Source organism: Hippopotamus amphibius, chromosome 1 (assembly GCF_030028045.1).
Source record: "Hippopotamus amphibius kiboko isolate mHipAmp2 chromosome 1, mHipAmp2.hap2, whole genome shotgun sequence".
Taxonomy (NCBI): Eukaryota; Metazoa; Chordata; class Mammalia; order Artiodactyla; family Hippopotamidae; genus Hippopotamus; species Hippopotamus amphibius.
Window position 1 is genome coordinate 131,636,160 of NC_080186.1, and position 143,125 is coordinate 131,779,284.

The window sequence follows — 143,125 nt, forward strand, 5'->3', positions numbered from 1 at the left end:
AGGGACTTCTCAGAGAACAGTGCGTGCTATACTTGCAACATTAAACCCAGCCCCTGAGAAGTGGAAGTTCTGGTGCTCTTTGTTGAGTGGGGTTAGCCAGTTCTCACCACGCCAGAAAAAAGAGAACACGCATGGGAGGTCTGGGGCTGTGACGACTCTCACAGACCCTGGTGATTGTTCTAGGAGGTGGGTATCTCTGCCCCTGTTTCAGCGAGGTGCAAACTGAGGCTGGAAGAGGTGGGGTGACATGTCCAAGGTCACACAGGGTTGAGGTGCGCCTAAGACAGGCACTGTGAACCCCTGTGCTCTCCTGCCCCTAACTCAGGCCGTCCTGCGCTCTATTTGCCGCTCCCTTCCCTCCAGGCACTAAGCGATCTGCACAGTAAATTTCCCGGCCTAGGGCCTCACCTCCTCCCTCCATCCCTGCACAGGCAGGAGACACAGGCTCCCCCTCTCGGCTTCCCAGAAGCCCCCAGCCATGGCCTTTACATACAAATATTTATCTAGTGTATTAATAAACACAGAGAGAGGAGGCCTGCAGATAAAACCAGGCTGGAGCAGAGTCCTCCACACAGATTCTCCTGGAGGTCTCTACGTGCACAGCTGCACTGTGTGTGTGTGTGTGTGTGCGCGCGCGCGTGCGCGTGTGTGTTGGTGGTGGGGTGATAAGAGAGTCAGATACTGGAGAGCAGGGGTTTGACGTGCAGACGCTGGAGCCAGGCTGCCTGAGTCTGAATCCCAGCTTCTCAGCTGTGTGACCTTGAGCAAGTGACTGCCCCTCTCTGTGCCTGTTTCCTCCTCCAGGAAATGGTGCCGTGGTCAGTGGTCCATATCTCCTAATTCACACAACAGCGCTGGTGCTGGAGTCAGCACAGTGCCCAGCACACAGCAAAAGCTTTTATTTATTTTTAATTTATTTTTATTTTTTAAAAATATTTATTTTTATTTGGTTGCACTGGGTCTTAGTTGCCGCAGGCAGGCTCCTTAGTTGCAGCATGTGAACTCTTAGTTGTGGCATGCATGTGGGATCTAGTTCCCTGACCAGGGATTGAACCTGGGCCCCCTGCATTGGGAGCATGGAGTCTTAACCACCACACCACCAGGGAAGTCCCAGAAAAACCTTTTAGAGTGAAACAAAATATTGGGGAAACTGAGTCAAGATTCCACGGTGAAGTAACTTAATAAGAGAGAAGCCACTTGTACCAGGAAGATCGCCAGAGGAGACAACATCTGGAATGTTCTGGAATTCTGCCTAAAACCCACCAGTGGCTCCTCTGCTGTCCTCAGAACCAACTCAGAGTGGGTTTGTTTATAGTTTCCATGGCTCACAAGGCTCCACGCTGTCTGGAACCCAAACTAACCTCTTGATTTTGCCCCCAGGAACATGCTCTGCTTGCATCTTCCCCACCTTGGCCTCCCTATCCCCCTCCCCCCAACAGTGGCTCGACCCGCAGCCCTGGAGCTGGTTTCGACTTCCTCTTCTCTCTCTCATACCCTGCAGCCTCTATCCCAAGCTGTCCCTCCAACACGTAACCGGAAACCAACCACTTCTCCTGATGGCCACCAGCACTCACCCCTCAGGCCTGACCCATCTCCCACCTGGATGCAGCGGGAGCCTCCAACATGAGGTCCTACATCTGCTTCCACCCTTGGCCCACGGGCAGCCAGAGATCCTTTCAAAACCCAGCTCTGTTGGTGCCACCTCTCTGCATTCGGCTCCCAGGAGCTTCTCATCACACGTGGAAGAAAACCCCAGATCCTCCTGCAGCTCACCAAGCCCCAGCTCCCTACCACGCCCCTCCCGCCCCAGCATCCCTCCCCTGCTTGAACCGCACAGGCCTCCTTGCTGTTCCTGCTCAGAATCTGCGCACCTGCTGTTCCCTCCCCCGACGTGTGCCTTTCTCCACAAGCTCCTGTGTTTCCCTCCAGGTCTCCGCCCAGTACCACCTCCTCAGGGCCTCCCTTGACCCCCATCGGCAGTACCCCCAACTCTCCCACATGTACACCCTAATCTCCTCTTCACCTCTTTCCTGCCTTAGTTTTCCTTCAACACGTTCGTCTCCGTCTGAAATTATGTTACAGTGTAATTTTATTTATAAAATGTATAATAATTTTTAAGATTTGCAATATTGTCTGTCTCTCGGACACATAAGTCCTGGGAGAGCTTGGATGTTTCCTGAAGGAAAGAGGGCAAGGGATGCAGGCAGGAAGGGGGGGAGGAAGGAATTGAGGGTTTGTCTGATCTGATCCCACCCAGCTGGGAGGACACAGGAAGGAGGGGAGAGGTGAACCCCAGGTGCAAGAATATTTGGGGGTGCGGCTGGTCTGGCTCGCAGGGCATCGTGGAATATGAGGCTGGGGCAGACTTTTGAACAAAATGTATGGAGATTTTGGAATAAAATACACGGAACTTTAAATACCTAAAAAGGGAACTGGGGAACCAAGAAACAGAAATCAGTATTGACCCTAAGACATCTTCCTTTTCACTGGAAGGCATCTGGAGCTTAGCTTCTAGAAAGGACAGTGAGGATGGAGTTCTGTAAATCATATTCCAGCCTTGGTTGGAGCTGCTCTTCTGACCATCCATCCGCTCGGCAGCTGGGGAGGGTGTGGTCGGGGGATCTGGGGCCAAGGAGGAACTTGCGGCGTCACACCCTCTGGAATGCTGTGGCCGGGATGAACTCTCTCCAGATTTGCACAGTTCCCGTCAGAACAGGAAACCAGAGGAAAAAGAACCCCATGAGGCCAGATTGATCAGCACAGAACTTAGCAACAGCACAACAAGCAGTAGTCAGCCTCCTTCTACAGCCGAGGTGCTTTCCACCAGGCTCAGGGCTTGGGGACTTGCCGCCTCTGTGCGCCTGTGGGCCCAAGACCAACTCCATGGCCATCGGGGTGGGGAGGGGGTGGGGTGGGGCGGCGGTGGTGCTGGAGCTGAAGCTGGAACCACGAGGGCTCCAGGAACGGCTTAAAGTCCAGGCATTCGCCATGTGCTCCGCCTGTGGAGTCTGAGAGAGGAATGCTGATGGGTGTCCCCTTGGGCACCTTGCTATCTGAGGGGCTCACCCCGTATGCGCCCTTGCCAGGAGCTGGCAAGGGGATAGGGGACTTCAGAGGTTCAGAAACATCCAGGACATCCCGGCATTTCTCGGTGAGTCACACCCTCCCGTCTTCACCATCTCATCTGGACGACGAGGAGCTTGGCCAGCTCCTGACCCAATTCCTCAGGCCTCCTGCCTCCTTCCAGGCAAGCGTGATTGTATCAGAAAACATCTCAAGCATATGGCAAAGTTCAGAAAATCATGTTGCGGACAAGCACCCCTCACTCCTCTTTAACCCTAAACGATTTGCCTTATTTGCTTCCGACGTTTCACTTTCTCTCTTTAAAAAAATAAATAAATACAAAGGTGCATAAGGCCTGTGTAAGGAGCGTGGTCCTGGTAGGTGGCAGTGGTGAGGTGTCCCCAGGCCTCCTTGGGGAGACAAGAAGATCATCTGTCATGCTAATGAGAAGGGTGCCTGGCAGATGCCCGACGGTGGGACTGGCACATAGTAGGTGCTCAGGAAAAAGTGGTTTCCTTGATCATGTTGCCTCTCACCCACCTGTGGCCTGTGAGGTAGGCAGTCTGCAAAGGCGGCTCGAGGTCATTCCACCAGGAAGGGGACCGGGGCCGTGAGCCTTGTTGAGAGCAGAGAGAAGACAGCCACTGGTCCCCCAGTGCTGGCCCTTCCTGGAGGTTACAGGGTGGAGGCCCTCTAACCTGCTGAAGAACAGGGAGGTCACCTTGATTTCCCTGAGGCAGCCATTTGGGGAGGTCAAGGCAGGGGCAGGGGTTTCTCCAGGGATGGTGGTCGTCCGCAGCAGCTGCAACTAGCCTGGTTGAACCTGCTCTTGGCCTTGCCGCCATGGTGAGGAGTTGAAGCAGACTCTTTGCAGCTGGAGGTCCACAGGTGGAGTGGGTGAGAGGGTCCGGAGCCCGGGGACGCCGCGACGTCCACGTCTGTTCACCTGCCTCACAGGCTTAGTGACTGTGCAGCTCACTGAGGGCAGAGCACCCATCCTGTCCTCCAAGGGCCCCATCTCAGGCCCCATCTCAGAGGTGGGGGAGTATGCAGAGTCGCTTTGAAGCCCTAAGCCCCCAGGATGGAGTCCCCCCAACACTGAATAGCTGTGTGGCCTGTGCAGGCAGTTTCTACCCTCTGAGTCTCAGTGCCTCATCATCTGTGAGCTGGGGGGATCAAGCGAGCAACGTGGCAGCCCTCATTCCAGCAAATACTCAGGTGCTCCTGCCACCCTCCACACCGCTGTGCTGTTCTGAAGCAGCAGTTCTCAGAGTGGCTTTCCCAACCGCCACCAGCAGCATCACCTGGGAACCGGCTAGAAATGAAAATTCCCAGGCCCCACCCCAGACCTAGTGAATCAGGAAATCTGGGGTGGGGCCCAGAGTTCTGTGTTAACAAGCCATCTGATGCCCGCTCATGCTTGGGCACCACTCTTTTAGGGCATCAACCCGATCGTGTCACTTTCATGCTCTAGATCCTTCCGTGGCTCCCCCTGGCCTCCTTGATAAAGTTTGAGGACTCTAACCAGTGTTCGAAGCCCTCCCCAATGCCCCTGACTGACATGAGGTGCTGGACCTGTTTCCCCAGTCAGATGAGAGGCTGCTGGAGGGCAGTGCCCATGACTCAGGACTCCACCCTGTGTGCCCTGCCCCCAGCCAGGGTGGCAGACTGCACAGAGGGCAGGAGAAAACAATGGCACATGTTGACTACGTGCGTGGCTCTCAGTGGCAGTCTGATGTTCAGATTCTGGCCCTCACTCATGAACCTGGCCAGATGCTGCACAGTTTGGAGCCTCAGTGTCCTCATCTATCAAATGGGCATAATAATAAAGTGGCCTGCTTAGGTTACTATCAGGATTAAATGCTTGCAAAGCACTCAGCATAGTGCCTGGAAAGTAGCAAGAGCCTTAGGGTATCAAGGGTCCACAATCCCTTATCCCAAATTCTTGGGGTTAAAAGTTTCAGAAATCTGAGCTTTTCAGATTTAGAAAGGGAAATATACCATGTATTTACATGACACATCCCATGTGGGGAGTTTTCTTCTAAAAACAAACACACTAATGTTTCTACATCCAGATGTATGAATATGCAAAGTAAGTGCAAATAATAAAGACTGGCCAAGAAATAGCCTCCTATAGGTTCAGGTCATGTCAAGGCTCTTGGGCTTTTCCAGAAAGCAATGGGGAGCCACGAAAGGATTTAGAGCAGAGAAGTGACATGGTCAGGTTTGTATATTTTGGAGATTAATCCCTTGTCAGTCACCTTGTTTGCAAATATTTTCTCCCATTCTGTGGGTTTTCTTTTCGTTTTGTTTATGGTTTCCTTTGTTGAGCAAAATCTTTTAATTTTAATTAGGTCCTATTTGTTTATTCTTGTTTTTATTTTCATTATACTAGGAGGTGGATCAAAAAAGATCTTTTTTTAAAAAAAATTATTTATTTATTTATTTTTGGCTGAGTTGAGTCTTCGTTGCTGCCTGTGGGCTTTCTCTAGTTGTGGTGAGCGGGGGCTACTCTTTGTTGCCATGTGTGGGCTTCTCATTGCAGTGGCTTCTCTTGTTGCAGAGCACAGGTTCTAGGTACACAGGCTTCAGTAATTGTGGCTGGCAGGCTCTAGAGCGCAGGCTCAATAGTTGTGGCACACAGACTTAGTTGCTACTAGGCATGTGGGGTCTTCCTGGACCAGGGATTGAACCAATGTCCCCTGCATTGGCAGGCAGATTCTTAACCACTGTGCCACCAGGGAAGTCCCCAAAAAAGAACTTGCTGCAATTTATGTCGGAGAGTGTTGTGCCTATGTTTTCTTCTAAAAGTTTTATAGTATCCAGTATTACATTTAGGTGTTTAATCCATTTTTAATTTATTTTTGTGTATGGTGTTAGAGAATGTTCTAATTTCATTCTTTTACATATAGCTGTGCAGTTTTCCCAGCACCACTTATTGAAAAGACTCTCTTTTCTCCATTGTATATTCTTGTCTCCTTTGTCATAGATTAGGTGACCATAGGTGCATGGGTTTATCTCTGGACTTTCTATCCTGTTCCATTGATCTACATGTATGTTTTTTGTGCCAGTATCATACTGTTTTGATGACTGTAGCTTTGTAGTATAGTCTGAAGTCAGGGAGCCTGATTCTTCCACTCTGCTTTTCTTTCTCAAGATTGCTTTGGCAATTTGGGGTCTTTTGTGTTTCCATACAAATTTGATGTCCTAGAACAGTGGTGCCCAAACATGAGTGAGCATCAGAATCCCCCAGGGGGCTTGGTAAATACAGAGCACTGGCTCCCCACATGTGGTCACTCTGGCCTCATGGCAGCCAGTGAGGAAGGCATGGCTACTCTCCCATTTTACAGAATGTATTACAGAACACTGAGGCCAAGGAGATGAAATTACTTGCCCAGGACTTCACATGCTGGGCTCGGTGAGAGGCCTGTGACAGGCAGAAAACATAGGCTTTGAGATTCAGACCAGCTCTGTCATTTCTTGGTTGTTTCACCTTGGGCAGGTGACCTTGCCTCACTGAGGCTCAGTTTCCCCATCTGCAAATCAGGATTGGCAGTTGTTCTTTTCAGGTCTGAGGGAAGAAACACTGAGATGAAGGGTGCTGGGCACCCTGTGGGCGCTTGGGATGTCAGCACTGGTACCAGATCTGCTCTCTGCTGGGGTGTCAGGCTGAACCCCAGAATTCCCCAGGCCCCACCCCCAGCCCACACCCCAACATGCCTGAGCCTGGGCTCCAGAACAAGGAGGAGCCCTTCCAGCCTGTGTTGCCCAAATATTGCAGAAGCCTGTTGGTGCCTCTCCACAGTGACGGCACCCTGAATGGGATGGGGGCAAGGAAGCTGCCTCTGTGCCAGGCACCTGTGGGTGCTGTCCCCGTGCCTGGGACACTGCAGGAAGCAGGCTGGCTCACACAGGCTGGCACGGCCAGTGCCACCTGAGTGAAACTACGGGGGCAGCTAGGTCTTGGTGCTGAGAGCCTTCAGGGGAATTCAGCAAATGGGTGTTTATTAAGTCCAAGTCCATGTGCTCTAATCCTAGAAGCAATCGCATTTCCAACCCAGGCACTGACTCTCTGTCTGTATCTCTTTCTCTCAAAGACTCTCTTATCAAAGTTCAACATTTTCTAAACATCACAGAGGATTGGGGAGCTCAAAGGCACCAAAGCCAGAGCCCTGGGTTCAAATCCCAGCTCAGCCAGTGACTGGCTGTGTGATCTCAGGCAGATTCCTTGACTCTCTGTGCCTTCATTTCCTTATCTGTAAAGGAGTTGGCGCCTCCATCCTTCTAGGGGCTTAGATCAATACCTCAGAGACACCCCTGACTCTTCTCTTTCCCTCACCCCCACATCTGGAAGTCCAGTTGGCATTTCCTTCAGATCTACCCAGATCTTCCTTCCTTTTTCTGCCCACCCCTCTGCTCAGAGCCACCACTGTGTCTCAGCTCCTTGTTCTTTCTGCTTCCACACTGGCTCCCAAGAGCTTATTCTCAGTGCTCTGCAGTGCCTCCCTGTCTCAATCAGAGGGAAAATTCAAGCCCTCCAGTGGCCCATTCCGCCCCCCCCCCCCCCCCCCCCGCCTTGGCCTTGCCTCATCTCCTGGCCTCACCTGCTGCCTCTCCTTCCTCACTCTGCTGACGCTGAAGAAAGTCCTGCCCTGATGCATAGCCCTGGATGCTCTCTCCGCTTGGAATGCTCTTCCCCAGATGCAAACCTGGCTCACTTTCTGACCTTTCTCCAGTCTCTGCTTAAATGTCATCTGACTCCAACATTTAAAGGACAGCGCCCATCCCCCCAGGCACTCTCTGTCCCCCTCCCATATGGCTCTAATCACTACTCAATAATCCTGTATTTTGCTTTAGTTGTCCAGAATGTAAGCTGCAGGGGGCAGGGGATTTTGTACGGTCTGTTCTCTGCTGTGTCCCCAGTACCTAGAACAGCATGACCCACAATAAATACGTAACTATTTGTTGGATGAGTAAATGAATGAATGAATGGCTACTGCCTACTGTAAGTTTGTTGTGAGGATTAAATGAGTTAACGCAAAGCACTTAGAACAAGCAGAGCTCGTGGGAAGCTCAAGATAGGTTTGCTATTGCTGTTGGGATGGCTTGTACAGAGATGGCTTGGAACGAGGCAATGGGAGAGACCAGTTCTGTCCCTGCCTGGAGGATGTCCTGGAAGAGGCTCAACTCATGCAGACTCCTGGGGCTGTGAAAGGGCCCGGATGCCCTGGAGATGCTGAGCAGCCAAGTGAGCAGGCGTGGGATGGAGGAGGGGCTGCCAGGGATACCAGCCACAGCTCCAGATCCTGAAGCACCTGCAATGCCAGGTATGGGGCTGCACTTGCTCTGAGGGCAGTGGGGACCTCAGGAAGGCTTTGGGTGGAGGTGAGGGTGGGGGCAAGATTGAGGAAAAGTGTTGATGACTGGGAGAACCAGGACCTGTGCCCTTTGAGGTCTTAACGGGGAAGGTTATGACCTTGAACTGGAAGCTTTGCTGCAGCAGCAGGGGACTGAGAGCCTGTGCTCTCCCTAAGGGGACAGTCTCCATTCCAGTCCTGTCATGGCTGGGAGGAGCCCTTCTGGCAAGCAAGAGGGTTCCCCCAGTGACAACCCCCCCGCCCAACCAAATCCTGTGCCTTGCCCAGAGAAGTGAGTTGCCCATCTCTGGCAGTTTTCCAGCAGAATTCCTGGGATAGTAGGGAGAAGGGGATGACGGTTGGATTCAGAATTTGGTAACTCCATCTTCAGGGCTCTGGGACTACCACAGGTGTTCCCGCAAGGCTGGATTCAAGCCAGCTCTACTCTCAGGCACAGACCAGATGAGATGCCAGTTCCATGCAGAGGCTGTGGTCCCACAGACACCACCATCCCCTCCCTCCTTTTCTTGTCCAGGTCTCTCCTTCTGGAATGTTCCATTAGTCCAGTTTGGGGTGGCAATGGGGGCTGCAGGAGTGGAGGGCTGCAGCCAGGGAATCTTGCTCTCTTTGGAGGGCTACAGCTGGAGGCCGATGGTCCTCCCCTCTCAGGCATGGCTCTTCTGTCCCAAATCAATATATTGGTTGCATCAACTTCATTTCTCTGCTGTCTGCCCCAGATCCCCCCTCTGCCTGGCTGCACCAAACATCTCCACACTCAGGACTTCCCTGGTGGCACAGTGGTTAAGAATCTGCCTGCCAGGACATGGGTTCCATCTCTGGTCCAGGAAGATCCCACATGCTGCGGAGCAACTAAGGATATGCACCACAACTACTGAGCCTGTGCTCTAAAGCCCACGAGCCACAACTACTGAGCCCACGTGCCACAGTCACTGAAGCCCGCTCGCCTAGAGCCCGTGCTCCACAACAAGAGCAGCCCCTGCTCTCCGCAACTAGAGAAAGCCCACGTGCAGGAACGAAGACCCAAAGCAGCCAATTAAATAAATAAATAAATATTAAAAAAAAAACAACTCCCCACACTCCACACTGGGCCCCCTGGGAGCTCCAGGCCACAGGCTGGTCCCTGCCCAGCCTTGGCTCTCAGATACCTTCTTGCATCTCTGCCAGCACCCAGCCTGCTGCCTATCTTTTGTGCTTCAGCTCTGGGCTTTCATGTTCTACCTCATCTCAGCTGGTTCTTGGCTCTGGCCCCATCAGCTGGTGACTCGCCAATCTGAAGACCTATCAATGGATCCCCAGATGTAGACGATGGCGGTGTGAATTTGCCCAGTGTTGATATATATCACTGGGGCCAGGCCCTCTGTGGGGCGACAAAGATGAAAAAGACATCTGCCATCAAGGAGCTCACAGGCAACAGGGACCACAGAGCTGTAACAGCTCGGCCAGAGGAGTAAATGCCCCTCCATCTACACCACCCCCAACCCCCACAGCCATCTTCCTTTTGCCAACTAAAGAATGTTGTGTCTGGCTCTACAAGAATTAAGTTGTTTGTCACTGGGGTCACTGACCTTCAACATACCCTGAAAGGAGTTCAGGGCAGAGATCAAGAACAAGGCACTCTGTGCTCTGGCCGCACAGGCTTCACATAGTTAGATATTTTCAGGAAAAAATTTTATGAACCCATTTTCTTGCGTCTCCCCATACCTAGGAAAGCACTGAAATCATGAACTGAGATATCTGTTCCTCACGACTAGCAGCAACCCTACTGAGATGTTTCCTTGATACACGTACCCCTTCTCCAAAATCACATACATGCTCAAGCCCTTCCCCACCTCTCTGGAGCAGTTCCTTAGAGCTATAGGAGAGGCTGTCTCCCGGGCTGTAGTCCTCAGTAAGTCCCCCAATAAAACTGGAACTCACAGCTCTCATATTGTTCATTTTCTTTCAGCCAACACCTTGATGTGTGGTCTGTTGCTTTTACAAATTTCATTTGGAGAATTTTCAAATCCACAGAAAAGTTGCAAGAATGGCTCAAAAAACATCTCTCTGACCTTCACCTAGAGCAGTGGTTCTCAAGGATGATTTTTGCCTCCCAGAGGACAGGTCTATAGGGGTAATGTCTGGAGACATTCTTGGTTGTTACTGGTATCTAGTGGGTAGAGGCCAGGGATGCTGCGAAACATGCTGTAATACCTAGTATTTGGTGACTGTCCCTCACAACAAGGAATTTTACAGTTTTCATCACGAGAAAAAGAATTGTAACTGTGTGAGGTGATGGATGTTAAGTAAACTTATGGTGGCGATCATTTCACAATCAATGTGTATACCAGGTCATTGTGTTGTGTACCTAAAACGAATACAATGTTATATGTCAATAATATCTCAATAAAAAATTAGATACATGGAAATAAAAACACACTGAAAAGTTGAAAATGAAAACCTGGAAAAATGTATACTGTACAAATACTAACCAAAAAAAAGCTAGTGTAGCAATAAGAATATCAGACAACTAGATTTTAAGCAAATGTATTAATAGAGATTGTGAGGGAAAGTACATAGAATTAAAGGGAAATTGAAGGGAAAATCTTTTAAGAAGGTGCAACAATCATGAATGTGTATGCACCTAAAAACACAGCCTCTACGTATATAAAAGGACACACATAAATCCACAATTTTAACTTTGGATAATTTTAGTACATCTCAAGCAGACAAATGAAAGAGAAAGGATTTTGGCAAATAAAATATTTTGACTTGATTATACGTATACTAAATATATCTATATATCTATCTATATCTACATCTACATTTATCTATATCTATACCTCTCTCTCTCTCTCTCTTTCTTTCTCTCTCTATATATATAGGTAGATTTTATATATATATATATATACATACACACACACTAGCAGAGACTGAGGAGGTTCCCTCTAGGACACAGTACTAAATCTCATGGTATTTGGGTGGTTATCCTCTAATCACCCTGGTGATTACATCACTAATGTCCAGCCCAGCTCTTACAACCAAGTGATGACCTCGAAATTGCCATGTGCAACTCTTAAAACAAAAAAATTTTTTTCCTGTGGATAATATTAATAAGGACAAGGTTGAGACATCCTGCTCTAAGTTGACCAACTTATGTGCTTTCATCTCTTGCTCTCTCTCTCTGTGTAACTATATTTCTTCTTCTTCTCCTCCCCCTCTTTCTCTCCCCAGTCCTTTTCCTCCTACTTCTCCTTCTTTTGCTTAACCCTTTCAGGGTATGCTGTAGACATCATGACTCCTTGCCCCTAAACACTTCCTTAACCGCTGCTGCAAAATCACAATATTCACTTGATGCAATATGATTCTCTTACATACAGCTTGTATTCACATGTTGCCAATTGTCCCAATCATACCCTCCAGAGCCTTTCTTTTTCCCGTCTGGAACCCAGCCCGGGATGAGGCCTGTATTCAGTTGTCCTGTCTCCTCTCTAGCCTTTAATCTGGAATATTTAGTTCCTCTGCCCTCTGTGTCTTTCGTGACCTTGACATTTCTGCAGAATACAGGCCCATTGTTTTGTAGCACGTCCTTGTCCTTTGGCGTGGGTCTGTCAGGTCGTTTGCTCAGGATCAGATCCAGGTGCTGCATTTTTGGCAGGGTGTCCCCAGCAGCGCTGCCCAGTTCTCAGTGTATCACATCAGGAGGCACGTGATGTCTGATGGTCCCAGAGGAGCTCTTGGCTAAGCCAGGGTTTGTCAGATTTCTCCACAACAAAGGTACACTTTTCCCTTGTGGGGTTAGTAAGTCATACGGAGGCTGACACTTTGAGACTGTGTGTATATCCTGCCCACCCCCAACAAGCTTCCCCCAGGATGACTCTTACTTAAATCAATTTACGGAACCAAATGATTTTCTAATTCCATCATTCCTTGGTGATTCTGACCTGATGCTTCTCCAGCATCCATTGATGACAAAGGAATTAGTTTTTACGATAATTGTTGTCAAATGATTTTATAAATCCATCATTTCCTCTTTATTCATTAGTTAGAATTCTATAAAGAAGAGCTTACCCCAACCCCAACCCCCAACTTCCTTCCTTCCTCCTTCCTTTCGCCTTTCCTTCCTTTCTTTTCTCTTTATTTTATATGTCAGGGTGAATTTGTGGATTCTTTCTTTAATTCAGTATATTATAATCCATTGTCATCATTTTTCAATGCTCAGTTGTCCCCTGCAAGTCAATACCTAAATTGTTCCATAGTTGGCAACAGTGATCTCTTTAAGCTGCCTCCTGTATCCTTTTGATGTATCATTCTTTGGTCACTTCCTTGTTTTCTGCCAAAACTCGGTGTTCCAGGCTCATCTTGTATTTTTCTGGTTCCAACATTGGGATCATCCATGTCCCCAAATGGTCCTGGTTTATTTTATTGGGGAATGAAACCAAGATCTAGGTGCCAGATGGGCTCCTTCTTATTGGGGTGTCATTGATCCTGGCCCTTTCACCAGACAGAGCTGCAAATCAGCATTCATTTGTGTTTAAATACATTTACAGCATGAGCTCACACTTTCCCCTCAAATTCCAGAGCAACACCACAGGAATCTTCTCCCTCCTGTATTTATATGTCCCTTGCTGAAAACCCCGACTCCCAAGAACATCAGCGTATTTGCTGATTTGCTCAGTGGTACAATAACCACAATACAGTTTCAGACCTGGTGAACCACAGTAAACCTGTTACATCAACATTAGGCTTTCTTTCCAGGTCTATTGCCTTTAGCTCAAAGGCAGCACAGTGTTTTGGTTGTGTTAAGAGGTTGCCTGGATTTTTTCTTTTTTCCCCTCTCTGTGGTCTCATGATATCACATTGATATATCAGTTTGCTATACTGTTAGATTAATTTGCTTTGGTTTAATTTTAGAGTTTTGCCCATCCTTGTTGATTTTACGCATTGCTTACTTCCTCTCTGGCTCCACCTCCTACGATTTTGGACAATATTCCGAGCTAAAAATGCCAGGGTGCTGGTGATGCTGCCGGGAGCTCCCTCTGCTCAGTCTCCCAAAATGTGGGCTGCACACTGCCGGCTCGAGCGGAGACGATTTTCTAGGCTTGGCCCGAAGTAACAGTAAATCACACAGTGAAAAATCCATTCTTTTTCGGGTTCCCCTTCCATCATTGAATCCCTTCCATCAGAAAGCTTCAGGTTGATGCTGCAGCTACTTTAATCCCTCATTAGCAATTACTGATCTACCTTTGTAACAAAGAAAGAGGCTTCAGGCGCAGAGCCTGAAGAAGGCAATAATATTTAGATGAAAGACAAGACATTGTTTTATTTATCTGTTGGTGTGTGTGTTAGAGCCAGGCTGCCTGGTTTCCAGTGGTAACCTTGCTGCTTTCCAGCTGTGACTTTGGGCAAGTTACCTACGATCTCTGTGCCTCAGTTTTCCCATCTATGTATTTCAGATATAGTGGTACCCCACCATAAGAGTGTTCTGGGGATGAACAAGCTAATGTCAGTTCATAGTGTTAGTTAGTAATACGCCTAGCAGAGTGTCTGGCACCTGGTAACCATCAGTCACATTCATTTTTAGGAAAACTTTTTGTTGATGGGAAGTGATTCTAGTCTTCCATTCAGGGTAGTGATGCAACATTTCCTAAGCCAATTAAAAACAAAGATGAAGGTTAGATACAGCGGTCTGTAGATTTAGCAGAAATCATCAAAGCCCTACGGTATGAGGTGTGGACTCTCCCATGCAGGTTTCCTCGCTGCCCCAGCTTCTCAATAAAATAATGTCATAGATGAAAGAACACTTCGCCAGTTGTAAAATGCTCTCCTTCCTCTCACCCTGCCTCCCCCCGCCTTTCCCATTCTCCATCTTACCCTCCTTCCCTCTCTCTCTCTCATCCTCCCTCCTACCCTTCCTCGCTCTTCCCTCTCTGCTTCCCTTCCTCCTTCCACAAATAATAAATACTCCGGCTTGGTGCTGTGCCAGGTACCATAGCTCCAGAGGTGAATAAGTCATGAAGCCCATCCTTCTGGAATTCACAGTCTAGTTGGGGAGGCAGACTAATAACCAGATATTGCTACATGTGATAATTGCCCTGACTGCCTCACCCAACCTAGGTGTGGGTGGGTGGGTCAGAGATGGTTGCTGAAGGCAGAGCTGCATCTTAAAGACTGTGTAGAAACTATTGGGGTGAAGAAGACAGGGAAGATGACTCTGACAGAGGGCTCCGCATGTGTAAAAGTGTTCAGCCTTTGCGAGCAGGCGTCATATGTTTGTTCAAGAAAGTAGAAGCACTCAGGGTGATGGAGGGCAGGGTGTAGGGCTTGGGGCTTAAAGCAGGAGGCTGGACAGGTCCACAGGGGTCAGTGGACAAAGGAGCCAGAAGGTCAAGTCCAGGGCTAGGGCTTCATCCTGTACCACTGGAGAGCTGAAGGAGTCCAAAGAACAGTGGGTCTTGGTCACATTGCATTTGGGGAGGTCATCTGGGCACTGGGCCAGCTTGGAGGTGCAGGCCTGGAGTCTGCAGGTAGGGACTCTTAAGCCTGACCCGGCACCTGAGCTGCCTGTGGGCCCGGCTCCCAAGGAAGGGACCCTGGGTATACACTTAGCATAGACTGGGTCACCCAGGTCTGGCATCCTGATCTAGCCCTGCCATCCTCTGGCTGCGTGGTCTTGGACAAGTTACCTTCCCTCCAGAAGCCTCAGTTTCTTCAGCTGCATCATGGACAGAATCCCACCTGTTTCAAGGACGACAGTGAAGCTCAGTCATGGCACCGCATGTGAGAGTCCTTCCTGCCTGTACAAGGCTATGCCCATGCATGGGGTGGGAGTTTGTACTCAGTTTCTCAAACTCCCATAGCACCTGACTGAGTCAAAGCCTCAACATGCTTTACTGCTGTCAGCTCCAGGGACTCCACCCGCTCCTATCCTCTCCAGGAGATGCTCTAGGTCACGTCTTGGGGTTCACTCATCACTGCTCTGTGTACACAAGAGGTTGCTGGCACCTGCTGATGGCCTACCTCCAGCACTGACACCTGCCCACATCCTAGATCGTCCCACACTGGAGGACCTGCTTACCTGGGTCACTATTGCCATCTATGCTTTGACCTCCTTCCTGGGAGTCAGGAGGACAACACAAGCTTAAATCATTTTTCATCTGTCTGCTCATCCATCCATTTGTCCATCCTTCCATCCGTCCACCCATCCATCCATCCATTTACCTTCATTGAGCCCCTTCTCTGCTCCAGGTGCAGCGCTAAGCTCTGGGGAGAGGGATGAATGAGATGGACTCATGTCTGCTTTCATGCACAGTGTGTTTGTTCAGGAAAATGTAAGTATGTCAGGGTGGTGGAGTACAGAGTACAGGGTTTAGGGACTTGAGGAATGAGGCTGGAGAGTTCTGCAGGGTTTAGGGTATAGTCCGATGGGGGAGATGACTGCACACAAGTAAATGGAGCATTTTAGACTGTCATAGTATTCTGGAGAAAGGAAACAGGGTGCAGCCATCCAGGGAGAAATGATGGGGTTTGTTGGAGTGCTGGCAGTGGGGGAGAGCGGGGCCTGGGGGGTTTTATGGACTGGACTTGCTGATGGGCAGGATCAAGGGGTCCTGATGAGCTGCAGCCACAGAACTTGTAGGACCTGAGGAGGGATGGCTCTCCAGGTGATTCTGAGGTTTCAGGGACACAGGAAACCATCTGCCCCAATGAGGAAGACCTAGATTCAAGTCTTGGATCTGCTACTCCCCAACTGTGATCTTGGGTAAATTATCTCCCCTCTTGGACTCTCAGTTTCATTATCTCTAGAATGGGAATCACAATGGTACTGTCTTCTTGAGTGTTGACGATAATGTACTCAATATCAAACAACCCGGCAGGGTGCCTGGTAGCTAGGAGCTGCTAAATACATGTTAAATTTGCTGTCCATTCTCTCTTCTTTCTTCTCACCAGTGGCCCTAGAGATGTCCAGGATTCCTGAAGACCCTGCATTGGCTGTGGCTCCTCCTGCAGTTTTCCCATCTGTAAAATGGGGTGAGACCAGTACCTGGCACCTAGAAAGTGCTCAGTCGGTGTTAGAGGCGGTCGTGGATGCGGCAGCCTTGAAGACCCCCTTGTGAGTCTGGTCGAGCCTGGCATTTTGTGGCCTGAGTCTGTCGCTGACCCCACGGTCACCTCTCGCCTCTTCCCCGTGACGTGATGGAGTTGCATGCCTCAGAACCTTTGTACAAGCTGCTGCCTCTGCCCGGCTCACCCTTCCCTCAGGCCAACTCCCCACCACCCTCCTCACCCCTCTCCTTGGGCACCGAATCGCTTCACTCAGTTTTATTTTCTCCTGATACTTGCCAGGAGAAGGAAGGATCTTTCTTGCTTCTTCAGTTTATCTGTTTATTCTGTGTCTTGCCGTTCGTTTGGAGGTTCCAGAGGGCACAGCCTCTGTCTTGCTCCCTGCTGTGATCCCAGCTCATAGTACAGAGCACATAGTAGGTACACAGTGCATATTTGTTGAGAGAAGGAAGGAAGAGAGGAAGGAAAGGAGGAAGGAAGTGGAACAGATGGAGCTGCGAGGATGGCAGTGGAAGTTTGTGGAGGAGTGGCCGAGGCTGGGGAGCCCCAAACCTTCTCCTGTGCTCCTCCCCAGCAGCCTGTTTCAAATGTTTCAGTGGTGGTTTTCAGCTGAGCTTTCTTTCTTTTCTTCTCTCTCTTTTTCTTAAAAAATATTTTATTGTGGTAAAACACTTAAGATGACACTTAAATCAGACAGAGAAAGACCAGTGTCATGAGATCACTTACATGTGGAATCTAAAAAATGGTACAAATGAACTTATTCACGAAGCAGAAACAGACTCACAGACATAGAACACAAACTTACAGTTACCAAAGGGGAAAGGGGGAGAGGGATAAACTGGGAGTACGGGATTAACAGATACAAACTATTATATGTAAAATAGATAAGCAACAAGGACCTACTGTAGAGCACAGGGAACTCTACTCAATCCTTCGTAATCACCTATATGGGAAAAGAATCTGGAGAAGAATAGATATATGCATATGCATAACTAAATCACTTCGCTGTACACCTGACACTAATACAACATGGTAAATCAACTATTCTCCAATATAAAATAAAAATTTGAGAACACAAAACCCACTTATGACGAGATCTACCGTCCTAAGAGGTTTCGAAGTGCATGATGCAGTACTGTCAGCTACACCCGCAGGCTGTGCAGCAGATCTGCAGAACTCAGTCATCTTGCATAGCTGAAACTTTATACCCGCTGACTAGCAACTCCACTCCCCCCAGCCCTCAGGCCTTGGCACCCACCACTCTACTCTCTGTTTCTGTGAATTTGACTACCCTAGGGACCTCGTGTAAGTGGACTCATGCAGTATTTGTCCCTCTGTGGTTGGCTTATTTCACTTAGCACAATGTCCTCCAGTTTCATCCATGTTGTTGCATGCAAGATTTCCATCTTTTCTAAGGCTGAATGGGGATATTCTATTGTATGTATACACCACATTTTCTTTATCCATTCTTCTGTCCATGGGTGTTTAGGTTGTTCCCACATCCTGGTTATTGTGAATAGCACTACAGTGACTGTCAAACTAAAAAGTTTCTGCCCAGCAAAGGACACAATGAACAGAGCGAAAAGGCTACCTACAGAATGGGAGAGACTATTTACAAACCATATATCTGATAAGGGACATATATCCAAAAGACATAAGGAACTCCTATGTAGCTCAAACTAGTAACCTGATTAAAAAATGGGCTAAGGAATTGAATACACGTTTCTCCAAAGGAGACACACAAATGGCCAACACGTATATGACAAGATGTTCAGTGTCATTAATCGTCAAACCTCACACCTGTCAGAATGGCTATTACCAACAAAACAAAACAAATGAACAAAGAAAATAAGTGTTAGTGAGGATGAGGAGAAACTGGAACTCTTGTGCACTGTTGATGGGAATGCAAAATGGGGTAGCTGCTGTGAAAACTGTATGGAGGGTCCCCAAGAAAGTAAAAATAGAACTACCATATGATCCCACCATCCTACTCCTGGGTATATTTGCAAAGAATTGAAACTGAGCTTTCTTTTGAAGTAAGTGGTCAGTATGCTCCTTCCCGATCTGTCCACTGGCCAGAAGTCACTTCCCTTCCCCCCATTCCCACTGCCTCTGGGCCTGGGTATTTGCTGGGGTGCTCAGGAAGCGTCTGCTGATGGGGTTCACAGCCCTGGATGCTCTCAGGGGGCTCAACTTCTCCCCAGGGTTGTGAAGGTTTCATTTAACAAGGAGTCTCTGCCGCCACCTACTGGGCATCTGGGGAAAGGGCTTCCCGGTCCCCCAAGGAGCCCTTCCTGTCGTCTGGAATAGTTGCGGATAAATACCAACATCCGCAGCAATAACAACAGCTGTGGTTTTATGAAATGATTCCTCTATATCAGACATCGCACCAGGTACTTTCAAAACACGATGTCTTAATATCCAAGAATCTTGAAATGCGGCCGGTGTTATCTTGATGAAAGAGACTCAGAGAAAGCAAAAAACGCCAGCTAGTGATGGCCAAGTCTGGATCCTCACCCAGGTCCCTCTGGCCTTCACGTGGGGCTAAGCAGTGTCCTAGAGAAAGGCAGAGAGGCAATGAGAGGGTGGGCAGGAAAGGCAGAAGAATGGAGTGGAGGGCTGTAGAAGGTTCTAGAAACTACTGTTGGTGCCCTTCCCAGGAAAATTCACTCATGCTTCCTCCCTCTCGGGGCATCCATGCTGTCCCAAAGCCTTTCTATGAGCCAGGACATCCTCCCAGCGACCCTGGGCGTGCGCTCCCTCACCCGGCACCACACAGGGGTGGAGAGCCTGGGGCACCGCCCGCCAGGGAGTGTGGGGCAGGGGTGAGACTGACTCCAAGTCCTGAGCCTGGTGCTCTGGGGGACACAGGTGGTCAACCTGGAGAAGGGCAGGCAGACCTGTGCACAGGTATTGATGATCTGGGTCACCTCACATTCAGGACACCTGAAAGTCAGGCTGGCAGTGTGGGTGGGAGACCCTCTATGGGATATGCTCTGAAATGATGGCCTTGCCATCGTCAAGGGCCCTGTCTGCTACTGTGGGGAGGTCTCTCCAATGGAGGGCATGTTGCTGATGTCAGGAAGACCAGCACTGTTTTTTCCGGCTCTGCAACTTTCTTGCTCTGTGATCTTGGGCAACTTCCTTCGCCTCTCTGAGCCTCACTTTACCCTTCTGTAAAATGGGACTAATCCCAGTCCCTACCTCTTAGGGCTCAACTGGGAATCGATTGAAAATACATACATAAAGCCTTAAGGGCATAGTAAGTGCTTGATAGATGTTGTTATGAAAGACCCCCACAGATAGACACATACCAGCCATGCCCCAATGCCTCTGCGAGGCTAGGAAGAGGTGTTGTGTGATGCCTCTGCAGAGCTGGGGAAACTGAGTCACTGGGCCAGGAAGTGCCTGGGCCCAGGCTTCAGCCTGAGTCACAGGCCTAATGCTGGGAAGGCTCCTTGCAGCCACCCCCAGAAATGCTTGGGGCCGCAGTCTGGTGGCTTCAGTGCTTCCTTCCCTCCCTGCCCCATCAGCCAGGCCAGACTGGGTCCCCTAACATTTATCCGATGTGTGAAGAATGCTCTGAGATGCACATTCCTCGCCCCTTACACCTAGGGGAAGTAAGGCTGGAAAGGGGGAGGCGATGTCCTCCGGGGGCCACACAGCTGTGTTGGGGTAGGACCCGGACTCACCCCTAGGGGCATCCACCAGAAAAAAATGCTTCGGTGGCTGGGCTCCCTCAGGGCTGGCCCACGCCCCCAGCACAGGCCTGGGATCAAAGGCAATGCTGCAGGAAGCCCTTCCCATCCCGACTTCCCCAGAACTAGGACACGCTTTGACGTCAGCACGTCCACATTCCTGCCCTCCAGCCCCAGGGCGGGGGCACTGGTTTCCTCCCAGCAGCCTTGGCATCACAAACAGGAAGCTGGGTCATGTGGGCAGGTCAGGCCAGGGCACCGGGAGGAGGGGGGAGGGAGTCCAGTCCAGGCATCAGCTCCCAGAGGCGCCTACCTGGCACCCAAGGAGGGCCGGGGAGTCATGTTATACCATGTCCCCAGGGTCACATTGTTCCTAAGGCACTCACAAAGGGCCTTCAATGACTCTGTCCCTTTTGGTCTTCACAAACAACTGCACTCATTGATTACGAGTATCTTACTGGTTAACAGTAACGGCTACCCTAGGGTGAGCATTTGCTCTGGCTGTGCGCTCTATGTGGATTCTCTCACTTAATTCTCATAATCCTCTTATTTTCACTTAACAGATGAGGAAACTGAGGCATTGACAGGTTCAGTCAAGAAAGTCTGGAGCAATGGGGAGTGGGCAGGGCAGGGATTTTGGCCTGGAGCTGGTACCCGAGCCCCCGTGGGAACAGCATCCTCCCCATCTCAGCCCCAGCCAGTGCAAGTCTTATCGTGTCTCTCCTGTGCTAATCCCAGGGATCAAAAATCCATGCTCTGAGGATGACACTCTACACCCTTTTCCTCCTGCTGCCCCCACCTCCCCAGCCAGCTTTCCTGCTTTTAAAGTACCCAGCCACTTCTGATTCCCAAAACTACTCTCACTTTTTATTATGACCACATTTTATACAGAAGGAATCCAAAGGTCAAAGAGGGGGCAGAATGTGGATCAGGTCGCAGAACCAATGAGGGGCAGTCAGAATTCATCCCTGGTCTGGCTGGTCCAAGGCCTTCTATGCCCGAGGTTCCCAATGTCACAGTGCAGAGAAATGGCCAGGGGCCTGCTGGCAGCTTCCTGGGCCCAATTAGGGATGCAGGGGAGAGGCCGCCTGGAGATCACAGTTAGTGATCACCCTGGGGAATCTGAGCACCTCTTCCCTAGCCCTCTGCAGCCCCCAGGGCTGTCTGAGTGGTCCCAGTTGTCACAGAAGCTACAAGATATGCTGTGGGACTTTTCTGGCTGGTGGGTCCTGCCCTCCCAGGGCTCACGTCAGCCAGGGGCCACCTCAACTTTCCGTTCCTCTCTCTTGGGGTCCCAAAGTGGCCCTTCCATGCTTCCTTCCTCATTGGCCAGGTAGGTTTCCCACATCGAAGGAGGGGCTGCTGCAGAGGGCTTTTAGACACAGATAGGCAGGCCCATCCCCAAATCTCTGATTTGGAGGTCTGAGTGGGGCCTCAGAGCATGCATTTTTGCTTGTTTTTGTTTTTGTTTTCTTTGTGAAGCCATCTCATATCCCTATAATTCCTTCAACTAAAAGTACAAATTCTCCAAATTCCCAAAAGAGGAGCTTTAGGTTTGTTGTATACCTTTAGCAATACCCAATCACCAGTTTTATTGAGGATTTTTAAAAAAATAAATTTTATTTATTTATTCAGTTGGCTGTGTTGGGTCTTCATTGCTGTGCACGGGCTTTTTCTAGTGGTGGTGAGCGGGGGCTACTCTGTTGTGGTGCGTGGGCTTCTCATTGCTGTGGCTTCTCTTGTTTCAGAATACAGGGTCTAGGTGTGTGAGCTTCAGTAGATGTGGCACACGAGCTCAATAGTTGTGGCTTGTGGGCTCTAGAGCACAGGCTCAGTAATAGTGGTACACAGGCTTAGTTGCTCTGTGGCATGTCGGATCTTCCCGGACCAGGGCTCGAACCCATGTCCCCATTGGCAGGCAGATTCTTAACCACTGTGCCACCAGGGAAGCCCTTATTGAGGATTTATTTCTGGGTCTTTTCTAGAATTTTCCGCATAGCTTCTCTCTTCAAACTTTGAGGTACATTCAGCCCTTCTCATAACGATGTGTAGGGACCTGTGCTGCCCTGCCGGTGGGAGGGTATTACAATGGCACCAAATGAAGTCATTCTGGGTCATTCAAGGTTAACCTTAATATAGGACTCTTTGGGTTAGTTTAAAAATCTCATTTGGAAAAATGGACAGAGGATCTGAATAGAAATTTTCCAATGAAGACAATAAGTGTCTGAATAGATGTTCAACATCACTAATTATTAGGGAAATGCAAATTAAAACTACAATGAGGTACCACCTCGTGCCTGTTAGAATGGCTATTATCAAATAGGCAAGAAATAATAAGTGCTGCAGAGAATGTGGAGAAACGGGAGCCCTCCAACACTGTTGATGGGAAGGTAAATTGGTGTAGCCTCTATGGAAAACAGTTTGGAGATTCCTCATAAAACTAAAAATAGAGCTACCATATGATCCAGCAATTCCACTTTTGGGTATCTACCCAAAAACAGGAAAACACTAATTCAAAAAGATATATGCATCCCTACGTTCATAGCAGCATTATTTGCAATAATCAAATACGGAAACAACCTACGTGCCATTGTTTATACACAGACACACCCCAAAGCTTCTTCTTCTTTTTTTTTTAAGCTCTTTATTGGAATATAATTGCTTTACACTGTTGTGCCAGTTTCTGCTGTACACCAAAGTGAATCAGCTGTATTTATACATATATCCCCATATCCCCTCCCTCCCGCAACTCCCTCCCACCCTCCCTGTCCTGGCCCTCTAAGTCGTCACCCATCATTGAGTTGATCTCCCTGTGTTATGCAGCAGCTTCCCACGAGCCATCTATTTCACATTTGGTGGTGTATATGTGCCAATGCTACTCTCTTACTTTGTCCCAGCTTCCCCTTTGCCCCCCACCCCCACAGCTGCTTTATCCACTTGTCTGTCAGGCACTTGTATATATATTTGTGTATATATATATATGTGTATATATATATATATATATATATAAACACAACAGAATATTATTCAGCCATAAAAAGATGAAACCTTGCCATCTGGAGTAACAGGGATGGACCGTGTGGGTATTATGGGAAGTGCTATAAGTCAGATGGAGAAACACATGTACCATATGATTTCATTCATATGTGAAATGAGAGAGAAACGAACAAAATAAGCAAAGCAAACCAAACCAAAGTAAACACATACATACAGAGAACAGAGTCGTGGTTACCAGAGGGGAAGGTGGGTGGGGAGGAGGGCAAAATGGGCGAATGGTGACGGATGGAAACTAAACTTTTAGCGATGAGTATGCTGTAGTGTACACGGAAGCTGAAATAGAATGTTGTATGCATGAAACTTATATAATGTTATAAACCAGTGCTACCTCAAAAGAAAAATTCTTGGTATCATGCAGTGTCTCAGAGGGCCTACACGATGGTTAGTGATCACTGAGGACATCACTAAAACAGGCAGTCTGGGAAGATGGGTGGTTCCAGGGGAACTGCATGTCTGTCGCTGGAGGCGTGGATTTCCAACATGTCCCAGGACTATGCTGCTGCTGCCCGGGGACCACACGTTGAGAAGTGCTGGTGAGGAGGAGGCCAGCTGGAGGGCTGGTCAGCTGGCAGGCTAGGGGTGTGGGGTGGGGGTGGGTAAGCAGGGGCTCACCATACTCCACCCGGTACAGCTGGGCCTCAGTTTCCTTTTCCATCAGGCGTGGAGAGCAACAACAGGTACCTCTCAGAGTTGTGAGCTTTGAATGACACGTGAGAGTTAAGGACCAGGATTTGTTTTTCTTGCCCACTCAGAAGTCCTTTTTCAGGCAGGCTCCTTCCGCGAGTGTTTGGCGGGGTGGCGCGGGGAATACATCTGTTTCCGTCCCTGAGACTCCTGGGCTCTGGTTCCCATCACCCTGAGGTCTGTGCCACGTGAAGCATCCAGCTCCATGGGGTGGGCGCTGCTGGTTTTCCAACCCCACTTGACAGATGGGGCCACTGAGGCTGAACGTCCACTGCTCACACAGCTGTTCCCAGCGGCAGGGAAAGGAGTCAGACTCGGTCTTAGTTTTCAGCGGCCCCAAGTGCCTCTCAGGGAGGCCGCTGCGCTCACCGCTGAAGGAAGAGACCCCAGGCTGCGGGCAGACGGGAAGTCCGCCGGGCGATCCCTCAGGTGACGGCGCCCTCTGGTGGTCGGCGTGCAACGGCCAGGAAGACTCGGAGCCCGGCCCCCGAACCTGACAGCGCCCCTCTGCCAGGGGTCCATTCATTCTCTCATTCATCCCTTCGTTCCACAAACACTTTCGGAGTGCCTACTGTGTACTCACCGGGGACATGTTGGGACCAGCAAAGACACCGGCTGCTCTGCCCACACTTAGAGTGCCTCTGAGAGAATAGATGTTACATACCCACGCGGATGTGGAAATACAGCTTGTATTACAAATGCATGGAGGTACCACTCAGGGTGAGTGGGATCGCGTGCCTGAGGCACTGGCCTGTGACTGGGTCAGCCGAGGCCCCTGGGAGGAGAGGCTCGGTTAGGAATTAAGTGGGGGGGTGGGGTGGAGGGGGAGCGAGCATCGGTGGGGAGTTTAAGGCAGAGGACACAGCACAGGCGAAAGCTCTGAGTGGGAAGGAGGCCTGGAGAGTGCTCGGGCTGAAGGAGTCCAGCCAAGCGGAACAGGTGGGCAGGGGCACCTCCACAGGAGGAGAGCTGGCAGGGTGGACACCCGATCTCACAGGGCCTGGGGTCAAGGTCAAGGGTGTGGGCTGTGACCCCAAGCTGCGTGGGTTTAAATCCTTTCTCTGCCTTTTTCCAGCCGGGTGACCTTGAGCAAGTTGCTGAAGCTCTCTGTGCCTCAGTTTCCTCCCTCAGGTAATTGGGATGGTCACGGAGCTCCCCTCATAGGGCTCTTGTGGGGAGTAAATGAGTCCGTGCCAGGAACACGCCTGGAACAGTGCAGGGCCCTTGAGTGTTGGTGGATATTGTTATTGCTGTTGTCATTGTTATTGGAGGATTCTGGGGTGGGGTGACGGGATTAGAATCTCAGTGGCAGGCAGACTCCAGCCTCTGATGAGGATGGCTTGGAGGGAGTGGAAGCAGGGAGGCCAGGGAGGGGCTGCTGCAGCCCTCCTGAGGGGGATGATGGCCACGTGGGCTAGGATGCTTTGGGGAGGAGAAGACACACTGCAGGTATAATTAGGAGGTGAGGTCAATGCAGCTTGACTGATGGGTTGCGTATAGGGGATGAGAGAGAGAGGGTCCAACCTGAATTCCAAGATCCAGGACTTCACAACTGTCTAGAACATGAGATGAGGCCCAGGAGGTTACTCTTTGATTGACTGATAGATTGAGTAACTGATTGATGGCGAGGGTGCTGGGGCTTGCAGGAGGTCCAGGGTCAGATTGCAGTTCCTAAGTGTGGCCTTGGAGGAGCTGTCCAGGAGATGGTGGCTGCAGGGTCCAGTGCTCAGAGAGTGGCCCAGATGAGAAAGGGATTCTGGATCACCCTTGGAGGGGCAGTTATTAAAGCTGTCAATGAGGATAACCCCCTGCAATGGCTGGTTAGGGAAGAACACACAGAAGGGACCCTAGGGCTAGAGTTGTGGGATCTACAGCACCTGGTCCAAGGAAGCCCTTCTCTGTCTGCTGGACCTGGGCACTCCTTCCTCAAAGGACCTATTTGACCTAAATCCACCATGTGCATTTTCCCTGTTTCTTTTAAATGCCCCTCCCCGATGTCTTCCTCCACCGTGTGGTCACTCCAGTAATGTCTACTTCCTTGCCTGCCCCTCCCTCTCCGTGCCCTTCCTCTGTGCGCCCTGGTCAGCTGACATAGTAAAGATGTCGCCAAATGCCCCACATCCCCAGCAATTATCCTCACGTTTCATCCCGTCCCTCCCGAAGCCCCCCAGCCCTGTGTCCTCAGGAGGCCTCTTCCCTGAGGTCTCTCAAATGAGGGTGGTTTGAATTTGTGAAACTCATGGATCTCAGGGTAAGTCAATGGGGTGGGTGTCTTCCTTGATCCCCTGAACCTCTTCAAGACCTTCCACCTCCTTGCAAAACACCCTACTCCTTCAGGGTCTGGGGCGTTCAGCAACCCTCCCCCCCCCCCCCCCCCCCCCCCCACTGCTCTTCTACCTCCTTGGCATCCGCTTCCTTGACCAACCTTCCAACCCTTCTCTGCTCCTTCATGGAGAGCTTCGAAACCTATGGTCTTGCTGTTCACCCCAGGCCTCCCCATCATCTTGGGTGACTTGGCTGGCCATGGGGTAAGTCCAATGCCATGTCTGTTCCTCCTCCCCACTGTGTCCATGGAGTTGATATTTCTTCTTTCAGTTCTGTCGTCTTTTACCTTATATATCATGGGGCTATGTCATTAAGTACATAAAATTGTTATAGCTTCCTACTGGACTAAGCCTTTTACCATTATGAAATCACTCCATTTCTAGCAATGTTTGTTTTAAAGTCTACCTTTTGGGAATATTAGTACAGTTACACTTTTAAAAAATTAATTCTTATTGGAGTATTGTTGCTTTACAAGGTTGTGTTAGTTTTTGCTGTACAGAAAAATGAATCAGCTATACATATACATATATCCCCTCTTTTTTGGATGTCCTTCCTATAGTACAGCTACACTTCTGATTGTTATTTGCATGATGTGTCTCTTTCCATATTTTTACTTTCTACAATTGTCATCCTTATATTTAAATTTTTAAAATTCTAATCTGATATTCTTTGTGTGACTTGTAATACTTAATCTATTTTTATGTTATCAAATTAATTATATATTTTGAGTTTATGTCTACCATATTAGTATGTGGTTTCTATTTCTTCTACCTCTTCTAAGTTCCGTTTTCTATCTTTTTTTTTTTTTTTTTTGCCTTTGTACCAGTTTCCTAGGGCTGCCATAACAAAGTACCACAAACGGAATGGTTTAAAACAATAGAAATCTACTCTTGCACAGTTCAGGAGGCCTTCTGAAAAAGCAGGGTGTCAAGAACATTGTTTCTCAGTGGAGGCTCTAAAAGAGGCTTCCCTTCCCCCTTGTCTCTCTCCTAGCTTCTTGTGATGGTGAGCCAGTGCTCCTTGGCTTCTAGATGTCACTCCAGTCACTGCCTTTGTCCTCACCTGGCTTCTTCCTGGATCTCTGCATCTTTACATGGTCATCTTCTTATAAGGACGCTAGTCTTATTGGACTAAGGGCCCACCCTACTCCAGTCTGTCTTACCTAGCTAATTACATCAGCGAAGACTCTATTTCCAAATGAGGTCAGATTCTGAACCACTGGGGGTTAGGACTTCAGCATATTATTTTTGGAGGACACAATTGGGAGCACGGAGTCTTTGACTTGAGGTCTTTCATACTTTCTAAAAAATTTCAGCTACTATTTCTTTGAATATTGCTTCCACTGACCCCAATTCCTCTGAATGTGACTGTATTTGGAAGTTGGGGCTTTAAAGAAGACATTAAGGTAAAACGAAATCAACAAATGGAGATTCTGTCTTCTAGGAGCTCCCAGGAAGGTTCCAGGACAACTGCTGTGCATAGACAAAAATGAGGATCGCACACAGTAGGTGCTCCGTAAATGGTTATTAGACAAGTGTTTGAAGGTACCAAAGAAGCATGGAGGAGGAAGTGTGAAGAATCACTTTGAAAGGTAAAATCAGATTTGTACTTCAAGAGTTAAGGCAAAATAAATTCTATATGACTAACTGTATAAATGTACTAGAAAATAATGTAGTTGAATATGTACATAATCTTCAGTTGGAAAGTTAAAACTTCACACCAAAGGCAAAAAACGTAAAGGAGAGCTTCCCTGGTGGTGCAGTGGTTAAGAATCCACCTGCCAGTGCAGGGGACACAGATTCAATCCCTGGTCCCAGGAAGATCCCACATTCCTTGGAGCAACAAAGCCCATGCACCACAACTACTGAGCCTGCGCACCTAGAGCCCATGCTCCACAACAAGAGAGGCCACAGCGATGAGAGCCCATACAATCTTGCGATTTTAAATACCTTCTATTTATATTTCAAATCTAGACTGTTCCCCCAGCTCTGGATTCATATAGGCAGCTGCCTAGGCAACTCCACCTCTTGAGTGTTTCACAGACAGCTCAACATGAATATATCCCAAACGTAAAGTGTAGGCTTCCCCCTAAAACTTGCCCTCTCATCCCAAGTCTACCGGCACCACCAGCCACACAACTGCTCCAGTTGGAAACTTAAGGGTCATCCTTGATTCCTCCTTCTCCTTCTCCCTGTCTCTCAGCATATTCTGTTATCTCTGCCCCCAAAACACATCCTCCCTCTGTCCATTTGTGTCTATTGGCCCCGCACCCCCAGAGTGCAGACCACCTGCATCTCTGCCCTGGACCACTGCAGTAGCCTGGCACGTCTCTCTGCTCGGCTCTCCCCCACCTCACGTCATGGCCCAAAGCTGTCTTCAAAGACTGGTCAAACATCTACCATGTGCCAAGTGCCAGGGATAAAAAGTGAATGAGATAGACTGTCTCTGCTTCCAGTCACCTCTGACAGGGTGAGGGAGAGAGAGTAAACCGACAGAATGTGATAAATGCTATGGAGAAAATAAACAAGGTGCTGACATAGACAAAAATCCACATAGCATGGTCACGGAGGGTGTTCTGAGTAAATGACATTCAAGCTGAAACTCTGAGCTGGCAAAGCCTTGTGGGCCCCCTGTAAGGAGCTTTGGGCTTCGTAGCAGAATCTTGGAAGGATTCTGAACAGACGAATTACATAATCTGGTTTAAGTTTTAAGAAAATCCCTCCAGCTGCTGCGTGGACAATGGATCAGTGGGGTGAGGTCAGAGGAGGTGGAAAGCACTGATTGGCCAGGCTGTGTGTACAGGTCTCAGCCAAAGCCAGGAGCTCCACCAGCACGATCCACACGGATGGCGTGGGGTGGGGTGGGGAGGACTGGAGTGGGGCTCCCTGAGGAAAGCTAAGGTGCTGTTTCCAAAATAAGGGGAAAGAAGGCTGGTCAGGGAAAAAAAAGTAATAGCAATAGGTGCCCACTTCGGGGACCAAGGTGGAGTGTATCAGAGGGAGTATTCTGCAGATGAGGAGCATAAGAAAGTCAAGGGCCTTCCACATCTGGGATATATGGGGCTCAAGAAAACTTTATTACTTTTAAAAACTTATTATTATTATTATTATTATTATTATTTTGGCTGCGTTGGGTCTTCACTGCTGCGTGCAGGCTTTCTCTAGTTGTGGCAAGAGGGGGCTACTCTTCGTCGCAATGCGCTGGCTTCTCAATGTGGTGGCTTCTCTTGTTGCAGAGCACGGTCTCTAGGACCGCACGGGCTTCTGTAGTTGTGGCACACAGGCTCAGTAGTTGTGGCCCACAGGCTTAGTTGCTCCATGGCATGAGAAATCTTCCTGGACCAGGGCTCGAACCCATGTCTCCTGCATTGGCAGGCAGATTCTTAACCACTGTGCCACCAGGGAAATCCCAAGGAAGTTTTATTGAATGAAGAGCTAACATAGGTCTAAAATAGGAAGGGCTGTGCAGACCAGGAAAGAGAAATCTCTCCTCCTTTCTGCTGATTTGGAAGGAGAGTGAGAGACAAGGCAAGAACCCTCTATGGTGGTTTCTCAAGGATGTGATGCTTACAGAGCTGTGGTCCATGTGGTCCAGTCTGAGAAAAATCACTGTGGGATCAAGACCACAGTCAAACAAAAAAACTAAAAAAACAGTGTCAACATAGGGCAATTCCTCCACTTGTATCTGTCAGTCACATCAAAAGGACCAACTTCTTACCTTCCTCTTCCACCCATAGAAGCTCCAACCCTCTCTCCCAAATACCTCCTGCGTGCCTCTTGCACAGCCCTCTATTCTGCCTTTCTTCTGAGAATCTTCCCAAAAAGTGCACAGGGGAGAAGAGGGACACAGTCAGCAGGTAGGAGGCAAGAAAGTTTCAGAATACACTCACATAGGAGTCACAGTCCCCTGGGCATTGCCTGACCTTCCCCAGGCCTATCTTCCTCACCCACCGTGTACTTATTCACTTAAGTGAAGAACTATCTGTGTGGTGCCTACCAAGAGCTGGGCACTTTCCCGAGCATCCGGGATAAAAGATGAACTAGATATTTCTCCTGCCCTTGAGAAGCTAAGGGTTTACTGAAAGTGGTAGAGAAGTAAACAAATTATCACAGATTAACCCAGCCTGCTGGTATGAGGTTAAGGGGTGGGATCTGTCAGGGAAGGCTTTCTGGAGGAGGTCATATGGAAACTGTGAGGTTTGAATGGAGAGAGGGTGAGGAGGCGTGATCCAGGCAAAATGTGTGTGTGTGCGTGTATGTGTGTGTGTATGCACTTGGAGTGTAGGCGGGGGAACATTCCAGACAGAGAAGCATGCATACAAGGGATATGACTCTCACTCCATTAACCCAGGCATGCATGAAATGAGCTGATTTTCCCCACAACTTCATTTCTATTTTGAGACCCAATTCCACTGGGGTTCTCTCCCTTTCCCCCAAGGTCATGGCCAAGTTCCAGGGGTTTGTGTCATGCCAAAATGTTGATGGGAGTAGGTGCAGAACACAGAGCCAATTCTCAAATCCATCTGTCCACAAGGTAGACCAGAAGGGTCCTAGAGCATCTATTGTGCGTTGAGTCATTGCACCCTTGTTGCTTTCTGCCCTGCGGCATCTTTCCTTTGAGTATGGAGGGAGGGAGAGATCCCAGGTAAGGAAGGGAAATACCGGGGGTCAGGAAGACTCAGTTAATATTTAAAAAACACAAGCCTTCCACATGTGTACGGCGGTTTACTATGGCTAGTGTATGACAAAGTGGGGGGGTGGGGGAGCAAGAGGGGAGCGTGGCCAGGGTGGACCCCACACGTCCTCTGTCCTCCATCCATGAAGAAGGGGGTGGCCTGAGCTTGATGGTGTCACTGCTGTCTAAAGGAGGAAGGTGGGCTTTGTAAGGCCACCTGGCATCTCCCAATTCCACTCTACCCAGACCATGCAGTGAGAGGTCTCCTAGGCCATTTGGGGCTATCATATATCTATTCTGTTATTGGAGAAACTGAGGGTAACAGGCACCAGTGACTTTGCTGGGGTCACAAAGCTAAGAGTCCACATCTCACCCTCAACCCAGGGCACAACCTCTTCCCTGGCAGACAAGTAGGGAATGATATATAGCCTTGGAGACGCCCCCTTCTGATTGAGTTGAACTTAACGTCTTAGCATTAGCTGGGCAATGTGCATTTTATCAGGGAAAATACAGCTCTGGGGAGAGGTTTAACAGGTAAATCAGAGCTTAAGTGTTTTCTATTATATGTGAAGTAGGAAGGGAAAATAAAAGGGACTATTTAAAAAAATTTTTTTAAAGCTATCCTCAGGTGGAGTATACTATCCTCTCCAAACTGGCTCCTTTTTTTTTACCTTTGGTGGTTTTGTTTGTTTGTTTGTTTTTTGGCCTTACTGAGCAGCTTGTGGGAGTTGCCTGACCAGGGATTGAACTCAGGTCACAGCAGTGAGAGCACTGAATCCTAACCAGTAGACCACCAGAGAACTCCTGGTTTTGTTTGTTTCTTATCGACCTAATGAGCCCCCCAGGCTGGAATGAAGCTGCCTCAGGGCCTTTGCACATACTGTTCCTTCTGCCTGACAAACCCTCCTTCTTCTGTACCTGGAGACCACCTGTTCCTCTTCAAGATGCTCCTCAAGGGTTTGTCCTTCTGGAAGCCTCCCCCACCTTCTCAGCCTTGATCAGAACTCCCACATTCTTCTGGGCTTACCTCAGCCATCTTGTACCATCTGCTTCCATTTCTGTCCCCCTTCTCTGATGGTGAGCCGCTGAGGGCAGAGACTGTGTTGTGTTAGACAAATCAGCCCACTCACTGGGCTCCACTTGGCCTGCTCTCTTTCATCTTGCTAATTCTCTTTTATGCCCACTGTCCAGACCCTTCTTGCATCAAACAACTCTAATAGTATTTTTCTTATTCTAGCAGTGATATATGTTCCTGATAGAATTATGTTTTTACATGTAGAGAAGCAAAAGAAAATAAAGCCACTTGGTTTATCAACATTATCTCTCCATCAAGATAACCACTGTTCACATTTTGGCATATTCCTGCCAGCTGTTTTTCTATGTCAATTATTCATGTATATTTTAATGTTATCAAGTTGTTTATAGGGTCTGTAACTCTTTTTTTTCCTTTATAACTTATCTATATTCTTCTCAAGCGAAATTTGTTCCAATGAGATTGAATCGCAGGTCTTGAGCTGTAAAGATGGAAAGAGGAGCTCTGACCGGAAGCTGGGAGGATGTGGCCCTGGGCAGTCAGGGTTGCTATGTGCAGTGGCAGGGATAGATGGCGCTGTCATCGACGTGCCCCATCCAGCCTCACCCGTGGGCGTTCCACGCCACACCTGGCATCAGTACCATCTACTGCTTCCACGATGCAGGCTACTGGTGCTGGGATTCTGCCACTTCCACCAGAAAGATGGTTGAGTTTACCATCTACAGAGCTTGTCACAAACCCAGACCAGACTTCCTGACTGGCTTATTTCACTTAGCATAATGACTCAAGGGTTTCTCTTTATTGCATTTTCCTTGTTTAATTTTAATGTGCCTGACACAGGGTTACATGGGTGAATTAAATGCAGCCAGTCAGATCAGTGGCCCGAGGTGGGGACCAGAGTTAGGAATCACGTACCATCCTTCTAGCATCGTGGGGTCTGGGAAGGAACCTGCCCTGGTCCCAACCTCAGTCCACCGCCATTGTGTCCCCTATCTCGGCTCCAGCCCAACCCCAGACTCAGATGTAACCTCAGCACAGCCTGTCACCCTAACATGCCCTCCTCAAGCTTTCCCAGATCCTCAATGCCATTCGCAGGAGCCTGGCTTCCCAGGTCACCTGGTGACATCCCAGGATCTGCTGGGGGTGGGGTGGGGGCAGTAGATCCATCCAGCACTTCGACCTTGACTATCTGTGCAGCAGTTTCCGGTTTCTGCTCTGGTCTTTGCTGTCTCTCACCAAAGCCACTAGAGGACAACAGTGCTCCATCTTCTAGAAAGAAACAGCTGATCCCTCCTAAGGAGGAGCCCGAAAGCCCCCTTCTCTGGACCTTAGGACTTCCATGGTCACTGCCTTATGGTGGGAATCGGGAAAATGCAGTCCCAGGAGGGTGGAGCCCACACCCAGTGTCACGTGGCCATCGTCCCTCCTGACTCCCTCCCCAGCCTACTCCACTGCCCTTGGCCCACCCTCCTGTCCCTTCCGGAGCCTGGCCTACGCGAGGAAGCCTGCCCAGGAGCCACCAGCCAGGGGAGTCGTGGGAACCTCTTGGAGGAAGAGAGGCTGGTTGTAGCAGAAGGAAAATGTCTCTGGGGACCTTTGCCCCACCCTGGACAGCTCCTCCAACATGCTGCCGGCAGCCTCTGTGCACCCGCCGCTCTCTTCTGCAGACCGCACTCAGGCTGATCCTCTCTGCCGGCCAACCGCCGGCCACCCTCCAGGGCCCAGCTCTTGGGTGATCTCTCCAGGGACGCCTCCCCCAGGACTGGTGCCTCCAAGAAGAATAACTCCAGCTGAAACAACCCCAGGGATGGGGATGGGGATGGGGGAGACAGCAAGGCCGGGCCAGGAGGGAGGGCCCTGGAGTCGGCTCTAGACAGCCTTGGGGCCACCTGTTGGGGGACAGGGGCTTGCGGGAGACCTGAATTACTCAGAATAATGGAGATGGGGATGACACCAGCAGCGGCAAATCAGCTGGCACTGGAAGCTGGGGGTGGATGGGAAGGCCAGAGACATCTCCCTGGCCTCCTCTCTGCCTTTCTGTCGTGTGGTGGCATTGGGCATCTTCTCCCAGACCCCCATCTCCATCCCTCCCTGGTAGGGCAGGTCCCCCAGGGGATGCCAGCATGGGCGTGGGCCAGCACCAAGACTGCTGCAGGGATGACCAGGCTGCAGGCAGCTCCCTGCTCCGCTCAGCCCGGGGAGGCCTGGCCCTTCCCACGCCCCTCCTGGAATGCAGGGCTGCTCCGGGGAGTTGATCGAAAGTGTGACTTTCCCTCTGGAGTCTGAGGTCAGTCAGCCTCCCAGGCCCGGGCCAGCATTCTTGACAGGCAGCCAACACAAGCAAGGGGCGAGGGGCCGGGGCCAGCTCAGAGGCCTGGGAGCCCCCACCATCCGTTCGCCCTTCTTTCATCCCTTGTGGGTAGGAGGTGTGCTAATGCCAGAAATTCCAACTGGGGGGAGGGAGATGTTCAAGTCAAGGTTTTACTATTTGGGAGACCTGTGCTGGTCACCTGTAGGTGCTGCTAGCCGTGTCACGGGCCCGCTCCTGGAGGTGGTACCTGGAGGGCCTGGAGGGAGGCCCAGGGGACTGTGGGGGGACAGAGGCGGCCCCTGGCCCAGCCGGGACAGGTAGGAGTGGGATGAGGGGGAGGAAGTGGTGTAGCAGGCGCACCTCGTAAGTGCCAGCCACTTCCCTGATACGGAGCATCCTGAACAGTCCAACCGGGGGCTGACACCTTCTCACTTCAAAGATGCATAGACTGAGGCTCAGAGAGGGTCAGTAACTTGCCCCACAGCAGAGGCAGGCCTGGAGCCCAGGCTTGTTGGTTTCCCGAGCCCTCGCTCTCATCCCCCCAGGCTAGACTCCATCACAGTGGATACACCTGCTGGGAACTGAGATGCTGGGATGCAGCCTCCTCAGGACCTGGGGAGTGCATGGTTCTACAGCCCCACCTAGAGGCAGGGAAGTGAGGTGCAGAGAGGGGGCCTCCCCATCGCATCCACACAAACTTCAGGATGAACGGCACCCCGGGAGGCACCTTGGGGAGACCAAGTGCCCCTGCTTGTTGGGATCTGAGTGAGGACATGATTCTGGCCTGTCTGGCTGACTCCTGAGCAGTTCCTCCAGACTCCTCAGAGGATGGCTGAAGCCTTTCCCTCACCCTGGGGGGAGGCAGAAGGAGAGTCTGAGGCTCTCAATTCAGAGAGAAAGGTTTAGACCTGGGCAGGTCATAGCCAGGAGGGGAGGAGGGCGAGGAAAGGGGACCAGCCTGTCCAATGCACTTGGATGCAGCTGCCCCAGGGACTTATGGAAGCTTCCCCTGGGTGCATTTAACAGCCAGGGTTGGGGCTCTGTTCCCATAGCTGGATGCCTGGAGAGTTCATGTTTTCCACATCCCTGTGTGGGAGCCAAAACCAGCTTCCACGAGCCAGGAGACTTGAGCCTGAAGGGAGAGGCAAAGATTCTCTGTCCCTGGAATTGGATTAATGGACGTTATGTAAGTCGAGGACCTGGATGATGGCTTTTCTCTCTTTGCCCTTCTAGGTGCTGAGTCTGGTTCTCTCCTCTCCTCTCCTCTCCCCTGCCCTCTTCTCCCATCCTTCCTTTTCTTCCTTCTCTTTCCTCTTTTGCCTCCTCCTCCTTCCCTCCTCCTCCCCTTCTCCCTCCCTACAATTTATTCACAGACAAGCTGTGATGCTGTGGAAGGAGACAGACCTGGTTCACATCCTGGGCTGCACAGCTCACAAGCTGTGTGATTCAGGCAGGTCATTGCCCTCTCTGAGCCTCTCTTCCCTTATCTGTATAATGGGGCAATAACACCTACCTGAACGGCTGTTTGTAGGGTCAATGAAAACACAAATGCGTATGTTCCAGGCCCATTTGTCCTCGAAAAATCACTGGGTTTAGATTCTGGGAAATAATTACAAAAAGAAAGAAAAGAAATCCTTTTGCCTTTGAGAGGCCATACTCAGTGGGATAAAGTTACTTAATCTCTCTTGGTTTTCTCTCCATAAATGAGAGTAAAGATGGGATCTACCTCAAAAAGCTGTCATGAGGGCTCAATGGATATCCTTAGCACATAGTAAGTGGTCATTAGATGATTTGCTTATTATTATTATTACTATTAAGGATTGTTTGTCCTGGGGGAACCCAGGGAATGAAAGAGAAGTCTCCGTACATATACTGTGGCAAAACTCCTCTGAGGCTAGCTGCATCAGGGATGCTGAGGGCCAGGCCATGGGCTTTGTACACTGAAAGAATATGATGTGCCCAGGAGCATGGTCCAGGCATCCGTAAAAGCCTGAACCTCCAGGAGAAAGAAGGATGCTTAAATTACATCACTAAATGATCCAGAGCATTTATGCTTTGGATTTGATCTGTCCCAGCAGTCTCGGAACTACACTGGTCTGGACATGTCTGTTTTTGGGTCTGCCTTCCCTTTCCAGATTGGTTGATTCTTGAAAGTAAAGGCCACGTCATACTTGGTTTTATATCAGGTGTGGATATGACACAGATTGGTTCAGGGATTAAGCTTTTCATCTAAGGGGTCAAAGGAAAGAGAGAGAGCCCTGAAACTTCTGAAACTTTTAAAAAGAGTTACCAAGCTGGCATAATATGAGTTAAGAGCTACTGGAGGCTACCGTGGTTACCACAGAGGGAGAGCATTCCTGAGAGTGACGTCAACCCAGAGGAAAGCAGAACTGAGAGACAGAGGCAAATACTCAAAAACATCATGTGAACACCTGGATCCAGCCATTCCTGAAGCCAGAATGACCTGTTTGATTGTGCGAGTTGTCTCTTAGGTTTTTCTTGAGTTGGCTTTCAGTCTCTTATAATCAAAAGAGCCAAGATAAATATGGCCTTTATTCCCCTTTCTTTTTTTAAAAATTGTTTTATTTAGTTATTGTTTGCATTGGGTTTTTGTTGCTGTTCACAGGCTTCCTCTAGTTGTGGAGGGCGGGGGCTACTCTTTATTGCAGTGTGTGGGCTTCTCATTGCGGTGGCTTCTCTTATTGTGGAGCACAGGCTCTAGGCATGCGGGCTTCAGTAGTTGTGGCACATGGGCTCAATAGTTGTGTCTCATGGGCTCTAGAGTTCAGGCTTAGTAATTGTGGCACACAGGTTAGGAGCTCTGCAGCATGTGGGATCTTCCTGGACCAGGGCTCGAACCTGTGTCCCCTGCATCGGCAGGCAGATTCTTAACCACTGTGCCACCAGGGAAGCCCTTCCCCCTTCTTAAAAAAAGATCTTGATTATTAGATGGCACCTATGAAAATATCTCCTGGCCCAGTAGAAGGGGGTGACATCATGAGAAGGATACCTAGGAGGAGAGAAAGAAGCCTATTCTCTGGGCAGGCTCTGCCGCTGTGACCTAAGGGAAAGGGTGCAAAACATACCCCAGAAAAATTTTCCCTGTCTACTCTGGAGCAGGCACACCTGGGGTCTAACACTATTTCTGCCTTGGAGGGAGCCTGGTTTCCTCCCTGTAAAATGAGGAGACAAATGTCGTGCAGATTCATTGGGAGAATGTGTGAAAATCATGATTTCTTCCGCTTGATAAATCCTGGTTCATTTCTCTTAGCCTATTGTTCCCAAAATTCAGTGTCACCAAGCTGGGCTGTTCTAACAAGCCAGCAGAAACAGGCCTGGACAGCAACTTCACTTCTCCCTTCCCCCAACTCCTGATACTGCTGCAAGGCTCCACTCCAGAAATCTGGGCCCTGCAGCCTGGCCTGGAGGAAGCCCAACCAAACTGGTCAGCCTGGCCTGGCCTGCACGAGAAACTCACAGGCCTTTATCTCCACCGAGACTAAATTTGGATCTCAACCGTAGACAATCAGCCTGGGAATTCCTGACGAATTCCAGCAAGGGCCAGCTGTTCCTGTTGGTTTTTGCAGAGTAGGGGGATAATTTTTCCAGATAAGAAGTTCACATTAAAAGTAACAATTGGTTGTTATAGAAAAATTGGAAAACATGGGGGGAAAATTTATCAGTAATGCCATCACCTAGACACAACACCCGTGGACATTTTGCTTCCTTCCTGTTGGTCATTCCAATGCATGGTCAGGTTTTGGGGCTATTGGTTGTTGGTGGTTTTTGTTTGTTTGTTTGTTTTACATCCATGAGATCAGAGTGTATGTGCAGGGTTTTTTCGTTTTGTTTAATTTTTATTGAGGTATAGATGATTTACAATGTTGTGTTAGTTTCAGGTGTACAGCAAAGTGAGTCAGTTACACACATACATATACCCACTCTTTTTTTTTTTTTTTTAAGATTCTTTTCCCATATAGGCCATTACAGAGTATTGAGTAGAGTTCCCTGTGCTATACAGCAGGTTATTATCAGTTATCTATTTTATATATAGTGGTGTGTATATGTCAGTCCTGGTCTCCCAGTTTATCCTCCTCTCCCCCCCGTCCCCTGATAACCATAAGCTTGTTTTCTACATCTATGATTCTACTTCAGTTTTGTAAATAAATTCATCTGTACTCCCCCCCTTTCTTTAAGATTCCACATATGAGTGATATCATACGATATTTGTCTGTGTCTGACTTCACTCAGTATGACAATCTCTAGGTCCATCCGTGTTGCTGCAAATGGCATTATTTTGTTCTTTTTTATGGCTGAGTAATAGTCCATTGTATATATGTACCACATCTTCTTTATCCATTCCTCTGTTGATGGACATTTAGGTTGCTTCCATGTCCTGACTATTGTAAGTAGTGCTGCAATGAACATTGGGGTGCATGTATCTTTTTGAATTATAGTTTTGTCTGGGTATATGCCAAGGAATTGGATTGCTGGGTCATATGGTAGTTCTATTTTTAGCTTTTTATGGAACCTCCATACTGTTCTCCATAGTGGCTGTACCAATTTACATTCCCACCAACAGTGCAGGAGGGTTCCCTTTTCTCCACACCCTCTCCAGCATTTACTGTTTGTAGATTTTTTGATGATGGCCATTCTGACCCATGTGAGGTGATACCTCATTGTAGTTTTGATTTGCATGTCTCTAATAATTAGTGATTGAGCATCTTTTCATGTGCTTTTTGGCCATCTGTGTGTCTTCTTTGCAGAAATGTCTATTTAGATCTTACCCCCATTTTTTGATTGGGTCATTTGTTTTTTGTATGTGCAGTTTTATATCTTGATTTTCCCAGTATATCTTAATGTAAACATGTTCCTGTGTTACAAACTCTTTGCTGAGTGTCAGACGCTGTGCCTAGCACAACACCCGCATGATCTTAATAATACTCACATCCATCCTAAAACCAGGAGCTCTTATTACTCTTGCTTTGCAGATGAGGAAACTGAGGCACAAAGAGGTAAAGTGTCTGGCCCAATGTGGTGGTGAGGACCAGGCTGTCTGGCTTCACAGCCCATACTACCCCTAGGGGATGTAGGTGTGTCATGTTTTATTAACCTTTTTTAGATATCGCTTGTTCCTCCCGGCCCAGCTTTCCTTCTTCACTGCTCCAATTTTCCCCTGGAGTCTGTGATTCCCACCCCTCAACCCTTAATTCGACAGGTGTGGCTATTGGGTGGAGGTGAGTGCATGTCCTGGGTCTGACCAATCAGAGCCTCGGATCTCCCTGCCTTCCATGATTGGCTAAGGAAAGGGCACATGATCCAGTTTGGTCCACGCAGGGGTTGCTCAAAGGCAGGATGTAACCTGGACCTGCTGCCAGCTGTTTTGAGAACCCGCCTGGGAATGGGGGACAAAAGAGAGCAGAGGCAAATGGGGAGAGACCACATCCTCTTGCAGCTTTTCCAATTTTGGATTGAAATACACCCAAAGTGAGCTCTTGGGTTTTGATACTGGACTTCTCAGTTATCTGAGCCTTTTAATCCTCCAAAGCCAGTTCCAGTTGGGTTTCTGTCACTTGTAACCAAGAGCTCTGGCAAGTACAGTTGGCCCTCCGTATCCACAGGCTCCGCATCTGCGGATTCAACCAGACTCAGATGGAAAATATTTGAAAAGAAATTGCAGAAATTTCTGAAAAGCAAAACTTAAATTTGCTGCGCTGGCAACTATTTACATAGTATTTGCATTGCATTCGGTATTATAAGTATTCTAGAGATGATTTAAAGTATAGGCAAGGATGTGCGTGGGTTATACGCAAATACGACACCATCTTACATAAAGGATTTGGGCATCCGTGGATGCTCCAAGGCGGGGTGGTCCTGGAACGAATCCCCTGACGATAGGATGATGAGGGACATCTAGAAACCCTGGTTGTTGGCCATTATGGTTGCTTCTAGTTTTTCATTACTATAAATAATGCTGCAATGAACATCTTTACATATAGAGCTTATCTTCAATAAGAATTATTCCCAAGGGATATCTTCTCAGGAGTTAGTTGGCAAAAGGTTTGAATATTCTCAGGATTCCATAGACATTTTGCAAATTGTTTCCTGAAGGCTGGCAATAGTCTGTATCCCTCACCTCTGCTCCCCAACAGTGCTGGCAACTGCGATTTTTAAAACCGAGTCCTGAAGAGACTTTCTTTTTTTTAACAAGCCAAAATTGTATTTGTCTTTTTAAACAGGAAAATTATGTTAATATAAAACGGATAAAAACAGACAAAAATCAAAACACACAACACGCAAAAGCACAACACACAGGACCAGTGCAAACCCTTCCCAACCCACTTCCCCCCAGGTTCTGAAACCTTTATTACAGATCCCCAAAGATTAGACTGTACTGGAGAGGTCACAGTATTGAATCAGAAAAATAAGCAAAGAGGCATTTTTTAAAAGGTCTGTACACAGGTAGTGGGGGTGGGGTGGGGGACGTACACACCTTCACTCCAGCATCAAATACACAGTGCAGAAGGGCTTCCGTGATTATCACAGAGTCCTAGCGCGCTACCACATATGCCAGTCCCCGGCCCGCTTTCTAAAGTTGCTTTTAAAAAGGATTAAAAGTGCACAGACACTTTCATAAGGCACAGACAGATTGTTGTACAAGTCATCTCACTAGGGACTTGAGAAAGACGGTGAGACAATTAAATACCGAGAGATGCCAGGAGGCCACGTGTTCCTGAGCCGGAGTCCCCCTGCCAGAACTGGGGCAGAGACAGGACTGAGCAGCGGAAGGTGACTGCCTCTCATTCCCCAAGAACTTGCACAACCCTATTCTTAACTGGAACGGACTGGGGGTTCTCTGGCAACATGGGGGTTGATTTCCAGCCACCAGTCCCAAGGCCTGAAAGTAGCAGGTAGCCATCTCCCCACGTCTCCCTGGCAAGACCTGAAGGCGATCATGGGTTGGTGGGGCCCTTGAGGGTTCCGCCCAAGGCCATTTCGGCAGCAGCTCACTGACTACAAGTCGCCCGGCATTCCTAATGCAGAGGCTTTTTGAAGTGTGCAGGGGCCTCTGGGTCTGGAAAGCAGTTGTGTACTAAGACAGACCCTCCAGGCAACAGAATGGCCAAGAAAGCCCATGCATGGACTCTGCCCCAAATGTCTCATAATCTCACTTACCCTGACATCAGAGCTGGGGCCCTGTCCTCCCGGCACCATCCTCCCGGCACCCCCCACCTAGTAGGCACTCAGCAGATGTTTGTTGAATGACTTTGTGTGCCTGTATACATCGTGTTTTACCACACCCCTGAACCCTCATGACCTGATCTCTGATTTACCTAGTATAAACAAGACCCAGCACTGCATGGGTCAAATACAAGTTCACAAATCTGCCTATCTCCTGCTCTGGATCACAAGCTCCCTACAGCCCTTGTCTTCAGACCCAGTTCCCATCCCTGTGTCCACAACACAAGCCATGTTGCCCAGTGGTTGTCGGACAACTGAAAAAGTGCTGCTATACTTAGGGGAGCAGCTGCCGTGGGTAGTTAAATCCCAGAAGATTCCCAGTTCTGAAAATGGGCTAGAAAAGGAGTTTGTCTTGACTTGGAAACAGCCCAGATTCTCCGGGGTTCAGAATAAACAGACACCAGACCACAACAACTGAGGCATCCTCTGGTCTCCCTGTCCACCCCCTGGGGGCCCTACTTAAGAGGGTGGTGGGACAAGCCTCTCCCCAAAGTTGCCCCTGACGGGCGCCCCCATGTAACAGGGTCCCTCGGGGTTGATTTCCAGCTACCCGGGGTCCCTTGGGTCCCTCGGGTTGGACCCAAGCTTGCACACGGCTCAACTCCGCCTGGAGAAGGTGGGCAGTGGGTAGATGAGCCTGAAAGCAAGGACACTTGTCCTCCAAGCGTCCGGGCAGCAGAGGGGCTGCAGTCTGGGGCTTGCAACCCTCACACGGGGATGGGTGCCCAGCTCTCTCCAGGGGCTGCCTAGGTGAGCTTCCAGGAGGAAAACTCAAGCAGTCTCAAGCTTTCTGGGCTCAGGGCCAGGCAATGGAGAGCGTGGGATTCGGCACCAGGCACTGCTGGGTTTGAAACCCAGGCCTGCTATCTCCTGCTTCACTTCCAGGACCTTAGTTCTCTTACTTGCCAAATGGGGATAATATCATATTTCATCGATTCTAAGGAGCACAGCTTTTCGGCATAACATGTCCGAATAAAATGAATTGTATAGCCGTGGCATCTTACAGTTAAAATTGGCAGTGTTTTTCCCTTAGTGGTACACAGAATGGTGTGTTTTGTAATCAGTAGTGTCCTTGATATGACTCAATATGGTACTAAGACCTACCTCACAGGATTGACATGGGACGCACCTCTCCAGCCCGGTGCCAGGCACACAGTGATGCCAAATAAAGGAGAGTGGTTCCCTTCTCTCCTCCTCCTGCCCCTTCTCCAGACAGAACCTAGAGGGCGGTGTGGGCAGCTCCTCTGCAGTGCTGAATAAATCAGTTTAGAGCATCAGGAAATGTCTGGTTTTTAGAAGATAAACACCCCTTAATTCCTCTTAGAAACAGGGAGGCTATTTATAGCAGCTGCAGAGCAAGTTAAACAGGCCACCAGCTCCTTCCTTCCCAGGTTATAGGTCGCCAGGCGCATGGCCTGGTCCACCCTGGGTCCAGGCCCTTGGTCCCTGGATTCCTGGCAGTGATTGCACTGACCCTGGCTGGAATCCAAGGGGACAAGAGAGAGGAGCTGGCTCCCCCAGGCCTCCGAGACCACCGGGGCTTGTCACTGCGGCTCAATCCAGCCAGGGGAGCCCCTGCCTGGAGAACCACGGTTCTGGGGGGTAACGAGCCCTCTTACAGGGGGCCCGTGCGTGGCCTTGCCCACACCCAGCACATGGAGGAAATGGAAGGCTCCAGCTGACCGAATTCAGCTAGGCCTAGGTTTGCAAACTCTTATCTTGGCAAATGCTGGGGTGCCAGTTGCCCCCCTAAAGATTCTGCTGCAGAATTAAAATCTGGGCATGTTTCCCAAGTTCACAAGGGAAAAAGAACCCATCAGGGATTCTTGCAGGGGCAAGAGTAGGGTTTCTGAAGTTGAGATCAGGTCAGTATACCAGGCAGAGACGAAGCAGATGGTCCAAGACCTGGAGCACCACAAGGACTCAGACTGATGGCCTTATGGGACTTGATCTGACAAGGGGACCCCAAACACCCAGCGAATGTTTGTTATATGAAGGCATAAACTCTGAAAGCCCTCCTTTCCCTGCCTCCCTCAACAGATGAACAGATTGGGAATTGGAATAAAAACAATACCTGCTCTTTGCAAGGTGTCTCAGGCCTTTTAAAATGTGGCAGTCCTGCCAAGAGCTCTGGAGTGGGCAGGTACTAGGTTTCCGCTTGGACAGATTGGGAACTGAGAAACAGAGAGACCCAGGGACCTCCCTAAAAGTACAGCACAAGACAGGGCAGAGGTGGGGCCCAGAAGAGAATTGCCCGCCTGTCAGCCCATCAGCCCAGGTGTGGTCTGGGAGTCAGCGGAGATGGGCCCAGGCAGGGAGGAGGGGGGAGGGGGTTGGGGCAGGGCCAGGGTCCCAGGAAATGCCCAGCAAATAACCCTGGGGAGGGGGAGAGGCCCACTGTCAGCATTTTCAGGGAGTGTCTCAGTTCCTAGTTAACAACCTAATGGTCAGTTAACCTCTTGGCAATCAGCAGGGGAAGATAAGCTGAGAATCAGCACAAAGACTGGTTGCAAAGCCCTGCTTCCTTCCCCTACTTGGCCAGCAGGTCAACCTGGTGATGCCCACGGCCTCTGGAGAATGCCAGGCCTGGTATTTCAGCAGGAAATGTGGAGAGTTGCGGAGTGGCCCTTTCCAACCCCAGGTGGCTCACCAGCAGCCAGGATTCTTTCCCTCGCCCAGGAAAAGGGAACCTGTTGCTTGTCTTCTCCTTGGAGACAGCGAGGGTGGTACAGATTAAAAGCATCTGGGGACAGAGTCAAGGGGTGGTGTGGGGGTGAAGGGGTGACAGGGCTTCTGGGGAAGACAGAGCTCTAGCCCCAGCACCCGGTCAAAACTCCTCTCCAAGTGTTAGAAACTAAAAAAGCAAATTGTTCTTTTATGTTCTCCGCCCACCTACCCCCCCCACCCCCCAACACCAAGGAGTTGCCACTTTGGAGCTGTAAACAATGAGCTATTTTTTCCTCGCCTTAGAAAATCTGAGCCTCCCTTTTCTATACCATCTGAAGGAGTTCTGTTTAGGTGCAGGCTTTGTACATTCAAAACCAGCTGACATCACAGCCCCAGAAAGGGAACAATTTCTAGTTTGCTACCATCTGGGCTCCGGATTGCACGTTCCTTAGTGTTAAATAACCTCCTAGAGCCAGGGTCCCTGGATAAATACCTATAGGTTCTCTCTCTCGGTCATTCTCACACACTCCCCGTCTCTGGTCTGTCTCCCTCCCGCCCCTCCCCCTCTCTCACGTACACTCAACCCAACCCCAGCAAAAGGCATTGCACAGAGGATGCCATTTCCCAGCTGAGAGGTCATCGGGGGCCGGGGCGGTCTGCCAGGCAGTTCCTGAGCTTGCTCTTGGGACGGCCTTTTGGGGGCAAAGCACTTTCGAGCCAGAAGCAACCCTCACTTGGACTCAGACTCCTGGGGGCCTCGCGTCCACGACTGTCACGCCTTGCCCACCACCAGAGAGTGGTAGGTGAGATGGCTGCTGCCCTTGGACTCCCTGGCGGCCATGGTGATTGCCTGGCCCAGGGTGGGGCTTCAGAAAGGTGACCTTGCTCTGGTCAAGGCCCATCAGCGGGCCAGGCTATGGCCTGTAGATCTTAATGACGTCCTTGATGGGCCGCCGGCAGATAGGGCAGCAGGCCCGGGCCTGCCTCTTGAGCCGCAGGCCGCAGCCGTGACACAGGCACATGTGTCCACACGTGTAGATGACCGTGTCCACTTCGCCATCAAAGCACACTGTGCATTCGCCGTTCTTGCTGCCTGCCAGCTCCGGGGAAGAGAACACAGGGGACACTGGTGGGCTCAGCGGGGAGCTGGGGGCCGTTACTGCAGAAAGGGAGGACAGGCAGACCTTAATCCGTGGTTCTCAGGCAGGCTCTGTTGGGGCAACCCCAAGAAGGCAGAGCTTCTATGGCAGAATCCATGGGGCCACAACTTTGGGAGACACCAATTTTGGGTTTTCTCCCAGGTTTTGCCCCTTTTCCTACACTCCTGCCCCCAAGCATCAAGCACCCTTATCACCCTTTGGGATGCCACATCTAGAGGTTTCTCTTCCCTCCAGCTGAAGAAAGAGAGGATGCAGGGGGTAAAAATGGCCACCTTACTTAGCCCCAGGAAGGGCTGGCACAGCTACCAGCGCAAGCCCCTGTCTCCCTGCAACCCCCCCCCCCCCCCCCACCGCCCCGTCCCCGAGGGTTTGCACTTCCTTACCCAGGGATGACTCGGATGCCGAGGAGGACTGGTTGACACTGAAGGCCATGTCGGAATCGCTATCATCCTGGGAGCCACTGAGGGACCCTGATGGAGATGTGGTCGCAGGGCTGGACTGCAGGGTACCTGAGACCAAAGAGACTCCATCAGGGGCAATAGGAGGTGGGCTCTGCTCTGCTAGTCCCTGGCTCTCCACTGCTTTGCACCTTCACTTCCTTGTGTATCAAATGGAAGGACAAGAGCTACCTCACAGGGTTCTGCTAAGAAGCGATGGAATCGTGCAAGTGTGACAGACATCTGGTGTTTGTCTGCCTAGCCTCCGTTCTTGTTTATTTCAGAAACAGCACTGGAATTCTGTTTGAGGCATGACTTCAACCTCACGTACACAATCCAATTCAGGCCATTAAGAACTTCCACCCTTGGTCTCAATGGCAGTTCAAGCAAGGCCTGCAAGGCCAAATTCTGTGACTTTCACTAGAACTACTAGGAAAGGGACCCATTCCATTGGGAGATAAGCCTGGCACTGTAGGGCCTGCCTGAGAGTGAAGCTAACACAGAGGAAAGTAGAGCTCTGAGATGGAAAAAGAGGTAGAATCCTGATGACATCCTTTCAACACCTAGATCCAGCTATTCCTGAATCCATCCAATATACTCCCAGACTTCTGAGGTATGTGTGCACCCCCCAAAGTCCCTTTTTGCTTAGCGCACAGTGAGTGGGGTGTTGTTACTTGCAACTACAAGACTCCTGACTAGTGTTCAACATGGATGGGTTTTCCTCCCTGAATTTACCACTGGTTCAGATAACGATGGGTTATTTCTGATGTGAAGAGATATGCCCCTTCCCTTACCCTACTTGAGGACAGATGGACAGATTAAAGCACCAGGGCTGCTTTCAGATAAGGATCAGGAGGGCAAGTCCCTGGCCTCCAAAGGCAGTCACTTCCTTTCTACCTTCTCCTGCCTTCTCTTCCTGACCACTCAAAGGCTCATCCTGGTTTTTCTGGGGGTGCTGGGGAGGGGGAGAGAAGGACTCTAGGCTTAGTTCTTGCAAAGCCCCAGTGGGAACTTGGGCAACTCATCTCAGGCTGAAATGATGACTATTGTCTGATGGTCCCTTAAAAAAACAAACAAACACAAAAAACCCCCAAACCAACCAAATGACAACCACCAGCACTCTGTCCCTCCCCTGTCCTCAGTCTAACAGCAACAATCACTGTCCTTATCATTGCTACTTATTAAACATCCTGCATGTGGCAGGCACCTGCTTAAAAGCATTAAATGCACTTCATCATTTCATCCTCACAACAACCCCAACCCCACGATGCAGGTCATCACTCCCTTTCTACACTGAAAGAAACTGAGGCTCGGGGATTCTCTGATTTGCCCAGCATCTTCATGGCTGACCAGTTCCATGACTGGGACAGTCATTTAATCTCTCTGTGCTTCAATTTTCTTATCTGTAGGTGGGGATAACGATATCGGTTTTACAGGGTCATCAGGAGGGTAAAATTGAATGAGGTAATATATAAAATGTTCATTGTTTCTGTTATCGTTTGGACTTTACTTCTTGAAACACGGAAACGGAGCTGTGCTCTTTGGGAAACCTTCCCTGATCACAGGCCCCACTCCACCAAGCTGGGGAGAAGAGAAGCCCCTCTGCTGTAGTGAACTCACACCGTGCAAATCTCCATTTGGGTGTCTGTGAGGACGTCCATGGTCTGTGTCCTCTCTGCCGTGCCCCATCCCAGGAGCTCAGGATCTGGCCCACACTGGGGGGTGGGGGTGGGGGTGCTCCGAGTCTATTTGTGGCATGAATGAAGGCAAGAATCGACCTCAAAACGGGATGGTTCAAACCTGCGTTCCATTTTCTGTGGACGGTGTTATTCTTTTCCGCTTTTAAGTGTGGTTGTGTTTCCTTTTTCTCCTACACTTAATATGCATTACATATGTAAAAAAAAAATATATATATATATAATAAATCATAACAGAAATAAAAACTGCACTGACCGCTTACCTGCCAGGCCCTGACACCAGCGGGTACTCGGGTTGGTGTGGACAAAGTGTGGTACAGGGAGCTGCAGACGGGCATCCCCGGGGGGGACTGGTTGGAAGTGCATCTTTTCGGGGCCCACTCCCACTGAACCGGAAACTCTAGGTGGAGGCCAGGTGGTTCTGAGGCGCGCTCAGGTTCGGGGGACAGCCGGCTGGGGGCTCCAGCTGCCCACCCACCCAGCGGCGCCGCGACGCCCGGGGGCGAGCCCCGCGCTCGCGCGGTTGGGGGACTCACCGAGCAGGCGCAGCTGGCCGGCGGCGCCGCCGCTCACGGCGAAGAAGGCCCAGAGCGCCTGCGTGGTGTCGACGCACAGCAGGCGGCCGCGCGGGCGCCCGTTGACGCCCAGGAGCACGTCGCCGCCGGGCCGCAGCGTGAAGCTGAGCGCGTCCCCGCCGCTCGGCACGGGCCCGGCGCGCGCCACCACCCAGTACTCCTTGCGGTCGAGCAGCGCGTAGGGGTCGGCGGGCAGCTCGGCCGGCCGCAGGCCGCCCGGGTCGCACGACGTGATGCCGAAGGCCAGCGCGCCGGGCGCCGCCAGCCCCGGACGGCCCACCTCCACGAAGAGGCTCTCGCCGGGCCGCAGCGGGCGCTCGGAGAACACGAGCGTGCGGCCGCCGTCGGGCCGCGGCGCGCAGGCCACCTTGCGGTCGAGCGACAGGCTCACGTCGGGCCCGCGCGTCGCGTGGAAGCGCAGGTCGGCCTCGAGCAGCGCCGGCGACGACGAGGGCCGTGCGCGCTCTCGGGGCCCGCACGGGATGGCGGCGGCTGCGCGGTCGGCGGGCGGCGGGCCCGGGGCGCGGCCCAGCGCCAGGTGGCCCAGCTTGGCCACCACCTGGTTGTTCTCCAGCTCGTTGTTGTCGAAGTTGGCCGCGTCGTGGCTGCTGGGCGGCGGGCAGGCGCTGAAGCGGGCCTGGCCGAGGCGCGCGGGCGTCAGCGTGTCGGCGAACCCGCTCTCTGCGCGGGGAGGGCAGAAGAAGGGCAGTGAGGGCGCAGCCGGCCGGGGCCCCGGCCTTGGCCTCCCCGCTCCCCCGGCCCTCCCTTTCTTTTCCTGATTCCTTCCCGAGCCGATTTAAGATCCCCCGGTGCACAGAAGTGAATTAAGCATCATCCCGAGTGCACCGGATACATGCTTATCTTCGGGATGGGCAGATGAGGCCCTTCCTCCCATCCCTCCATCCTCTCCTCTCCCTCCATCCTCTCCTCTCCCTCCTTTCTGTCTTCTCTTCTTCCTTTTTTCTTTCCCCCTCTTCCTCCCCCCCCCCCCACCCCCGAGGGTTTGATACTTTGGAAGACTTAAAGGGCATTTAAAATCATTATTGTCTGCCTCCCCAACTAGAACATACGCTCCAAGGGAAAGAGTAAACCCTTGGGTTTGTGGCCTTACTGTGTGACAGGTTATTATTTGAAGCTCCTTTCCACACGTTCTCATTTAGTCCTCATACAACCTGTGAGGTGTGTACTGTTATCACCCACCATGTAGCAGAGAAGGGAGCTGAGGCACAAAGGGGGTAGGGAACATGACCAAGGTGGCACGGCAACTAAGTGGCAAAGTCAGGACTCCAACCCCGGGCTGTCTGGTTCGAGGCTGCCTCTGAAAGAAGGTGGGGCATGGGCCTGTCCTCCCCACTGTTGTGTCTGCAGCAAGGGGCACAGGACCAGGGTGCTACTCCAACTTTGAATGTGTAAGGTTTCTGCAACAAATGGACTCGTTGTATACAACAGGATAAGGGGGAGTTTTTTTTAAAAGTCAGTCATGAAAATATTTTTGCATGATTTTTAGTGATATGAAAAAATGCTCTTGATCTAGACTAAGTAAAAAAGCAAATAAAAATAGTGTTTGTCATTCAGATAATACAGGTCTTCATACTTTGGTATCAATAGATTACTTGTTGACCGTCTCCGTGTCTAGAATGTGAGTCCCTGGAGGGCAGCGTCTTTGACAGTCTGTTCACCACCAAGTTTCAGGGCTTAGCAGAGTGCTTGGCAGATAGCCTTCATTATTATGTAGTTTATTGGATGAATAAATGAATGTGGTCTCTCGCAGAGACTGACTGTCACTGAATAACAAAGATATCAGGGAAAGAAAGAAAGCGTTTTGAAGTTGTTTTGTGATAAAAATATTCTTGTTAACCATAAGAAGTAAGCGAAGCAAGAAAAAATGTTACTCAAACTTTTTAACTCTAGCTACCATTTTGTTACCATTCTGTAATTTATATCATGGGAAAAAACATTTCTTCCTCTGGTTTTCCAAATATAAAATTAAATCATAATAATGAACATGGTTTTTCAAAAAGCATGCCCTAACCCCTGGTGAGAGCCTCATATGTTACTCCCCACCCTCACTCCTTCCATATAGGGCAGTTTGCAAACTGGCTATCCAAGTTCTGATGCTGGCTCACGACCTGTTTGGTTGGCCTACTGGTGTTTTGGGTTTTTTTCTTTTTTTTTAACTTTTTATTTTTAAAAAAAAATTTATTTTTTTATTTTTAAAATACATATACAAATAGCGTAATGAATGCTGTTTACCCAAATTCAACAATTATCATTCACGGCCAATCTTGTTTCATTGATGCCCCCATCAGTTCTCCCTTCTATATTATTTTGAAGCAAATCCTAGACATGCCATTTTATCTGAAAAAATTTCAGTATGTCTCTTAGAAGACTTTTCATCATATTGTGTGTGAAAATATGCTTTTTCCCAGTTTGTTTGAATGAAGATCCAAATAAAGTCCACTCATTGTCATTGGTCTCTTTTAAGCTATGGTTGTCTGTTCTTTTTTCCCCTTGCATCGGTTTGTTGCATAAATCACCCCTTGGTGTTGTAAAATATTTTTTGAATTAGTGGCCAGTACTTATGAGTCAGGAGATTTCACTTTAAACTGGATTTATAGCCTCTCTTGGAAAATCAGGTCTAGTGACACAGGGCCTGAATCCTGGCATGTCATCAGTGGGTCACAGCTTGCCCTTTTGTTGAGGATGTTTGTTCTCCTTCCCCACGGCCCTGAGCTGGCCCCTTCTCCCATCTCAGCTACTTGCTTGGGATCTGCGGACATTTGAGTTTGTCATGCGTTAGAGGGAAGAAGTAGGACTTCAGTTTGGTCCTTTAAAAAAGTATATGTGTGCAAGTGTCTGTATCTGTCTGTCCATACTACCATATTTGTGTGCATGGGAAATCAAGTCCTAGAAAGACATATAACAGAATGTTAGTGGCCGTTATCTCTCAGGTGGGTGAGGTTATGAGGGATTTTCTTCAGATTTTTCTGTCTTTTCCAACTTTTCTACAGTAAACATACACACTGCAAATTTTTATCATCAAAACCCCCAATATTTTTAAAAATCAAGTTTTCAATTACTATTTAACAACGTGAGGAAAATGCCCGTGATGTAACATTACGTGAACAACAGGATACAAAACTGAATATATGATTTGATTCTAACTATATGGGAAATGTATGCATGGGATATATAGGCAAGATATAGGAATTTGGGGGGGTTATCTCTGGGTGGAAATTTGCTTCTTACTAGTTTTCAGATTTTCTCATTTTTCTCTAATGCACGTGTATTGATTTTGTAATCAGAAAAAAAGAGCATGAATAAAAGTAGTCTAAAACAAGCACTTTTTTTGAAAGGGCATTTTAGACAAGTGGATGTTTCTGGAGCTTCTTGGTGTAATGCATTTTCCCAGGGCTCGCTGCCCTCCCGCAGTCATCCTGTGAGGCCAAGCCTAAAGACGAACTGTGGCGCACCCTGGGCCTCTGCTCTTGCCAACACACTCTGCTTCTGTCCCCCACACCCAAAGCTCCTCCTTCTTGCAACCCTGACAGCTCCACATAAGAGCCCGTCCTTCAGTATAGCATCCTAATTAAGAGCATGGCCTGGAGACGGGTACACTTAGGTTCAAGTCTTGGTTTCAGCTCTTCCTGGCTATGTGATTGTAAGTCACTTCACCTCTTGGAGTCTCGGCTTCCCCAGCTGAAAATGCAATGATGATAACACCTGCCCCCCACACCCCTGCCCATGTGGTTATAGACACCAAGTTAGGAGCTTTTATAAAGAGTCTAGCACAAAGCATGGCACAAAGTAAGGGCTCAAAACATGTTAGTTATCATTATTCCTTCAACATTTACTAACAAAAAGGAACAGAGTGCTCGCCACGTGCCGAGCCCTGTGCTGGGCACTGGCAGAAGAGGAGAACAAGCAGGCGTGGCTTCTGTGTCCCTGGAGCTCCCGTTCCAGTGGGGGAGACAGATTTTAATGACGCATCTGACAAAACTAACTTCTTCCAGACTGTGATGAGTGCCACCAAAAGCTGCTGTCTCGTGATGCTCTGATAAAAGGGGCACATTGCAGTTGGGGAGCTCTGGGACTCCAAGAGGCAAGGTGAGCTACTCCAAGTCACACAGCCAGGTCGTGACAGAACTGGGATCCTCTGAGTGTGTCAAAGGGGGACCTGGTCAGAAATGCGGCCTGAGAGTGGGTCAGAACAGCCGTCCCTGATCGCAGAGCTAAGACCCGAAGGCTGAGGGAGTGGTGGCTGGGACGGGGAGGGTAAGTATGCAGGCGTAGGGAACAGCATGTATGAAGTTTCTATTGGTGTGTTTTCGAGGCACTTAACCTGGGACCTGGCACACAGTAGCCCCTTGGAAGAGGCTGGGTCCCCTTCCTTTACATAAGGAGCTTCATCCCCATCAAGCATTGTCCCTGAGTGAGACAGGCCCAAGATAACCGAGTGCTGCCCTAGGCCTGACACAATCCACCTCTCAAAGCTTTTCTGTGGAGGATAAGCCAGCCAGCTACAGGCAGAAATCCAGGCCACCAGGGGAGCTTATCAAAACTACCTGGCTCTAACCTGTGACTTGCCTCCAAACCCACTCTCTGGACCTGATGAAAGGATACACAGTCATTTACTGGAGCACATACCAGAAGCAACCCCATGCAGTCATCACCCTCATCAATCTTTACCACTACCCCATGCGGCTCTGCAAAATGGGCACATTTCACAGTGGGAGAACACCAAGGCTTTGAGAGGTGGAGTGAGTTATTCAAAGTGACAGAAACGGGATACCATCTCAAGCTATGTGACTCCAAAGCCAGGCTCCTCACGACTAGCAATACTGCCTCCAAAATGCAGCAGTTCTTGTTCAGCTCTTAGAGCTGCCTAGCACGGGGACTCAGCCTTAGGTCACATGGAGTGGTGGTCCCCAGGGACCTAATATCCACTGGGGATATTAGTGTCCAACAAGCACCCCCTCCCTCCACGATCATCTACCAAGCACCATCACACAGCAGCAGTCCCAGGCCAGGTGCACGGAGGCTGGAATGGCTGGGACGGGTGCCCTGACCTCCCACACCCCCTGGGCCACCTCCAGGGCCTGCCTCTGGCCTGGGATGGAGCTCAGTTCTTCCCTTTCTTTCTCTTCCCTGGCTCTCTCAGGTCAACTATGTCTGCGCCTGGAAGTAAAGCAGAATTTATGCCCGAAGAGAAACTATCTTTGTGCAAAGATGAAAATGATGGGCGGAAGAACTGGAGACAGAGGCGACCATCCATCAGTCACTTCAGTGTCTCAGAAGGACTGCTTCGGGACATGTCCTGCAGGCAGAAGTGACAGGACATGCTGATGGAATGGATGCAGGGTGAGGAAAGAGGAATCAAGCATGACTCCTGAGGCTTTGGGCTGGTCCACTGAGGGGGTGCTGACATCCACAGACAACGGGGACGGCTGTCTGAACGTGTTCCGTGTGGGAAGCCTCTCGGACTCCAGAAGGAGATGTGAGTAGGCAGAGGGAAGTTTGGAGTTCAGGGGAGGTGTCAAGCTGGGAATATGGATTTGGGAGCCAACAGCTTAGAGATGGGATTCAAGGCCCAGTGACAGGCTCAGATCACCTGGAGAAAGAGGGTGGATAAAGAGAAATGGCCTTGCCTCACTTGTTTGTTAAATTCTACAGTTGTTTATGCACTTTTCTACATGTATGTTTTGTTACATGATTTAAAAGTAAAAGGGGGGGGGAGGCTTCCCTGGAGGCGGAGTGGTTAAGAATCCGCCTGCCAATGCAGGGGACACGGGTTCAATCCCTGCTCCAGGAAGATCCCACATGCTGTGGAGCAACTAAGCCCGTGTGCCACAACTGCTGAGCCCACATGCCACAACGACTGAAGCCCGCGCCCCTAGAGTCCATGCTCTGCAACAAGAGAAGCCACCGCCATGAGAAACCCATGGGCTGCAACGAAGAGTAGCCCCCGCTCACCACAGCTAGAGAAAGCCCACGCGCAGCAATAAAGACCCAATGCAGCCAAAAATAAATAAATCATCAATCTTAAAAAAAAAAAGTTAAGGAGAGATCATGAAGAGAGCCTGGGGTAGAATCCTGGGGCTCTCGGCCGACGGAGACAGGCAGGGGAGGAGCCAGTGAGTGGGCCAAGGAGCAGAGGCCCAGGAGGTGGGAGGAAAAGCAGGAGCTTTGGAGGCCCAGAGCCACGAGCAGGTCAGAAAGGCGGGGAGAGGTCACCTGTGGCAGAAGCGAGAGGCCTGGTGAAAGGATGGAAACAACAGCTCTGGGTCTGGAAGCACGGCGAGCTCGCAGGCTGAAGTCCAGTAAAGCTGTGGGGACGGCTCTGTTGCAGCCCGGTTTCAGCGTGTGAGGGAGGCGTTTGAGAAAACTGGAGTGAGCAGGGTTTCTGATGGTCCACGAGCCCTGGCCACCCCATGTGTTACTGCCGCAGCTGGGAACAACTTTCTTCAAAGCACCTGGTGGGGCCCTAAGCCAGGAGAAGATGACGTTGAAGGGCTGAAACTCTCCCTGACTGAGATACTGGGGCATCAAGGTGAGTCCCGCCAGGCTGGGCCCCTGCTGACTATATGGGTAACTAGTAGAGACCAAATGTTGAACCTTCTCAGTACCTGTATATTCCTGCACATATTACAAAGCCTAAGGAACATAAGCAGTCAGTTTTGGTTTAACTTCAAGAGAAAGCCTTGTTTGCAGAACCTAAAAATGACAAGCTGGTAACCACCCCATCGTTTAAATTGATGAGGCACCAGGCTACGGACCCACCATTTCTTGTCTCCCTCAGCTTCTGAGCTGGTTCAGTTTTACCTACACCTGCAGTCCCGTGCAGCGCAGAAGTGGAAGACGCCGTCTCTGGGAGCACAGCTTCACGCAGTATAGCATAAACACAGCAGAAAAGGCGCTTTGGCTTTCTCTCTTCCCCAGTCCTTAAATTGCCAACTATACCTTCTCTTGTTTGAATAGTAAAGTGATATGAAGAACCAGAGGGTGGTGTAAACAAATGTGATAATGTTTCATTTCCTTTGGGGTCTACTCACACTTTTTTGTACAATGTTAAAGAAAGTTGATATCTTTCTATTTGTGTTTTTAATTTCACACTAAATTTTTAAATTTAATTAAAAAAATTTCACTGGGATGAGCTGAAGAAGGCAATGGGAGGGAGTGGTATAAACACCTTTGAGAAAGTTTTGCTCCAAAGGAGAGCAGAGAAATGGTGGTAGCTGGTGGAAGAGACTGCCAAGAGCATTTTCTTTTAAAGATGGGAGCTGCCGGGACCCTTGTGTGCACTCATGGGCATGATTCTGTGGAGAGGGAGAGAGCGGCTGGAGAAAGGGACAAGTGACAGGAGAATGTCCCTGAATAGGCGGAGGGGACAGGAGCAGAGCTCCTTCCACCATGGCCACAGGAGGGCAGGCAGCAAGGCAGGGGTGTTGCAGATTGAGAAGAGAAGGTGAATGTCGGGCACGGAGCCCGGGCTTTTACAGATGCCGCTCCGCTGCCAACCAAAGACTGGACCAGGGCAGACAGACCTCAGCTGGTCCCTGGCCAGTGCTGCTTGTGACCCCAGCTGCTTCTCGCAATTTGGGGAGCTTCACGCCAGCCTTACAGGCCTGTGGGGAGGACTCATGGCAGAGCTGTGGAAGGGATAACCGTGTGCCTGGCGCCATGCCCCGTACGATGTGGCCATAGAGTGGAGATCTCACTCCAGACGGGGAAAGGATAAGCCTTCAGGGTACCCTCCCAGGCAAATGCCTGACTGTGGGGTGGGGGCTGGGTGCTGATCTGGGCTGTTTGTAAAGAACACATCAACTGCAAAAGCCGATTACCCTCTGCTGCTCCCCGCCAGCTGCAGCTGCTCCTCCCTGCCTGATGTGGGTGCTCACAGGTCCCACGTCAAGGCACCTCTCTGGGTCCTGGACCAAACCTCCTTGCCCACCACAGCCACTGATGAGCTGGGTGACCTCAGGCAAATCCCTGCCCCTCTCTGGGCCTCAGCGTGGAGTGTACATGCAGACCTGATTTAGATCTACAAGTTCAAGTCTTTAGCAAACAGTTTGTTCATAACACTAGTGGGCAAATAGTGACTCTAGAACCGCCAACTGTTAGGTGACCTTGGCCAGGTTATCCATCCATGCTGGGTCTGCCAATGGGGATGATACTATGTCCTATCTCATGGGGTTCTTGTGAGGACTAGAAGACATCACCCAGGTAAAGCCCTCAGCGTGGTGCCTGGCACACAGTAGGTCCAATAAATTAACGCAAGGGCTCAAGGCTTCCAAGGTGGGTTAATGACATCCTTACAAGGCCTTTGGAGAGCTGCTATTGCTGGCTACCTGGCATCCATTCCCCACTTCTTCTGGTCTCAGCACCCAGCTTTTCTTTTGAGGGAACTTGCCCTGCCCCATTTCCACTCATTACCTTGAGAAGGGAGCCTTAACTCGGCCGGTCACTGTATCCCATCGCTCTGGCCATGGGGATCAACGAGGCTAGATCTTGAGACTTTAGCTAGACCTTGTGGGAAAGCAGCTCTCCTGCTAGATTTGTAAAGTTCATGGGAAACGGGACTGGAGCTGCTGGTGGCCTTGCCCCTGTCCCAAAGGGAGAGCCTGGTGGAGGATGATACCAGCAAGGACTACAGCAGAGCAAGAAATAAAGGTAGGCCAATATTCTGGATGCTATTCCTTGGGCCCCTGCACGAAGTCAGGCTAACAGGCAGCTGTTCCCTGGAATTTTCAGTCACAGGAGACAGCCTCCTTTTTTTCGCCTGAGTGAGATTGAACCGGTTTCTGTCACTTGCAACCGAAGGTTTCTGACAGCATAGCCTGCGATGCCATGGCCTTGGGCTGGCGTTGCATGTTCAGTCTGACCAGCCTCCTACCACTGGGTAGAGAAAGGATAATGAGGCCATGACACTGGCTACTCCTGAGCTGCCTGGAAGAGGGACAGGGCTGCCTCGGGACAGCAAGGGGCCTGCACTCCAGAACTCTGGGAAAGGGCTTCCTCGGAGAAACAGGAGCCAGCAGAGGGGGGACAGGTGTGCGTGACCTGGCTGAACCTTCCTCTCCTGGGTCCAGTAACGACTCAATTCAGCAGACAGTAACGTGTCTTTGGCCCAGAGGAGCATCCAGGGAAATCAAAGCTCTTAGGATGGACCACTCCGGGCCCCAGGAAGTGCATCCTGGTTGGCGCCCCAGAGAACGGTAAACGAGCAGCCACAGGGCAGCCCTGTGGGGGAATGTATCCAGCAATGCAGTTTGCATGGGGGCGACGCAGGTGTCCATTAAAGCAGGAGGCCAATAGAGAACAAGGAAGCAGACAGACGGATACAGATAAACCTTAAAATGGGGCACGTGAGAAAAGAAAACCGGGATGCAATCCTTAGCAGAATACCATCCATCTATGCATACAAAACACACGAAACAACTCTACGTAGTTTTAAAAGATACACATGTTCAAGGGTCCTGCCAAACATCAGAGTGATGCTTATCTGGGCAGGGAGTGGGCACTGGAGATGAAGCAAAAAAGTCAAAACAAGAGAAAGGGTCTGCGTGGTCCTTCTGTGATGATACCACGCCCTGAACTGAGAGGTCTGGAGAACGCAGCTCGGTACCAAGCAGGGAGGAGGGGCAGGAGCCCATGCAAAGAGGATCACTGTGATCACAATCCTGGCTGCACCCTGGGATCACCCGAGGAGCCTTAAGAAATCTGGATGCCTGAGAAGCCCCCCCACCGCCACCCCGAGGTCCCGATCTAATTGGCCTGGGTAGAGTTTTCAGAGCCCCGCTCCTCCCCAGGTGACCTCAATGTACAGCCAAGGCTGAGAACCACTCCACTAAAGGGTTCTAATCCTGCTCTGCCACTCATAAGAAAGTCACTTCCCTTCTCCAAGCCCTGGATTTTTTATCTAAAAGGGGCTAAGTTGCCTTATCTTGAGGAAAGACTGAATGTCACAAGAGGGGGCACCCCAGGGTCTAGCCGCAGGGAGGCAGTGCTCTCTCCTGCAGCTGGACCCCCCTGCAGGAGGATGCTGGGCTGAAAGCACAGTTCCATCAGGTAAAAGAAATTGGCAATCCTTACGAATCCCTTTTTATTTCTGAGACTTAATTTTTGCTCAAGTTCCGGGGCAAATACAGTGCACACCTGTCCCACCAGGTGGGGAGAACACTTCCCAGATGAGGGTTGCCAAATAAAATATGGGATGCAGGGGGCTTCCCTGGTAGCACAGTGGTTAAGAATCCGCCTACCAATGCAGGGGACACGGGTTCAACCCCTGGTCTGGGAAGATCCCACGTGCCACGGAGCAACTAAGCCCATGCGCCACAACTACTGAACCTGCGCTCTAGAGCCCGTGAACCACAACTCATGAGCCCACGTGCCACAACTACTGAAGCCCGTGAACATAGAGCCTGTGCTCCGCAACAAGAGAAGCCACCACAATGAGAAGCCTGTGCACCACAACGAAGAGTAGCCCCCATTTGCTGCAACTAGAGAAAGCCTGCGTGCAGTAACGAAGACCCAACACACCAATAAATAAAATTAAAATAAATAAATTTATATTAAAAAACACGGGATGCAAAGTTATATTTGAATTTCAGATAACAAATTCTTCTCTACCCAATATCCTGTAATAAGCTATATGGGAAAAGAATCTGAAAAAGAATGGATATATGTATGTGTATAACTGAATCACTTTGCTATACACCTGAAACTAACCTGTAAATCAACTATACTCCAATATAAAATAAAAATTTTAAAGAAAGCCAAATTCTTTTATAAGTATATCCCAAATATTGCATGAGATATACTTGTACTAGAGAAATTATTCATCATTTTTCTGAAATTCAAATGTAACTGGGCATCCTAAACTTGACAGCCTTACCCAGATACTGCTTTAGCTTGTTGGTGTTGAGGCTCTATCCAGTGCCGTCTGAGAGAGGTGAGGGAGGGATGAGAGGTCCCTATTCTGGAGTTTCACGGCTGAGACTCTAAAGGAACTAAGTTACTTCCTTGTTCCTAGTGAGGAAAAGGAGGCCAGAGGAATCTGCATGATATGAATATCAGCTGTCTTTTATTTACCCACTTGATACTGTGGATACCACCCTCAGAAGCCCACTTCTTCCAGGAATGGGGAGGGAGGGACACCATTTATGATGGGATTTCCGTGGTTCTCATGTTGTGCTGGCAACAGCAGAGTACCTATTGCCCGGGCTCAAACCATACAAAATCATGACTATTTTGCTTTCTTATTTTTATTATAACTTTTTTTTCTGATTATAAATCATTGTTGATTACTTGGGGGGAAAAAAAACCACCCATAACCTCTTTACCCAGATGCAACCAATGTCAATTTGCTCTTTCCCCGGGAAGGAAACATTTATTGAGCCTTGATCACGTCAGTAACTTCTCCATTATCTCATATAACCTTCAGAAAGAAAAATAACTTTATTGCCCTTTCTGATTGTAAAAGCAATATCAGCTCTTTACATATATATTAAAAAAGTTAACTCATAGAGGTATGAAGAAGGAAGTGAAATTCGCCTATGAGCCTATCATCCAGAAATGGCTTTCCTTCTAATTTCATTTTCCCCTTCTGCATGTAACTGTGAACATTGTCCTGTGGCCCCTGTGCTAGGTGTGCCCCCCCCCCCCAGCAACCGTCCATCACGGGCACTACTGGCAGATAAGGAAACCAAGGCTCATGCCTGCCACCTGCCACTGATGTGCCAGTGGGCCCTGTCCTTCGCTCCAAGCGGTGTGGGATACTGGAGGGGCTCAGTAAAAGCTTGTTAGATGAACAAATGAACGGGGGCAAGAGTCTGTGACTCCTCACAGGCTTGTTCAGTCTCATTAAGTCATCAGAGGCTGCTTCCAATTTGTACTTTTTAAAAGTCCTAATCCACTTGCACTGATTATGGAGTGGCTGCGATTTCTCGGCTGTTACTCTGAGGCATGGGGGAGCAGGTGAATGAGGCCTGATTGTCTCCCTGCTCTATAGGAAGAAAGAGCTCCAAAAAAGAGTGACAAGAGGTCTAGAGGAGGTTTTAGAAAACTACATTTCCTGGAGGTGAAATACCAAAATCTTCCATGGAAAAGAGCGTGGGGAAACATGGTTAAAATACCCAAGTAAGGCCCCAGCTTGGAGGGTGGGTAGCTATTCATAATTTAGTCTGCCTAAGCCTGGCTTTCAGACACGTGCTTCAGCCCCCGTGCAAACCGGCAGAGATTCTTACTTCTTAGCTGTTATTTCTTGAGCGCCTTCTATGTGCCAGGCACTGCAATGCATCCCTTTCATACCCCATCTCATGTCCCCCTGCCAACAATCCCATGAGGGGGGTGCTATCATGAACTCACTTGACAGATGGAGAAGCTGAGGCACAGAGAGGTTCAGTCACCTGGCTAAGGCCACACAGCTAGCAAGTGGAGGGCCAGGTGTGGAGCAGAGATCCATGTGACTCCCAACCCTCTGCTCCTAACTGCTCACAAGTTCTGCTGCCTTCCTTCTTCTGGGGAGTTGGGGAACCCAAATGCATGCATCTGCCTTCCCTGCCCATCGGTGGTGTGGGTGGTGGTGGTGGGCGAGGAGCCTGGGGCCAGAGTTTCCCCTCAAGATGCAGGGCTGAAAGACCAGAAACAGCCCAAACATTCAGATATACAAACTGTGGTGCATCTACATCATGGAATACTCCTGGGCAATTCAAAAAGGAACAAATTTCTGATACACCCCGTAATAACGTGGATGAATGTCAAAGATCTTGTGCTGAGATTAAGAAGCCAGACACAGATGTATACACTGTATGATTCCATTTATGTGACGTTCAAGGAGAGGCGCGATAATCTATGGTGAAAAAATCAGAACAGGGGCTGCCCCTGGGAGAGCGGGGGGGCTGCCTCCAGAAGGGGCAGGCTGGAACCTTCCTGGCTTATGGACAGGTGTATAAATCCATCAAAACTCAAACTTTAGATCTGTGCATTCCCTGCAGGTAAATGACATATAGGGCGGTGCCCCCTGAGAAATCTGCTCTCCTTTTATTTCCCCAGAAAAGGAGGCTGGGTTGGCTCAGGTGCGACCCGTGAGTTCAAGAGCTAAGGTCGCACACAGAAAGCAGGTCCGTGGTTGCCAGGCGCTGGGGGGAAGGGAGGATGGGGAGTGACAGCTTTGTGGGTACAGATTGCCCTGTGGAGTGATGAAAATGCTCTGGAACTAAATACAGGTGATGGGTGCCAACTGAACGCCACCGAACTGTATGCTTTAAAATGGTACTTTTGTGTTATGTGAATTGTACCTCAATTTTTTAAAACGTTCAGAGACAGGGAGAGAGAGAAAGAAAGACGGTCTTAAGAGCAGCAGACTTTGTAGCCCCATGAGTTCTCACCAGCAGGACTTCAGCATTAGCGGCTGCCTCCTCTGTTAGAGCCAGGGCTGCACTTATCTGCCTGCCTCCCCAGTGGACCTTGAGCCCCTTAACTGTGGGCCTTGATACAATACATATTGCTCACTGCCAGGGCAGTGTGGATGCTGGAAGATTAGGTCATGAGTGATTGCTGAGTTAGTCAGTGGATTGGGACTCTGGACCACAGCCGCGTGGGCTCCAGTCCTGGCTTTGCCATGCAAGTCATGTAACCGCTCCGTGCCTCAGTTTTCTCATCGCTAAAACGGAGGTGGTGGGTTGTCCCCAGAAATAAATGAGTTGAAATGTGTCAGCTGGCAAAGCGAACCCTCGGTATTCGTGAATGCTAAAGAAACACCCATTCATGCGCACGGGGAGCCGCTGCCTGGTCCAGGCGGGGCCGCCCTCTCCCCCTTCCAGCGGCGGCCACAACCTACCGAGGAGCTGCACCTCGTCGGTGATGCCGTAGACGTCGATGAGCGCCCAGAGCGGGCCGCTCACGGCCACGCCGCAGTGGAAGAGCACCGGCTCGCCGTCATTGACGCTGTAGAAGACGCGGCCGTGGCGGTCCGCCCAGTAGGCCAGCACCGTGTCGCGCAGCGCCAGGTTCTCGGGCAGCGCCTTGGCCCAGTAGCCGGGCCGTGTGACCAGGTCGGGACAGGCGTACTTGGGGATGTCCTGGGCGCTCATCAGCGACGGGTCGTGCGCCGTGAAGCCAAAGCGCAGCGCCCCGCTCCAGCCCGGGCGCACGGCCACCAGGCGCAGCCGCACCTGCTCGTACAGCCGGATGGGCCGCTGCGTGAACGTGACCCCGTTGCAGAAGCTGTTGCGCCGCGTGGCCCGGCGCGAGTGGCCGTCCAGCCGCACGTTCTTGCCCTTGGCCTGCGCGTGGAAGCGCGGCGCTTCGCCCAGGACCGGGCGCCGTTCCGGGCCGGGGCCGCAGCAAGGCCGGGTGGCCAGGAGGCGCGCGGGCGGGCTCGAGTCTGTGGGAAGAGACAGGCAGGAGGGTTAGGTCCCGATTGGCCTTTTAATAATCATTTCCATTTTGAAATTCCATCTTAATTAGGCCGGTCATCGAGAAAGCTCCAGCCACTCCAATCTGCCCAAGGCTGCACAGCAAAATCACCATACTCACCTCACAGATGAGCTAAGTGTGAGGCTGTGTGTATGTGTGTGTGTGTTATGTGCGTCCAGCGAAGCACTGCTCAGAGCTGTTTCACTCCCAGACAGGCCGACACCAATGCGTTTTTCACAACAGCCAGGCTGGGGTCAACTGACTTCTCCGTCCCCATCAAATCCCTCTACATCTAGAGGCTTCCTCCATAAGCTGCCTCTGGGGCTGCAAAGTCCCTCTAAAGGGAACAGTGGCCTTGGATTCTTGGGGAGTAGTGGGAGGTCTTTGGCTGCTTTGCTCTGTGTTATTTTTATTAAAAAGCAAGGCAATGTGGGTGCACTCTTGGGACCCCAGTGCAGCCTGGAATCCAAGCTCTCTGGCACTTCCTGGCTGTGTAGTGTGCTGCAGACCCTGCCACTTCTCTAGCCTGTTTCCTTGCCTGTAAAATGGGGATGTTGCTTAACTCACACAGCTGTTACATGATTATGTGGACGGGGTTCTTAATAGGCAATTAATAACATGATCAAAACACTGAGGTTCCAAAGGACACCTGAGCCAGGATTCTGACTTCCCTTCGCCTTTACCCACAGAAAAGGAAGGCATTCTTTATAAGCAAGACTGGCTTCTCTAGAACGTACACCTTTCATAACGCATTTCTATGGGAATTTTGCCCCGAAGGACCGGGAGAATCTTGGGACAGACTCCTTTCAAAGGCTCTGGCCGCTGGCCACAAACCCAGGTGGCCCGGTCTGGAGGTGGGTGCCTCACCCTTCCCACCTTTCCTCCTCCATCCCCCGGGGCAGCTCCTGGGAGGCTCCGGCAGCCTGAGAGGTAGCCAGGTGGGTAATTACTGTACAAGTCTCTGCTGCTCACCCACAGCAGAAGCTGAATTACAATTTTCATGGCAAATGCTTACAAATCACAGGCAGCCCCTGGCACCCAATGATCTGTAGAATGGCGACCCCAGGGAATGAGAGTCCGCTGTAGGACTATTCTTCCCACGCCAGCCACAGGGTTCACTGGGCTCTGGGCACATCATGGGGTTCAGTTAATATTGAGGCTAAGGGGAGCGGGGACAGGAGAAAATGAAGAGAGAAAGGCAATGACGAGGCAGGCACGCCGTGGCTCCCCTCCCCAGGCCCGAGGGGAAGGAAGCCCTAGCCTCTGAGGTAGGAATTCCTGCCGGGAAGCTGGGACACCCTTCTCCAAACAGAAGCCACTGACCCATAGGAGGCAAAATAGAAGGAATAAAGCCAAGAATAAATAAGAAAACAAAAACCCTTAAGGGACCTTGGTCATTCATCCATTCAACAAATGTTTAGTGAGCACGTAGAATGTGCCAGCTACCATATTAGGCACTAGAAATACAGCCATCATCAAGACACAAAATGTTCCCACTCGGATGGCTCTGACATTCCAGTGGGCAAAGCTAGGCAATAAATAAAAAGTACCCTGCCTGGTGGGATGCAGCCAAGGGAGGGGGCAGAAAGGAGTGTCATGTTAGGCAGAATTTTCAGGGAGGGTCTCTCTGATGAGTGACTTTTTAGCAGAGACATGAAGGAGGTGAAGGTATCTGGCAGAAGAGCATTCCAGGCAGGGGTAACAGCAAGTGCAAAGGCCCTGTGGTGAGAATGTGCTCATGTGGCTGCAATGGTGTCAGTGGATTGGGAGTGGAAGGCAATGAGAGCAGAGCTGGAGTGGTAGGGAATAGGGGGTGGGGAAGAGACCATATGTTTGTGGTTTGTTTTTTCTTTAACTGTTTTACTCTGAGTGAGATGGGGCATTACTGGAGGTTTAGAGCAAAGAAATGGTAGGAATGTTCAGGCCACGGTGGAGAGAGTGCTGTTGATGAGGGAGGTGGGTAGGGAAGCTGGGGGCTAGGACGAGATTGCTAGATTATTCCAGGGCAGAGATGACGGTGGCTCAGGTTGGGAGGGGGTAGGTGTGAGTAAAGGTGGTGAGAAGGGGTCTAAGTCTGGATATGTTTTGGAGGTAGTAGAGGTTTGGAGGTTTTTGTTTTTCATGAGAGAAACAAAAAACATTCAACACACAGTTGGCCCTCTGTTTCTGGGTTCTGTGTCAGCGGATTCAACCAACCATGGATTGAAAAATATTTGGGGGATGGTTAAAAAGATTCCAGAAAATTCCAAAACTCAAAACTTGAATTTGCTGTGACCCGGCAACTGCTTCCATAGCATTTACATTGTATTTACAACGATGTACATAGCATTTACATTGTATGAGGTATTATAAGTAATCTCGAGATGATTTAAAGTATAAGGGAGGATATGTGCAGGTTATATGCAAATACTATGCCATTTGATACAAGGGATTTGGGCATCTGAGGATTTTGGTATCTGTGGGGGGTCCTGGAACTGATCCTCCCGCCCCCAGGATACTGAGGAATGACTGTCTTTGCTTTGGATATTTAAACTGTATACAATAAATATAGTTTAAACTATATTTTCAAAATATATAAAATTTTTTAAAAGGCCTTTTGGATCTATGACAGATACTTGAAGGGGAAGCAGAGAGGCAGTAAGGAAGGATTGGGAGATACCAGAGCATGGACTCTGGAGAGCAGGGACTTGTCCATTTCATCTGTTATTCCCCCGAGCCCAGCAAAGAGCTGGCACACACCAGGCACTTGATAAATGCCAGCTGCTGCCTTTTTAATAGAGCTAGAGCAGACCTCAGAGAGCATCTCTTCATGTAAGCCATTTTGCAGATGGGAAAAATGAGTCCACAAAGGGAGAAGGAGCCCATCCAATCTCAAGGTCACTTAGGTTCTGGGCAGGAACCCCTTTCTCGGGGTCTCCTGGCTGACTACCTCTGACACAGGAAGGCAGAATGTCAGAGGTCACTCCCACCCAAGGAGGGTAAAGGGAGCCCTGGAGGGACTGGCCAAGCACCACTTCCCACAGGCCCTGGACCATCATGAAAATGGCCAGTTTTCTGCAGCTCCTACAGCATTTAGCCCCGTGGGCATGGGCTGCACCTGTCTGCCCAGCGTCTGTTCCTCCTTTTCTGGTTACTGTGCTGCAGTTCTCCTGGGGAGATCTATGAGGGTGAGTCAAAAATTAGCCGCACTCCGGTTATATTAAAACTTCTATAAATTCTACAGCCAGAGTATGGATAATATTTGACTCACCCTTGTAGCTTCTCCCCAACTAGTGGGTTGATCTCACCCCAACTCTAGAAATTTGGGTATGATGAGGCCTGGCCAATCAGATCACTGTAAACTTTTCGGGTAGGGGAGTCCTCTTTTGCTTATAAGCCAGGTTGAGCTAGATTTCTGATACTTGCAACCACAACTGTCCTGACTGATAGTCACCATGCATTCAGTAACCTTGTGCGGGACACCAGCTTTGGCCTGGTTACTTGCCATGCATTTCCTCATTTAATCTTTATAATAACCCTGTGAGGTAAGGACTACCATTATCCTCATCATGCAGATGAAGATGTAGCGTTTCAGACAGGTTGATTTATTTGCCTAAAGTCACACGGCTGGCTTAGCTAAAGGCAGAGCTGCAATTGAAACCAGGTTTGTGTGACCTCCATCCTGCCTTTGTAGTCATTTCACCATATTCTCTTTAGGAATTGACACAGGATAGACAGAAGGGCTGGGCTGTAGACCCTCGATGTAGGAGAGGGAGGCAAGAGACCACCTGTTAATTCCTTGTACCCCGACAAGGGCCTGCTAGGCATTGGACTGATGGATGAGGGCAGAAGGAAAAATGTTCACTCCATCCATCCATCCATCCATCCATCCATCCATCCATCCATCCATCCATCTACCTATCCATCCATCCAACCATCCATCCATTTATCCATCCATCCATGCATCCATCTATCCATTTGTCCATCCATTTGTCCATCTATCCATCTTTCCATTCATCCATCTATCCATCCATCCATCTACCTATCCATCCATCCAACCATCCATCCATTTATCCATCCATCCATGCATCCATCTATCCATTCATCCATCCATCTGTCCATCTGTCCATGTATCCATCTGTCCATCATCCATCCAAACACCCACCCATCCATCTTTTCTGCAGATGCATCTGCTGGTGTGAAGCACTGAGGGAGCACAATCCTGCCCTTGTAGAGATGAGCCTCTCCATGGAAGAGAAGACACAGAGATGAATAGACATGAACAACAGGGCCAATGATAACAATAGAGACCACATTAGACATTGGCACTGGGGGGCTATTAGGCCAGGGGCTGGGGGGCGGGGTGATGACCACTGAGTCAGGTCTTAAGGGAAGAGATGAGACATTCCAGGCAGAGGGAACACTAGGGGCAGAGGTGGGGAAAGCTGGACTTGGAGGGGAGGGTAAGTACTACAGTCGGAGTGGCAGAGGGCGTCTGAGGTCGGGCGGCCACTGCTTTGCAGGGGTGAGGGGTGAGGGTGCCATCGACGTCCTCAGGACCAGATGGGAAGGCCCTGAATGCCTGCCTGCGAGGCTCAGCGTGCACAGCATGGGAGAGAGAGTCCCGAGGGGCACCCAGCAGGGCAGGCCAGCACTGCCTCTGCGGGAGGGCTGCTGAGGCAGCGAGGAGGGTAGACACAGAGCCAGGCCGCAGGCCATCTCCAGAACCACACGGATAAGAGCAAGGGCCCACTGGACAGCAATACCGGCAGGACAAAAATCAAACGAGTGGGGGAGATACCGTCCAGGTATAAACGATCAGGAGAGGCCGCCCAGGACAGCAGAGCCTGCATTCTCAATGCGCACTGTGGCCTTGTACCAGCCACCCGACTCTGGGCGCCAGCTTCCTCCCGTGCCCAACAGGCCAGATTTTCTCCAAGGTCCCTGCAGCTGGCAAACTCTCCAGGAAACATTACATGGGACCAGAGATCAAAAGCACCAAAGAGCACAAGCCACCCTTATTTGATTATTTTTATCTCAGCTCCCATCACTGTTGTTTTTCCAACCTTATCTCTCAATCAGAGAGTTTCTTTACACAACTGGCTTGGGAATCCTAAGCAGATGTTCCTTCAGCGTGGTCGGGTGATTTCAGTGGATGCTGGGGTGGGGAGAAATACTGCCTTGTTACTATAAGGGGAAGTTTCCTGCTAAACCAGCTATATGTTAGGGTAAAAGGCAAGCAACCAGCAAAGTTTACATATTTGTTTAATTTTGATTACAGGATCCAACTTCCTTCGGGGCATGAGGGATAAACACTATATTTTTCCCTCCTCTGAGGCCAGAGTCCTGATGTGAGATAAAGAAAACCAGAGTGAAAAAGTCTCTAAGAGGATGTGTTATTTACACAAACTGAAAATGCTTAAAATGAAAGAACAACAAGAAGCAATCTCCAAATTGTACACCAGCATCTGCTTTTAGCTCAGCTCAGGGAAAGCAGCTTCCACATGGAACAGAAAACTGTGGCCATGCAACCCAGGGCCCTCGGAGACACATCCTAGTTCAGGGATGTCAATGGAAAACCTGAACTTTATCATTTAAATTATACCAAGAAACACTACAGCCATATTAGAGAAAGTTTGGGAAGAAGGAGGAAACTTCCCCTCTTCTCTCCACATTTACACTTTAACTCACAACACAATTTTTCATCTTCCCTGCCTGACCCTTACCCACGGAAGAACCGCTGGCTGTGCCCTCACTATGCGCCGTGTCTTGGGCTGGATGTTTTTAATACATGGTTGTAGGTAATTCTCAATACAAATCTTCACCCAGCATTATTGCCTGCGTTTTCCGGGAAAAGACACTTCCTGCAGCTACAAGGAGACGTGAACCCAGCTCTGTCTGCCCCCAAACCGGTGCTCTTTCCTCCTGTCCCTTCTTCCATAAGTAGAACAGAAGTACTAAGCACTAAGTAGTACTGAGTACCTTTTTTAACTTCCTCGCAATCAGAGCACACGTTTCACTTTGCCTCCTGCCTTTTCTTTCCTAACTCAACATTACATAAAAAGGGTTTTTTCCCACATGGCTCCCGAGCATTCACTGTGCTATGTTTCACGGCTGCAGAATATTCCAGCGAGAGCCAAAATGTCTCCTGCTGTTCCCCTCCTGGTGATCACTTCAGCTGTTCCCCCAAATGGCTGGGTCCACAGGCACAGAGGTTCCCGGCTGCTGGCGCCAAGAGCTGATTCAAATGGACACCCCGTCACTCGTGAGAAAACCTTCTGCCGGGGAGAGGGCCCCACCCCACGCCAGGGACCAGACCCTTCCCTCCCGTGCAAGGCCGGGGGTGCTGCCTCTGGCTGGTGAGCCCCTCCCCTCTCTGGCCAGGAACTTGGTCCAGAGACTCTAAGAACAAGGCGGGGGGAGGGCGTTTCTATGCAGTGGGAACCTAGGGGAGACCTCTGCAGTCCCTTTCTGTGTGTAGGAAGGAGGGGACAGTCCCGGCCCACCCCTCGTGGTTAACCAAAGACTGCTCCGGCCGGCCCTGCCAAGACCAGAGACGAGGGTCTTTCCAGCGTCCAGTCAAGGAAGCAATGCCCCACTCGAAAATGCATAAGCAGAGATTTTGGGGGTGGGTGATGAGTGGCTGTGGGTATTTAGGGAGGAGGGGGCTCTGCTCTGGCTAAACCACTGTTGCCACTGCCAGCCTTGGGCTGGTCCTTCAGGAGGGCAGGGGGACATCAGAACCGCTCCGGGGGGCTGCTTTGGGGCTTACTCAAATCAGTGCTTTAGAACGGCCCTCACGGGCTCTGGGTTCGAGCCTGTGCTCTGCTGCTGATTTGTCTGAGGGGCCTTCGGGCAAGTCATCCTCTGTGAATAGTGTGTGAAAGCAGAGCTCGGTCTCAGGCTGCCTCAGGCTGCCGAGAGGGGCAGGCGAGGAGAGCACAGAAGGCTCCAGGCAGGAGACCCAGCACTCAACGGATGTGCGCTAAATGTGCCTTCCCTCCCCCGCGGGGAACATCAGGTCCAACCCCCGGGCGAGCGCCTCACTCCATCTCTCCCACACTCTTATTTTCTAAATCTCAATTTGAGAGGCGTTAAAAAGAGCGCAGGCTTGGAGTCAGACAGACGGGGGGTTAAACTCTGGTTTTGTTGTTTCGTAGCTGTGTGATCTTGAGGTACGTGCTTAACTTCTCTGGGCCCCCCAACCAGACCTAGAAAACTGGTAAGAGTGATCTCCACCCTGCACGATTGCTGTGGGGATGAACGAGGCCAACCGGTCAGACACTGTGTAGCATGTAGTAGGTGTTCACTTAACACTGGGTCCCACATCCCCGCTCCGCCCCCGCCCTTAGCTACCTTATTTAGTTCCTTTGCCAAGAAAAGGTTTACTCCTGGGTTGGAGATGGCTACTTGTGGGTCCAGGGAATATATCCTGCAACGTTTCTCCCATGGAAGGCTGATAACCTTGGCTAGGAAAGGCCTCTTGAAAACCCCAGGCTCCCTTTCCCTGGGTGTCCAAGGACAGAGGCCTATTTTTAAGCCATCCCATCAGCATCCCAAATGTGCACTCTGCCACCCCTGAATGCTGCCTGCTCATTGCCCCAACCCAGCCTCTCCTTTGATCTAAAAAGAGCCCAAGGAAATGGCATTTACAGCCAGGAGGATGGCAGGAAGCAACAGCTCTGGCTTCTCTGGCCGCCAAGATGACGGCCTCCAGCGTGCTGGCATTCAGCAGATGGCATTCTGGCTGAAATTTTCAGCAGATTCTGCTCCACCGGGAAAGGGAATTGCCAACTGCGGGGACCATGTATTCTGCCCCCTCCCTCTCACCAGCGGATTTAACTAGCCTTTTCCTGAGCCCTGGTTACATGCTGGCACGGGTCTTTGTATATTGAGTTTACAGTCTTAAACAACCCTGCAGGGTAGGTTTTACCACCTTCATTTTCCAGATGAGGAAACCAAGGCAGCAGAGGTGGGTGGTGGCAGGAGAGGGCCAGGCTCAGGCCCTTCCTCCCACCCTCCTCCCCTCTCCAAGGCCTGTGGCCTTTGGGGGCCGGGGCCATGGGCCTGGCTAAGCATAATGAAAGCTATAGGGGCCTCTCTCCCTCCAAAAACACAGCCATGCTCCACTCACACAACTTAACATACAACTTCCAGGGCTTCCTGAACCCAAGCAACATCCAGCCTCAGGCTGTGGACCTTCAGTAAGAAGTCTCTGGTCCAAGTGACACTGGTAGAAAGCAACATGGTGCACGTGTGTGTGCGTGTGTGTGTGTGTGTGCACACGCGTGTGCTTTAAAAAAGAAAAGGCAAGGTTGGTATTTGGCAAGGCTTCCTGTCACCCCAAGCAGGGGAGGGATATTGGTCTTCTTTGGCAACAGAGAGCACCTTTTCTATTGGTGGATTTGAAAGTGGGTTAGAAAAAAAAAATAACCAAGCCTCCCTCATCTCTGCCAAGAAGGGCAGTGACACGCACCCAGGAGACAGATGCCAGCCCAATGCGACTTTGTTCTCTGTTTCGGAGGCCTGGTCGGCCAGCACCCAGGATGGAAAGGGGCCAGCCCGCACTGGAAACCGGGCTCCTCCCTGCTCCTCCCCACTCCTGTTCTTTGCAAACAGAACCCGGTCAGCGCAGTGCCGCCGGGAAGGCCCAACACTGCTGTCAACAGCTGTGAGGAGGCCCGGGAGGGAGACCGGAGGTCCCGTGACACTGCTCATTGGGAGAAAAGCCCACTCCTTCCAGGTCTGAGTGGCAGCCCTCTTGGCTCAAGTGGGCTCAGATGTACTGAGTCCCCAGGGAGTGAGGTTATCCCAGTGCCCCCTCCAAGTGTGCTCAACAGAGTCGGGATTCCCAGGCCGGCTCCGACCCTCCGCTGGGCCCCTCGGTTGAGGTCTCTCCTTGATAAAGGGACCCAGGAAACTCCAGCTTCACAAGTGCCGGCTCCCGGGGTTAGGGCCCCACTGCTGCGGAGGGTGGGGGGAATGTGCCTTCATTCTTTCTCAAGTACATCACTTCCTCCTTCATCTGACATTTACGGAGCATCCGCTCCATGCCAGGGCCACGCTGGCTGCAGGGACGCACACGCCGACAAGTCACACACAGCCCCTGTCCCCGGAGCTGAGAGATCAGCAGGGGGGATGGACACAGACACCATGACTGCACAGGGTGGTCAGCACGGAGGGCTGGGGCCACAGGGATGCTTCTCAGAGTGGCTGCTCTGCAGTCTGAGGAAGAAGCGGCTTGAGGGGGGTGGGTGATAAAGGATGGGGAACTGTGTTTCAGGCAGAGGCAACAGCACAGGCAAAGGCCTGGAGGTGAGACCAAGCTGAGTGCACCAGGGGAACTGCAGGGAATAGAGTGTGGAAGGGAGAGGGGAAGGTGGAGAGGGGGTCAGGGGCTGTATCACAAAGGGTCTTAAAGGCCCAGCAGAGGAGGTTAAGGTCCTCAAGAAGGCTCTGGGGGCCACTGAAGGGCTTGGAGCAGGGAAAGAACCTCTGAGGATCCATCTCTCTGAAGAATGAGATTCAAATCCTGGGTCTTCCCATAGAAACTGTCCGTTCCTCTCTTCCCTGCCTATCAAAACATCCGGCAAGCGGGCGCGGGAAAACTAGTCCAGGTTTGAATGTTGCTTCCAACGGCTGGCACGGTCCTGCCCCTCAACACCTGCTTCTTCTCCAGGCAGCTTCTGGCAGCTGCCTGCTGATAAACCAGCTGACTGGCCAGCTTTCTCCTTCTCTTTGCCCCGAGGGCAGCCCCTCCCCCAACCTGGGTGGTGCCCAGAAGTCTGGCTGTGTTCACTATCCTCGGTCCTAGGTGGGCAGCTACAGGGCCCCTGTCCCAACTTTGAAATGACAGGTCTACTGGCCCTGCTTTTCAGGATCAAAAGCAGCTGGAAACTCTCCCTGAACACCACTGTTCTTGCTCCTGGAGCTGAGGAAACGCTCTTCCCAAGCTCCATGGCTGGGTGGTGTTGGCTGGCCCCGAGGAGTAGGAGCCCAAATCTGTGGCACTCCCAGTGTGTGCCAGGGGCTCACCACGTGGCCCAGTCACTCATGGCCACACCCTGCCAGGTGGCTTCCAAGTGAAGAACCTGAGGCCCAGAGAGGTGGACGTCCTGGCCAGAGGCCACCCAGCCTGTAAGGGCAGTGCCTCGTTTTGAATGTGGTCCTATCTCACCCTGAAGGTTGCATCCTTCCTGTTTTAGGCCTCATTCTCCCCAGAGGGAGGAGTCTCTCCCTTACCCCCTGACCTGCAAGAAAAAAGCAGGCTATGTACAAATGCATAAGCCACCTTCTGGGACAGAGGTGGAGTGAGGCCCTGGCTTGGTCTCAGGGAGGGAGAGGGGGGTGGATGCCATCCCTCAGCCTGTTTTGAGCAACTCAAAGGCCATGGGTTGGCAGAACTTGGGGTGAACAATAAGCAGCGTCTAAAAAAGGAAAGCAGTGGCAGATTACAGCAGGGGGATGGAGCCCCAGAGCCTAAGGTCCCCAAGGTCCGAAAGGGGGTTGGAGGTGGGGTGTGATTAGAGAGGCAGACCGCCCAGGGGGCCATCCAGAGCCTGCGGCTGGCCCTCTGCCCACCAGACATCTGGTGATCCTCCTGACAGTGCTTAAGGAGGTGACTGCTACCAGACCCACTGCCGGTGAGGAAGGGAGGCTCAGAGAGGCTGGGAGAGCTGCCAAGGCCACACAGCCAGGAAGTGGCAGAGTTAGCATTGAAACCATAGCAGCCTGGCTCCCAAGGTTAGGAAAAGGATGCTATGAGTGCTTCAGGCAAAGTGTAGAAGTAATCCCTTCAGGGAAGGAACAGAGCCTGGTACACAGTAGGTCCTCAACTAAGGTAGGTTCTTTTCCTGCCATGTTTGGCTTTGATGCCCACAGAAGAGTGACTCAAGGGTGCCCCTTCCACTCTCCTTCCTTCTCCAAAGATCCAGCTTTCTCCTTCCTCTCCCCCTCATCTGTCAGACTGGCCTTTTTCCAAATGCCTGAGGGCTCCCGAGAGCCCTTGAGTGCGGACTGAGACCGCCTTCAGGAAGCCTGCATGGGCTTCTGCCCCTTGACCCAAGAGGTCAAGGATAAATGTTGGAAATGCAAACTCAGGAGTCCTGATAAGAATCTCCATTTCATACATCCTAAGCTCTGATGATCTGAGAGTCGTTGGCTCATTGGGGCCTCTCTATACCCCTATGAACTCATTTCCCAGATGAGGACATCAGGTTCAGACGGGGAGGGGCTGGCCCAAGGTCCCTGGCAAAGAGGGTGAGGCATGCCCAGTTACAGAGTCCCCATCTTATGGGGCTCAGAAGTTGGCTCAGACTTCTTATGGAGTCTCCTGTTTATTTCTCATCACAGTCTCATGAGGGAAGCACCATCATTCTCCCCATCCTAAAGATGGGAAATGAAGGTTCAGAGAGGGGAAGTGACTTGTCCAGGGTCACACAGCTTAGATATAGAAGAACTGAGATTTGAACATGAGACTACCTCCAAAACCAGTGCTGTTTCAGCCATCTCTCTTGGGATTCCAGCCAAAGACCCCATCTGGTATCTCTGCGTGACCCTTTGCAAGGCTCTTGTCCTCTATGTCCTGACCTGCCAAATGGGATGTGTGACGTGGTGATTCTGAGCATTCTCGGAATTTTTGAGATGGGTGGGTGTGTGTGCCCACCCACCTCATTAATCCATCATCCTTGGAGAAGAGGAACGAAAACACGTGTCTGGGGGATATAGTTATGATATAAACAATGTGTAATGTTGAGGATGTAAACGGAACACACTTGTTAATAGGTGTGGGCATGGTGCCGACTGCCAGTACGGCCCCAGATGCCCCCACACCACCCGTATCCCCAAAAGGTTTACTCATTAAAGAACTTTCTCCCCTCTGCCCAGAGGTGAGGCAAGAGGCCAGCTCTGAGCTGCCCTGAGTCCTGGTAATAAGGAGAATGAAGAGGAAGGGATGAGAGTGAGCTGGGACTGATGTGCAAGCGTGGCAGCTGCTCAGAAGTACCTGCTGCCAAGTGTGGAAAAGTGCTGAGGCTGGGAGGTCACGGGAGAGGGGATGGGCCCGGGACGGGGCAGATGGTTTCATCTTTCTGTGCCTCAGTTTGCCAATCTGAAAAATGGGGCTAAAACCTCCCACCATGCAGAACTGGCAGGGAGATTAGGTAAGTGAGAGATTATGAAGGGCCCTCCATGCTTTCAGCAGATAAGCACTGGCTAGTACTTCCTATAAGACCCCAGGGTCAAAAGGCACCTTAACAGACAATTCATCCTGGATCCATCTGATGCTCCGGTTGCCTCTACAATGACCATGTCAAGTCCCATTGGGCTAAACACCAGTGCCACTCCAGCAAAGGGCACTTTCCCCTGCCCTCATTCTACTTCCAGAGAGCCTCCACAGTTAGAAAGTTCTTCCTCTGACTGAGCTGAAATCTCATATGATGTCCGCACATGTCTGGTCATGTCTGTGTTTGGTCCACAGCACCCTTCCCTATCAAGTCTGCTCCCTGCCTTTTGGATCTGCGGGGTAGCTGTCAGGTTCCAGGGGTCCCCAGGCTATGCTGCTGGGATCCTCTACCCCTCTGGGGCTGACACAGCTCTTGCTTTGCTCTCTAGAAAACTCTCAGAACAACAGTCGTCCTCTGGCCTGCCTTGGAAGGGGGCTAGAGATCTATACATAGACTTTGGGAGTATCAGCTGGGGTCCCTACAGCGAACCATAAGCCACCAGGAGAGTGGCCCCACCCTACCATGCCTAGAGGTGGGATGTGAGACCAATAACCTCAGATGTAGGTGAGTAACTAAAAAGAAATCTGGCAGGCAAATCTAAATGCTCACGGGTTTCTGCTCAATACTATGAAGGCTTCCAGGGCACATGTGAAATGCCCTCCACCTGACCCCCTGTCCTGACCTGGCGGTCATCCATCCCACATCAACATCCCTTCCTTCTAGTGGGAATTATGTTGGACTCCCCAAGCTGTGTGCCCTTGGGCGCATTACTTGCCCTCTCTGTTCTCTCAATAGTTACATGGGACTAAAATTAGTAGCTCTCTCACAGGGCTCATCCTGAGGGCTAAATGCAAGTACCTGCTGAGAACAGTGTCTGGCACAGCCTGGCTGAGTGATACAAGCTAGCGGTTATTATTATTCTTTTGTGCCTGTCTCCCTTGGGAGCGCCGGGCCCAGCCGGGAGCAGGGGCTTGTTTGCCTAGTGAATAAATAATCATAGCAGGGGCCCCCTGTGAGCACTCGCTATCTGTCAGATGCTTTGCAGGCTTGAGACGTAACATCACTATCTCTTTTCTGCAGAAAAGGGAATCAAAGCTTAGAGAGGTCAAGGCGTTCGTCTGGATAATAAGGGGCAGAGCCAAGACTCAGACCCAGGGTTGGAGACTCCCAGCCTGTGCCATTACCAACTCTGCTAATAATGACAGCACAGCTGGGGGACAGGATGCTCCTGGCCTGCAGGAAAGCCTGGGTGCAGGGCGACAAAAGGCTCTCACCTGGCCCTAGGCCCTTGCCAACTGACTGGTAGGGGCTGCCTGGAGCTCCGGGTAGCAGCCAGGCTCAGGGGAGAGGATGTGGGTGCACGGTGACACCTGCCAGTGGGAAGTGGGGGTGGCCAAGCACGGGCCAGCTTTTACCAGGCAGACACGTCAGAAGCCGGAGCCTTGATCGGGCAGGAGGATGGGGTTCACCTATTCTCCTCCAGGGCAGGATTCCCAGAGGCCACATCCACCTTTTGAGTTAGAGTCTCCAGGCCTGGGGTGAGGTGGGTGAGGTTGGGGGGCTGGACTTTTTCTAAGGGGAGCTTCATTCTGGCTTCTGAAGACAGAGGTAATTCACCTTCCCAGGACAAAGAGGGTGAGAAGGTGCGCCTGCAGGGACAGCTTGTGGGGAGGGGGGGACTCAGGAGCTCAGGATGAGGACAAGGGGCAGCAGTCCCAAGAAGCCCCAGGGGACAGTGCCCCATAGTGATGGGGGAGGGGGCTTTAGGGTCAGGCAGGCTTGGGATTAAACTCTGCTCTGCCGCGTCCTAGCCGCCCGACCCGAGGCAGGGCTCAGGACCCTTCTGAGCTCAGTTTCCTCATCTGTGAAGTGGGAGACTACTTCTGGAAGGCTCATCCTGATGGTTTAAAGGGGATGAAACAGAAAAAGGGGCTGGCATGGGGAGGGTGTGCTGCAGCTCTGACCACTCAGCTACACCCTCCAGGTGGGCGCTCACAACCTACCACACGCTGGCCCCTTTCCTCTTCCCTCTCTGCTCTAAGCTCTCACCACACACCTGGCTTCTGGTCTTCTATTTTAAGCCCTCATAGAGCACCACCAAGTACAGAAAGCCCTTTGGTCCAAAAGAGGACAGAGCTGACTCTTCTTGTCCACGGGGAAGATTAAACAACCTGTTCTGAGCAGCCTTTGGGGCCCAGCCCAGCAAACAGCACATCATCCCGGTGGGGAGTGTGGCAGCAGAGAAAGCTGAGTCTCCTGACTGCAAGCTGGTCTGCAAGAAACCCCTCTTCCTCCGACCTGATCTCTATCCACCGCTCTGACCTCATATTACCACCCCTACTTGCACTGGGACCCCCAGAATTCTGCAGCTCCCCCTTCACATGCCCTGTTCTCCCTCCCCTCAGGCCTTTGCACATCTAACCCTCTGCCTTGAACAGACTTTCCCATTCCCTTGTGGTTAACGTCTCTGATTTCTGGTCTCAGCTGGACAGCACCTCCTCCAGGAAGCCTTCCCTGCTTCCTCCTCTAGGCTCTTACCGCCTCCTGGGCTCCCCCTCCCCCACTTACCATAACTGCCCTGTTCTTATTGGTCTCTCCCACTAGACCTGAAAGTTTGGTGAGCCAATGCAAACTGCAAAATGCAACCTGCCAGACAGATTCTTCTCATCAGAAATGAGGTGTCTTGGACAGGGCTCAAGGAACCCTGGGGAACTGCTGCCAGAGCTATGAAAGGGATGCCTCCCAACCCAGCCCCTCAGCTCGAGGCTCGTGGTCACCTGGGGCAGGGCTTTCAAGGCAGAAAGTGAAGGGCACTTGTCAGCCAGCCCCATCTAGGGACCCCAGGGGCAGGCCTGAGGCCTCTGCTTTCCACGGTGGCAACAATAAGCATGACAGCCACTCTGGGCATTGTGCTAAAGCCTCTGGCCGCTCGGCTCTGTTTAATGCTCACTCCCTCCAACCGCAAGGGAGCTACACATCCTCCCCACTTCCAGGGAGGAAACTGAGGCACAGAGAGGGGGGTCTTTGCCCAACATCACTCCACTGGGAAATGGCTGAGCTGAGATCTGAACCCAGGCAGCCTGACTCCAAGATGCGTGTCTAGACCCGGACACCCGACCTCCCGCTGCTGCAGACCAGCGAGTGATCTCACCACAACCCTTAACCACTGCCACTGGTGGAGAGAAACACATTTGACACTGTGACATGCAACACACATACATGCACAACAGAAGCAAAAGGTTTTGAGGCAAAAATACTCTTCCTACATGAATGTACTCGATATTTTAGATGTTTTATTTTTCGTTCTATTCTATCTCATTAAAGACTTTTTAAAAAGCTGGTTGCATATGACCCACAGTAGACAGACCACTTGATCTGGTGGCCAGGCCTTGTTTGGGGGTGTCGGTCCCTCCTTTTCTGAGGCACAGAGTAGCAGTACTTTATGATCTGTAGTCATATAACCAACTACATCACCTGCTTTACGAGAGAATTCTACCCCTCTTCCACCAGTGGCCAGCTCCCCTGGTGACTGCCAGTGGCTGTCCATCTCACTCATGGCTGAACCCCAGGGCTAGCACACAGATGTGCCCAGTAGATGTCAGAGAGATGAACACAGGTGCTCACTCAGGAAAATGCAGGGCAGGGAACACCCCAGAGTCACCTGAGCTTGGGTGCACAGCACTTCATCAGAGATCAGCATGCTTTTGGGGCAACCAAGCCACAGAAGACCCTACAGGCAGGCAGAAAAAGATGACATTTGAATGGGGAGGCAGACATTCACTTGGGCTTTCCTTCAGACATCGCTTCCTCCAGGAAGCCTTCCCTATGCCCATAGCCCCAGAGCTCCCTCCTTTCCTGCCTGGGGAGAGAGAGAGAGAGGGAAAGGAGAAGAGGTGGGATCAGAAAGAGGGTAAAAGCAGAGGGAGGCCCTAGTTCCTTCTGGCTCCAGAGTCTCCACAGGTAACTTCTCCACGTTTCCTACACATGGACAGACCCATTCCTGTTCCTCACGTCCCCTGATGGGTAAGACTGCTCCGCCCTTCCCTCCACCCCCTGCCCCCAGCCCCCAGCACCCTCGCAGGCCATCACCAAGGAGCCTTGACTCGTCAGGGCCCCTGCCCGTGTGCTGACAGCCTGGTAGGTTTCAGCGCTGTTGGAGGAACCACTATCCCTTTGAGAGGCTCTGGCTCAGGCCTCCTGCCCAACTGGGAGGCTATAAAAGTGATTCTTCACGACCTGTTGGGCGAGAGGCAGACGGGCCAGATAAGGCAGGCAAGCCCAACCTAACTCTATGTTGTGACGGGGTAAAAGAGGAAGAGTGGTGCAGAGAGAGAGGAATGTCACTGGTTGGGTCCTCCATGCAGCTACCGCGATGGCTGTGAGAGTGACAAAGGCCGCTGTCCTCCCGAGAGCTACATCCAGGGAAAAGAGTGGCTGCCGGGCCCTCGGAACATCACTGCCCACTGCCAGAGGACAGCAGATCTGACCAGCACTCACATGGCTCTGTATCCAGGTCAAATAAAGAAAGAGCCTCTACAGGGAGGGCCTCTGAGTGGGCCAGTAGGAGCAGGTGCTTCTGGTCTGGGCACAACATTTGCAGACTGACCATCTAGGTTAGGAAGACTGGTTCTCTCCCTTATACCAGCGCGCCTTTGTCCCTCTCTGAGCCTCCATCTGCCTCTCTGTAAGATGGGGATAAATATAGCCCCTCTAAAGTATTGTTAGGAGGATATGAAATAGGTAACATGAGTAAAGCCCTTGACTCAGGGCTTGGTACAGAGCAGGGTCAACACGCTCCCCTCATGCCAGAGCTCAGGACACCACTCATTGAACTAACACTAGAAAGAGCTGTTGACTTGGTCGAGCATGGACCGACTTAATGATTAAACCCGACCGGCAGTTTGAATTCAGCCTCTTCTCCAACTGGAACTGTGGGTGAACCCCAGAGGCGCATGGAGGGAAGGGATTGAAATGTGCTGGTGGGAGAAGGGGGAACGTTCCTCCTCCCATTCCCCTCCCTGCTGGAATTCTGCCCTCCCCTCCCCACACATGTTTACGCTTTTTTTCCTTTGCAAAACCCAGATTAAGGCTAAAGGAGTGCAGCAAAAGAGAACAACAGTGCGGTATAATGAACACGACAGACCTGAGTCTGCGAAGCCCAGGTTTGCCACTGCCTAACTGCGTGAATTGGGACAAGTGTCTCAACCTCTCTGTGCCTCAGTCTCCTCATCTGTAAAATGGAGGAGAAGGGCGTTTTGTTTTGCAGGACTGAACTGCAGCTGGAACGGGAACGGGTGATGCCCACGGTAAGAGCATAGTGAATGGGAGTTCCGTACTGACCCCTGCGCACTTGTTTATAGGGCATTGATCTGAATTGCTGACGCCCTTTGCGAGGGCCACCAAGGGGCTTCCCTTCAATCGATCATAAAAGACATTCCTTTTTTTGGAGCATTTCCTTATTGTATACAATAGCTCACCATGTGTACTCTGGGGCATCCAATAAATGGTATCTGAACCATGGATGGGGAGGCTACTGCATGTCAGGGGAATACTGCAGGACTTTGGAGCTAAATAAACCTGGATTTCAATCCCGGTTCTGCCAACTGGATGAACCATGTGAAATGGGATGAGTCATTTTTACCTCTCTGAGCCTTGGTTTCCTTATCTGTAAAATGGAGATGATAATCCCTACCTTGCAGGGCTGCTGAGAATTACATTCATTCATTCATTCAGCAAATATTTACTGAACATCTACTATGTCCTAGCCTAGCACCTGCTCCGGGTGCTGAATATACTGCAGTGAATAAAACAGACAAAATCCTCCCTGGGGAGACAGATGATCGCACGTGGTGATCCATGCTAAGAAAAAAACACAAAGTGGGGGGTGGGGTGGGGGGAGCTGGGGGCAGGGGCTGTGGCAGGAGCCGCGTGGAGCAGAGACCTGGAGGAAGCAGGGGGAAACCATGTGGAGGTCTGGGAGAAGAATGTACCAGGCAGAGGGATTGGCAAGTGCAGGAGCCTTGAGGAGAAGCGTGCTTGGCATGTAAATGAAGCCACATATGCAGGAAGCCTGGCATGGAATCCAGGTGCTCGGCAAATGCCAGCTCTCTATTTCAAGTCCCGTAAAGGAACCCCACGCATGTGTCCTTTTCTTGGGAACGATAGTGCAAAGATTTCTACAGGGCAACACTGAGCCAAGAGTTCTTTCAGCCTAAGATGCAGGCAACGTGTGAGCTCCGCCACCAGTTTTTGGGCCCCCGCCAGGCACCAGGCTCTGGGCTGGGCAACCAGGGATATAAGATGATCAAGACGTGGGCTCTGTCCTCAGTCAGCCCCAAGGCGAGTCGTGGAGACGGGTGACGACAATGCAAAGTGGTCCGATGAACAAGCAGAGACAAGAAGGTATTTAGGTGGCAGAGCAAAGAATGGGATTGGGTGTGGGTGGTCAGGGAAGGCTTCCCGGAGGAGGTGAGAACTGAGCTGGGTTTTGAAAGATGGACTAGACAGTGAAAGGATATTCCGGGTGTGGGGAGCATTGTGTACTGAGCACAGAGGTGTGAAAACGGCACAGTGTGTGTGAGAAACTAATTACGGGCAGGTCAGAAAACAAACGGTTCTTCGTGTTCTTGGCGCCTGTAGCCTGATGTGGCGCAGGAATGCCAGTTCTGTCTCCTTCCTCAAACTCGATGCAAGTTTCAGCCCCAGTGGAGTCTGAATTTTCCACACTTAACTACTGCCATGAGTAACCAACCTTAATCCTAGGCTCCCAGCCCGAGGTGGCCCAGTCCACAGAGAGAGGGCCAAGTGGGATGGAGACTACATAAATATCCAGCTATATTTAACCTGCCTGGTGTGTGTCTGTCCCTTCATCTACCCCAAGGCTGACCCACAGGTGGCAGACTGGCTTTTCTACTTGAACAGCATAAACATTTCTTAATTAAGAAATCTCACAAAGGGGCTCATATCTTTGTGGCTGGGGTGGGGTGGGGGCATCTGCTGCTCTATTTGCCAATATTCCTGGACACTCCTGGACTGGGTGGGTGAGTTCTCCCCATCTCCATCCCCATCCCCATCCCCACTCCCATCCTTATCCTGGCAATAGCCCTGGCCATAGGAGGTGTGGCCACTCTTGGGTAAGAGGACCTGGATTCAAATCCCACCTCTGCCACTGATTAACTGGTGACCCTCTGCTGATGACTTCACCTCTCTGAGAATTTGGTGAATTCTGTGTGCAGTGGCCTGAAAGCTGCCCAGGGACTTATAAAGTAGAAGGAAGGGCTCCTCTCTCATAAGCCAGCCTTGGGAATGTGGGGTTCAGCACCATCCATTTCAAACACTTCCAGGGGAAGAAATAATTATTTTTTGATATATAATTTTTTTTTTGGACACAGCTCTCCTAGAAGGGAGAGCTATATGGGACTGTTAGAACAGAGAGAAGGTGATACCTCCCTCTCCTCCTAAAACCTCACATATGTGTCTCTCACCCTCTGCCTAAAGGATGCTACAAATGCCCAGCCTTAAGGCAAAATAAAGATTTATCCTAAAGACTTGGCAGGGAGGAGGGTGGGCGGACAGACATGGGTCCCAATCCAGACACTGCCCCCACCCCCACTAGCAACATGACCTTGGGTGTGTCATTTCCCCGCCACTGAAACTCAGTTTCTTCATTATAAAATCGGAATACACACCTTTACCGTGAAGCTTCTTTGCACATACCGCGCTGGGGTATGCAAAGCGCCGGGCGCTGAGCCTCCAAGCCTTTGAGCAGCGCTGATCTATTCCCACAATTACCAGGTATTTTCTAGCAAGGCCTCCTCTGCCTTCACACTCCCACCTCCTCCCAGCTGTGGATCCCCTTACTCTGGCCCCAGAAATCCCGGGGTGGTGTTAACTAGGGGGCGATGCGCTGGGCAGCGGCGACTGCAAGGGGCTAGAGAGCCCCCAGCTGAGCTGACACCAGAGGGGGGCGCAGCCGGGGTACGCGTGGGAACGTGGCCAAACCAAGGCAGCATGTGCCGCGGGGGCGCTGAGCTGCTGGTAACTGAGGTACCCCTGCCAGCACCCCCCACTCTCAGCCGCTGCAGTCTCCGCGCAACCGGCGGCTTCTGGCCGTCGGAAGCCCTGCGGAACCCGGTTCCATTCACCCCCCACCCCCCACCCCCACCCCACCCCGGAGCGCCCCGGGCTGCTTCATCAGCGCCCTGGGGCTGGAACAAAGGCAAGGGGGCGCGCAGCATCGCCCCAACGGCCCCTTCGTGCATCTGGCCAAAGCCGGGAGAAAGAGCACCGGGGTCCCCAAGGTAACCAGGACGCGGTACCCGCCCTCCCGGAGCGCAAAACCCAGCCGCTCCGCGCGCGCTGAGCCGGGAGTCGGGAGGCACCGGAGACTCCAGTCCGCCGCGCCCGCCGAGGGCTTCAAGGGGGGTGGGGGGTGGGGTGGGATGGCTCTCCGGAAGTCACCCAGAGGGTCCCCCAAGGAGAGAAGAGCCCCGGCGCCCGCCTCCCGGGCAGGGCTCCCCGGCGTACCTGGCAGGGTCCTATGCACAGTGTTGCCCATCGCTGCGTCGGGGCGCGGCGTTGGCGGTGGCGCGCTCGAGACGCACGGAGGCTACATACGCGGTGGGCCGGGGACCCGGGCCGGGGTCGGGCTCCGGGGCATCGCGGCTGCACTCGCGAGCCGGCGGGCGGCAGCTGGGGCGGGTGCCGTGAGGGAAGCAACGGCAGGAGGAGGAGGCGGAGCCACCGGCCCGGGCCTGCCGGCTCCGCCCCCGCCTCCCGCCGCCTCCAACCACGCGGGGAGGGGCGGGGCCCCGGCCGCCGCATCTTTTGAAAGTTTGCACCGGGAGGCGGGAGGGGAACGGCTCAGCATCCCGCGCTCGCTGCTCCCGCGCCCGGGGAAGGAAGGCGCGCTGGGCGGCTGGGCGCCCTCAGGGTGCCAGGCTCGTCGGCCTGCTGACGTTTCTGTCATTAATTGCAGCGCTTTAAGAAGGCCTACTGTGTGCCAGGCCCTGCAACAGGGGTCGAAGCCCTCACCCCGCAGAGCTTCTGCGCGGGGTGTTGAAGGTGCGGGGGTGGGGGCTGAGAAGGTCCGGGACGAAAACACAAGCACAAGGTCACCTCGGACAGTGTAAGGGGCTTGAAAACAGTTCAGTCAGGGTGACGGGTAGGGGTGGGATTCCCGTGCCTATAAGTAGGAGAAACTTAGGCAGTTTCCAAAGGTTGGGAGGAGGGAACCGATATTCATTAATTCACTCACTCGCTCATCCATTAAAATATTTGTTGAGCACATCCTATGTGGCTCAGGCTGTGCTGGGCACAAGCAATGCTAGCGGTGAAGACAGAAATAACAAGCAATTAAGATCACATAGGATAATGATCAAAGCCAGGAAGAAAATGAAGCAAGATAAGACTGATGGGGTCACTCTGTAGGGCTCAGGGATAACCTGGGGGCATACCATCCGCATCTGAGGGACAGCAGAGCATCAGCATGGGAGGAGCTGGGCGCAGGGAGTAACAGGCATTGGTCATTCATTCACTCACCCCACAGATTTCAGCTCCTCTCCTGTGCGGGAACCCAGACTACACTCAGTGGGGCAGGAAGCCTGCTAGCTCCTGTATTCACTGGACTCCATTTTCCAGATCAGAACACTGAGGCTCAGGAGGTGCAATGACTTGCCCAAGAAGACCCAATTCCAAAACAGTCGTGATACGTACAGGGAGAAACAAACAAAATAGGGATGCATTAACAGAAGTATAGTCTGTAGAAAAAAGGAGGCGCTTTCTGCTCCAGTGCATGATTAGACTGTTCCGGGAGAAGTTGCTTTCGTATTGGGCACCACACTTGAGAAGGAAGACAAAGCTGCAGGTGGCTTTGGGAGAGAGGGAGATCCCAGTCACAGGGAGGGTGCAAAGAGAAGCAGAGGACGTGGGGCATCCTTGGGCCAGGACAGCAGCCTCTAGTCCTAACCTCTCCTGGCTTGGACTTCCACACCACCCCCCACCCTTAACCACATCCAGAATTGTGGAGACAATGCTACCCTCCCTTGGCACCAGGATCCGAGCTTGGTTTGCAGGGGCCCCTGGGTGGGGCTGCCTCTCTTGACTGTGCAGTGTTGGCACAGCCTCCCATGGCAATGGGTAGAGGGAGGGCCCAGGCTGTGCTCCCTGGCGTTGCTCCCTCTGGGCATGCCCTAGCAGATCCTTCCCCATGCATGGTAGGCACTCAAGTGCACCTCGTAAAAAAGGCGCGAACTGAGCTGGTGGGGGTTATGGCCACTGCAGACTCCTGGGTGAAAGAGCTCTTCCTCCAGGGAACCCAAGGGCCTTTGCATGGACTCATCCTTGCAACTCAAGAACTGAGAATCCAGGCTATAGTCAAACAACAAAGCTTGGTTTTAAAACTGCTACAGGAAGCCTCTACTTTTCAGCAAACTCTGCCCATCAAACCCTCGATTTCCAAATCCAGTGGTCTTCAACCACAAAAGCAATAGTTTTTCAGTCCCTGGTTACAAAGTGCCAACCACACAGAGGGCACCAGGCTGTGCCCTTTGAGTGATCCTCCTTGCAGCCTGGCAGCACGCTTATTAACATAATTCCCATTTGACAGGCGAGGAATAGCCAGGAGGAAGCAGAACACAGAGGCGTCTAGCTCTCTCTCTTTTTACAGAGGAGGAAACAGGCTCAGAACCACAAAGCCACTCTTCCAGTGTGGCACAGTGCTGAACAACGGAGCCAAGTGTCTTGAGTTTTTCTGGCTCCCATATCCACGTTCATGCCATGCTGCCCTCAATGAGCGAATCACATTTGCATGGTACTGAATCTGGCTGCAGTTTACCTGGCAACCAAGGCAAAAAAGGAAAGAAGACCTGGCACATGGCTTTCCTTGTGCTGATCCCTTGCAGATACATACTTGGTGCTGGCATCAGCCCCAAAGGGGAGCTCATTGCTGGTGCACGGGAAGGCTGAATGGACAGACTCTTCCTCTAGAGTCTACTCAAAGATACACCAGATGGATGGGTCCCATGCTGGCCACCTGAAAAGGCCAAGCACTGACATTTTCCTGAAATCCAATGGAGACAGCTCTGCCTCAGGCTGGGGTCATGGGTGTCCTGGACTTAGCTTTCTCATAATGCAAGGACAGAGCTTGGATGCTCTGAGACACGTGGTCATGATGGCCACGAGATAGAAGCCTGAGGCAGGGGCTGAACTGAAATCAATTTATGGCCCCAATAACTTGCATTCACTGTGCAGCTACAATGGTAATTAAAACACAGTAATAGCCAACTTTTACTGAGTGTTGGATGCTGTTCTAAGTCCTTTATATGTTTTAAGTTCACAACAACCCTAGGAGGTAGTTTTATTAATGTGCCCATTTTATGGATGGAGAAACTGAAGCCTAAAGAGTGTCGGTAGCTTGGGCTCAGTCACAGAGGCAGAGAGCAGTCTGGCTGAACATGTTAGATTCTGATTTATTGAATTCTCACAACAACCCTATGAATGAAAAGAGAGTTAAGGGTTAAGGAGTTGCTTGGATTTGTTGCCTTTTAAGGTCTTCATGTCCTCCAGCAGGGTTAGGGGCCATTATCATCTCCATTCTATAGGGTATGCTGGGGGGCTCAGAGAGGTGCAGCAACGTGCCCAAAGCCACACAGCCAAGAGGGCAGGACCCGGACCAGAACCCAGCCTGCTCTGATGCCAGAGTCTGTGCGTTCTTCCTGTTGGCCCCTCAGGCGGCTGAGAGTTTGCAAAGAGCCCAGCCCATCCTACCTGGAGCAACTTGAGGGCAGGCCTGTGCTTATCCACCCCAGGGTCCAGTGCACAGCTTGTCCCAGCCCTGAGGCAGGGCTTCCCTGTCCGCTGCTGCCTTCTTAGAGCTGTGGAGAAGCCACCAGGGGGACGTGGGCTTTTAAAGAAAAACTGGAATAATGAATGTGGAAAGGGCCACATCTTAGCTGGGCTACTTACTTACTTACCTTGAATGTTGGCTGTGTGTCTCTGCAGAGTTACTTAACCTCTCTGAACATCAGTTGCCTTATCTGTAAAATGGGAATGATAGTAATACCTACCTGATAGGCGCTATAAACTTTCAATAAGATTATGATTGCAAAGTGCTTGGCACAGAGTAGGTGCTCAGTAAGTGTTTAATGAATGAATGGATTGATGAATCCATAGATAAACTCCAGCAACAGGGCTTGGCTCTCATCCACAGATGAGGAAGTGCTAAGGGCTCAGGCTCTCGAACCAGACTATCTGGCTTCATAATCTGGCTTCCCTCCTATCCAGCTGTGTAACCTTGAGCATGTTACTCAACTTCTCTGTGCCTCACTCCCCTCCTGTGTAAAAAAGGCTAATAAGAGTATTAGCTTCATAGGATTGTTTTGAGGATTAAATGAGATAATACATGTCAAGTGCTTAGAACAGTACCTGGCACATGGTAAATGTGCTGCAATAAAACCAAGCCACCATTATTATTAATTACTAACTATTGTTATTCTTGGGGAAGAGGACACTTCTTCCAGAGGAACAGACTGGGGACACGGGGTGGGCCCAGTGAAAGAAGCTGCTTCTCTGGGCCTTGAACACTGTGGCATCTCATGTCTTGGTGGGGGTCGGGGGGCTCCTCAGAGCTGGGTCAGGAGCTGCCAGGTTTGGGGAGCCTGAGCAGGGAACTGGAGGGGTTGTGCCAGCCTGGGGTCCAGTGGTGCCACTTCAGGCTATGTGAGGCGTGGGTTACGCCTGGCAGGCCTGGGACCCTTAGCTTCCTGTCACCCTGGGGCTTTTCAGGCACTCTTGGCCGTCCTCAGCTGGCCCTACACTGGCCAGAACGTCAGGGGAGTTCGGGGGCTCTGGGGCCGTGTGGGCTGCAGTAGGAACCTGAGTGGGGGACCACGGGTTGGCAGGGATTTGAGGTAGATTGGGGTCCGGGACAACTGGGATGTGTGTGTCTTAATGTAGAAGACCCTGTTTGTTGAGGAGGCCAGGCCACTTGTACCTCCAATGGGTTCTGGTGGGCTCCAGGGTGGGGGGCAGACCCAGGTCTTCCTCCAGCTCTGATAGGAGATGATGCAGAGGGAAAGAATCCAGCTCCAGGCTGGACTGCTCAGCTGGAGGTGGGGTGGGTCCTTGAGCATGTCACGTGCTGGCTCTGAGGCTCAAGTTTCTCATCTGTAGAATGGGAACAATCGTGGGGGAATGGAACGAGAAGCCTGGGAAGGGGACGGTGCAGAGTGGAGGCTCCGTCCAGACAGCCTGAGGTTAGAATTACCGTGATTTTGGAATAAGATCCAGCGTGGAGCACACTTTTTTCTCTAAAACACATCTGTGATGTAAAGCGCGATAAGGCAGCATTTCTTGAGGTGTTGCCAGGAGCTGGGTGAGGCTGGTATAAGGCCGGAGAACAGGGGCAGACCTTGGTGGGGGTGGGCAGGAGGACAAGACTAGGAGACACAGCAGCATAGCGGGGACCCTGAGGCCAGGCTGACTTGTTCAAAACCCCTGCATTGCCCTTCTGTGGCCATGTGGTCTCTGGAAAGCAACTTCCTTCAATTTGCAGGGTCTGTCTCTCTGACTATTGGGAAGAGTTGCCCCAGAGCCTGGCGTGGAGACTGGCTCAGAGCAGGCTCTTTTTTTTTTTTCTTTAAGATTTATTTATTGATGTATATATGTATTTATGTATGTATGTATTTATTTTATTTTGGCTTTTTGTTGCTGCACATGGGCTTTCTCTAGTTGTGGAGAGCGGGGGCTTACTCTTCATTGTGGTGCGCAAGCTTCTCATTGCGGTGGCTTCTTTTGTTTCGGGGCAAGGACTCTAGGCGTGTGGGCTCCAGTAGTTGTGACATATGGGCTCAGTAGTTGTGGTTCGAGGGCTCTAGAGCGCAGGCTCAGTAGTTGTGGTGCATGGGCTTAGTTGCTCCATGGCACATGGGATCTTCCCAGCCCAAGGATCAAACCCAAGTTCCCTGCATTGGCAGGCGGATTCTTAACCACTGTGCCACCAGGGATGCCCTCAGAGCAGACTGTTTATCTCCGGCAACCACTGTTGCTGTCTGCGGAGGAGAAAAGCTGGGGCTTCTGTCTGCTCTCTCTGCTGAGGGACTGTACTCCTTATTTATTTAGGGACCCAAGAAGCCACCGCAGCCCATGCTGGAGGCTTCTCACCAGGGTCTGGTTCACGCTCAGAGGCTTTCCCATCATCGTCTGGCCAGTTTGAGGAGAGATATCTGTGCTGGTGCCTGGGGGAGCTCGGGCACTGATTGGGACTTGGAAAGCCCAGGATTAGCTCAGGGCTGCAGCAGTTACCCGACCGAGGTCTCAGGCAGGCCTCAGTGTCCTCATCTGTAAAATGGCCATGAAAAATCAGTTTCTGGGTTGTTTGGGGATCAGACGGGATTCGAGTGGGACTGGGATGTTGAGGCTGTGGATATTGCAACCCTGCGGTTGGATGCACAGGACCAGGTTGGCAGTCTGGGATTTGGTCCCACAGACCAGGGTTCCAATCATGATTTGCCTTCTTATTTGCCCTGTGACTTGCCCTTATGTCTCAGAGTGATGCGGCTGGGGACTCAGTGACAGGCTAAACTGTTGTAAAACGAGGACCATTAATTCTATCAGAGGTTTAGGTATAGAAAGATAAATGCCCTCTTTTCTCTCCCACTCCTTCCCCCCCCAAACAATTTCAGGTCCCTGTTTACTCTGCCCCCACAAGTCCCATAATTGGCTGAAATCTCATGAGGGCTCTTTAAAACGCAGTCCCCCAACCATCCCTGGAGCACCCGTTTTGTGCCAGGCCTAGTGCCACACGCTCGCTGGCTGGAGAGAATCAGTCAGTGCGGGTGAGGTGGGAGGAGCTGGGACCTGAACCAGCAGAAGTGGGTGCCTGGGAAGCAGCCCTGAGAACTGGTGAAGATGGACCAGCTGTGGAAGCTTAGCGCCTGGGAGTGCTGTCCAGTTCACCAGGCCGTTTCTCTTCATGGCCTCTTCGTCTGTTTCACTGATGAAGAAACTGAAGCTCAGAGAGGGGAAGGATTTGCCTGTGTCACACAACTAGACATGGTGGACTCGGGCCAATTGTGGGACCCTTACAGCCAGTCCTCCATCTCACTGACTCCCCACCTGCAGAAGGAAGAGGCTCCTTAGGCCAAGAGAAAGGAGACCATGAGGGGAGGCGTGGGCCTCTCGAAGAGCCAGTGGTATCTTCCATCCTCCCATAGTGATTAAGAGTGGGAGTTCTGGGGGCAGAGTGACAGGGTTCGAATCCCAGCTTGGGCATTCACTGCCTGTGACCTTGGGCTAGCCACGCGAGCTCTCTGTGCCTCCGGGTCTATATCTATAACATGAGGCAAATGATAGGAACTCCCTGAGAGGGTGGTGAGGAGTGAATGAGCTGATAGGCCTGAAACATTTACACTGGTGTCTGGCAATAGTTAGTTCTCAAGAAACACACGCCCCACGGGCAGCTACGGTTACAGGTTCCAACTCCTGCTTTGAAATGCCTCATAATGTTCGCATGCTTTGAGCCTGAAATCCACTTCTAAGAATCTATCCTGGGGATGTCATCCCAGACAGATAGGGACTAAGCTAAGAAATGGCCAGAGTTCTTCAGTATACACTGCATACACCAGCGTGAATTCACAAACCTCTGCCACAGGTAATGTTTAGTAAACAGGTGTCACTCACAGAACCTCACGGACCTCCTGGCCATGATGCTTCTGAAGAATTTGGAGTCACAGGAGAGAAAGCTTATGTTTTAAAGTTAAATGAGGGGACTTCCTGGGTGGCGCAGTGGTTAAGAATCCACCTGCCAATGCAGGGGACACAGGTTCAATCCCTGGGTGGGAAGATCCCACATGCCACAGAGCAACGAAGCCTGTGAGCCACAACTACTGAAGCCCATGAACCTAGAGCCTGTGGTTCACAGCAAGAGAAGCCACCGCAATGAGGACCCCACGCACCACAATGAAGAGTAGCCCCCACTCACCGCAACTAGAGAAAGCCTGTGTGCAGCAACGAAGACCCAATGCAGCCAATAAATAAATAAATAAATTTATTTTTTTAAAAAAAGGTTAAATGAGAAAGGCTGAACAATGTGTTTATACAAGGTGAAAGGAAATGCATCAAAATATAAGTCATTTTCTCTGAGTAATAAGGAATATGAGTGTTTTCCCCCTTCTAACTGGGGGCAATTTTTAAATGTTCTGTAATGATCATGTATAAAACTTTTCTAATGGGAAAGAACTCAATAGACTACTTTTCAAAGATAGAGTGTATCTAGGAGCTGAACCATTGCCTGATCTGTCCTTAGGATGTTGGCATGGATTGGGTTGTCAGTTTTCAAGCAATGAGTTGAACGCCGTGGGATGGGAGTGTGACAGGTAGTGCTTAGTTCATGAATATTTACTAAGTCCCAGCTCTAGGTCAGCTTCCTAGTGTGCAGAGTGTGTAAGGGAAGTGGGTGTGGGGGGAAGTTCCAGGCACAGCTTGAAGTCCCCTTGATACCAAGCTGGCAGGTATCAAAAAAAAAAAAAAAAAAAAATCCTGGGAACATTGCTGTCTTCATCATTTTGCCATATCCAAATGTTGCCTGTACTATCACTCACTTCAGAGTTTTTAAAAAAATTGGTTCATCTAAAAAATACTCATAAAACTGTAAAACATTATTGAGAGGAATCCAAAAACTAAATGGAAGGATATATCATTTTCATGAATTAAAGATCCAATATTTTAAAGAAGTCAGTTCTCTGCAGACTGATTTATAGGTTCAATGCATATAACCTTAATTAAATTCCTAACAAGGGTGTGTGTGTGTGCAACTTGGAAAACAAATTGTAAAACCTATGTGGAAACACAAAGGGTGGAGAGCCATTTTTTGAAAAGATATTTTTGATGGAGGTAAATAAAGTAGAAGGATTTACTCTACTGGGTAGCAATATCTATTATAAAGCTAAGTCAGTAAGATAGTGTGGTATTGGTACAGGATAGACAAATAGACCAATGGAATAGAGACAGATGCTAGACATAAATGGACTCATGTTTTATGACAAGTGTGACATTACCAAGCAGTGGGGGAAAAGGACAATCTTTTCAATGACTAGTGCTGGGCCAATTGGATATAGGAAAAAATAAATAAACTTGATCCCTACCTCACACCATTCACAACATCAATTTCAGAGGATTTATAGATCTAAATGTTAAAGGCAAAACAGTAAAATTTCTAAAAAGTAACGTAAGAAAATATCTCCATGACCTCAAAGTGATAGAAAGATTCTTTAACAAGACCCAGAAAGTGCTAACCATAAAAATGGATTGATAAAATTGACTGCATTAAAATTTAACATTCTTATTGTCAAAAGATATTGAGAAAATTAAAAGGCAAGTTACAGAGTGGGAAGAAAGACATCTTATACTACAACCAACAAAGGACTTACTTGTTTCCAGAATAAACCTAACTACAAATTAATATGAAGACCAATAATTCATACAGGCAGGCCTCGTTTCATTGAGCTTTGCTTTATTGTATTTGCTTCACAGACACTAAGTTTTTTGCAACTTGGAGGTCTGTGGCACTCCTGTATATAGCAAGTCTACTGGCACAATTTTTCCAACAGTGCTTTTGCTCACTTTGGGTCTCTGTGTCACGTTTTGGTAATTCTCAAAATATTTCAAACTTTTTCATTATTATTATGTGTGTTATAGTGACCCGCGATCAGGGATCTTTCTTGTCACTCTTATAATTGTTTTGGAGTGCCATGAGCTGCTACCATTATAAGACGGAGAACTTAATCAATAAATGTTGTGCGTGTTCTGACTGCTCCACCGACCAGTTGGCCCCTGGTCTCTCTCCCTCTCCTTGGGTTTCCCTATTCCCTGAGACACAGTAATATTGAAATTAGGCCAGTTAATGACCCTACAACGGCCTCTAAGTGTTCAAGTGAAAGGAAGAGTCGCACGTCTCTCATTTTAAGTCAAAAGCTAGAGATGATTAAGATTGGTGACGAAGGCAGGTCAAAAGCTAAGACAGGCCAAAAGCTACACCTCTTGTGCCAAACAGTGAGCCAAGCTGTGACTGCAAAGGAAAAGTTCTTGAAGGAAATTAAAAGTGCTACTCCAGTGAACACATGAATGATTAGAAAGCGGAATAGCCTTCTTGCTTAAATGGAGAAAGTTTTAATGGTCTAGATAGAAGATCAAACCAGCCAGCACATTCCCTTAAGACAAAACCTCATCCAGAGCAAGGGCCTAACTCTCTTCAGTTCTGTGAAAGCTGAGAGAGGTGAGGAGGCTGCAGACGGAAAGCGTGAAGCTAGCAGAGTTGGTTCACGTGGTTTAAGGAAAGAAACCATCTCTATGACACGGAGGTATGAGGTGAAGCAACAAGTGCTGATGTAGAAGCTGCAGCAAGTGATTCAGAAGGTCCAGCTAAGAGAATTCATGAAGGTGGCTGCACCAAACAGAAGATTTTCAGTGTGGGCAAAACAGCCTTATGTTGGAAGAAGACTCCATTTAAGTCTTTCAGAGCTACAGAGGAGAAGTCAATACCAGGCTCTGAAGCTCCCAAGGACAGGCTTGGCTGTCTTCTTAGGGCGCTAACGCAGCTGGTGACTTTCAGCTGAAGCCAATGCTAAGTTACCATTTTGAAAATCCCATGGCCCTTAAGAACTGTGCTGAATCTACTCTGCCTGTGCTCCAACAAAGCCTGGGTGACAGCACGTCTGTTTACAACACGGTTTACTGAATATTTTAAGCCTGCTGCTGAGACCTACTTCTCAGAAAAAAAAGATTTGTTTAAAAATATTACTGCTCATTGACAATGCACCTGGTTGCCCAAGATCTCTGATGGAGATGAACAACGAGATTAATGTTGTTTTCATGCCTGCCAACACAACATCCACTCTGCAGCCCAAGGATCAAGGAGTCATTTCGATATTCAGGTCTTCTTATTTAAGAAATACATTTCGTAAGGCTATAGCTGCCATAGATAGTGGTTTTTTTTGTTTGTTTGTTTGTTTGTTTTGATGGAGATGGCAAGGGCAATTGAGAACATTCTGGGGCTTCCCTGGTAACGCAGTGGTTAAGAATCCGCCTGCCAATGCAGAGGACATGGGTTCAACCCCTGGCCCGGGAAGATCTCACATGCCTCGGGAAAACTAAGCCCGTGCACCACAACTACTGAGGCTCTGCTCTAGAGCCCACGAGCCACAACTATTGAGCCCACGTGCCACAACTACTGAAGCCCGCGCACACGCATGCCTAGATCCCGTGCTCTGCAGCAAGAGAAGCCACAGCAATGAGAAGCCCATGCACCATAACGAAGAGTAGCCTTCACTCACCACAACTAGAGAAAGCCCATGTGTAGCAATGAAGACCCAATGCAGCCAATAAGAAAATTAAAAAAAATAAAATAAAAATTAAAAGACGCTATCAAAAAAAGTGAAAAACAACTTACAGAATAGGAGCAAATGTTAAAAAAAAAAGAAAAGAAAACATTCTGGAAAGTGTTCTCCATTCTAGATGCCATTAACAGCATTCATGGGACAAAGTCGAAATATCATCATTAATAGGAGTTTGGAAGAAGTTGATTCCAACATTCACGGACAACTTTGAGGGGTTCAAGACTTTCGTGGAGGAAGTGACTGCATATGTGGTGGAAACAGCAAGAGAACTAATGGAGCCTGAAGAGGTGACTGAATTGCTGCAATCTCATGATAAAATTTGAGCGGATGAAGAGCTGCTGCTTCTGGATGAGGAAAGAAAGTGGTTTCCTGAGATGGACTTACTCCTGGTGAAGATGCTGCGAAGATTGTGGAAATGACAACAAAGGATTTAGAATATGACATAAACTTAGTTGATAAAGCAGTGGCAGGGTTTGAGAGGATTGATTCCAATTTTGAAAGGCGTTCTACGGTGGGTAAAATGCTATCAAACAGCATTGATGCTGCAGAGAAACTGCTCATAAAAGGAAGAGTCAATTGATGCAGCAAACTTCACTGTTGTCTGATTTTAGGAAATTGCCACCCTGATGGGTCAGCAGCCACCAACGTGGGGGTCAGGCCCTCCACCAGCAAAAGGATTCCAACTCCCTGAAGGCTCAGATGATGCTTAGCAATTTTTCGCAATAAAGTCTTTCTAAATTAAGGTTCACCATTTTTAGACATAATGCTATTGCACACTTAATAGACTACATTACAGTGTAAATATAAATTTGTATGCACTGGGGAACCAAAACATGCATGTGACTTGCTTTATGGCAGTATTCTCTTCATTGTGATGGTCTGGAACCAAACCCTCAGTATCTCTGAGATATGTCTGTATAAAGATGGGAAAAAACCAGGCATTTCAAAATAAAAATATTTCCAATGGCCAATACATATATAAAACAGTACTGAATCTCGTTAATAATCTGGGAAATGAAAAATCAAAGTCGCAATGAGATAACCCTGGCACCCCAGCCAGACTGGCTAAAATTTAAACTTTGTGGGGGTGTGTGTGTGTGTGACTTAAAACAACAGAAATTTATTTTCTCACAGTTCTGGAGGCTACAGGTCTGAAGTTGAGGTGTTGGTGGTGTCATGTTCTCTCTGAAGTCTCTAGGGGAGAATCTGTTTCTTTCCTTTCTCTTAGCTTCTGGTATTGCTGGCAGTCCTTGGCGTTTCTTGCCTTGTAGATGCCTCCCGCCAACATCCGCCTCCATCTTCATACAGTTCTCCCTGTGTGTGTCTGTCTTCTCCTCTTCTTCTTTTTTTTAAATTTTTGTTGGAGTATGGTTGCTTTACAGTGTTGTGTTAGCCTCCACGGCACAACGAAATGAATCAGCCACACATACAGATATACCCTCCCTGTTGGGCTTCCCTCCCATTCAGGTCACCACAGTGCATTAGGTAGAGTTCCCTGTGCTATACGGTATGTTCCCATCAGTTTAAAATTTAAACTTTTGACAATACCAAATACTGGCAAGGATGTGGGGCAACAGGAACTCTTGTATACTGTTGATGGGAGTGTAAAGTGGGACAATCACTTTGGAAAACTATTTGGTGGCATCTGTTAGAGATAAACATACATGGACCCTCGAGATCCAGTAAAACCCTCCTAGATATAGACCCAACAGAAATGCCTATTTATTGGAACCTAGAGACCTGGTCATGAACATTTCTAGCAGTTTTATTTAAATAGCCCCAAACTGAGAAAACCCCAAATGTCCATCAACAGTAGAATGGTTAATAAATTGTGATGTGCTCATACAATGGAATATCACTCACTGATGAGAATGAGGTACAGTCCACGTACCAGCCTGGGTGACTCAGCAACACACTGTCCTGTGAAAGAAGCCAGGCACCAGAGAGAACATACGACATGACTTCATTTATATGGTGTTGAAAAACAGGTATGTGTAGGTTACAAAAGTGGATAGAAAAGCAAGACGAGACTGTCATAAAATGCAGAGTAGTGGTCACCTTTGAACAGGAGGGAGGGGTACCATTTGGGAGGGGCCCAAAGGAGGGGCTGCTGGGGAGCTAGAAATGTCCTATTTCTTGACCTGGATGTTTGCCTTTTGATAAATTATTGAGCTGCACATTTTAGTTTTGATGCGAGCTTGTAGCCACACACAATGTGACTTCTCTGTGTATGTTACATTTCACAACAAAATGTTTAAAAGAAAAAAAGAACTTCCAGAGGAAACGCAATTTGAAAGAGTCCAGCTCCTGAAGGAGCATCTCCAGGACAGGAAAGCAATAAGGTGTCAGTAAGAAACACAGAAGACATTTAAGCCTTATTTCATCCAGGCATCAAATGCCTTACCCATGTTAGAATTAGAAATAGAATTCAAAAGAGGGGTATCACAGATGTGCATTAGCACGTTTACACCTTGGAAAATAAATGCATATCGTTTTCTGACTGAAAGTCAGGCAGACCTGGCTGCGCTGCTTGGCAGAGATGGTCAGCTGTTCAATTTGCGAGGTGGAGTTTTCGGGAAAACGTATGAATGGAATCAAGAGCTCCACGGTTGTGATGAGATTTTATTTAAAGCACTTGTTGGGTATACAGCATGCTGGAACTTGCATCCTTTGCAACTATTTACTTTTATGATGAAAACATTTAGATGCCAACTAAAAATGTTTGTGTGTTGTAGGTAGTTTTCAAAATTCTTTTAAGGGCTATGTGAACCCCCAACATGAAGACCCCGGTACAAATAGACAGGTGGAAAGAGGCAAGCTGGGGACTTCTATGGGAGGTGGAGAATGGGCAGAGGCCTGGAAGGCCAGCTGCGCTGGGGAGGAGCTGGGGGAGGGAAAAGAATGGGTGTCTGGTCTGTGGGGGAGCCTTGAAGAGTCACCCCAGGAGGCCTGCAGGAGGGGGAACCGGAAGAGGCCTAGGGATTGGGGAGGCAGAGCCCAATCGAGCCAGCAGGAAGAAAAGATAAGGGGCTGGGATCTCTCGGAGGAACAGGTGGTCGAGCAGGTGTAGGAGAAGAAAGCAAAGAAAAGGGGCATCCATGGCCCCCCGTTGCGTGTGGCCACAGCTCTTGAAAAGACCCAACAAAGCAGGCCGCTTACTCTGGCAGCTGCCTTGAAAAGGCCTTGTGCCCACCCGTCTGCCACCAGCTCCCATCCCCCACTACCGTCAGGGTCTCCCAGCAACAGTGGCCTTTCCTGGCCAGATGGGGGGAGGGGGAGGGGAGGGAGGCGGAAGTCCACCTGGGCACCTAGCCCTGTGCCGGGCGACAGAGACCTCTGGGGTGACTCTGTCCTTCACATCTCTCTTCTGAAAATTGTCAATACAAAAGAGAGTGGCTATAATAAAAATTGAAATTTCAAATACTGCCAATGTTGGTAGAAATATCAAAGTGAAATTGTGCTCTCTATAAGTCTCCACTGCAGGCAGTCTGCTATGTATTCTGGTTACCTCTGGTCAAATTCTCCCCAAAAGAAAATAGCTGGGTCTTTAGAGTCAGCCAGTCAGGATATACATGCATCCCAACTCTGCCACTGCTGTGTGATCTGAACCAGTTCTTTACCTCTCTGAGCCTTATTTCCTCATCTGCTGAATGAAGCTAGGTTTAGTACCAGTCTCAGAATATTGATTCAATATTCTGGGTCCTCCATGGCATGAGTCCCCACCCCCATCCCTCCTCCAACAAAGTTGAAAGGGGTGGGTATGTTCCCCTGGGAACTCCCCGGCCCCGCCCCCCCACCCCCGCCCCCGCCCCCGCCCCAATCTCTCCAGAGTCCTGTCCTTCCTGTCTCCACTGCCCCTGAGCTGGACCCTGGGGGAGGGGTTCCAGGACCAGGCATCCCTCTGAACTGTGCAGCCACTCTTGGCCACCCTGTCTGAGACTAGGATTCCTGACCTTGCGACCTCCTAGGATTCAGACAGCTAAGGGCACGAAGCCATCTCTGGCCTGGGCTTCCTGCCAGTGTGAGCCACTCTCTGGCCTCAGGTGCCTTAGTTAAGGATCAGGGCCATTGCTGAATATTAACAAGCAAATGAATGAATGAAGAGGGAGTGACTGAATGAAAGAGGTGCGCAAACAGACAGGTGGCCTGGAGAGTGCCAATAGGCAGGGGGCTCCAAAGAGGTCAGAGAGGGGAGAAGGTCAGAGAGGGATGCTGTGAAGGGTTAGACTCGGCTGGGCCTCCTTTAATCCCAGCCCCAAGGCTCATGCGCCCATCTGTGAAGTGGACCCATTATGGACTCTGCGAGCTGTGACTGTCTCTCCCTCCCACTGGCCCAATTCTGGCTATTGGCCAGAGGCCATCTGGCTCTGAAGGCCACTGGCCACACTTGAATTCCGCAGCACTCACCAGTGCAGGCGAGGAGCCTCTGGGATGAGCAGCTCCTGTGTGCAGTGCACATCCCAGCCCTGAGTGTTGGCACGTCCAGTCTCTAAGCGGCCCTCACAGTGGGCACTCTGTGCCTGTAGGCTTAGGGGCGGAAACAGCCACTTGCACCTGGAGTCCCAGCACAGAGTTACATGGCAGAGTCAGAGCCAGAATCCCTCCTGGGAGTTGGACTCCAGAGGCCCTGGGTGCACTTGCCCCCTGGGGCAGGCCCTCTGTGGCCACAGATCCTTTCCCAGGCAAAGCTCATCCTGGCCAGGTCTCTATGAACCTATTCTGACCTTCAGCCCAGCGTGGGAGTGGGAAAGGCAGGGGCTACATTTCAGGACCCATCACATGAAAACAGACTGAGGATCCCCCTACTTTTAGCGTCCAAGCTGCACGTACCTATTCCATCCCACCCCCTGCCACCAGGAGCAAAATCTCAGATAAACATCCGTTCACACTAAATAATTCCTTAAATAAAGCAGCTACATTTTGGCATCCCCTGTGCTTGAAATATATGCTCCTTAGATTTTTAATATCGCATGCAGTCTGCGTAATTTTCACCCAACCGCATCAGCTGTTGACTGTCTTATTATGTGAGTCACTGTTTGGGGTGTTAGGATAACAGGAACAGTCCGGCGGGCTCAGTGGGTGTGGGGGGTCCTGGTGCTCAATCCTGGGGGTCTGTGTGAGAGGTCTGGGTTCTCCTCATCCCCCAGGCAAGGGGCATAAGCATAGTAAGGCCGACCACCTACTGAGCTGGGCTTCCGGTATCCATGCCACTCACAGCGGGCAGAGTGCTCACCCTGCACGTGCCCTGGCCGAATCCCTCCTGTGCTGTCCCCTGCAGCGGATAAAAGCCCGCCTCCTGACCTGCCCACAAGGCCCTCCCTGATTTGGCGCCTGTGGACCTTTTCCACCCATCTGCCACCAGGCTGGCCTGTGCCCACAATGCTCTTTAAGAACTCCGAGCTTCAGCTAGCCTCAGGGCCTTTGAACCTGCTATTCACCCTGCCTAGAATGTTTTTTCCCCAGATCTCCTAAGTGGCTTCATCTCATCACTCAGGTCTCAGCTCAAATGTCGTGTCCTCAGAAAAGCCCCCTAGACCTTGACCATCCCGAAGAGTTGGATTTAACCTTCCTGCCCCTCTTCCCTCAGGCATGGGTTATCTCAGTCTTCTATTTTATTGTCTTCAAAGACTTTCTGTAATCCGGATAGGGCTACTTGTTTATTGTCTTCCTTCCCCCTGGAAGGCCAGCAACACAAGAGCAGGACTCTCATCTGCCTTTTTCACCACCGTACCTTCAGAGCCTACGGGACACATAGCAGGTACTCAATAAACATCTGCTAAACCAATGAATGAACCCTCAACAATGCTATTGCCAGTTCTTCCACGTTACAGATGAAGACACTGAGACCCAGAGAGGTTAAGTGACTTGTCTAAGGTCACACAGCCTATACATGGGGATCCCTCTGGTCCCATGAGCCCCAGAGTAGCTCTGGGGTTGAGAGTCCCACACAGAATGCAAACCCTCCTTTCCTCCTCAATGAATAAACCTTGAGGGGCACGCAGTGAAAAGCTGAGCAAAGTCTGCCTCATTAACCGGTGCGGGGGCTGCCATGCAGAGAGGATGGGCCTTTGATCACAGCCCACGGGTGACAGGACAGGAACTCCACCCATAAAGACAACTGTGTCATTTGGGCCAGCGGCACGGACAAGCAGCTCACCAGAGCTTGCTGTCATCAAGTGAGGTTATTACAGGGCATTACTATCACCGTAAAGGGCCTTGGAACGAAGGTGACAGGGGAGAGGCCTTTTTAGAAATTTCTGAGCCAACTCCCAAAACCTTTCAGCAGCTTAGGGGGAAGGGAGCTCATGCTTCCTGGGTTCCTACTGTGTGTCCTATGCCACACTAGGTGCTTTCTTTACATTTCCCCATCAAATCCTCCCCACAACCATGGGAGGCACGTACTGTAGCCGCAGTATGCCAAAACCAAGATGCCATCCATTGTAAGATGCGTTTCGATTCCAGACACACCAAAATGTGAACAGATGTGCCTTGTAGAATCAATGAAACCTGGGATTATCCTCATCTTACAAACAAAGACGCTCAGGCTCACAGAGGAGCCGTGATGATGGGTGGAGGAGGGGAGTCCTCCAAACTGCTTGGACTGGTTCCCTCCTCTCTCCACTGTGCGCCCAGTCGCCAAGCCTTTCTGCTGTTTCTTCTGCCTGGAGCCTCCTTCCCGGTCATCCACCCCACTTCAGCCAGATGAGCTGCCTGGCCCAGGCATGAACCCCTCTTTGGCCCTCCCTGGCCTCTGCACGCTGTGGATGAGTCTCTGTTGGCAGCTTGACCTGGAAAGCAGTTCATTGGTTCTTCCAGGGCCATAACTGAGTTTGGTTCCCCATCACATGTCAGCAGGGACATAGATCCCCTGAGGGGCTATGTTCCTCCGTGTTGCAGACTCTCAGACCTCAGCGGACATAAGAATCACAAGGGACGGCATGTTTGAAATGCAGAGTCCTGGGCCCTGCCCTGAGAATTCCTGATTGGCTAGGTCTGGGTGAGGCTCTGGAATGTGTGCTTCTACAACCCCGCCCTGGGACTCTGTTGTGGGAGACTGCAAACCACTGCTCTAAGCTTTGGAGTCCGAGGTCCTCTTGACCAGCAGGATGGGCCCCAGGGAGTCTGCCCTATGAACTGAGCAACCAGGGCCCTTCTGGTTGTAAAGTGGGAAAGCAATACAATAATAAACGCACCTGCCCAAAACGTTTATCAGTTTTATCGGGACCGTCCCACCCAGTCTGACCTACCTGTTTAGTCCCACTGGAGTCAAAACTTACCCCTCCTAAATCAACTATACTTAAATTGAAAAAATAAGTAAATAAATAAATAAATCAGTCACGGGGATGTAACATACAGCATAGAGAATGTAGTCAATAATAATATAATAGCTTTGTATGGTGACACATGGGTACTGAACTTATCATGGTGATGGTTTTGTAAAGTATTCAAACATCAAATCACCATGTTGTGCACCTGAAACTAACATTATATGTCAAGTAAAATTAAGAACAAAGACAAAAACAGAAAAAAATTACTTACCCACCCTAGCCCCACATCCCCTAGAATTCTGGTACTGCTGGTAGAGCGCCAGCTCCCTGATACCCTAGCCTTCTTGGGGCGCCAAGGTAAAGGTGTACAGCACGGGTGTGGGTGTCCGCTGCTGTGTGCTCGTGAGGGCTGTCGGGAGATAACACCTTCACGCAGAAGAGGGATGCCAATGGTGGAGCTCTGGGCCCGCTTGCAAGCCGCTGGTTGCAGGTGCGGGGCTGACAATACTTAGGCGTACATCCTAGCACGTGGTAGGTGGTCTATCAATAGTTTATAGAAAAACCAAAGGGCCCTGACCTTACTCCTGAGCTCTCCTATTTACAGCTTTGCTTGATGTTCTTACGGCTTCTCAAACACCGCTTACCCAAAACACGAGGCTGGAGGGGTGCGTGCGAGCCTGGCTGGTGAGAGCCCTGAGCCTTGGAGTTTGCCTGCTACTCTAGGATAATGGGGAGCCACGGAGGGATTTTGAGCAGGTGGCAAAGGATTGGAGGACAAAGAGAGTGGAGACATGTACCCCAGTGAGGAGGCTGTTGCAATATTTTCTCCAGCCATCTGTGGAGTGCCTACTGGTGGATGAGGAAGGTGCTTGCCCTGGGAGAGCCCACAGCCCGGACAGTCAGCAGTAGCCAGGGGACATCAGGCTGTGGACAGGTGGGCACATGATTCCATCATGCTTTTCTGGGAAGCACATGTTTATTCTACAACTGATGACAAGGCTGAAAGGATTTGCCCACTAGAACTTTCCTCTATTCTTGTCCTGCTTCTTAGAGGCCCATGACCTGGGGAATTTGCTTCAAACCTCAATTCCCACTTCTGTAAAATGGGTACCAAAATAAAACCTGCCTCACAGGTTTGTTGGGAGATTCCAAGGAGGAAACAGCTATGTAGCCATGCCTAGAGTGTGAGTAAGTGGTCTGTGAGGGTTAGAGGTGGGGACTATGTCAGGGACACGCTAGTAGAAAGAATGAGAGGGACAGACATTTCTACTAAGTCTCTCAATGAGTAGGAAGTACAGAGAGAGCAGAGAGATGTTTGAGAAGTAGGTTGATTTTTCTCAAGACTGTGCTGTGTGGTTGTTGCCCCAGTGCCTTCTACCTTCTCAGCCAGCCCAACCAAGGCAGCATCTCTAAGCTTAGGGATAACCCCATGTAAACTACCAGCAATAACCTTTTCTCTCCCAGCACCTAGAGTTTCTTCCCCACAAATCTGATCATGTCACACTTCTGCTTAAAACACTTAAGTGGTTTCCTACTATCTTGGCATCAACCCCCAGTTCTTCCCTATGGCCCACTGAGCTTTGCGTGACCTGACCTCTGCTCTTCTGACTTTATCTCATCCCTCTTGGTTCTGCCCATAGGATCTGCTCGCTCCAGGTACCTGTTCTTTGTCCATTCTGTTTCCTTTACCTGGAATGCTTCCCAGCCCTCCCTCTTCCCCTAGGTACGTCCCTCAGATCTCAAGGAAACCTCACCTTTACCCTTCCTCGTTCCCTTCTTGCTCTGAGCACCCCGCCCCACCACACATACACTTTTCCTTTGTGGAACTTCTCAAGGGGACAAGTATGCATTTCCTAATGAGCTTATTTAGTTATTGCCTTTCCCCCTAGTCTGTGAGCTCACAAAGGCAGCAGCACAGTCACCTGTCCAGGTTACATCCCTGGCTCCTGGCACAGGGCCAGCAGGTAGTAGGTACTCAACGAATGCTGGGTGAACGAATAAAGGAAAGGATGCACGGAGCACAGAAACCATTAGGCAGGAAGGACCTACTGCGCAGAGCTGAGTTGTGCAGAGGGATCCAGATGGGTGATGGGCGGCTGGGAAGAGACCAACCTTGACTCCCTAGGCCAGTGGCTTCCACAAAGGCTCATTCAACCCCTTGCAGCCCCAAGAGGAGGGGACTCCTTACCCATATCTGAGTCAGAGAGGCCTGGGCCCACTTCCTTGGCCCACACACAACTTGCTGTGTGACCTGGGCAAGTCCCTTGGCCTCTCTGGGCCTCAAACCCTCACCTGGGAGATAATCACAGCTGCCCTCTGCATAGTTGGAGGTGAGCGATTGGAGGCAGATGCCAGCCCTGCACCCAGCACAGAGTATGTGCTCAGTAAACATTCATCCCCTCCTCACTGCAGATAAGCTTGTAATTTAATCCATCAGGAGAACATGTTTCTCTCAGGATCTTTCTTCACATTAGCTAGTAGGCTTTAAAAATCCCATTAACACCATACTTTTAAAAGCTGTGTTCTTGGGAGGAGAAAAGGAAGGGAAGACATTTCCCTGTGAATTTGATTTAGTGGGAAATAATGTTTGAGTTAGGAAATTCTTGTTTGGGATCCAATCACATTAACAGTCAAGAAGGCATGATGGGAATGGCCAGTGGACCAGGGCCAGCTAGCGTGGCTCAGGGTATGGGACGCAACCCGTGCACCCACGGTGCCTAAGTTCTGCCGTCAGCATCACCCTTTGCGTTATCTGTGCACTCCAGAAGTCTCTGTGCAAAAATAGCTCTTTGGTCATAGTGGGTCCCTAGGCGGGAAGCTGTGGGGTTGGGGAGACACAGTGTGTGTATGAGTCTGTCTGTTTGAGTGTGTGGAGTGGGGGGATTTTGTATTATACCTATGAAGTGTAAACCTCCTCTACCTGATAAAAGCTGTTAGAAAAGCAGGGAAGGACCCACACACAAAGCAAACAAGCGAGGGTTTGTTTTTGCACAGCTTGGGCGAGACCGTGAGTCAGCGGGTAGATCAGGAGGGGGAAGGTTCCAGCTGGAGATGCTCAAAGCAGTCCTCGGTTCTCTGAGGGAGACACATGGGTGCTGGCCTCAAAGCGGGAAGACACCCTCTGGGTTCCTCCCACGCCCCCCAGCATGAGTCAGTTCTAGGAAGCACCAACCCCATCCTGGTATGCCATTCATGTCGTACAAAGGAAACACCTACTACCTGCCACACAGTGTAACGTGACCCCCGCTCGGCACCTGCTGTCTGATTGAATCCTCACCAAAGCCCTGAGTGGTGGGGGATATGACGCTGTTTTGACAGATGAGGATGCTGAAGCGCAGCGAGATTAAGTCACTTACCCAAGGTAGCACAGGCAGTCAGTGGTGGGGCTGTGGGGGCTGTATAAACCACCCGCGGACCATCTGACAGGAAGCGGCAAAAGCCCTCAAAACGAGCCTGGTTTTGACCCAGATGCCCCACTTTGAGACACTGAGGCATGTAATCAGGCAAGGGCCGCCACCACTCAGCTCTGTGCACATCCTGGGACGTGTTCTTCATCGTGGTGACCAACTAGAGGCCACATTTCAGCCACGAGGAATTGGTCAAATAAACCCTGGCAATGGAACACTATGCAGCCATTAAAAATAATAGATGCGTACTGTTTACTGATGTCGAAAACCCTCACAAAAGGCAGAGCCAAGATGTGAATAGTCTGCGAAGTCCCTCGGATTCCAGGCTGGGCTTGGCCAATCATCAGCTGTGTGATGTAGGGCCGTTGGTTAACCCTCGGGGCCTCTGTTTCTTGATTTTAAAGTGGGGATAAGTCAAGAATTGTAGAGCTTTTATAGGCATTGTAAGTAGATGAGTTAACGTGTGTAAGTACTTTTCTCTGGCACCCGGCACAGAGCAAACCACCCATAAGCATTAGCTATTATTTCCTTGGTCATGAAATTTGGGGCCATTATTTCATCAAATGTGGTTTCTTTTACCCCCCTGATAACACACATATTTAGCAGCTTGAAGTTGTCCCACAGCATCAGTGGATGCTCTATCCTTTAAAAAATTCTCTTTTCTCTTTGCGTTTCATTTCTGGTAGTCTCTACTGTTGTGTCTCCACATTCACGAACCTTTTGCCGTGGAGCCCATCCAGTGTGATGTCTCAGACGTGGTAGTTTTCATCTCTAGAAAGTCTGTTTTCTATCTTCCAAGTCTCTAGTTAACTTTTTTAACACATGGAATGCGGTTGTATTAACTGTTTCAAGGTCCTTGTCTGCTCATTCTAACATCCATGTCAGTTCTGGGGCGACTTTTGTTGATTGGTGTTTCTCCTTACTATGGGTCATATTTTCCTGCCTCTCTGTGTGCCTGGACACTTGTGATTAGATGCCAGACATTGTGGACTTTATCTTGTTGGGAAGAGAGTATTTTCATATTGCCATGTTCTAGGATGAAATTAAATTATTTAGAAATGGTTTCACCCTTTCGAGTCTGGTTTTTAGTATTTGTTAGGTTGGACTAGAGCCGTGCTTAGGAATTAGGGCTGATTGTAGTAGAGAATCTACTGCTAAAGTAAGATCCTTCTGTGTATCCTGCGTGGTACTCCGTGCGTCATGAGGTTTGCCAGCCTGGGTGGTAAAAACAGGCACTGTTCCTGGCCCTGTATAAATACCAGGCACTGCTCCGTCTAATCCTTTCAGGTAGTTTTTCCCCGGCTCAGATAGTTTACTTGCTATGTGCATGGGTCAACTCAGAGGAGTACTCAAAGGAGCCCCCTGAGTTTCCCTGGGTGTCTCTCTCTGGAGCACCCTCCCATCCAACACGCTCTTCCGGAAACTCTAGCCACCTGGGACTCCCTGGGCTCTCAATTCCTTCCCTTCCACTCAGAGAGACCATCGAGATCTGCCTGGTTCCCACCCCTCCCTCCACTCCATGCTGTGGTCTGGGAACTCTCAAGGCAGTGAGCTTGCCCAGTGTCTTAAAAACTGTTATTTTGTATATCGTGTCCTGTTTTTGTTTGTTTCAGGGGGAGAGTGGATCCAGATTCTGTTCCTCTGTTGTGATCAGAAGCAGCAGTCCCTGCATTAGCTGTGATTGAAGACAATCGTTAAGCCCCATGCTCTGGTGCCTTTTTCAGGGCCCAGAATCTGGCAAGGGGAGGCACAGAGAGGTTAACTGATTTACCCAGGTTGCACAGCTAGTAAGTGGTAGAGCCAGGATTGGCACCAGGCTTGGCTGATCCAAAGTCCCTTCTCTCTACTCCAGTTTTTGCCTCCGGGCAGAGAGCTGGCCTGAACTGGGGGTGGCTGAGTAGCAGGGGGGCAGGAGGTCGGGCTTGAACGTCAAGCTCCGGGATTCACAATCACCAGCTGCAGGGTGGGCTGGGTCTGAAGGCCAAGCCGAGGCAGGACAAGGCCTTGGAAGTTTCTGGAGCCCAGGTCCGCTGTCCCACCTGCTTGCTCCATCCCCTGGACCGTGGTGCTGTGGGAGGCAGGAGTGGGGCCTGCCAGGCCTCAGCAGCTGGGGTGGGGCTGCCCCACACAGCTCACAGGCAGAGCCTAGGGCAGCAGGAGGGGCTGTGGGACAGCTACCCTTGCCTTCCCCTACGGGACAGGCCCCTTGGGCCCTGCACTACTGCAGGGTGGGCTGAGGGCGTAGGCCTCCTCATGCGTCTGTGTATGGAAGGGTCAGTGGCTTCGCCGCTGATGCAAGAAGGGAGACAGGAAGATAAAGTGAATTTCCAAAGACTGATGATTATCTCTTAGCCATGGCCATCCTGCAAGAGTCCCTCAAGTCCTCCAGCATCAGAGAATCTGCATCTAAAGTAACACCTGGGCAAATGACCTCATCTCCCTGGACATCAATTTCCTCAACTGTTAAGTGGAAAATACTCTCATCATGATTTGAGGGTTAGACACAACAGCTTGTCAGGTATCTAATCTGGGTCTGCCCCAGAAGAAGTGCCTAGGAACTAGGAAAGAAGGAATTCATTGAGGGAATGAATGGATAAATGAATGGATGAATAAATGCATGCATATTTGATCAGAAATCTCTCCTGCCTACTCCCCAGGCTTGCAAATCTCAGTTCCTCCCCAAGAGAGGCCTAGGCTTCCCTAAGCCTGACTCTTCCCCCCAGTATCTACCCTCCTACCCTCATATCCCAAAACTCACGCAAAGGAGGCTGGTCACTGATTCCCTGACTTCAAATCTGCTCTGAAAACCCCACAGTAGGAGTCAAGTGATGGCAGCCTCCACTTGAACTCAGTGATTTTGCCTCTTCCCCTTGGGACTCTGGAGCTGGGAATTTATTTTTCCTGTCATCACCATCAAGTCTTGTTCTGTTCCAGATGGATGCTATCGACCCATTCAAACTGTGACCCTCATTCTTGCCACACCCTCTCGTTCCTCTCAGAAAAAGATTTAGCAGGTGAATCAGGTTGCCATTTTTCTGAAATAGAATATTGTGCTCCTATGCAGGGAATGCAGGAGAGCATGAAGAAAAGGAAACACAAAAAAATAAATAAAATGTTTAAAAGCCCTCCATAAGATCAACTCGATGATGGGTGATGCCTTAGAGGGCCGGGACGGGGAGTGTGGGGGGGAGTCGCGGGAGGGAGGGGATATGGGGATATGTGTATAAATACAGCTGATTGACTTTGGTGTACCTCAAAAGCTGGTACAAGAGTGTAAAGCAATTATATTCCAATAAAGAGCCAAAAAAAAAAAAAGCCCTCCATAGTCTCAGAGACAGTGCTGCTAACTTTTTAGCATATGTATATAGGACCAGTTTCTTCTCTGTACTGGAGTTAGAAAGGTGCAGAGTTACATTCTGATGAATGTATTTTTAAAAAGGAAAGCATGCTCCTAAGAAAATCTCCACGGTAGAAAGAGTTTATAGTGAAAAGTAAGTTCATCTCCCATCCTTGCCCCGTCCCTCTCTTTGCTCTTCCTAGAGGTGACTGATGCTCTATCTTCTTGAGAGACTTCCAGACAGTCTGTGGTTATAGAAGGGTGTGTGTTCATGTGTGTGAGCACACGTATGTGTGTTTGATGTTAGAATGTACCTCCTGTTCTGTAAGTGCTTCTTCACTCAGCCTCCTCCAGAATGTGTTCCCATGTCAACCAATCATCACCCCTTCCCACACACTATTCTATTGATGGCTGCACTTATTTACTGAACCAATTTCCAATTGTTGGGCACTTCAGTTGTTACCAATTGTAAATCATCTTGACCACCCAGTGTATGTGTTTTTTGTTTTTGTTTTTTTGTTTTGTTTTGTTTTTGGTGTTTTTGGCTGCATTGGGTCTTCGTTGCTGCGCACAGGCTTTTCTCTACTTGTGGCGAGCGTGGGCTACACTTTGTTGCAGTGCGCAGACTTCTCAGTGCAGTGGCTTTTTTTGTTGCGGAGCATGGGCTCTAGGCACGTGGGCCTCAGTAGTTGTAGCACACAGGTTCAGTAGTTGTGGCACACGGGCTTAGTTGCTCTGCGCATGTGGGATCTTCCCGGACCAGGGCTTGAACCCATGTCCCCTGCATTGGCAGACAGATCTTAACCACGGCACCACCAGGGAAGTCCTATCCACTGTGTTAAATTGGTAAATGGTAGGCTGCCTGGGGGAGAAAAAAAGCCCTGATTTGCAGCGTTTGTCCATTTTCGTGGTGTAAATACTCCCATTCCACCGTGGCTGATTTTAAGCTACTGAAGACCCCAAGGGAGCACAGTCCATGGAATCCTGTGCAAGCAGCTTCAGCATGCCAGAACCCCGCTGATGACCTTTGGGACCACCCTGGTGCATATTGTTAATTCTTTCCTAGGAATAAATTCCCCGAAGTGAAATGGCTGTCAAAGCATGTGCTCAGTCCCAAAGCTGTGGGTGAACAGTACCAAATTGCCCTCCAGAAAGATGTTATGGATGTATATATACTACCTCACCCTAGTGCGAGAGATCCCTGTTCATCTCACCCCGCCCCTCCAATTATGGCCATTATCACGCCTTTTCATCTCACGCATCTGATAGAATAATCATAGCTCATTGCTATTTTCATTTGCATTGTTTTTTGGTGAATAACTCTTTTTTTCAAGCTTATCGTCAAGTGAAATTTTATTTGGGCAACTTTCAGAACATTTCACAAAGCCTCTGGGGATTATCGGTGTCCGGAAAGCAATTTGGGAACGTGGCTTTCATGCATGGCTTTGTTTGTGGGTGAGATCAAATAGATCCATTCACTCACCAAACAGCATCAAAGCTTTGACCAGAAGGTACCTTACTTGCTGTGTTGCTCAACCCCATCTTGTCCAAGTCACTCTGCCCCCTACACCCTCCCCGCTTCCTACCTTTGTCTCAAGGGATACTTCTAGAAATACCACAGCATCCACTCACAACTAAGCGCTGTGCTCAGGGAAGGTGCAGGTGGGCAGTACGAAGTATCCGAGGTGTTTTAGAAGTAAAGGAGGTGTTCTGGAGAGGGAGCTGTGTGGCCTTGGACAAGTTAAGTCACCTCTCTGAGCCTCAGTGCCCTCATCTGCAAAATGGGGGTCGGGGGTGAGGTGGCCATGGCACAGCCCATGCAAGATTGTGGTGAGAATCAAATGAGCAAATGCATTTTAAGTGCTTAGCGCAGAGTATGGCGTCTAGTAGGTGTGCAACAAATGACAACCATCGCCACCACCATCATCGTCGTATCGCACTGTCGGAGGGCACGGGGGTACACGCGGATGTGAAGCAGTACCATAACCATCTTCCATGTTTCTTCTAGCCCCTCTGCTCTGATTAGGAAGGTCACCGTAGACCTCACATGTCCAGCTCCAAAGCCAGTCTTCTCCGGAATGGGCTGAAACCCCTTTGGATTCTTTGAACCCAGTGCCTTCATTTGACCAAACATGACTTTTCTTAGAGTAGAGCTAAAAGCTTCTTCAAGCACCTTCCTCCAAAAGGTCCTTTCTGCCTTTGCTTGGGTGGGGACAAAACTGTCTTAATGGAGCTCTTACCTCCTGTCTCCCCCTGGCCAATTGGTCCTGCCCAAGATGGCTTCGTGAGTCTTTCAGAACACAGCCTTTAATCCATCCATTCATCCATTCATCCATATGGCCATTCATCCGTCCACCCATCCATCCATCCATCCATTCAACAAATTGATTTCTTACGTCTGTTCTCAGCTACAACACAGAATCACAGAAATCCAGGCACTTCCCAGGGGGTCTAATTTTAAGCAAAGTTTAAAAAACACCACCACCAAATTTTACCCTGACCTTCACGATGTGATCCCTGCCCATCTCTTCAATTTCATTGTCTGCCACTCTCCTCCCTCATCCACCACGTTCCAGCAACACAGTCAACTAACAGTCCCTAGAATATTCTCAGCTATTTCCCTACTCAGGGACTTCGCGCATGCTGTTCCTTGGCCTGGAGGGCTTTTGTCTCTCCTCTTGGTCTGGCCAGTTTCTTTTCATCACTCAGTTTCCAGATTAAATGGTATTTCCTCCAAGGGCACTAGCATTGCTCCACCCCAGTGGAAATCATCTCCCCATCGTTACGCTTCATTCACAGACTTATAATATGTGATGTTGCGTTTTCTCTGTGTTTTTACTCTTTTAATGTTTGTCTCTTCTGGAAGATTGTAGGTTTTAGAGGCTGGGGCTCCTGCCTGCTGTGTTCATAGTGGTGGGACTGGAGCTTAGGACCGTGCCTGGCAGCGTACAGCCTCAAGATAAATGTGTTGAATGAGTGAGGCAATATTTAGCCAAAGCTCAGTGAGAGAAACAGTATTGAGCAAGAATTGCTTTAAAGACAGATTGTCCACCTTCCTTTCCTCCAATCTTTCCTGGAGGCAGCCAGATGGCTGCCAGTTGGGAATGAGTCTCTCCATGGGAACGGAGGCTGCCGATCTGAAATGTGTGTTGGCGGGAAAGTGTAAATGCGTAGAAGGATGGGATAAAACATGAAAGTCCTCCTGTGCCTACTGCAAGAATGTTGGTTATTACACTGTCCACACTTGTGAGAATGCTTGGGAGAGATTCTTGTCTTAGAACCATGAGATGGATTAGAGCTGTGGCTCTGAATTTAGATGGTCTGTATTCCAACCTTTGTTCCACCAAGCGTATGACCGTGGGCAAGTTGTGAACCTTTCTTTTCCTGTTAATGAGGATAATAATAGTGCCTTCCTTAGGAGAAGTAGTAAACACCTAATAGATGTTAGCTATTATTATAATTCTCCTGGGTACTTGGTTTGTTCCTGTGGCATGATCATTGTGATTTATGTCACTGACTAAATTTCCCTTTTCACTCTGGCAGCTAGGAAGCTCAGCATCAATCTTGTGCCCCAACCATAGCGGATTTCTAGAACCTCATGTGTGCTTTTTGTAAATAAGCTTTAGTTGTGGTTCCATTTATGTCTCAACTTTATCATTTGTTTCTTCACTCGTTCTACTATTTATGTGTGTAGATTGCTCTAACTTATGTGTCCTTGGAAACTGCTTTTAATCTTTCCAGTAAGAGCTCTGGTATCTTGCATGAGAAGTTTCTGCTCGCATGTGGCTACTTTTATCTCCTTAGTGAGACAACAGTGCATTCTAAGCTGAGTGGAAGAGCTGATGAAATGTTAGAGAGGCAAGGAACTCAAAGAAGCCCCGTACCTTAGCCCGAAGAGAGGAAATCGTTGACCCAAGAGATCTCTGCTCTCTCAAGTGTGCATAAAACTAAAAACAACCCCATGTGGGAAAGATCAGTGACCGATGGGCATGTTTCCTGTGCTTCAGGACCACAGAGAGCAGGGAGGATGTCTGGAAGAAGGAGAGGGCAACCAGGGGGAGACTTTAGTGGTCCCGGAGCTGCCTCACTGGTTGGCCAACATGACAAATCAAGCTCCATGTTGATTCCTGGGAAGGATAGAGATTTCAGTGACTAACGGCTCCCTCACCAACATCTGTGTCACCCTCTTCTTTCTGGATACAGAAGGCTCAGATCACACATTTCATATCATCTCATGAAAAATTGGACCGTCGGGCAACTGTGAGCTCCCAGTCCTACGTGGCAACCATTGGTGCCTCTCCTAATGGGCACAGATCTTTGAGTGTTGTGCTGGTCCCTACTGCCTGGCCTGCCTCACCTACCCGCGAACTCTGCCTGCCCCCGTTGGCATCTGTAGCTGAATCCTGGTTGCTGGTGAGACCTGGGCAGCTTTCTTGCCTCCGTGGAGACTTTTGCCACCCTGGCCAACCCCGACAGGCACTTGTCCTCTTGGACACCCCCTGTTTTCCCATTTGTAAGTTGTAGTCTTCTCCGTGGCAACTCCAGTCCCCTCAGACAGCCATCCCCACCCCACCCCATTCAGCCAAATCCTCCCCGTCCTTCAGACTTGAGATGTCTCATCTCCTCTGGGAGAGGTGCCAGGATCCCCAGGCAGCCTGTTCACACACCCTCGTGTTGTTCTGTAATTATTAACCCATAGTCCTGCCACAGACCCATAGACCTCGCACCTGCTCAGAGCTCCAAACGTGCTTGTCGAATGAATGCATGAGTTAGGGAAAGAAGCGAAGCATGAGTGAGGAGGTTAAAGCTGCCCAAAGGCACGTGGGCCCGAGTGGCAGAACCCAGATTTGAACGTGGGACTCGAAATCCTGTGCTCTCCTACAACATCACTCTGGCCGGGACCCTGGACCACCTGCTGTCTCCCTGACTGTCTCTCTAGTACCAGGCTTTGCCCACTGAGCCACTGTCAGCCCTGCCACCCTCCCCAGGCTGATGTCCAGGGGAGAAATGTCATAGCACTAGACAGTCACACAAGGGCCCCTGTACCATCAGCTGCCTTCGTTGAGAAGAGCAGCCCACTCCCCCCCATCAAGGAGTCTTTCTTTTCTCCTCCCCTTCCCCCCTCACCCAACCCTCTGTTTAATTGCTGTTCTAGGGAGCAGGAAGAATGTCGTAGATGGTGCATCTGTTTCTCTGGAAGATTGTGAAGCCGCATTAAAATCTGTGCTCTGTGGGCGTTTGGTAGGCTGGGGCCTCTCTCACAGCTTAATAAGGGGGGGAGAGTTAAGGAAGGAGGAAATGGGAGGGGCGGACAGACAGAGAAGGGGACACTCAGAAGACACGCAGAAAGTGACAGAGATTCCAAGAGAGATAGAGAAAGAGAGAAACAGAGGCAGAGTAAGAAACAGATGAGAGAGAGAGAGAGATGGGAGGAAGATTGTGAGTCTGTGGCCATCACTACGTTCCTCTGATTTTCCGCATTTTTCTATCGGGCCCTGGACAGAGATTTATGAGGGTTTATCTTAAACATCTGCAGCAGGAGGCTGACAAGATACACATTGCATTTATTTTCGGGAGCAGCCGTGAACTGCTTGTGGAAACCCATCCGGGCCAGGGCCCCGAGGCTGCTGCCTGCCTCCCTGGTCCCCTCTGTTTCTGTCTTCTCTGAGATGCTGGCAGGAGGCAGGACTGAGTTTCCTTCAAAGTTCATAGGTTCAAGTTGCCAAGGCTGGGAGAGGGCCCTCTGTGCGGGCTGGGTGGGTTTGCAGTGGGGCGGGGGGCAGCCGGGCCTGCAGAGGAGGGGCGCCAGGATGAGGGATGCCTAGAGGGATGGGGAGGAGGTGAGGAAGCAGGGGAGCAGCCAGCAGTGGCTCTGGGAGGGAATGTTTTGTGAGTACAGACTGTGCGTTTAGTCATCACGACTACCCATGAGGCGAGTCATCCGTTCCCCCATTTGAGAGACAGAGAAATGGAAGCTCAGAGAGGGAAGGGGCCTGCCCAAGGGTACACAGCCAGGGGGGGCCTTGGGACAGTGAGGAGGGGGTATTTGACAGCTGGCCCCTCAGTGACCATTCCTCGGTCCCTGTCTCAACAACTCCTGTTTCCATTTAGGGATCTGAGTGGTGTGGGGATGCTGACTCGGGGTCTGGGAGGAGCCCGGAATGCAGGCTAGACAGGGGAATCCATTCTTCCCGTCCAGCAACAGTGGCTGTAGCAGTGGGCAGGAGGCAGGGCTGCAAGGGTCATGATGCCTGGCCAAGGGGCTCAGACTGGGTCGAATGGGGGGCAAAGTGTCTCTCAGGAGAATCCTAAGCAGAGCCTGGAGAGGATCAGGGAGGGGGGTGGGGTGGGGTGCAGGGGTCAGACCAGGGCATGGGTGACAAAGGCAAACATTCAATTATCAATAAATCCAGTTACCCACGTGATGTCCCAAGCTAGGGTGTGATTGATTAAAAACAAATAATAATCCTACATATAAAGGCCTTAGAGAACACGTAGTCTAGCTGCTCACCCATTTTACAGATGGGGAAACTGAGATACAATTTTATTCAGTACTGTGTGTTCAGAATTGTCTTAGAGTAATTCATCAAGAAAAGTGGGGTGGGGGTCTTAACGATTACCTACACACCATCCTGTACCCTCTCTCCATCCTAGTTTTCACTCAACAACCCACCCAAATCCCAAATTAGCTTCCCAAATCCTCTACCCTCTATGGACGGCTGCCACTCATCCCAGCTTTGGGTTGGATTAAGTCCCCGGGCCACAGTAATTGGTTTGGGGGAAGAGTGACCCCTAATCACAGTGAATCTCCAAAGTCCTGTTCGGAAATACTGGGACAGAATGCTCTTGCTGACTTTTGGATTTGTTTGAGGATGCATGAAGATTCCTTTTTTGGCAGATGTTAGAAGCCATCTGGCTACCAGGAGAGAAGTCAGCTTAAGGATGAAGCCTACAGACACACAAAGGAAGGTAGAGCTGAGAGAACAACTGAAAAATGGATCTGGAGCCCTGATCAAGCCTCAACTGAAGCTCACATACTCTCAATTTCCCAGCTTTGTGAATCAATAAGTCTCTTCCCTTATCTACCTCAGTTTGAGTCGGGGTTTCTTCGCTTGTATCTTGAATGATGTACGCAGTATAGTAGGGTCAGGCCACAGACCTGAGTTTGAGACCTCGCTCCAGGCGTGGGATCTTTGGTGGGTCATTTCCCTCTCTGAGCCTCAGTTTTCTCCCCTGTAAAATGATGATGGCAGGCCCTGATGGACTGGGCTGTTGAGACAGACTAGCATGACTGGCACATCTAATGTAGTACTTGGTACCAAGTGTGGCTCCAGAATTACGTGCTCTGGGACCTTGCCCTTGGGCTACAGACTAATCTTGCCTCTGGGCTTATAAGAGGAGCCTCCTGAAATCCCGCCCCATGGACCTCGGGTACAGCAGCTTCTTGGAGACGGGGCGGGGAGGTCCTCTGATTTTGGCACCGGGGGACCATCCAGGAGCCTGGGTGCAGCACCCCCGCTGGCTCTCAGGCCTGCCTCTGCGAGGCCAGGAGGCCAAAAGTGGTTACTTTGCTGGGTTTTTAATGGGAAACAGATTCCAGGTCCAGGGAGAAGGACTTCTTGACCTGTCCTGTTGGAACCTAAGGAGCCCCCACACCGGCCTTCACAGCCCCAGGGCCTGTTTCCCAAGGAAGGCCGCGCCAGCCCAAGGCGACCAAATGCAGGGCAGGTCTTTGTTTTCATCATGAAAGCAGCAGAAGTGGCGAACACTTGACACCCTGCACGTTGTATTGTGAAGTAGAGCCCTCTCTGTGTCCAGTTCCAGAGCCTCTCCTCAGAGCATCCCGGGAGACAGTGTGTGTGTGACACCTTTCCAGAGACGTAATACCTAGGCAAGCACACTCATCTATGTCCTTTCTCTCATACATGTAGAATCGTACTATACCTCCTCTTCTACAAGCTGATTTTCCAAAGAGCTTTACTGAAATAGAATTCACATACCATAAAGTTCACCCATTTAAAGTATACAACTCAACGACTTTCAGTAAATTCACAGCTGTGTAACCATCACCATAACCCATTTTAGAATATTTTGTGTACTCCAAAAAGAAACCCACCCTCCTTAGCCATCACCCTCCGATCCCTCTCTACTCCCACCCCTAGGCAAACACTAATCTACTTTCTCTCTCTACAGACTTGTCTATTCTGGACATTTCATGTGAATGGAATCATACAGTATGTGGTCCTTCGTGACTGGTTTCTTTCACTCAGCATAATGTTTTCGAGGTTCATGTATGTTGTAACGCACATCAGTACCTCTTTTTTATGGCTACTATTCCATTGTGTGGACAGACCACATTTGATGTTTCCTTCCCTCCATTGGTGGACACTCGGGTTCTTTCTACCTTTTGGCAACTATGAATAACACTGTTATGAACATTCATGTACAAGCTTTTGTCTGGAAATATGCTTTCATTCCTCCTGGGTCTATACCTATGGGCGGAATTGCTGGGTCATGTGGTATCTCTTCGTTTAACCGTTTGAGGCACTGCCGGACTGTTTTCCACCCCAGCTGTATCATTGTGCACTCCCACCAGCAATGCATGAGGGCTCCAATTTCTCTGCTTCCTCACCAACACTTGTTATCCTCTGTCTCTTTGATTCTAGCCATCCTGGTGGGTGTGAAGGGGGATCTCATTGTGGTTTTGATTAGCAACCTGCTTCTTTTTTTCACTTAATGTATCTTGGAGATGTCAGAGAGCCATTTCAACCTTTCTGGTACCCACACAGTATTCCTCTATAAGATGTAGCCTATTTAATCACATCCCTATTGATGGGCACTTGGATTATTTCCTGCAGTGAATACCTCCAGGGCAGGGGAGGAGTCCTGAGCAGGTTCTTCCCAGGCCCCTGGGAGGGTGTTCGGAGAAGACCTCCTAGCCCCTGGCTGGTATTGCTTCAGTGGCACAGAGAGCGGGCTCCTGAGCCCAGGTTCTGCCCCTGAAATGCTATGCGGCCTTAGGGCAAGTCACACAACTTCTCTGGGCCTCCGTTTCCTTATTTGTAAAAAGCGAGGCTTGAACTAAGCTCCCCAGTATCTTGCTTTTCTATCTCATCCTCTCTTTATTCTGATAACCACTCTTATCCCCTTGGCAGATGCATTGAAAACATTTTCCCTTGTTGTCCCTGTCACAGACCTTCTGCTACAGTTTCATGGCCTCATTTGCCTCTCCCCAGAACTCTTGAGACAGAGACCCAGCAGGGCTTACGGTCTGACTGGAGGTTCAGAGAGCGTAAGTGACCAGCCCATGGACTCCCAGCAGGTGTAAGGACTCTCGTACCTATTTTACAGAGAAGAAAACAGAGGCCTAGAGAAGTGAAGCAGCCACTCCATGGCCACACGGCAGGCCAGAGGTGGAACAGGGATTTGAATCTAGGCCGAGGACGTTTTCTAGGCGACTGTGCTAATGCTCTTGTATTCTAGCCTGCTCACTGCAGGGGACAGGCTTGCACTCAGCCATTCTAAAAATGATGAAAGTGAGAGGCCAGCCAGGCCACGCAGGGGGAGGGGACAGGACGGCGAGCTGGGGCTGGGGGCACTGGGGAGTGGTGCACCACGGGCCTTTGAAATAAAGTTGAAAAGCAGACTTGATTTATAAATAGAAAAAGAAAAGAGAGAAAAAAAAAAAAAAACAGGTAAAACAACAGCTGTCCTGCTTTTTTTTTTTCTTTTTTCTGTTATTCCCAAAAGCCAGCTGGTGAGGGGTGCTGCCAGCTTTGGAGTTTCCCTACTCTACCTGGGGCCTGGTCGCCTGCTTCTCCTTAGATTCACCTTGAGAGGACAGACATCCCCAGCTGGTCCCAGGTAAGCTTCCTTGACTGCCTCTCCCTGGATACTGCTGTACACACGGATGAGTGGACACAAGGACAAAGGAACAGGTTTTTCCCAAGTTTCCTTGCCGGTGAGATCTTGCCTGGTCACTCCATGTAGAATTCACCCCTCCCCCAGCTAAGCAGCCTCCTCCCTCCCACCCCAGCCCCACCTTTACTCTCTTCCCCACACAGCACCTTCCACACCTGAAGGACCTCAAAGACCCTCTCCATTCATCACTGCCTTTCTCCCACTTTAGTGCAGAGGCTCCCTGAGGGCAGTGATCTTGGTCTATTTCATCCTTGGGCTGGACCCAACACAGGCCTTGTACGAAGCGGGTTATCTCCTCTCTCCATTCGCCCTCCTTACTGGTCTCCCTCCTTCCCAAGGATCCTATCCTTGGCATCCTCTCTACAGACAGAGTGTTCTTGGTAAAATGCAACCTTGACTTTGTCAGTCCTCGGATCAAAACTGTTCTCCTTGCTCAGAAGGAAGCCCAGGTTCTTTTGCATCTTTGCAAAGCCCTCCATGATCTGGCCATGCAGACCTCTGTGGCTGTCCCCCGCTGTCAACTGCCTCCAGACTAAACTCATATCTGGCACTCTGCCATGTTTCATCTCACTGTCAAGCCTTTGCCCTTCCTGGGGTATCTGACGCCTACTTATCCTCGGGTCCAGACCTCGCCTGCTCCAGGAAGCCTTCCTGGACCCAAGGCTCATTAAATGTCTCGTGGACTCCAGAAATTAACAACCTGTTCATTTCCTTTGGTCAGACCGTGAGTGCCATGGGGCAGGAATCACACATTTTCCGCCTCTTCCTGAAGCTGTTGATCCAGCTTGTGCCTGGCATATTAAAGGGGCTCAGGTCATGGTTACTGATCTGTATCAAGATGAAATAAACTGAATCGAACTGAATGAATCCAATCAAATTGATCAGTCTAACTGGAAATTCAAGATAAAGCAATAGAAAGCAGTTTTTACTTCTCACTTTGGATCCCCATGCATCTAAGACCTCATTTACAGATGGGGAAACTGATGTCCAGAGATAGTAAATGTCAGAGTTCAGATGACAGTTTCAAACTTATTTCTCCCAGTACAGGACCTTTTTTTCTTTCTTTTTTGAGACTGTGGCTCATATCAAGGGTAGGAGGTAGACCTACAATAGTATTATTCTGAGATTCTGCCTTCCGTCTACGTTGTCCTGGCCATCTCTCGGTTGTTTGCATGATGCTGCAATGAACGTGAGGGTGCAGATATCTCTTTGAGATCCTCATTTAGTTTCCTTTGGATGTATACCCAGAAGTGGGGTGACTGCATCGTATGGTAGTTCTGTGTTTAATTTTTTGAAGAACCTCCATGCTATTTTCCATAGTGGCTGCCTCAGTTCACATTCCCACCAACCGTTCCCTTGTTACCACACCCTCACCACACTTGTTATCTCTTGTCTTTCTGATAATGGCCATCCTACCAGGGGTGAGGCAACATCTCATTGTGATTTTGACTCATTTCCCTGATGATTAGTGATGTTGAGCACCCTTTCGTACAGCCGTTGGCCCATTTGTATGTCTTCTGTGGGAAAATGTCTATCCAGGCCCTTCATCCATTTTTTAATCAGCCTATTTGGTTTTTTTCTTATTGAGGTGTATGAGTGCCTTATATATTTTAGATGTTAGCCCCCTATCAGGTACACGATTTGCAAATATTTTATCTCATTCTATAGGTTGCCTTTTCAGTCTGTTGATGGTTTCTAGTGTCCATGCTTTTGGTGTGATATCTAAAAAAATCATTGCCCAGACCAATGTCAAGAAGCTTTTCCCTCTAATAAGAACAAAAAAAATCAAAGTGTACACTTTAAATATATGCAGTTTATTGTATGTCAGTTATCTCTCAATAAAAGTTCTTAAAAAAAAAAAGAAGCTTTTCCCTATGTTTTCTAGTATTTTTATGGTTCCATTTCTTATATTTTAGTCTTTAATCCACTTAGAGTTGATTTTTTTTTTTTAAGATTTTAACCTTTTTATTCTCTTTCACAAAGGGGCCATCTCCCGAGGTCACCTAAGGTAGATTTCATTCACAAGTAATTTATATAAGGTAAAAATATGATATTTAAGTTATTTTAAGTTTTATTGAGCTATAACTTATATCAAATATCCATAATTCACCCACTAAAAGTGTATAATTCGGTGATTTTTGAGTTGATTTTTGTATATGGTGTGAGTTAAGGGTCCAGTTTCATTTTTCTACATGTGGGTATCTGGTTTTTCCAACACCATTTACCGAAGACTCTGTCCTTTCCCCACTGCATCAGGTTCTTGGTACCCTTGTCAAAAGTCAGTTGATCATAGATGCGTGGATTTATTTCTGGGACTTCTATTCTGCTCCATTAAGACTAATATGTCTGTTTTTATGCCATTACTATACTGTTTTGATTATTGTATCCTGTTAGAATGGCTATTATCAAAAGGACCAAAGGTAACAATTGTTGGAAAGGATGTGGAGAAAAGATAATCCTCATGTACTATTGGTGGAAATGTAAATTGGTACAATCACTATTTTAAAAAAAAGGTGGAAGTTCCTTAAAAAAAATTAAAAATAGAAAAACCTTATGATTCAGCAATTCTACTTCTGGGTGTATGTATATATCAAAGAGATATCTACACTCCCATATTCATTGCAGCTTCAAGGATATACGTGTACAAAACAGTCATGGTATACAGTAGACTTTCATGATTTGCAGCAGCCCTGTTCTAAGAAGTCACTCGAACACTGAAGTAGCAAATACTGAAACATTGCTTCTGGGGGAAGTACAGGATGAGGAGCCTGCAAGTCTCTGGTCACAACATTTGATCAATTGATTAGACCATAACCTTGTTTTATGTGTGTTTCTGTTTAAAGACACCTTATTTAATATATAATGTTAATTAATTAACATTGAACCCAAGGCCAGTGGCACTATAACTCATGCCTGAAGAAAGCTTATCTAACACACATATTTTCTCCGTAAGGCACATCCCAGCCCTCTTGAGCTTAGAACTTTAGTACTAGGCTGGGGGGTCATGTCAAACAGCAGAATCGCCAACAGAAAGCTCAAAAATGCGGAAAACGTGGCACTAAATAGACCACAGAAGGAACACTTGTTTACAGTGTGAGAGCTGAAACAGGAAAGCAGCGCCCGCCTCGTTTGACCTCAGTCGGGGACGTCCGTGTGGGGTGACTCACATTTTGTTTGCTGATCTGCGCATGTCTGCCAATGACTGTGAAAGTGCCACGAGTACTGATTTTGAGGTTGCAAGTAAATTTTAGCAAGTAGGCAAAATATGGCATCTTTGAATAAGGAGCATCAGCTTGGTGTCAAAAAGATTTTGATGGCAACATTGTGGTAACTGATAACATAACCACTGAATATGGCCTAAATGCTGATTAGTAGGGATTCGTTAGGCCAAGGTTTCTCAGACATTGGCTCTATTGACATTTGGGGCCAGATAATTCTTTGTTATTGGGAGTTGGGGGTGGGGCTGTCCTGTGTGTTGTAGGATGCTTAGAAACATCTCGGGCCTCTATCCAGTGGTTGCCAGTAGCTCCCGGCTCCCTCCAAGTTGCGACAACCAAAAATGTCCCCAGACGTTGCCAAATGAGAATCGCTGGGTTAGATAAACTAAGAGGCAGCCGCACGATGGAATGCTGCGTGGCCTTTAAAAAGGATGGCTTATAAAACGACTTGGGAAGATTTCCATGACATTTTTAAGTAGAAAAAAAAAAGATGGGTGGCAAAAACTGGATGTATACTACAATCCCATTTTTACACACGTAGAGAAAAGAGAAAATGAGAGAGAGAAGGTGAACACCTTCCCGCTGAACAAGCATGTTCCAGGACTTCGCACTGAAACAAAGTCTTGAACTTGAATTTTAGGGTCTACAGGAGACACAGACTTGAGGGCCACAGCACTTGCTGCCCTGGATTCAGACCCTTGCCAAGGATGGTTCGGGGTCTGGAGTCAAGCCTGGCCCTCCTGGCAGCTGTTAACAGCCCCTTGCCTGGTATGCAGGCCTGCTCTGACCTTGGCCTGCTCCCGACCTGTATCCCCAAGCCTTCAACCTGCTCTCCACTGTACACCCTTTGTCCGTGGTTCCCGCTTAGCTGGGACCCTGGCCCTTCTGCTCAGCTGCGGCCAGCACCCTCCCCTGGGGACAGGATTGGTCCCTATTACCAGCCCCTCAAGAGGTCAAGAGTCCTGCTAACAGGCCATGCTCCCTCTGCTCCCCAGCTGAGCCCTGCCCCCAGTCTGGATGCCTTGGTTTATCTAGACAGTTCCCCAGCAGAGCCGAGCTCCTCCTCACCATCTTCTGGGGCTTGTTTACGAATCAATGCAGCAACACCCCCAGGAAAACACCCCTGGCAGCTGGGCTCGGTGGCCCACCTGTCCCCTCCAGACTTGACAGCCTCCAATGGCCCCCTCAGACATGGTGGGCTTTGGAGCCGCACAAGCCTAGACTCTGATACCGCCTTGGGCGCTTACAACCTGTGTGGCTTTGGGCAAGTTACTGTCCTTTCCTGAGCCTCACCCTCCTCATCTGTAAAGTGGGTTCCTCTCAAAGCTCCGGGAAGGATTAGCTGAGCTAATGCGTCTAAACCACATCGTAGGTCCTCAATCAATGGTGGCTCACAGGGTTTCTATTTGGGGTGTTGGAAAGTTCTGGAAGTAGATAGTGGTGATGGTTGCACAACATTGTGTATACACTTACTGCCACTGAATGGCACACTTTAAAATGGTTCAATGGCAATTTTTATGTTACGTATAGTTTACCACGCTCAATCAGTCAATCAACAGTGGCTCCCTTCCAGGCCCTATTGCAGAGTTCTTTATGCTTCAGCCTGTCCAGGTTTAATTTTTGGATGCCTTTGCCTCCTCTTCCACCTCCAGATGCTCCTTAGAAAACTGCCCTGACCTTGAAGCTGACTAAGACATCCTGTTTTTTCCTCTTCCTGGAAAGCCCCGCCCCCGCAGAGACCTTCCACAGGGCGGTCAGGCGAGGGGAAGGACCAGAGGAGGCACAGCTGACCCATCCTTCAAGTCCCGTGACTACAGCTGGCAGCCTGAGAGGAGAGGACCCCACCCAGCCCAGGAGTTTGGAACAAATCCTTTGTCTCTCGGGGTGGTGGTTGTCAGCAGCTGGGGGTCGTCCTCGGGGTCTGTAGCTAAGCCTGGCGTGGGGAAGCCCCCGCCCTCAACTCTACCCCAGAGCCTCCTCTGTCCACAAGCCCCCTCAAGGCAATCTGTCTAAACCAAGTTCACCCTCACCGTCTCTGCCTCTTCCTTTCTCCTGGGTTGTGGTACCCAGGAGGGGCACTGTCCACTCAGCTGCCCAAGCTAGAAACCCAGAGCCCACACCTCCCCTTACGACCTCACTCCAGATATCCAGGACCTCAGAATTCTCTGCCCACACTTCCAGGGCCCGAGTCCATCCTCCCGAGGGTGGACTGTATCACTGGCGTGCGGGTGCATCCCTAGACCCGAGGAGTGGACGAGGGCAGCTGTTTGATGCAGGAGAGGACACTGCTTAGAACTTGGAAGTACAGGCTAAATCCACTGTGTGGCAGGGAGGGGGGAGATGGAGGAATGCAAAGAGAAGAGGGGCAGACCCTGGGCAGCAGCCTCTATAAAATCCTAGAGTGGGCCTCCCTCCATCACCCCAAGGAGAGATTGTTTCCTCCATTCCCAGCTGCCCGATCTTCCCGAGCAGGAGGCAGGGCCTGGTCCCCGTCTCCCAGCTTCTGAAGGGTGGCTTTATGTCAGTTCCTAAGTGTTTAATCCTGTGTTTTCAATACATCCATCACACCACTTATCTCTGTGCCTTCCTGTGGCGAGGAGCCAGCCTTCCCACCAGCGAGGCTGAGGCTTTGCCTGGTGCTACCTGGGAGGTCTCCTGCCAAGAAAAAGAAAAGATGGCAGTAGATGCCGCCTGGGCAGCTGTCAGCTGGGGCTGAACTGGACCCACTCAAGGCATGGCTCACCCCTCAGCTTTCCCCAAAGACTGAGAGAGCAGCTATTGCTCCTCCAGGCCTGACCCTTTTCCCTGCTCCCATTTCTCCTGGTACTACTGGTCAACCTACCCCATTTCTCCCTGGTCTCTCTGCCCCAGCCAGCTTTTCCCACACATCCTCCATGCTGCAGCCAGAATGAACTCTCCAAAACACAGGCTCTCTCCCTGCTGACAATTTTCAGGGGCTCCCTGTTGCTCTCTGGATAGCGCCCAGACTTCTCACAGGACACAGCCCTAGCTGACCTTGCCTTGCCCCAGGCACTATAAGGAAACAGCACATTCTCCCTCCCAGGGTGAGCGGGTCAGTGCCTTTGTGCCCTTGCAAACACCATATCCCCAACCTGCTTTTTCACCTGGGAAATTCTCCCTAATGCACAGCCATCAAGACCTGTGAGGTGAATCTTAACAGCACCTTGACGTAATAAATACCTCAGAGGCATCTCCATTAAAGGAGGCAGCTTCAAATATTAGTCTGTTGTTGGATGGGCTTGGGTACAAATCCCAGGTGTACTGATTGCTAGCTGTGTGACCTGGGGCAAGGTACTTAACCTCTCTGAATCGATTTCCTTATGTGTAGGATGGGACCAAAAAAAATAACACAGATAAAACTTTTCTATCCTTTGGTTTTTAGAAAGCACTTTCAGAGATCACTTAATGTTTTAGATTTAGGAGATGTCCTGCCAATGGAATGCAGATAAATTGGAAGAGAGATTGGCATCAAATAGGCCAGAAGTGGGGCTGGTACAGCAATGCAGGTATGAAACAACTGGGTCTTGACTAGGTGATAGAAGCAGGGGAGATGCAATTGGAGAGAATGGGACTTGATAATTAGTTGAAAGAAAAGGATGAGTCAAGAATTTCCAGTATGGAACTGTGTTAGGACAGTGGTGTCAGCAATACTGAGAAAGTTTAGTGGCAGATAGGAAGGTAGAGGCTAGTGTTTGTGACTCAGACATGGGATTGTGATTATTTCGGACAGAATGTTGTTATTGAGAGGTTACATAGTGAGAAATTCATGAAATAGAAAAGCAAATGAATCAAATAAAATTTTAGAGCACGACAGATCTTTATTATAAAACACAACATCTTTTCATATGTATCTTGGAATTGATTACATCAGTTTGATGTTTTGAAAATCTCAGGTGTCCATATTAGGTGGAACTGCTCTGTTACATAATCGGTAGTAACATGTCACCTGTCATTTAACTGCTTTGCATCTCACTTTCCTCATACATAAAATAGGATAATAATATTGTCTATTTTATAGGGTTGTCATATTAAGTGAGGTAATATTTGTAAACAAGCAAACAAACAAAAAAGAATGGGACCAAAAATATTGCCCTTACAGGGTGGTCATGAGATTTACATTAACATGAGATATGTGTGAACGTCATCTTGCCATTGTAATGGCCCCAAAAGCTATAGCTATGACTGTATCATTATTATTTTCTGCATCCAGAAGGAGACGTAGGTAGTGGATTCCCAGATATAATAGGGAAGATCTAACCCAAGGCATGAAAAACAGGGACGAGAAAAGGCACTATATAACATCAGGTGAAATAAACACATCCCAGTGGTGTGCACAGGATCAGTGAATCCTCACAAAAACAATAACATATTTTTGATAGAGGAAAGAGTATCCCAAGATGTTGGAGTGGTTATCTCTGCGTGAAGCAAATTTTAAATGACTTTATTTCTCATCAGTATTTTCTGTATTTTTTCCTATGATGAGTGCTCTGGGTTGAATGGTGGCCCCCTACAAGATATGTTGATATCTTAACCCCTGGTACCTATAAATGTGATCTATTTGGAAACAGTTATCTTTTCAGGTGTAACCGGGTTAAGATGAGGTCCTAATGGATTCACGTGGGCCCTGATCCAATATGACTGGCATCCCTAGTAAGAGGAGAAAAGGCACAGAGACCCACACAGGGAGAATGCCATGTGACTGCAGAGGCAGATTAGAGCGATACAGAGACAGGCCAAGGAGGACTGCGGATTGCCGGCAATGCCAGCAGCCAAGACAAAAGACAAGGCAGGACTCTCTCCCAGAGCCTTCAGAGAGGGCACGGCCCTGCCGACACCTTGATTTCAGACGTGTAGCTTCTAGAACTATGAGGGAATGAGTTCTTGTTGTCTTAAGCCAACCAGTTATAGCAATTTGTTATGGCAGCTCTTGGACTTGTCTTACTTGTGTACTGGAAAGGCCTGAGAGTTTAAAAAAAGAGAGAGGAGGAGGAGAGGGAGAGAGAGGGAGCGGGAGAGAAGCTGAAGCAGAAGCTTGAAGTGTGTCTGCTCAGGGCTCAGCCCAGAGGTGCAGGGAGTGTTTGTTGATTGAATAAATACATCTTCTTCATATAAAGTTGTCCTCCCTGTGCTGTCTCCCCACCCATCTCCCGCTCCAGCCCAGGGCTCCCCCGGCCTCCCTGGTCAGCCAGGAGCTCTCCCGCAAGGCCCTGCCCCATGCAGATCGGCCCAGGGCGGGTGGGTGGGGGACTGAAGGAGCTGGGGTCCGCATCTCCACCACCATCGACCTCACCGGGGTCCCTGTGAGACACATGGCCTGCTATCCGGCTTCTTGTTCTTTGTGACCAAGCCACACGTGTCGTGGGTCCGTCCTTTGTAATGCTTCCAGTACAATCTTCCTAAAACGCTGGTCAGACCATGCCGTGCACCCCTTACAGACTGTCAACGGCTCCCGACTCCTCGGCGTGGCATTCAAGACCACCGTATGCCAAGCCACTTTCTGGGTTTACCCCTCATGCCCCAAGCCACCCACTCCTCTAACGCTCCTGCACCGACACACCTCCGGGCTGTCCCCACGCGCCCTCGCCACCTTCTCTAAGCATCAACGCTGCTCAGGCCTCTCAGAGAGGCCAGCCTTACGCAGCAATCCTTCCAGGAAGAGGGAACCGAGGCGGGGAGACTTTCAGCTGGATGGGGACTCTGTCTCCAGCAGGGGAAGAAACAGCAGATGTCGTCTGCTCCCCCGAGTGACCCCGTGAGCCTTGAAGAATGGCAGGAAGCGGCTCTGGGCCCTGCTAATTAGCTCTGGCCGGCTTCCCTCAGGCCTGGTCCCCCTTGACTTGTCACCTTGGCCTTTCTTCTATCTTCCAAATGCCTCCTTCCTCTTCCTTCTCCAGGAGGGGGACCCGTGATGATGAAGATGCAGGTAGAGCAGCTGCTCAGGCAGAGGAAGCCCAGCTTGTGTCCAGTATGGCTTTGCTGTAAACAGCTCTACTTTTCTTCAGCGGGGTTTTGAGGCGACCCCACCTTGGTCAGGGATTGCTTGTTTCTCAGGAACAGAAAACCCCGTCAAGATAACCTGGAACAACACGGGACACGAGGACCAGGGGGCCACCAAGCCTCCAGAGGGAAACTGTCAGGCACGAAGGTGGCCGTGTTCTCCCTGCATCTGGGCCCACCTCTCTCAGCCCGTTTGCACCCATTTTTGATTCTTTGCAGGTCAGTTCCTTTTGTTTGCTCCTTAGGGTCCCCAGATGGCAGGCTTGCTCTCAAGCCTTACAGGGTCCCCAGGCCCAGCCAACGAAGCCAGTTTCTTCATACCTGGGAGCAAGAATCACCAAGATCTCCTGACTGCAAACAGCCGGCCACAAACACGGGCAGCCCGGTTGTGTCTAAGGCCTTCACGTGGGCTTTCTCATTTAATTCTCAAAATACCTTACAAGGCAGATTTTATCAGTATCCTCACCATAGAAGGGAATAGAAGCTCAGAGTGATTGAGTAACTTGCCTAAGATCACTCAGCTCATGAGCGGGGAGGTTGGGGTTTGAACCTGGGCACCCCAGCTCCAAGGTCTGTGTCCTGAAATCGATTGGTCCACTCAGCTTCTGAATGATTGTCCAGGACCAGGTGTCCCTTTCTGGCCCCATCAGCAATGGCCACAAGGGTGAGTTGTCCCCTAGCACTCCAAGGCTGTGGAAGGAGGAGGGACAGGGCTCTGCCCTGGGACAGAAGTTCCTCCAGGGTGGGGATTTTTGTCTATTTTGTGCCCTGATGTATCCAGTGCCTAGAACAGTGCCTGACATACTGTGGGCACTAAGGGACGGTTTGCTGAATGAATGAACCCCAGCACCTTGGAAGAGACAGAGTTAGATGTAGCCTTATCTGGGCTACATAGGACCATCTCGCCCTTCAAAAAAAGAAGACCTTCCTCTGCAGGGTCCTCCTTGTCACTGGTTTCATACAGGAGCACCCATCCAGGAGTTCTGCTCAAGGCAATGCCATAGGATGTGAGTAGCTGTAAAAGGTAACAGGCTTTCTGCCCAGCATGGTGAAATGGCCTGTCTGGGTTAAATAAGACCAGGCCTGCATTTCTTTCAGAGTCTTCCTTTCCCAGCCTCATGAGCCCTGTGCCTTACATGCATTTCTTCCCAAAGTCATTTGACCATCCATGAAACCCTCTGTTCCGAAGGTGTCTTGCGAGGCTAGTGGGATGAACAATATACTATAAGGAATGAGATTGCAATCAATTTTGTTACACTGATTTCCTTTGAACAGCACTTAAGCCTGTATTGTGTGCACAGGGATAGTCTCTGGTCCCCCCAGCTCCTCTGAGCTTAGAAAGGCTTCTGGAGCAGCCGTGCACTACGCTCTCCGCCCACCTTCACTAACCTTGCTTGTTGGAAATCTCCCTTGGGAACTCCTTGCTCCTCCAGGCCTCCTCAGCCTCTGGCTGGTCTTGGAGATGGAGCCTGTCTTCCCACACTGGGGCTGCCTGGCCTCGACCCCCTTCTTTCACTCTGTGGTTTAAAATGCAATTATGTTTCCCTATGCAGGTTCTACGCAGCATATTAAGCTCAAAAACAATTGCAGAAGATTGCACTAATTATTTTCTTTTCGTCTTGCGAATCTGGAGGTTGGGATCTTAGATCGGGATATGCAAATGAATGAAAATGAGACAGTGTCTTGTCAGTTAATGGGCTTCTTTGGTGCCAGGTAGGTGGCTCTGTGCTCTGGAGATTTACATTCTCAAGGCCCTTTCTCCCTTTCTGGGTTTCTCTCAGCTGTCTGATGCATGTGTCATCTTCCGGAACTTTCCAAGGCATGTTCTTGGAATTCGCTATCCTTTGTTTTTTTTCTCTATACATTGTTATAAAGAAATTAAATCTATTATTGTCAAAACCTTGTTTTCTGTGTTTGTTTGTTCTTAACCACTCACCCTCAAGCAAAAATGATGTGGGTCTGAGTGTCCGCCTTTCCCCTTACCCACCGCCAAAGAGCATCCTGGTCTAGAGGTGCGGTCTTTGTCTCTCCAGGTCCCTCTTCTCTTTCTGCCTGGCTTGGTGCTGCACTGCACTGACCTGTGAGGACCTCATCAAAGGCCCTTCATGTCCTTTGACTTCCAGTTCAGTTGCCCAACGGGCAGCGCTGGCAGGAGAAGAGAGGGAGGCAGGAGAGTGAAGTCACGGATTAATGACCTTGGCTCCCGCCTGGGCAGCCCTCTCCATAGACCCTCTGGGTTCTGCTAAGTGGCTTCCTCTCCTCTTCCCTTCAGGCTGAGGGCAGGTTGCCTGTCCAGCTGCAACAGAAACTCTATAACCCCTCTTTGGGAGACCCGCTTCCCTTGTACCATCCCTTTCCTGGGACCTGCAATGATAGGACCACTTGGCTTCCCTCCCCATCCCTCCCCTCCCAGGAAGGATCTCCTGCTGCTGACAATTCCTTGCGGGTGTGTATGATACTGATTTGGGAGAAAAGAGGTGGGAGAGGAGATTGTGGCAGATCTGTGGGACGTAGAGGACACAGGTAGAAGAAAAAAGAGGACTTTGAGAAAAGTTGTTACACACTAGGAATTCCTTTTCTGGTGTTTGAGAAACACAAGCCAAGATGCTTGGCTACTCTGAGCATCCTGTCTGAGCTGCACGGGGCTTCTGACCTCAGCAGCGGACCTGGACCCAGAACGCAAATTCCCAAGTTAGCTTATCCTGCAGTCTCTCCAGAGTGGCTGAATGTCTAATCCCTGCATCTATTTGTCCTACCACTACCAAAATGGAAACCCCCCAAACTAGGCTTAACCCCCGCCAACAAATCCCCAGGCTTCAAGGCAACCAATAGAGGGCTTGGCAAAGGAAAATTCTCACACTGAAAAGAGTCACCTCCAACCCTGCATCCACGGCAGGATGTGTTTGATGCCCCTTGCAGAGAACCAGGGTTAAAATAGCTCGAGAACTGACTGTGCCCTGCACCCTACCCCGGGCACTGGGGAATCAGACCGCTCAGACATGGTGTCTGCTCTTCAGGCGCAGTGGAGGAGGCGGGGCCCCCCAGGCAACTGTGACGTAGTGAAAATCTTGAGACAGAGGCCCTGCTGGGGCTGTGGTCCGACGGGGAGCATCTCAGAGGGGCCAGTGGCTTCCTGGAGAAGGAGCAAACGTCTATGCCAGGTCTTAACCCTTAAAGAAGAGTTGGTAGCAGAGGAATGGGGCAGTGGAAAGGCCATTCTAGGCAGAGGGCACAGCAAATATAAGGCCAGAACCAGCATGGGGCACGGGGAAGCCGAGCTGGTCGGTGTCACTGGGGCATTATGTGCGAGCCACGCATGCAGTGGGGAGGCTGGAGAGCCAGGCGGCGCTGGGACCAGGGGAACCTTGAATATCATGCCCATGAGCTTGGCTGCTAACCTGTGGGTTAACCCGTGCGCTGCGACAAGTGTCAGGCAGGCGTGTATTGGAAGATCACGTGAGGGCTGTGGAAAGGTGCAACAGAGGGGAGATCCTGAAAGCAGGAGGACCAGTTGGAAGGCTGCTGCCACACACCAGCGGAGAGGGGGTCGGGGTGGGGGTGGGGTGGAGATAAGCAGCAGTGACGAGGCCTCAGACGGCTTGTCTCCTAGTCTCCAGGCAGCGTCGTTTCCGGGGGCCATGAGGAGGCCAGCCAGGTTGTGCTGAGAGCAATGGTACCATTGTGATACTCAGAGCTAGGCTCTTTGATACCCTCCCTTCTCCCCTGCCCCCCAGCTCCAACCAGCAATACATGGGGATGGAGGTGAGTGGGAGAGGGGAAGAGTGAGGCAGCCGGGAGTCAGGCACCCATTGGCCTCCTGCTTGTGGGGGACCAGCTCCCATGCTATTTAGAGTCCTCTGGGCTGGGTGGTCCTTGGCTCAGAGGACAGGGAGGCTGTGAGGTTATTGATCCAAATGCGGCTTTCGGCTCGCAGGACTGGGATGGGGCTCCGGCTGTGGTTATCTGCCCCCGTCCTACGTTGGTTCATTTGGGAGCGAGCTGCCCTGGGAACGTAGAGCCATGTTCTGGCGCAGGCTTCTCTCCATCCTCTCTCCCAGGTCACGGTGTGGACGGACACAAGCAGGGCAAGGCTGATCTGAGCCGGTCCCAGCTCTGCAGCTGGGGACTTGGAATGAGAGGGCTCAGCTGGAAGCAGCAGGGGCAGAGGTGTACAGCTCTGGAGGTCAAGAGAGTCAGAGGGCCACAACCAGCCGTGAGAAGGGTGGAGCCACGAGAGAAAGGATATGGAGGAGGGAGGGAAGGAGCCCGCTGGTGGGAGGATGAAAATGCCAGTGACCCAGGGTCCCAGCAGGCAGAGTGCAGGCAGGTCACATCATGGGTGGAGCAGAAGAGGGCACATCGTTCACCCCCAAAGGCCCCTCAAAGCTAACCCCATGCCCCCAGGCTTCTGTATATCTTACATCGAACCCCTGTCATCCTGTAACCAACAGAGCCAGACCAGCTGGCCCTGTCTACCTTCAGGTGCCAGTTTAGGATGCCCCACCTCCCAGCTGCATTTACACCGCTCCCAGACTCGAGGGAGGAACCACTGTGGCCCTCTAGGACAACACTCTCCAGGTGGGGGCCGCTAGGGTACATGAGGGGATTTGGGGGGACACAGACACGCCTTTTCTTTAAAAGTTTAATATTTATGCATTAACTCTAATACTTATTAGAAAAATTACATACCTAGCCCATAATATATATGATTTAATGATACAGTTTAGAATGAGGGTACACTTAAATAAAAATGGGCGATGATAAAAGATATATGTGAAGCCTCAATGTAAGTGGTGGGACTGATACGGTTGATGCTGACCTTAAAAGACTGACATTCAGGAAAAATTGCTCAGGGTTGGTCCTCTCTCCACCGTGCTCCATGCATGAGCCACTCACCTCCACTTGAATGCTTCTCAAAACGAGCAACTCACTACTTAATGAGGCAGCCATGGCCCTCTCTAGATCTGGGAATCTGACTTGCCCCAGCCCTGCAGCTTACCTCGGTAAACACACATCAGTCACCAGTTAGGCACCTCCTATGAACTAGGTGCTGGGAATATGAAATTTAACAAGACACAGCTCTTCTTCCTTGCCCAAAGCACTTTGCCTCTCAGAACTTTCCATTTCCCCTTCTGTAAAGTGGGTATAATACCCCACTAAATAAAGAAAGCACTTGACACATGGTAGGTGCTTAGTAAATGTTACCTCCCTTTCTTTGACTCCCTTACCAAGTTCTTTCTTATGCAATACAGATACTGTATTAGTGTAACAGAAAGAGCATGGGCTTAGGAACTTCCTTGTGTGACCCTGGGCAGGTCTTTCAATGTCTCTGAGCCTCAGATTCCCCATCTATAAAATGGGAAAAACAATACCATTTATTGTGCGTTTATATGGATAAAATGAGATGTTAGTTGCAAAGCCCCCAGCACAGCATTTGTTCAAACTTCTCCTTAAAAACTCTTCTTGTCTGAACCAAAGCCATCTCTCTGTGGCTCTAAGCGCCACCTGACTGCAGAAACATCAAGGTCGAGTGAGCTCATTGGGATTGTGAACCCATGAGTTCTGGCCTACAATGCATGAAATAGACACTGTTCCTGCCCCGGAGGCTGTGAGAGCTTCTGCTCCCCTCTGCCCAGAGATGTCACCGGCGGGGAGGTCTCCAAGCTTGGGGGCCTCGAAGATCCCCTTCTAACAATTTTGGTTCTGTTTATTGTGCATATCATGGACTAAAAGCAGAGTCGTCATCTCACTTTCTCGAGCCCAGCCCTGTGTACAGCACTTGGGATCCGGTGAGGGCATATTTGTGAAGGGGACGGAGGGGAATCTGGAATGGGGGTGTTTGCATGACGTCAGCCTTCTTTCACTGCCAGCTGATGTTTCTTTGCAAGGGTCTCCCGCAGGCAGCATTATCTGGTTTCAGAAATGCACATGGTGGCCTGTGGCCCGTGGCCTGGGGCCTGTGCTCCAGCTGGGAGAAGCAACATTTGCAAGGCCAATGCGGAATCCCCACCCTTGGGCCTTTGTGCTCAATACTCAAGCATCCCGGTGCGTTCCTAGGTAACCTGGCCAGGGCCACAGCCCCTGTGGGCGGGATGTGGTGCCGCAGGCTGTCCCAGCAGATGCAGGGCAGATCTCTGAGACCATCATCAGAATAGCTCCAGTGCCAGGCCCGCGGGTCCAAGGCCCACACGAACCTTCTCGCACGTTCCCACATCCCTTGGGAGGTACCCGTGCCTCCACCGTATGGAGGAGGAGACTGAAGCACAGAGACATGGGGAGACTGCTCGAAATCACACAGCAGTCAGTGCTGAGGCTGGATTTGACCTCCTGCCTGCCTGACTCTCAAGTCTGCCCTTCTGAGCACAGACTTTCCAGCAAACAGGGTTGACCGAGAAGGGACATAGGGACTTCCCACAGTTCGTGGGACACAGCAGGGACTGGCATAGTGTCTTTGATATGTCCAGATGAGAAGAGGAAAATCCACTCCAGGGACAAGGGTGAACAAAGCCACAGTGGCTCAAGCTGCGGAGAGGGCTGAGAGGAGTGAAGAGGGGTCCTGTGTCCCAAGCCCAGGATGGAAGCAGAAAGCCTGTGCTCTGGGTCCAGGTGGACCTCTTGCTGGCTGTGTGACACAGGGATGTTACCTTACCTCTCTGAACTTCTGCTTCAAAGTCTGCACAGCAGGGAGGTTACAGGGATGCTCTGTCCAAAAGAACCTGGCACAGAGGGGGCGCCCTGCAAAATCGCACCTTCTCCCTTCTTCCCTTCTCTTTTTCCTCCCTCCTTCCCTTCCTCCCTCCTTCCTTTCTTGTCTTTACCTCTCTCTCTTTCTGTCTTTATTTTCTCCCTCTACACCCCCTTCTTGGAAACTTCTCTTCGCAGGCTTTGTAAAGCCCTAGTCCCCCTTCCAAAGCAGATCCCAAAGCATAGGACAGCCTGTGGAGAGGTGACTCCCAGTCACCTTTAGTGGGTTTTGGGTGGGGGTGGTGAGGCGATGCTCTGGGGGCCCCTCCCAGGTGCTCTACGCAGCCACAAAGGCCGCCTTCCAGCAGGGCCAGAAAAAGCAGGGCTCCCAACCCCCCACAGACTAAACCTAGCAACAGCCAGGGTTCCTATGGCAACCCGAGATTTATTTTTAGTCTTGCTTTAACATTAACATGATGTGAGGGGATCTGAGACTTACATTACTCTCTTTTAAACAGTACCAAAAAGGGAGAAAGAAAAAGAAGGAAGGAAGGAAGGAAGAAAGGAAGGAAGGAAGGAAGGAAGGAAGGAAGGAAGGAAGGAAGGAAGGAAAGGAAGGAAGGAAGGAAGGAAGGAAGGAAGGAAGGAAGGAAGGAAGGAAGGAGAAAAGAAAGACAGTCTCTCTGTCAGGAGGCATGGACCACTGGGCAGAGTAAAACGACCACCGAGTGGCGTCTGCAGGTGCTGTCTCAGGGAAAGTCAGCAGCTCCCTATCTCCTGTGTGGGGTGGATTTCGGAAAGATGAGGTGGTCGTGAGCTGGGTCAGCCTTCCCCGGTAGAAGCAGCTGCAGCCCTTCCCCTCCATGGCCTCATGGCCAGAGTTGGGGACAAGAACATAAAGCAACCCAGTCACTGTGAAGGGCCTTGAACCTCCAGTCTAATAAGTGAGGAAAAAAAGAAAGCCTCAGTCAGGTAAATAACCGTGCGTGACCTGAGTACCAGCCCCTTGGGGATTCCAGCCAGATCCCTGGGGGCTTAGAAGGAGGCAAGGACTAGGCATCCACCCCCTACGGAGAAGACCCAGCAGTCACATGTCCCCCAGGAGAAGGCAGGGCTCAGATGGCGGAGAACAGAGGTGGGTTCAGATGGAGGCGGAGGAGAGGATGAAAGATGCTGGCTGCAAAAATGTCGGTTTCAAACCCTGCTCTGTGCACAGCCCTGGGATGGACATCAGGGCCACAGAGGTGCAGAGTCCAGCCCCACCTCGAGTAATGTCCAGGCAGAACAGACCCAGTGTGGAAGGTGCGTACATGGCAAAGGGCGCACGGGGAGGCAGAGGCGCCTGATCTGGTTCCAGAAGGGAGAATTGGAGATGAAAGCTGCATAGAGCAAGAAAGGCCTTAACAGGCTTTCAGCCGTATAGCTTGGGCTTCTCTCTCATAAAAATTTCCCGTATTGCTTGCTTTTTTCTGTCCAGTGAGGGCTCCTTATTCCTCTGGTATTAGATGCTGCCCTCTGGCCATAGACTTGGCCACTTAAAATACTCCATCCCTGGCCAGTGTGATTGGGCCAAGAAATGGGCACGTGACCCAGGCACAACCAATCAGAGCCCTTCCCTGGGACTGAGCTACAGTCACCTGGAGAAAGCAGCTCTCCCTCTCTGGGTTGCTGAGCAGGGGATTCTGAGAGCCTCAGCCTTGGCCTCCTGGAGATGCACAGCAGCAGGAGGAAAAGACAAGGCTGACAGGCAGAGAGAGGAGGAGACAGAATGTTCATTGCGCAGCACCCACATTACCTCCTTCCGTGCTGGGCCCTTTGGCACTAGCCTCTTCAGTTTTCCCTTAAGCCAGTTTGCGTTGGCATCTGTCTGACGACAATTAAACCAACCTGACTAACTCAGATGGTCACTGTGGTTTTGCTGACATAACAGGTCAAACACACCTTGTGAAGGAAGGGAGAAAGAAAGGAACCATGTCTCTCATGCCTGTTATGTATCAGGTATCATATGCCGGGTGATCTCTTTCAGAACTAATCCTCATAACCACCTTGGAAATTAAGCAGGGGTACTACCAGCAAGGGGCTCAGCGCACAGAGAAGCAAAGTAAACTTGCCCAAGGGCACACAGCCAACAAATGCCAGAGCTGGACTGGCACCCAGGTCTTTCTGCCTCCTTATTGAACTACACTGGCTTTTCTTCCTAACCCTGGAGCAGTGCCCTCAGGGCTGGTTGGCTCGAAATAGCCTGTGATTCCCTAAGTGTAAACGCGGATAACTTGTATGGGAAACACCTGGGCGCCGATTAAAAACAGATTTCTGGGCTCTTGACCCCAGAACTTCCTGGATCAGAAGCCAGTCTCTCCAGCCTCCCCTCTGACCCCGTGCCACCCTCACACACCCTGACTCCCACCCATGCCCCGGCGGCCTGCGCTCCAGCCACAGCTGTTTCCCAGACACAGCATGAGCTCTCTGGTCGCCACGCCTTTCCTCTTGCTCTGCCTGCTGCCTGCAGTGCCCTCCCTCCCATCTGGGTCCGCCAGCTACGCTCACATCTTAGCTTTCTCACCTTAGCTGTCCGTGACTCCCAACGTGCTCCCGCCCCGACACACACACGCCCGGCCCTTAACCCAGGCAGAATTCACGGCTCCCTGCCCTGGTCAAGGTCGTTGACTCTAAAGGGCCATATACGGCTAAGGTGGTGATTACGTTCCCCCTCCCCCTGTACGAGCTCTTAGACAAAACCTCAGCGTCCCCAGGCTGCCCAGGCACTTGGCCACAGTGAAAGATGATCTGACAGCGTCATTCACGTCTTTGCCTTTAAAGGAAATGCCCAGTAAACAGCCCTTCTGCTCTGAATCAAGCACAAATGGTAGGGTTTTAGGTTCTCAGGAGGGAGATGTCTTCAAGTCAGGGTGCCACGGAGACGTCTCCCCGTCCCTGCATACGGTGAGAGCTCAGCCTTGCACGGACACAGCTAGTCCGCCCCACCCCACGAGGAGAGGGCAGGGGACCTGGCCTCCTGGCTAGCTCTGGCTATTTTGTTGAGACAGGTGGGATGGGACTGAGGTGGGGGCAGGAGAGAAAGCAGATCTCTGAACCTTGTTCCAGCAGGGTTGAGCTCTAGTACACTCACCTCCAACAGCTCCCTGAGCAAGAAGCTTTTCAGCCAAAAACTGGGGACTTTCCATCTGGACAATGTCAGATTCTTGTCTTCTGCAGGTTCAGCGTAAACAAGGTGGGGTGGGAGTGGAGAGCACTGGAAGGTGAACCGGGAGCTGGGGGCGGGCTGGTCTCAACCTCATCCCCCACCCCTCGGGACCACCAGCAGCAACTCCCCATGCTGAGCCTCAGGGCCCATCTGTAAGTGAGCCAGTGGACCAGGCAGTTGGGAAGGTCCCTCTCAGCTCTGCCCATTAGAACCGCCATGGCAGGAAGAGGAGGGGGTAGGGATGGGGGATGTCTATCAACTTCCTGGCCATTGGAACCAGGAAGTCTGAGGCCTCAATCACGACTGGACGTGGAGGTTTGATAGGCCACCCTAAGAACACCAGTCAACCAACAGACAAGGGTTGTAGGAGCCAGGTGGTTCTGTACCCCCAGTCCCAGGCCTGAGCTTCATTTTCCATTTCCTCCCCTACAGTTTGCCCTGTCCCCCCAATTGTCAGGGCCACATTGTGACGTATGTGGGTCCTGGCTACTTTTCTCTTCATAGCACTGACTCCACAAAAATTTATTGAAAATTATATTTTATGAACGCATTGATATAAAGATGTATGTATCCAGAGTAAGTCATATTAAATTTTTTATGACTTTATGAAAAGAAAGAGAACATTTTCATGGGCCCCTAAAGATTTAATGGGCCTTAGGCACTGTACCTATGGTGCCTGGTGGATGTCAGCCCTGGGCCCTGCGATATTTCTAACACATTGCGAAATGTCACATCAGCTATTGAATCAAGTTTAACATACCTGAGAAAAACTCTCTCCTTCTGAGTATTTTCAAGAAAATCCTATTGGCATCAGCAATGCCCACAGCAGGATGGGGCTGGAGGCTGGCGGTCTCAGGGAGTGCGGATGGGGATGGATTAGGCAGGAAGACGAGCAGTTTGAGTCCCAGACAACTAAGCATCTGATTGGGGCACGTGTGGAGATGGGCTCAGGACCTGGGGCCCTGCATGTGCTGCGCTGGCACCAGCTCTCATTTACCCACAACCTTCCAGGCCAGGTCGATGTCACACGACGTGATCTCATGCCGTGGGGGCAGGACGGAGATCCCTGTGTCCAGATGGGGAGACAGACGCTCAGAAAGGGTTTACCCTCTCCTTCCAGCTCCATCTCTCTGCCATCTCCTTAACTCCAGCAGCTCCTGATACACCCTGGCAGTCCTACCTCTGGGCCTTTGCACATGCCATTCCCTCTGCCAGGAATCCCCTCACTCGTCCTTCCATTCCCCCATTTCGAGGCCAAGGTCAAGTTCCACCTTCTCCAGGAAGCCTTCCCTGATTTGGGCTCCTTATGATCATCTTTTCCTTTGAACTCCCTGGACACTTGCCATCTGTACACTCGTTTAACTCAGTAAATGTTTTCCACACATTCACCAGGCCAGGCCCTGTGTTTGGCTCAGGGGACACAAAGGTGACTCAGCCATAGGCTGGACTGGAAGGAGCTCCTGCCCTGTCCTACTGGGGAGACGGGCATCCACAGGTTGCGACAATGCAAAGGGATCCAGGATTCAAGGCTGGGGGACCCTGATGCTGTGGAGGCTGAGAGGAAAGAGCCCCCACCTCTCAGGGGACTGACATTTGAGTCGGCTATGGGAGGATTTGTAGGCCTTTACCTAGCCTGGAGGAAAGGAAAGATGAGAGGACAGCTGAGTGAGGGGGGAAGGGAGAAAAGAAGGAAGGACAGAAGAAAGGAGGCAGGAGAGAGGAAATGGCAAAATCCTGAAGGTAGGATCCAGAAGGGAACCTAAGGTACACTCAAGCTGGGTAATTTGAGGATGTTTTCAAAGGTCTGCGCCGGGTGTAGGGAAACCAACCTGGCATAGCGCTGGTGACTGGGGTAGCCAGTTTTGCTTACTGAAGTGGTAAGGGGACAGGTTACCTGTGTGGAGGTACCAGACAGAAGGGTTGCCCGGATGGAAGCCCTGTAGGGAGGCAGCTGCGAAAGCAGCGCCCTGACCCCTGCCAGACTCCTGTTGAGTGGACCCAGCCAGAAGCCATGGTGCAAGGGGACAGCTGAATGAGTCCATGCGGGTCGGCCTCCCGAGGCCCAATCCCTATCGCTCAGATAAAACCCAGCTCAGGGCTGCGCTGGGTCAGGGACACTCCCTCCCTGCCCATCAAGCCTCCATCCTTGGTAGGAAATGGTTGTTTCGCCGGGCCCTATCTCGTTCCAGCATTGTTAAGATGTCACTAAGTGTCATCTGAAAATAGAAACACCGCCCAGGCCTGCCATGGAAACGCTTCGCCTCCCTGATGCCGCACAGGCAGACCGCCCGCCTGCAGATGGAAGCTGCTCTCACCCAAGCTTGTTCAGCCACCCAGAGAGGGCCCGTATTTCCTGAGAGTGCCCATGTGCCAAGCACCAGGTTACCCTCATTACAGACGGGGTCACGTCATTTTATTCTCACGCCAACTCTGAGGCGGCCTCATCTTCCCATTTTGTAGATGGGAAGCTGAGGGTCAGGATGGTCATCACTTGCTCAAGATCACAAAACTAGTAAGTGATGGGGCTGCTATTTGCATCTGATGCCAGAAGCAGGTTTCATGAGTTTTCAAGGATGGAATGACCGGGAAACCAGTGGACTTAAGAGCAGTTACTTTTTCACCATTCATCTAATCACATAATCAAGTATAAGAAGAGACAGCACTTCTTACATGGTTACTATGTGCCCAGCTCTGTGCTGAGCCTTCTTACACATTCTCTCAGTTAATCTTAATGACATTGGAAAGTGGGTAAGATTCTTACCTCCATTTTAGCTGTCATGAAACTGAGGTTCAGAGAGGCTAAGCAACTCGCCCAAAGCCACACAGCATTGAAGAAGTGGGATCAGGACACCAAGGCCAGAGCTCCTCGTGTTCACCAGCCTAGGCCCTGCCCTTGAGGTGCTCCAAAGGAGAATCTGGTGACTTTTTTCTTAGAAATTCAGAATACTCAGCCTGGTCACCCCTTTCTATAAACTTTCAAAGAGACAAAGCCAGGTGATGGTGTCCACAGAGAGGAGTCTCCTCACCCCACTGTGCTCAGGTGAAGGGCCAGCTCATCTGCTGTCTCTGAGGGCCCCTCCTTCCAGTTCAATGGGAAGAGGGTGCCTTGGGCAACCATCGTGCAGAGATGCCCAGCCTTGCTGAGCATTGCTGGGTAGAGCAGATGGAAAAGGCCACCACGGTTCCTTCCCTCCCCAGTTATTATGAGCTGAACTGTGTCCCTTCTAAATTCATATGTTGATGTCCTAACTCAGCACCTCAAAATGTGACCTTACTTGGAGATAGGGTCTTTGCAGAGGTAATCAAGCTAAAAAGAGGCCATTAAGGTGGGACTTAATCCAGTTTAACTGATGTCCTCATAAAAAGGGGAAATTTGGACACAAAGACAGACGCAGTGGGGAAACAGACGTGCACGCACACACACACGCACACACAGAGAACACCATCTGAAGATGAAGACTGAGATCAGGCTCCCAGTGAATATTGCCGTTAACTACCAGCAGCTGGGAGAGAGGCCTGGACTAGATTCTCCCTCCCAGCCGCCAGAAGGAACCAATCCCACCAACACCCTGACCTCAGCTTCCAGCCTCCAGCCTCCAGAAGACGGTACACATGAGACAGTACATTTCTGTTGCTGAAACCACTCAGTTCGTGGCACTTTGTTACAGCAGCCCTACCAAACCAGTACAGCAGCCTTCTCTGCAAGGGATGCGTCTTATTCACCAATGAGCTGTTTTCCCACCCTATTTCTGAGCATTCCCTGGCAGGCCACGTGAGACGGGAAGGTAAGAGCAGGGCGTCCAGGGCAGATTGAGCCCGCTGTGGTCCCCGGCGCCAGGCAGACAAAGCTTTGAATGAGTGACGTCTTCACTCAATCTGCCCACCAGCCTCTCGGGGGTACTTTGGAGATGGCCCTCATTTCACAGACGGGGATGCAGGAAGAAGCGTCATCAGAGGGGTCACCTGCTGATGCTGGCCGGCCTGGGATTCAGACCCCATTCGCTCCTCTTCAGGGCCCAAAGCTGTAACTGCCACGCTCCCCTACCTTCCAGGAGGAATGCCAGTGGTGACTGAGGCAGGACTGTCTGGGCAGCCGCTGGCCCTTGGGCAGTTCTCAGCCAGCTGCCGTCAGCACCGCAGGACCTGTGGGGCTCCGGCCAGCCACCTGCCCCACCCTGGATTTTCACGTAACTTCATGGGGCCGCAAGTGAGGTGCGCCCTGTCCCGCCGCAGTGCAGGAAGCCCCCAGAGAGGTGCTGTGTCTTCAGCCCAGCTCTGCTCCCCCCGCCCCCTCTGCCCATGTTCCCACTTCTCCACAGCTCCCCCTTCCACCCCCCACCCAGGAGCAGGGGAGCAAATGAGACAAAGCATGTAACACGCTTGGTGCAGTGCCTGGTGGACAATTGGTGCTCTGTACGTAGAGGCCATCGTCATTACTGTTATTATTCTTAGTTATGATTATTGCCATCCAGGTGGCAAAGACAAATGGAGAAGGACAAGATCACAACCGTGGGTTCAAATCCCACCTCCGTCCCTCCCAGCTGTGTGACTCTGGGCAAGTCACTCTACCTCTCTGAGCCTCAGTGTCCTCACCTATACAGTGAGAATAAAAGTCCTCACCTCTAAGCGTTGTCGGAGGAATTGGATGAGGAAACATGTATGAAGCTGTCTGGTAACTGGTTGGAATTGAAAATAAACAAGTCTCCTGCTGCCAAACTGCTCCCCTACTTCTGTGGAACATGTCAAATGAAATGATGCAGGTGAAAGCCACTGGCATACAGTGGGTGCTCGGGCAGTGTTTGAACCTGAACAGACAAGCCGCGTGTTGTCTAAGACGTGTTGACATTGCACTTTTGCACATGTATCCATGTGACACCATCACCTTGGGCCCAGCTCACCTTGGCTCACCCACTCATGTGTCATATGTGCTTTTGCTCAGGTGATCGATTCGGAAAGGGATCCAGCTTCTCTCTCAGGGGTGACGTGGCCCCTCCCAGGCTGTTTTGCAGGGGCAGGACCTACCTGCCAGCAGCAGCCCCAAAACAAACCTCAAAGGAGCCCTCGGGTGCCCTCCTGGGTGGGGTATACAAATCTTGTGGTGTTCCCTCTGCTTGCTAATTTGGTTTGCACCCTCCCTGGCTGCTCTGATGCTTCTGCCTCCCTTCCCTGTGTGGGATGGCACGGGAGAGGGGAGGACATTTGTCATCAGCTTGTCTCTGTCTCTGGCCTGCTGGAATCTTCCCGGAAGGTAGCCGGCCCCTTGTCTGATGGGCTCTGGCAGTGGCAGTTTCCTAGTTTAATAAAAGGCAACACTGAGGCCCGCAAAAGAGCCACGGTTCATAAGAAGCCGAAGCAGCACACAGACCCAGGGCTTCTGATTCCAGCCCAGCTCTCTCTCTACTAAATTCCCCGCCTCTGCAGAATGAGGACCAACTAGGGGTCAGGACTCGGAGCCATGCGCATCTTCCTTGACTTACTGCTGGGTAGTAAATCAGCTGCTACAATGGGCAACCCCATTGCCTTCAGAGGGGGAAACTTCAGCAGTTAACATCTCCTGGGAACCAGAGTCCCAACAATCAGTGCTGAAACAAGGTGGGGGGGTGATGGGGAACAGAAGTTTCTGGCCAGGTGCTCTCTTTCCCCAAGGAATCAAATGGGAGCAAACAGGCTTTAATCAGGAGGGATCCAGAGTCCAGCCACTTCTCCACCACCCCCACCGCCAGCACCTTGATCTGAGCCACCTCTTACCTGGACAGCTGCCGGAGCCTCCTGGCTGGTCTCCCTGCCACCACCCCTCCGCCTATAGTCTCTTCTCCACCCAGCAGCCAGTGGGACCCTTTGGAAAAATAAGGCAGAGGATGTCCCTCTTCTGCTCAAACTCCACAGTGGTCCACATGGATGCAGGGTAAAAGCCCCAGATCCTGCAACGGCTTAGGTGGTCCATCTGGGATTTCATCATCACCCATCTTCCATGTCCCTTTTGCTCTGGCCCCACTGGCCTCTTCATTGACCAG

General features: G+C 50.4%; 1 protein-coding gene across 1 annotated transcript; it reads right to left on the reverse strand.

The window, feature by feature from the left end:
- Window positions 1-37,911: 37,911 nt before the first annotated feature.
- On the reverse strand, window positions 37,912-83,357 carry NEURL1B (neuralized E3 ubiquitin protein ligase 1B). Its single transcript, XM_057729019.1, has 5 exons — window positions 83,189-83,357; window positions 61,882-62,427; window positions 48,003-48,722; window positions 45,716-45,841; window positions 37,912-45,331 (listed from the first exon to the last, which is right to left on the reverse strand). Exons 1-5 carry the CDS (start codon window positions 83,217-83,219, stop codon window positions 45,087-45,089), a joined length of 1,668 nt encoding a protein of 555 aa, XP_057585002.1. The 5' UTR covers window positions 83,220-83,357; the 3' UTR covers window positions 37,912-45,086.
- Window positions 83,358-143,125: the final 59,768 nt, after the last annotated feature.

What these genes read in the sequence shown, in the direction of transcription:
- NEURL1B (XM_057729019.1), bottom strand. Translation starts at nt 83,219, where the DNA reads ATGGGCAACACTGTGCATAGGACCCTGCCAG. An exon ending in CGACGAGGTGCAGCTCCTCG is followed by an intron (nt 48,723 to 61,881) that starts GTAGGTTGTGGC and finishes CTCCCCGCGCAG; the next exon opens with AGAGCGGGTTCGCCGACACG. An exon ending in CGGCCAGCTGCGCCTGCTCG is followed by an intron (nt 45,842 to 48,002) that starts GTGAGTCCCCCA and finishes CTTTGGTCTCAG; the next exon opens with GTACCCTGCAGTCCAGCCCT.